Source organism: Aegilops tauschii, chromosome 2 (assembly GCF_002575655.3).
Source record: "Aegilops tauschii subsp. strangulata cultivar AL8/78 chromosome 2, Aet v6.0, whole genome shotgun sequence".
NCBI lineage: Eukaryota > Viridiplantae > Streptophyta > Magnoliopsida > Poales > Poaceae > Aegilops > Aegilops tauschii.
In genome coordinates, this window is record NC_053036.3 from 628,953,631 (window position 1) to 629,097,809 (window position 144,179).

Sequence of the window (144,179 nt, forward strand, 5' to 3'; positions counted from 1 at the left end):
AAGAAACCTGTTTATGCGGGTGTGAAAATATCTCAGCTGGATGCCATCTCGCAACTGATTGCAGTCAAGGCTGAGTACGACTGTAGCCAGAAATGCTTCGAAGCATTCCTGGGAGTATGGGCTAACAGCCTCCCTGAGGGTCATGAACTGCCGAAAAGCATGTACGATACAAAGAAAATCATGAAGGCACTCTCTATGGATTATGAGAAAATAGATGTTTGCCCGAAGAATTGCCTTTTGTTTAGGCATGAGTATGCGGATGACAAGTACTGTAGAGAGTGCGGTTCGTCTCGGTACATTGAGGTGGTCGGTGAGGATGGTGAGAAAAAGCAGCTAGCCATCCCCGTTAAGGTTCTTCGGTATCTTGATTTTATAAAAAGACTGCAACGCCTTTTCATCATGAAGGAGTCTGCCAAAATGATGAAGTGGCACAAGGAAGGTATAAGGTACAGTCCAAAAAAAATCGTACATCCATCGGAAGGCGAAGCATGGAAGTCGTTCGATGAAGAATACCCCGAGGAAGAAGCCGAAGCTGGGAATGTCAGAATAGCCATATCAGGTGATGGGTTGAATCCATATGGTATGTCGTCCAATCCGTACAGCTGCTGGCCCGTGTTTGTAATTCCGCTCAATCTTCCTCTCGGTGCCCTAATGCAACGCAAGACCATGTTCTTGTCACTCATCATTCCGGGGCCTGAATACCCGGGGAAGAAATTGGGTGTGTTTATGCAGCCGCTGGTGGATGATTTGCACCATTCTTGGTACTTTCCGAGGTTGACATACGACCGGGATTTGTAGAGAAATTTCTTGATGAAAGTTTGGTTGCACTATTGCATGCATGACTTTCCCGACTATGCTCTATTCTGCGGATAGTGTACAGGTGGGAAGATGCCATGCCCAGTGTGCATGCAGGCTCTGCGAATGATTTGGCTGAGTAAGGGTGACAAGTATGTAGCCTTTGACCTGCATCGACAGTTCCTCCCTCCAGACCATCCAGACAGGGAAGACAAGAAGAACTTCACGAAAAGTCGGGTTGTTCATGAAGTAACCGAGATTCCAACATTTTCGGGGGTAGATGTTCTTGCTCAGCTAAAAGCTCTCAATCCTAAGTCAAAGGCAAAGGCAAAGGCAAAGGCAAAGGCTTCGAGGGATATGGTGAGACGCACAACTGGACTCACATTACCCCCTTCTCGCAGCTTCCCTATTTCAAGGACCTCAAACTTCCTTACAATATCGATGTGATGCACATCTAAAAGAATGTGGCAGAGTCCCTTTTCCACACGATCCTCAACATTCCTGATAAGACAATGGATAACGTTAAAGCTAGAGACGATCAACAGAGAATTCGTGATAGACCACGTCTGAACATGAAGCCTCCCACAGGTGGTCGAAAAAACTGGTTCAAGCCAGATGCTGACTTTGTCCTTAAACGGCCAGTAAAAAGGAAGTACTTATCTGGCTGAAACACATTTTGAAGTTCACCGATGTTTATGCATCGAATATAAGTAAGGGAGTCAATCTTTCAACGGGCAAAGTGACCGGCCTGAAGAGTCATGACTACCATGTATGCATTGAGCGGATAATGCCGGTGATGGTTTGAGGCTATGTCCCCGAGCATGTCTGGCGAGTGCTTGCCGAGCTAAGCCATTTCTTCCGCACGCTCTGTGCTAAAGAAGTAAGTAAAGATGTGATTGAAAAATTGCATAAGAAGGCATCGGAGTTGATAGTCAAGCTAGAGAAGATCTTTCCGCCAGGCTTCTTTACTCCAATGACACATCTCATTCTGCACCTCGCGAACGAGGTATTCTTGGGGGGGCCTATAGAATCGCTGGCAGTACGGCCCTGAGAGACAGAACAAGCATCTCCGACAGAAATGTGGAAACAAAGCTAAGATTGAAGCTTCCATAGCTGAGGCAGTTATCCTAGAGGAGGTGTCAGACCTCAGGACATCATACTATCCAGACCACGTTCCCCATCTGCATAACAAGGTGCCTCGATACAATATAGAAGAGCCCAAGTATTAACCCAGGCTCCATCTATTCAACGCGCAAGGTGGGAGGGCTGGGGCCTCAAAATCTTATAACATGCCACGACAAGAGTGGGAGGACCTCATGTTCTATATCTTGCACAACATCAAGGAAGTTGAGGAAGTGTGAATGAGGTAATACCACTACACCATTCCTTTATGTCTTCCACATCATCATGTTCTATGTTGTCTAACATCGCTTTTCTTTTTTAGTGATTTCGTTCAAGAGGAATGGACGGGAATGAATCCTCCTACTGAGGCGGAGGCACTTACTCTTCTCCGTCATGGAAACCCTGGACGTAAAATTTTTGTTGCTTGGTTCATGGAGAAAGTAATTTTCCACACTCCCCTATTAAATACCTAGTTCAACATTTATTAGTTTACCGAACTAATGCACGCAAAAATTTCAATTATACTTGTAGGGAAAAGATCCGAACATATCTATGGATGATGAATTGAGATGGGTTTCCATGGGTTTTGACCCTGCCGTCATGACATGTAAAATGTATGATGTGAATGGGTATCGCTTCCATACAGAGGAGCACCAGAACAGCCGGCCCGATCCCAAAACTATAAATACCGGAGTGTACACCCCGGTCAAAATTCAGCAGACTACTACGGAAGGGTACAAAATATATACGACATTAAATTCTGCCAGGGGCGCGAGACCCTAAGTCTGCCTGTGTTCAAATGCCGATGGTTCGATCCGCGGGAGGGGGTAAAACATACGCCTTCCATTGGTTTGGTCGAAGTTAAACCATCAACCGTCTATGCCGGAGCCGATCTCTTCATTGCGGCTACCCAAGCTACACAAGTATATTATTTGCCTTACCCATGCCAGAAAGAGTACCTAAAGGGTTGGGAAGTTGTGTTCAAGGCGTCGCCACATGGTAAGCTACCGGACCCGAATGAAGACGATTACTACAACATTAACCCCATGACATACGAGGGAGTGTTCTATTAAGAGCAACCTGATGATGATGATGCGGTTAGAAACGATGACGCTAGACCATTGGGTGATGATGATGTGGATCCAAACGACGACGATGCACGGAATGATGGTGAGACCATTGTCAATGAAAATGACATACTTATGCTAGAAAAGTTAAACGAAGACGCTGACGACGAGGAAGAGCCTCCACCTCCATCAGACAACGAAGATGATATGATTGATAGTGATGATGAGACCGACCGAGAAAGAGGTTACAACAGTGATGATTCATATGGGTTCTAGCAGATGTACGTTTCAAGTCTTTTTTTCTATAGTTTAGGAATATGCCTTTTTATGCATTTTTATTAATGTGTTTATTATTCCTTATTATCATGCCTTTTTATGCATTTTTATTAATGTGTTTATTATTACTAATTGCTTATTCTCTTTTTAATGCAGGTTCGTGGAACATGGGCAAGGGGAAGGCCGACGGCGTGGGTTTCATACGCAAGGTCATCGGCCTGCCTAGTCGGAGTGGTCGAGCACGTAAGCCTCCTCCTTGGCTACTTGATGATGACTCCTCACAGGGAGGTCGAGGGAGAGGTGCCCCTAGAGGAGGAGGGGGTGGGGGGAGAGCCCCTAGAGGACGAGGTGGTGGGGGGAGAGCCACTACAGGGGGTCGCGGCCAGAAAGAGCGCACCCTCACCGACTTAGGGGTGTTGTCTTCGAGGCCCTCCTCTAGTGAGGTACCCTCTGGCGAGGAGGAGGAGGACGAGGAGGAGGAGGAGGAGGTTCGGGACAGGGCCAAGGAGGAGGTGGAGGAGGAGGCAGGCGAGGAGGAGGACGAGGAGGAGGAGGAGGTTGGGGAGGGGGAGGCAGGCGAGGAGGAGGGTGGTGGCGGGGATGATGGTGGTGGCGGGAAGGGGGTTGAGAACAAGGGGTGGCTGCGTGGTAACGCAAAGCTACCAAAGCAGGTTCCTGCTACTGAGGAGCAGAAGTGGCTCATTGAGCCCACGGGGAAAGAGTAAGTGCCACTTTATAATAATTTCATTATTTTGCTTGTCACATGCTCATTCTGGTTGTTATTTATTTTGCTTGTCACATGCTAATAGTTCATTCTTTTGCAGCAACTGGATATATTCTAAAGGGGTTCGTATTCCCAACGGCCTCATCACCGTCTTGCTGAAGTTATACTCGCCAGGGTTGTACTGTCCGGATCCAGTCAGGGACCCGGACCGTCGGGTTTTGGCCACGAGCTGGGAACACTGGGAAGCAGCCCTCCACGCGGACCATGAGACCCATGCCAAGGCCGTGATCACTACTTTCTGGGTGAGTTCTCTTCAGAAGCACAAGTCCATTCTAGTTTCATGAATGATTTAACTCATGGCTTCTTCCATTCTTGTTTCATGCATGATTGTAGAAATTCTATCGAGTTCTTCCGGAGCACAAGGCCAGAGCCGACCAGATCGTGCTGTGCCAATGCAAGAAGAAGGCCCGCCAGATGCAGTACGAGGTGCGCTATGTGGCCATCTCGACATACTATCACGATGCTCTTGGTGTGAAGATGACCAAGGAAGAAGCGCGGAGGATGGGCATTACCTTGGAGAGGCACGAGTACTTGGCGGTAAGCATAAAAGATTTTTCATTCCGATGTTTGTGGTGCATTTCACCGTTTTGTGTTGACATGCCATTATGCTTTCATTATGTAGGTGTGTCCAAATTGGTGTTATGGAAAAGACGAGTCTTGGGCTGCATTGGTGGATGTTTGGTGTGATACGGATGGAGCCTGGGCGGCTACGAGCATCAAAAACAAGGCTAACCGAGGGAGGGAGGGAGTACATGCTCAGGGAAACCGAAACCACTTTCTGCACAAGGAACTTAATGTATGACTAACCTCATTAAACATTCTTCTTCTTCTATTTACCGTCACTTTCTTATGTATGACTAACCTCTGTTTGGTGGTGCAGGAGGAGAAACTGAAGCGGCCGCTCTCACACATGGAGGCGTGGGAGATCGCCCATACGCGGAAGGACTCCAAGCCTGGCGAGCCCAAGTACTACGGCAAGAAGACCGCGCAGAGGAAGAAGGCCTACTCTGATGGGTATCTGAGGTTACATCCTAACACACCTGACCCCATTGCGGCGGATCTGGATGAGAGGGTGGTGGTGGGCATGGGGCCCAAGGAGCACGGTCGGGAGGCGGTTCTCGATGCTATGATCACTCCTACTATCACCTACACACAGCTCCGTCAGATCGACCCGAGTTTGAGCTAGCGCACGAGCATGCCCATGACCAGTTCACAGTCACGGTCCCTCTTTCAGGAGCAACAATCTGTAAGTATTTTCCCTCTTATCTTCATTGCTCACTTTATTTTCTGCATTTAGTAGTTTTATGAGTTCCATCATGTCATACCGTAGGCCTACATGGAGTACACATGCCAGGAGGCCATGGCGTGGCACGAGAGCCTTCATGCATACCATCAGGAGAGGGATCACATGATGCAACACACTCTTGAGGAAATGGCGGCCGACAGGCTTCCTCAGTTGCAACCAACAACATCTCCTCCAGCACAACCAAGGCTGCTTACCTTTGAGGAGTTTCTGGCACAGAACGCTGGCCCCTCGCTGGTTAGTTCATCCCCAATCTATTCACCCAAATCATATCATGCCTTTCAACATAGTCATATATCCCGTTAACATGTCTTCTCAACATCCAGGGAACCGATGGATCAACCGTTGGTGGTGGTCTTCGCATCACTCCGGAGTCACGGAGCCCGACCACTCTGATCCACGAAGGCAGAGGCGGAGGTGGAGGCGGTCTTGGCGGTAGCGCTGCTGCTAGCAGTGATGACCTGGGCTTCGGCGGGCTTGGCGGTGACGACCTCCGCGGTGCTCGACGTCCTGGCGCTTAAGCCGTTCGGTTACTTGTGTGCTTATGCTTATGTTTCTTTAGATGACTTGTCTGTGGTGATGATGATGATAAACTTGTGGTCTTTGATGGTCCTTTAGATGACTTGTGTGCTTCTTTATATGCTTATGTTGATTGTGATGATGCTTATGCATATATTGTTGTGACGGTGCCGGATGATAGTTAGATGTGTTCTATATGTCTATGTCCATCATATATATCTGTTGTGATGATGCTTATGTATATCTGAATTGAATTGATCTGAAAACAAACAGAAAAAAGAAAAAAATCGAATACAAACTATGCCGACGGCTAGGCCGTCGGCATAGTGCTGGCGTGAGAGCCTAGTTGCTAACACGTGGCAGCTATGCCGATGGCCTAGCCGTCGGCATAGTTTGAAACTAAGCCGACAGCTAGGCCCTCGGCATAGCTGCCACGTGTCAGCAACTGGGGACTCCTGTGGTAGGGCTATGCCGACGGCCTAGCCGTCGGCATAGTTTCAAACTAAGCCGACGGCTAGGCCGTCGGCATAGCTCTGCCCCAGGAGGGCCAAGTTGCTGACACGTGGCAGGGCTATGCCGACGGCCGTTGGCCTAGCTGTCGTCTTAGTTTGAAACTATGCCGACGGCCGTCGGCATAGCCCTGCCACGTGTCGAGCAGCCGTTGGTTGGCACTTGACGGCGGCCGCCGTTAGGCGGGAACATTGCCGACGGCCCGGGCCGTCGGCATAGATGTACGGACTCCGTCGGGATAGGACCTATGCCGACGACCTTTCTATGCCGACGGCCCCCCGGGCTACGTCGACAGATATGTTACCGTCGGCATAGACCTATCCCGACGGGAATCAGGGCTATGGCGACGGCGTCGATTCCGGTAGTGTTACTAGCAAAAGTGCCCGTGCGTTGCAACGAAAAAAAATAACACACGCTCTTAACCCAACAGTCATCATTCAAGACCACAATAGGTCTATCTCCTTTATTTTAGCGAGGCATCACATTTGTGTTGCCTCTTATCCTCCTTCTGACCCTCGCATGCAATGGCCTTAGTGTTCACACAAAACGTGTTTGAATGTGGTTAATCTTAAGGCATCTCTCTCGGTCTCTCCTCCCTCTCTCTCTCTCTTTCTCTCACTCTTGAGATGAGAAATCTATCGTTTTCCCCCGCGAGGTTTTTCAGAGGTATCGATATTTTCTTTTCCCTATAAGGTTTTAGTGGGTGTTTATTTGCAATCCGGATCGCCGCCGGTATGAAAGAAAAACAGATCGTGTGCTATAGATTAGAAGTTTACTTTCAAAATAATATTTAAAAAATATTTAACAGGTAAACATAACATCATATTCAGATTCTACACATTTTTCTAATCAAATTTCATGTATAACATGTTAAAACTGGAGTTACGGTTTAAAAGATACGGATAATTAAAAAAAGCATTTATTTGATTTAAATATCTTTCAAAATAATATTTAAAAATATTTAACTAGTAAAAATAACACTATATTCATATTCTACATATTTTTCTAATCAAATTTCACATATAACATGTTAAAATCGGAGTTACGGTTTAAAAGATATGGATAATTTAGAAAATCATTTGTTTGACTTAAATATGATCTATGGATGAATTACCTAAAAGGTCAGGGGGGGGGTTTGGAAAACTGTGAAATAACGGTTTGGGCGACTTAAATCAGGACTGCGGGTTGATTTGAATAAAACGCAGGGGCTTTTTTGCAAAAAGTTGTGACGGATGAGCAGAAGCAATCCTTGCTTTATTATTAGGTAGAGATAGGCCGAAGTTGTATTCTGCAGCCCACTTATGCCATCGGCCCACTTACATAGTACTCCAGACTCTAGCACACACTGCGTCATGCGGACTCCTACAGAGCAGCACACACACAGCCGCCGCCGCCGCCAGCACCGACGACGGAGAGCTGCCGGAAGATGGCCCTGCTGGCAATCCCCGACGAACTCCTGGCGGAAATCCTCCTCCACCTTTCCACCCCAGAGGACCTCATCCGCGCCTCCGCCGCCTGCATCTCCATCCGTCGCCTTGTTGTCAACCGCACCTTCCTCCGGCGCTTCCGCAAGCTCCACCCTCCACCACTCCTCGGCTTCGTCAACTACAAAGGATTTCGCCCCACCTTACTGCCTCACTCCTCCGCACCGGCGGTTAATTAGCGCCGTTGCCCGCGCCGCCGACTTTGACTTCGCCTTCCTCCCCACACCTGCCTTCAACTGGTCTGTGTGGGAAGTCTGCGACGGCCACATCCTCCTCGATAGACCCTGCCGTCACGACAAGCTTGGATCCCTGATGATCTTCAAGGAGATGGTGGTGTGCGACCCCCTGCACCGGCAGTACCTCCTGCTCCCCCGATCCCTGATGACCTAGCCGCTTTTGCTGTGAGCCATCTCCTGATAGAAAGGAATAAGTACTTCGCCGAGTGCTTTCTGGTCCCTTCCGGCGACGATGAGGAGGCAGCTGCTACGGAGGAGACATCATTAAGATTGATCTGGCTGCTGGTGCTCCAAACTAAGCCGGTGGCCGCTGTCTTCTCCTCCGGCATAGGGCAATGGAAGCCCTGAGTCGGAGTGAGCCGTTACCTGGCTTTTTGTTATCGACGTGGAAGTTTTGGTTTGTGTCGCGCCATTACGCACATTGTTGGGGATATAACTACTGGGTATGACCCGGCCAGGAGGGGCCGGGTCATGCCACTGGCGACTAGAAGATGAAGATGCCTGATAAGGTCCAAGAAGATATGAAGATGGCGGTTCATAAAGCAAGATTATTGAAGGCCCAAGACCCAGAGGTGACTTGAGGCCCAAAGGGATGAGCTGCCATATGTTTAACTTGTTCTGTAAGGCAAACTTAGTTAGAAACCGAGCCGGGCACGTTTGTGTGAGCCGGCCGGAACTCTGTAAGCCACCAGGAATCAACCTATATATAAAGGGGTAACCCGACGGCGGGTTAAGTCAAGAAACAACCGATCGAGCACTAGGTCAAGCGTCTTCGCCCCCTGGTAATTGAAACACAAGCAATACAATCAAAAGCAGGGGTAGGCTTTTACCACGCTGAAAGGGGCCGAACCTGGGTAAAACTCTCTGTGTCCTTTGTCCCATTTAACCCCTTTAAGCTAACCTAGCTGCGATGGCTCCACACCTAACTCCTTTTGCTAGGGCATCTGCCATGTTAGATCCATGACACACATAGTTGCTTCTACTAGGGTTCAGGTACCAGTGAAAAATTTCTCCATGGTTGACCACCAACCCTGTGCTAGATTTTCGGGCGATGATGTGGCCATCGCGGAGGCAGGCCAAGGCATAACTCTGATGTTTGTGACTAAACCGGACACATCTCGCCTAATTTATACCGTTTGGCGAAACAATGGTGGGAGTTCCACTCAGTGGCAGATGGAGAATGAGCCATTCTCGCTGGATTCTGGGTCCTTAATCAAGGGTGTCGGTGTCAAAACCGGCGGATCTCGGGTAGGGGGTCCCGATCTGTGCGTCTTAGGCTGATGGTAACAGGAAGCAAGGGACACAATGTTTACCCAGGTTCGGGCCCTCTCGATGGAGGTAAAACCCTACTTCCTGCTTGATTAATATTGAAGATATGAGTAATACAAGAGTAGATCTACTACGAGATCGTAGAGGCTAAACCCTAGGAGCTAGCCTATGATGATTATGACTGTAATTGTGATCGGCCTTCTAAGGATCAACCTCTCCGGTTTATATAGACATCGGAGAGGGCTAGGGTTTACATGGAATCGGTTACAAGGAAGGAAACACAATATCCGGATCGCCAAGCTTGTCTTCCACGCAAAGGAGAGTCCCATCCGGACACGGGACGGAGTCTTGAGTCTTGTATCTTCACGCTTCAATAGTCCGGACGATGTATATAGTCCGGCTGTCCGGATACCCCCTAATCCAGGACTCCCTCAGTAGCCCTTGAACCAGGCTTCAATGACGATGAGTCCGGCGCGCAGTCTTGTCTTCGGCATTGCAAGGCGGGTTCCTTCTCCGAATATTCCAAAGTAGTTTCCGAACACTCAGACCGTGTCCGGATCTGCAAGATGATCTTCACATACCACCTATAGGGAGAATGATATTTCACCAATATAATCTGCTGACAACTTACTACGGTCGAGTCATTATTGGAACCGTTTTTCCACAACCAGCCTCAGCACATATCGCGAGGCGGTTTCCTCTGCACGTTTTGCCGAAGCAGAGATCGTGTTCCCTTATTGCGGGATTCTCATTAATACGGGTATGGGGTAACCCAAACGCACCGCTAATTACGGCGAGTGGAGAACGAGCGGGTTCCACGAGGCAAGTGGGGAGGCGCAAAAGCTTTACCGCCCCTATAAAGAGATAAGATCTCTCCCTCTCTACCCACGCCTTCTCTCCCCGCTAGTCCATTCTCTACTGCTCGAGCCCCAGCGCCCAAGCGTTCTTCTTCTTCACCGAAAAGAGGTTCTCCAAAGATGTCCGGATCTGGAGCAGGAGGCAAATGGATGGCCTCTACCATCCAGGAGAAGGATATCGAGAGGCTCCGAGAGGCCGGGTACCTGGCCAAAAAGATCGGCCACCATCTCCCGCCGGCGGGACAGATCGTCCCTACTCCGGAGTCTCACGAGAGGGTCGTGTTTCTCCCTCATTTTGTCCGCGGGCTCGGGTTTCCCCTTCACCCATTCGTTCGCGGTATCATGTATTATTGCGGGATTGACTTTCATGATCTGTCTCCCAATTCTTTCCTTAACATCTCGACGTTCATCGTCGTGTGTGAGGCTTTTCTCCGAATTCCGCCTCACTTCGGCCTATGGCTGAAGATTTTCAATGTGAAGCCCAAGGTGGTGAGTGGCGAACACGCCGAGTGCGGCGGTGCCATGGTGAGCAAGATGCCCAAGGTCATATGGCCGACGGGTACCTTCAATGACTCCGTCAAGGAGTGGCAGCAGCAGTGGTTCTATATCACTGAACCGCGCGGCAAAAAGTGGGCCGCGGCTCCTGAGTTCAGATCCGGAGCCCCGCTGCGGCTCACTTCCTGGCCCGAGAAGGGCCTGAACTGGTCCTCGTCCGATGAGCTGTCGCTGCTCCAGACGCGCGTATGGAGTGTGGTTAACAAGGACGTCAAACTTGCCGACGTAGTCCAGGTGATGTTAGATCGCCTGGTTCTCCCTTGCCAACGTCGAGCCTGCAATTTGTGGGAATTCGACCCAACCGAGCACCAGACCCTTCAGGAGCTCTATGGTTCCTCCCACAAGGATATCTGGAAGGTGCTCTTTAAGTCTGGCAAATCGTGGCCGGACTCCACCGAGGACCGTGGGTATCACTTGTCCCATTCTGCAAGTTCGGTAAGTTACTGCTATGCTCCTGTCCATCCATGCTTCAGTTGGCATGTCCTGAGGGGAACACTTTTATCATGCTCTACCATGACCCCAGGGATGGATAAAAAAGGTGGAGCGGATTCACTATCCTGCCCCGCTGCCGGAGGAACCGGCCGGACCTCTTCTGATGAAGATGCTGGTCCCAGCGCCTTACGAGGCGCCAAAGAAAGAGGCTTCCAAGAAGGTCATGAAGACCCAGAGTGGCCTCCGTCATCGCGACGCTTCGGACGCAAGATCCGAAGACTCTAGCGACCGTCCCTCCTCCGAAGACGAAGAGCAGGAGGAAAACGAGCTCCCCGCAGGGGGTGGGAAGAAAAGGACGGCTTCCTCGTCCCTGGAGGCCGAATCGCCGAAGAGGGCGTAAGGTTCCCTCCTAGAGGCGTCCACCGCGGCTGTTGATAGCAGCCCGGGGTGGGATCCCAGGGTCCAATCCCTGGAAAAGTCGTAAGTATATGAAACCCGAACACACATACGCGCCCGGGGTTGATAGGATGTGGGAGTTTTAACCGTCACCATATTTTGTGCAGCCCAGCAAGGTCCCACGCCGGACAGTCCTCATCGGAGGATTCCCTGAGCTCTGATGCCCTGGCGAGCGAGATGCCTCCAGAGGCCCCTTCCCCGAAGCCTAGGCGCGACACCGAGGTGTCGTCTCAATGGGACTCGGACCGGGGGGGGGGGGCATGTCCCTGGGGCCGGACACACAGAAGCAGCGGCTCCCAGGCGTGTCGACGGCGGGGGCGATCTCAGGTTCGGACCGCAGCCGGACACGGTCCTGGAGACCTTTAAAGCTCCAGGATCGGGCGAGCAGCCTCCTTTGACGGGGGGAGGCCTGCCTACTCCGCCAGCAACCTCTGTCCAAGCAGAGCTATCAGGCGGCCTGTTGACAGCGCTAAGGAGCGCATCCATCGTCGATGAACACCGGGCCCTCATGGGTGAGGTGATTGAAAAGATTCAGTCCGCTGAGAGCGGGCTGAATGAGTCCTGCCTTGGTCTTATAAAGGGTTTTGAGGTATGTATTTAGAAACCTTTTGGAGATTGCCACAGTGTGAGTAGTAGCCCCTGATGCACTGTCCGGCGAAAGAGAGAAAAAGCCGGACAGGGGATCAAATCATACGCTTTGCAGGTCAGTCGGTTAATGACGTGTATCCCTTTGTTTGAAACCAGGCGTTTGCAGAGACAACCGCCGCTCATAGTGCGGAGGTGTCCGGACTAAAGCAGAGTCTGGAACGGGCCGAAGAGGAACTTGGCCGCGTGAAGAAGCAATTGGAGGATAAGCAAGGTATGTCGAAACCTTGTCCTAAATTCGGCACGTATGAGTAGTTGTGCCTGACTAGAAATATTTGTATTTTATGCTCTAGGGGCGAGTGCCGAATATGAGGCACTGAAGAAGGCTGTGGTCAAAGCCAACGAGAAGGCCGCCGCCGAGCAGGCTCTTCGTGAGAAACACGACGCCAGGATCATTGAAGCTGAGCGAGAGCTTCAGGAGGCTGTGAAGAAAGGTGAGGCCTTGGAGCAGAGTTTAGGAGGGAAGGAACACTACTGGAATCAGCTAATTTGCCATCTGCCAGATCTTTGCCGTCTTCTAGCTGACGGCAAAGAAGCTCTTTGCCATCAGCTACACATAAACAGACGGCAAAGAAAAGGCTGACGGCAAAGAAGCTCTTTGCCATCTGCCAGGTCTTTGCCGTCCGCCAGCGGACGGCAAAGAATCTTTGCCGTCCGCTGGCGGACGGCAAAGAGTGTGGTGGCCCCCACCCCCCGCTCGTTTGAAAAAATCCTAACGGCCCACCTCTTTGCCGTCCGCTAGCGAACGGCAAAGAGGCAGAAAGGCGGACGGCAAAGGCTGGCGGACGGCAAAGAGGGCACTTGCCTAACGGCAGGTACCCCCCGCCCGTTACTCACTTCGTCCTCGCCTCGCCCTTCTCCTCCCTCCCCGCCGCCGCAGCCGCCGCCCGCCGCGCGTCGCCGCCCCGTCGCCCCCCGCCGCCCCGTCGCCCCGCCGCCCCGTCGCCCCGCCGCCCCACCGCCCCGTCGCCCCCCCCGCCCCGGCCCCCCGCCGCCCCGCGCCCCACCGCCGCCCCGCGCCCCACCGCCGCCACGGCCCCCCGCCGTCCCGGCCCCCCGCCGCCCCGCGCCCCCCGCCGCCTCCTCCACTGCCCCGCCCCGCCCCCCCGCCCCCCATCCCCCCCGCCGCCCCGGCCCCCCGCCGGCCGGGCCCCCGCCGCCCCGCCTCCTCCACCGCCCCGCCCCGGCCCCCCGCCGGCCGGGCCCCCGCCGCCCCACCCCGGCCCTCCGTCGCCGGCCCCGCCCCGGCCCTCCGTCGCCGGCCCCGCCCCGGCCCTCCCCCACAGTGAGCCCCTCCTCCCTTTTTTCTGTTTTTTTTTTGTTTTTTTTGTTTTTTTTGTTTAAGTTTAGGTTTAATTAGTTTAAATAGTTTAGTTTTAATTAGTTTAGGTTTTTAGTTTAGGTTAGTTTAGGTTTAGGTTAAGTAGAAGGGGGAAGAAGAAGAAGAAGAAGAAGAAGAAGAAGAAGAAGAGGAGGAGGAGGAGGAGGAGGAGGATGAGGAGGAGGAGGAGAAGGAGAAGGAGAAGGAGAAGAAGAAGAAGCAGAAGAACAAGAAGAAGAAGAAGAAGAAGAAGAAGAAGAAGAAGAGGAGGAGGAGGAGGAGGAGGAGAAAGAAGAAGAAGAAGAAGAAGAAGAAGAAGAAGAAGAAGAGGAGGAGGAGGAGGAGGAGGAGGAGGAGAAGGAGAACAAGAAGAAGAAGAAGAAGAAGAAGAAGAAGAAGAAGAAGAAGAAGAAGAAGAAGAAGAAGAAGAAGAAGAAGAAGAAGAGGAGGAGGAGGAGGAGGAGGAGGAGAAGGAGAAGAAGAAGAAGAAGAAGAAGAAGAGGAGGAGGAGGAGGAGGAGGAGGAGAAAGAAGAAGAAGAAGAAGAAGAAGAAGAAGAAGAAGAAGAAGAAGAAGAGGAGGAGGAGGAGACACCCCGAAGCCCCGACCCCGAAACAGCACCCCGACCCCGACACGGCACCCCGACACCGACACGGCACCCCGACCCCCGACACGACACCCCCGACACCCCGACCCCGAGAACCCGACCCCGACCCCGACCCCGACCCCGACACCCCGACCCCGAGCCTGACCCGACACCCCGACCCCGACACCGACACGGCACCCCGACCCCGACCCGGCACCCCGACCCCCGACACCGACACGACACCCCGACCCCCGACACGACACCCCCGACACCCCGACCCCGAGACCCCGACCCCGACCCCGACACCCCGACCCCGAGCCTGACCCGACACCCCGACCCCGACACCGACACGGCACCCCGACCCCGACCCGGCACCCCGACCCGACACCCCGACCCCGAGACCCCGACCCCGACACGGCACCCCGAGACCGACACGACACCCCGACCCCGACACGACACCCCGAGACCGACACGACACCCCGACCCCCGACACGACACCCCCGACACCCCGACACCCCGACCTCGAGACCCCGACCCCGACCTCGACCCCGACCCCGACACCCCGACCCCGAGCCTGACCCGACACCCCGACCCCGACACCGACACGGCACCCCGACCCCGACCCGGCACCCCGACCCGACACCCCGACCCCGAGACCCCGACCCCGAAAAGGTGTTCTTTGGCCTTCCAGAAGCCGACGGGGTCATATATCTTTCGATTTTGTTATGAAAAACATCATATATAATTGTGTTGATCGGGTAGTTTTAAATGTGCAGTTGTTTCATCGCTGCGAGGTTTGGTGTTCGACGACCTCGCCGTGCGTTTGACGAGCTCTGCCCCTTCGTTCGCGGGTGAGCACAAATGACATGTCCTCCTCCCCCATTAATTATTTGATCTATTCCGATGAAACTTGATAGCTAGATATATATGTGTCTTGAATCATCAGTATGCGTAACCAATATGTGTCTCCCGTTCGAAAGCGTCATAGTTATAAATATGCATGCATTTGCATATTTATAACCTTGATTCTTTCGAATTGTCCAACGCTATCCATGGACAGCCCGAGTATGTTTAGATTGGGTTCGTTTTCCCATATGCTTTGCTCCGGATCCGACGCATAAATTTCGTCAGTGCCTCCCCTGTTGTTCTCCGGGTACACATCCTCTCTGTTTATTGCAGAGACGTGTATCAGGAGAACAGCGGGGAGGTGCTGCCGAAATTTTGCGTAGGATCCGGGGCATAGCATGGGAAAATGAACCCAATCTAAACATACTCGGGTGGGATTAGGACCTATCATTACCTATTAGAGTGTAGGTTGCATGGACGTAATAAAATTGACAAAGTAGATCAACTGATGAATACATACATGGTGAATTATATATATATATATTTGTTGTGTGTCTAGTAGCTCTGAAAGTCAAGATGAGTGATCGTGCGTGGATGTACACCGGTCACACTGGTCAGAACAAATGGAGCACTGAATGGTTCACAAAAACCAAGGGGTTTGTGCGAGCTGCATTTGCAAATGGCCAGAGGAAAACCTGGTGCCCCTGTTTACGGTGCGGCAATTGGGAAAAGAGGACAGAGGCTGAAATGGGCAAACACCTGCAGAAGAGTGGTTTTACGCCCGATTATACGGTGTGGACATTTCATGGTGAGTCTGCCCAACGTGACCGAGCTGAGGTGGATCGTCGTCGCACCGACGAGCATGGTACCGGTATGGAAAACATGGTGCAAGACTTTGATGATGCTCGGGATTCGGACGAGGAGATGGAGGAATCTGCAAAGGCCTTCAATGAAATGTTGGAGTCTTCAAAACGTCCGCTCCATGAGCACACTGAGCTTTGTCAGTTGGATGCCATCTCACAAGTAATGGCTCTGAAGGCTCAGTTCAACTTGGGCAGAGAATGCTACGATGCAATGATGACAGTATTTGGACGCTTTCTACCCAAAGGCCATGTAATGCCTGCAAACCTGTACCAGTCGGACAAAATCCTCCATGCACTGAAGATGCCCTATGATAAGATACATGCCTGTGAGAAAGGATGTGTCTTGTTTAGGCTTGACTATGCGGACTTGAACTGTTGTCTCATTTGCAAGTCTTCCAGGTATGTTGTGGTAGACAACGGTATGGGTGAGAAGACACAGACCAAAATCCCCGTTAGTGTTCTTCGGTATATGCCAATCGTACCAAGACTTCAATGTCTTTTCATGGTCGAAGAGACGGCCAGACAGATGACATGGCACAAAACGGGCAAAAGAACCGAACTAGATGCAGATGGGAATCTGATGATTGTACACACATCGAAAGGTGTTGCGTGGAAAAAGTTTGATGAATTACATGGTGACAAAGCGGCAGATCCGAGGCATCCTCGAGTCGGCATCAGCACGGATGGGTTCAGTGTGTTTGGTATGACGGCAGCCCAATACAGTTGTTGGCCCGTATTTGTCTTTCCACTCAATCTCCCCCCGGACAGATTATGCAAAGAAAGAACATTTTCCTGACGTTGATAATTCCAGGGCCCAACTATCCGGGGAAAAATATGAATGTGTACATGCAACCGCTTAAGGACGAATTGCAAGAAGCCTGGGATAATGGGTTCAAGACATACGATGCCTATAGCAAACGGAACTTCATAATGCGTGTCTGGTACATGTACTCGACGCATGACTTGCCGGCGTATGCGCTATTCGTTGGCTGGTGTGTGCATGGAAGGTTCCCGTGCCCCACATGCAAGGGAGCTCTTGAGTTTCGTTGGCTTCAGGCCGGTCGCAAGTTTTCTTGCTTCGACGTGCATAGAGAGTTCCTGAATCCTCGCCATAAGTTCAGGAAAGACAAGAAGAACTTCATCAGAGGTAGAGTTGTCAAAAACTCTGCACCACATGCATTGACAGGCCAACAGACCCTGGATCAGTTAAACGCTCTCGAGCCAGATCCCGAGCGTCCAGGGTACTTCAAGGGGTATAATTCTAAGCCACGCCTGGACTCACAAAACATGCTTATGGGATCTGCCTTACTTCAAAGACCTCCTTTGCCCACACAACATCGACGTGATGCACACTGAGAAGAATATCGCCGAGGCACTTTTTGGTACATTGTTCGGCATAGATGGGAAGTCAAAGGATAATACTAAGGCTAGAGTCGATCTGGAGGCGCTATGTGATAGGCCGTTACAAAACATGAAAGAACTGAAAGGAAAGCAGAACTGGACGAAGCCAAAGGCATGGTTCAATCTTGGAAGGCCGGCTATGAGGGAAATTATCTTGTGGGTGAAAATGCAGTTGATGTTCCCCGATGGGTATGCAGCGAATCTACAGAGGGGAGCCAGTCTTGATAAATTTAAGATATTTGGTCTCAAGAGTCATGATTGGCACATATGGATTGAGCGGGTAATGCCGGTGATGTTGCGTGGCTTCATCCCTGAGGATGAATGGCTAGTACTGGCAGAACTCAGCTATTTCTTCCGTGTTCTTTGTGCGAAAGAACTATCGCCTAGCGTGCTAGAAGAAATGGAAGAGTTGGCGCCGGAGTTGATCTGCAAGTTAGAGAAGATCTTTCCACCGGGCTTCTTTAATCCAATGCAACATTTGATTTTGCATCTCCCGACCGAGGCAAGATTGGGGGGGCCCGTGCAAAATCATTGGTGCTACCCAACTGAGAGGATGCAGAAGACGCTTCGACAAAAATGTAAAAATAAACGTAGAATTGAAGCATCGATGGCTGAGGCATTCATCACTGAGGAGGCGGCAAACTTCGTGACAGCACACTACGAAGCCAAAAATCGTCATTTGCATAATCCGAAGCCTCGGTACAATGCTGACGACCCTAAAAAGGGTGGATCCAACCTCAGCCTATTCAAAGGGAATCTCGCACCAGCCAGTGTTTCAAATCCAGTATCTTTGGATAACGAACAATGGCGGACCATTTCGTTGTATATCTTCAACAACCTGATAGAAGTGCGGCCGTACATCGAGTAAGTTCTCGGTACATAGTTTCGCAACTTCTATTTCCTTTGAACTGCTCTTATTCCTGGATATTTCATACAGTCGATACGTCGCCTTATTCTCGTATGGAGCGGTGATCCAAAAGGATTCTGTCGAAGAGTATGAGCTTCTCGCAAAGCAAGGTGGCGGCTATCCCGGTTTCATCTCTTGGTTCAAACAAACGGTAATTTCTATTAGACTTGTAGGCTAATTTGTAGGCGGCTATCCCGGTTTCATTCGCTAATTTGTGCGTAATGCAACAATCCTTTCATATTAAACTTGTAGGCTAATTCAGAGTCTATGGACGCCGAATTGAGACAAGTCACTAATGGTTTTGACTATAAGGTCCGTTCATTTGACAAATATGACATCAACGGGTATCGCTTTCGTACCTATGGCAAAGAGCTATCTATGGCCGACCGAAAGTCTACAAATTGTTGTGTATCTGCTATCGGCGAAGGAGGTACCGAGTATTATGGGAGAGTTGAAGCAATTTATGAACTTCTATTCTATGGTGAAAACCCACCGAATGTCGTAGTCTTCAAATGTTATTGGTTTCAGCCGAAGGAGACTAGAAGAACTCATGAACATATAGGGCTAGTTGAAATCAACCAAAGCACCCATTTAGATGTTCCTGATGTCTATATTACGGCTCAACAGGCGACCCAAGTATTCTATCTACCGTGGGCCTGCCAAACTAATCCAAATCTGAAAGGTTGGGATGTCGTTTATGAAGTGCCGCCACGTGCTAGACTATCTCCCCCAAAGGAAGAGGATTATGAACCTCACATTAACCCAGACACATATGAAGGAGAATTCTTCCAAGAGACACGTCTTTCCAAAAAGCGTTTCAAGAACCGCTATACTTCACCCCAAAACATTGAAGTAGACAGTGACAGTGAATCCGACATCACCCCAGAGGAGGAACAAGAAGAGCCGGAACAAGAAGAGGTTACTGCTGCGGATGACTTGTCATTGCTTGACCGATTACGTCAAGGTGGCCTTGCACATGTTGATGCCACTGAACCCTATGAGCCCGTCATTGATTATAGTGATGATGATGATTATGCATTTATTGATGATACTGATCGAGATTATTAGTAGTGTCAGGTATTAAATTTTTTAATGTTGTACTTGATGATGATACACTTAAGTGATACACATATTATTATTCATGTCGGTCTTTTTTTATGTTGTACTAATTTCGTTTACTGTTTGTCATGGCAGGTGTTGAAAGATGGTGGGCGCTGGTCGGGAGCGCGCCAAGGCCCCTTCTTCCTCGGCGCGTGGTCTGAGGTCTTCGATTCCAGACGTACCTCTTCGCCGAGCGTTGCTGGACAGTATGTCCACACCGCCGGGCCCTTCTTCGTCCACCGCGGTGCCCAGCAGGGGACGAGGTAGGAAGAGAGGAGGTGGGGCACGTGGTCGCGGGAGAGGAGGTAGGGTGACTGCTAGGGAGCCTTCCTCGCCGGCACCCCCAGCTGTTTCACCCGAGCACGTGACTGCTAGGGTGGACTCGTTCGAGGAGGAGGCTACACGGACTCCGGTCCACGAGCCTCCGGTCCACGGGTCTTGGGCCCACGAGCCTCGGGTCGACTGGCCTTCGGCCCACGAGAGTTTGCCCCACGAGACCCCGGAGGAGCACATGTCCGGATGGGGTACCTGGCCGGATCAGCCCGAGGAGCCGAGTGGCCATGCTGATGATGGCGGGGAGCCGACTGATCTTGAGGAGGAGGGTGGCACCGTCTACCAGCGTGGTGCTACACGGCTCCCGTCCGTGCCGGCGACCCGCGAGCAGAGGTGGTTGATCTTCCCTGATGGGGAGAGGTACGTAAGTGCATTTAATATTTTTGTACCTTCTGCATTCACGTTTCTTCAAATAACTAATGCGTTGGCCTTGTCATGCTGCAGGGGTTGGGACCACCATCATAGTGTCCGCCGGCCCAACTCCGTCCTTGGAGTTCTTTGCCGGCAAAACTTCCCGGGGTTTGTCATGTTGCCTGGTGAGGGTCGGCTTCCAGAGCTTGGGTTGAGCTGGGAGCACTACGTGGCTGCCCCGGCCCCGCCGGATGTCATTATCGACGGTGTCGTGTGCGACACGAGGGCAGACATGGTGATCAGGACGTTCTGGGTAATTCGTCCTTTAAACATTTCAAAATCTTCAACTAGCTAGTTATTAATTGTACTAATCAATATTGTCTCATTTGATTGCAGACATTCTACAGGTGTGAGGAGGGATACGAGGAGGAGTGCGCAAATGTTATCCAGAACGTCTGCAAGCGCCTACTCCAAAACTTACGGCACGAGGCTCGGGTGCAGGCTGTTCGAGACTACTACGCCTTGCGTGGTATCAAGAAGACCAAGCCGGCGTGCCGCGATAAGTTCCTGAGTAAGGAGCAGTACATGAAGGTAATTCTTAAGGCCTTCTACTTAAGTTCCTTCATTTAGTAATTCTTAGCCGTAGCGCTCAAGTTTCTATTTGCTAACTTAGGCGCCTCCGAGATGGTGTGCGGATCGGATGGATTGTTGGGAGGTGTTGGTTGATGAGTGGTGCTCACAAGAATGGCTAGCCCTCCACAACCAGGCCAAGGACAAACGTGCCCAAATGGAAGGTGTGCCACACCATCAAGGCAGCTCCAACTTATATCAGTTCGGGCGCAACTGGGTATGTGGTTTGCTTCATGATTCATGCAATTCATTCATCATGCTAGCTTGAGCCCTTTAGTTACTAATTTTCATTGTTTCTCTCTTTCAGGCACGCCACAATAAGGCGGATAAGGTGCCAGAGGTGTACGACCTGTATGCCATGGCCCACACTGGCTCTTACAAGAAAGTCAAGGCTTTCTCTCAGTCTGACCTCGATGATGCAAACAACTTCACCAACATCTCCTCCCACAACAAGCTCGTGAGATATAGAGATGAGGGGAAGGCGAGGAAAGGGGAGGACTTTAACCCGAGCCAGGGTCCCATTGATCCAGAGCTGGTGATGATATCTGGTGGCGGGAGGTCCCATGGCTCCATAGCCATTGGAGATGGACTTATCCGTTGTCCTAGCACTCTCCCGGAGATCAAGGCGCGCCAGTCGAGCTCCGCTCCTGAGATAAGGCCTCGTGAACGGCCAGTGCAACTCGCCATCAAGGTTAGTGATACGTACTCAGCTATCTTTCTCCATTACATTGTGTGCGCTTCCATCAATGATTACAAATGGTCATGTGAGTGGTGTTGCAGGCTGCTATACAGAGTGAGAGAGATAGAACGGAGAAACTTCTGGCGGAGGCGGCGGAGAGGCAGCGGGAGTTGGAGGAGAGGACGACAAAGATGATGGAGGAGGAGAGGGCACGGAATGACATGCAGGCAAGGGCCATGTACGAGCTCCTTGTGGTAAGTTTCTTCTGCAGATTAGCCAAAACATTCATGTAGTGTTTGTCTCATTACTAACTAGTATGACTGAGTCGTCAAAACCAAATGTGCAGTCTGTGTGCGAGAAGACCGGTCAGACCGCTCCGCCGATGCCAGTGATTGCTCCTGGGACCACGGTGAGTTTAATTTGAATGGACATTACTTGCTAGTCTTAACATTTGAGTGTCATAATGCTAACGAGACATTGGAAATGATCTTTGGTGTAGCTTAACTCCAGAAACGCATCGCATGATCCTTCTCCAGCTACCGGCACTAGCCAGCCCGCTCCTACACCTCCCTGATCACGGTAAGTTTCTCTAGTGTTTTGCTTAACAAATGCATAAAGACCTAGACTTAGCTTTATTTCCTCCAATATGCTTACCATAATGACCTAGAGTTAGCTTCTTTTCCTCCAAAATGACTTAATAAGCTTACTGACCTCATAAACCATCCATTTTACCTAAGTTAGCTCTAAAACGATATGTACTTAGGTTACTTATGTCAAAAATTGCATAATTAGCTCATAAACGACCCATTTCACCTAGGTTAACTCATAAACGACCCATTTCACCTAGGTTAGCTCATAAACGACCCATTTCACCTAGGTTAGCTCATAAACGACCCATTTCACCTAGGTTAGCTCATAAATGACCCATTTCACCTAAGTTAGCTCAAAAAGATCCATTTCAACTAAATTAGCTCATAAATGATCCATTTCACCTAAGTTAGCTCAAAAACGATCCATTTCAACTAAATTAGCTCAAAAATGATCCATTTCAACAAAGTTAGCTAAAAAATGATCCATTTCAACTAAGTTAGCTCAAAAACGATCCATTTGACCTAAGTGAGCTAAAAAACGATCCATTTCACCTTAGTTACCTCAAAAACGATCCATTTCAACTAAGTTAGCTCAAAAACGATCCATTTCAACTAGGTTAGCTCCAAAATGACCCATTTCACCTTACTTAGCTCAAAAATGATGCCCTTCACCTTAGTTAGCTCATAAACGACCCATTTCAACTAAGTTAGCTCATAAATGATCCATTTCAACTAAGTTAGCTCATAAACAACCCATTTCAACTTAGTTAGCTCATATATGATCCATTTCACCTAAGTTAGCTCATAAATGACATATACTTCTTGTTCTAGTCTTCTTCTTATTCTAGTCACCTATTTCTAACTTTCTTATTTACCATTTTGCAGATTTCATTCACTTGATGGAAGCTAGCTAGCTATGATGGAGTGCTTGCTTTTCCTTTGATGAAACTTTGCATTGTATCTAGCTTGCTATCTTCATGACACTTTGCATTGTAATATATATATGGATGGAACAATGTGTATGGATGGAACTTCCTTATGTATGAACAATGTGTATGGATGAAACTGATGTGATATGTGATATGAAACTTATGTGCTAGATATGTGTTGGATATGTGCTGGATATGAAACTTATATATGTGATATGTGCTGCAAATTGTGGGATTTAATAAAAAACAGAAAAAACAGACAATATGCAGCCTCTTTGCCGTCTGCCACCGACGGCAAAGAGCCTTTGCCGTCTGCGGCGGACGGCAAAGAAGCCACGTGGCAGCCAACTGTGCCTCCTGGGAGCTGACCCATTTGGTCAGTTTGCCTACAATGGCAGACGACAAAGACTTTGCCGTCCGTGGCAGACGGCAAAGAACCTGCACTTTGCCATCAGCGGCGGACGGCAAAGAACCTGCCATCTAGTGACGTGTAGATGACATCATAAGGCGGACGGCAAAGACCAAAGGCTCTTTGCCATCTGCGGCGGACGGCAAAGGTCTGCCGTTAGCCACTTAACGGACTGACATCGCAAATATTCCCGTCCGCCCTCTTTGCCGTCCGCCGCAGACGGCAAAGAGCCTTTGCCGTCCGCCGCCAGGAAGCAGACGGCAAAGCAGCTGTTTACCGTAGCCTTCTTTGCCGGAGCCTTTTGCCGTCCGCGGCTGACGGCAAAGGTCTTTGCCGTCCGCCTTTCGAGCCTTTGCCGTCCGCCATGGCAGACGGCAAAGTAGCTGTTTCCTGTAGTGGAATCCGAACTCGCCCAAGCTCTCCAAGCCGCGGAGGATGCTCGGGAAGAAGCCCGAGGTGCTCTGAAGGACATTCAAGAGGCACGGAAGATTGCGGCTGGTAAGGCCTTTTGTACTCAAGGCCACTTTTTTCATAGTAATGGTAGTTCTAAGCGACAAGCTGAATTCTTGTTTCTCCAGGTGTGTTTGCGGACCTGCCACGCAGCATATCGGATGCTGCCCACTTCTACCGTACTGAGGAGAAGAAGTCTGCGGAGAAGGATTTCTGGTCGCAGTATTTGGCGCCGAATTATCCAGTGCCCTTTGTCGATCAGCTGAAGCAGCTGGTCGAACTGCACCAGGCGGCCGAACTAGCCATGAAGGACTTGATTGTCCGGCTGTGGCCCACGGAGCCTATTCCAAGCAGTTACTTCAGACTCGTGAAGCGGATTGTTGGCGCCTGCCCTTGACTTGATGTCATTAAGCGATCGGTCTGCATAGAGGTGCACGCATGGCGTTTGCCCATGCGAAGGTGCATGGGGGGAAGCTTGACGTTGAGAAGCTGATGACCGAGGGACCGCTGGAGGGTAAGGAGCATCGCAAGCCTGAGTTATACTATGAAGGTGTCCTGAGAGGAGCCCGCCTTGTGGCGGATCAGTGTACGAAAGACACTATATTTCCCTGAAGGCCGTCGTGCCATTCTTTGTAATGTGGGATAATGGCATTTTTATTAATTATTGCCTGTTTATGTGAATGTTTGTTCTTCTTGTGCGGCCGTTTAGTGTATATAAAACCTAAGAGTTGGCCAGTCGTCTGCTTCTGCCCCCACGTGAAGAGAACGGGGGTGTTCGGGATAGACCTGAACACTCTTTATCCCATTGTTGGGTCCTTTTAAGGAGGTGTTCCTCACCATGAACCAGGCAATCAGACTATAGGGCTTTATCACTCTCACTTAGCCATAGGATTTCGAGTATGGTTGGCGCAGCCCCTGGTATTCGGAAGGCCGTACTAGGGGCTCTATCAGCGCCTGATCGGGAAACCCATCCCTCGCACTTTGCATTTATGATGGAATTGTGCGGAATGAATCTTTAGAGATTTTATAACCTCGCGAACAGCTGACCAGCTCTCGCCGTATCATGACAGTCAGTTTTCGGCTTTCTCTACTGAGGTGCTCGTCCGAAAAAACCGGGACACAATCGCAGTAGTTCTCCCAGCGCTACCTTAGCCGATAGAGCGGAACGTAAGGTACCAAAACATGGAAGCCGGGCAAACCCAACTAATGACCCAAGACATGATTCGGAGCTGATGCATATAATGCTATAAGTTCGGGGTGCCGAGCTACCGGAAAGGTGGCTGGACTTTATTGCCGTGCTATGAAGCCCCTGATATAATGGGGCATGACACAAGGCGTAGGTGCCATTTGTGACAAAAAGGCGTCAATGAGAAGCCACGGCCGGCAAATGCTATCTAAGTCTACGCATTGTAGTAGATATGTCTATGCATATGAGTGCAATTTATGTTTATGAAAAAGAAGTGTTTTTGGGCGGAACCTGTCGTGGCCGGACTGGAGGAGGCTGTGCGTGGATCCGAGGTGTATCCGGACTGCCTTATGCGTTCCTGCCTTGTGCGCCCGAGCTGATTTCGCGTCGCCAGTCCTGTTCTGCGCCAGAGTTAGTCTGTAAAGACAAATGCTTAAAGGAAGCTGTATGTACTGTTTGTGTTTGAATCGTGGGTGTCTGATTGGAGCCTGGCTGAACCAGGCTACCGTGCCATAGAGTAGCTCGGACTCCTCAATTGGTGTCCGGGTAGTTGGCTGCCGAATTAAGATTTGATAAATAGGCACGACTCGCTATTCCAGCATCGGTATGATTTCCACTCCGAGGTTGGGGATCGGCCTAGCCCATAATTGTGACTATGTCACACGGGACTGGCCTAATGTTGTACCCTTTTGGATCTAGCCAACGTGGTTCGTCCCAGTAGTATGTGGTAATTACTGTGTAAGGGGACAATGCCTGAAGACTTATTCTTCGGCGTGGTATTTGTTTGGTGATCCGAAGACAACCATTAGTATGGTGGGCCAGTTGAAACTTGGCCTTGGCACCTGGCATCTTTTAGAAGATGTTTTTTGTGGTTTCATACCCGCGGGGGATTTATGTATTATAGAGCCCCCAGACTACTAGGTCTAGGGGTACGACAATTGAATTGCTGTGGTTGGTGTGATCGGGGGCGATCGGCCGTACTTTTATGCTCTGGGGGGGGTCTCTTGACTAGACGTCTCCCCTCATTATTTCCGGCACACGATCGGCCGCTTTGTTTTGAGGATCCGGCATTCTCTATTGGTATGCTTTGCCGTCCTTCTAGGAGTGTCATGAATTTCACATGGCTGATCAAGTATGTGGCTCGGGCCAGTTAGGCTTGAGTTGTTCTTTGTCCGTTGACCGGACTGGGAGTTGCTGTACTTGGCACTAGCTTCCCTGACTTGCCGCTTATGATTATTGCGCCGAGGTTTGAAGATGCCTCTTCGTGTATCCTTCTTACTGCCTTGGACCGTGGCGGTGTGTGGACGTCGGGGTGTGTGCCGTGGGTTCTCCTTCTTAGATTGGGGTAGCCAGTTGTGCCGCGTGTGCCCTTTGTTGGGGCGGTCGAGTCCGTATTTTTCGGTGGCCAGGATCTTGGTCCACCTATCTACGAGCAAATTTTGGTCGGTCTTAAGCTGCTCCTGCTTCCTTTGCAGGCTCCTTGCCATGGCCATGAGCCGTCGCTTGAAGCGAACTTGTTCCACTGGATCTTCAGGCACGCCGAATTCGTCATTGCCGAGGCTTGCCTCGTCCTCGGAGGGGGGGGTGTATAGTTGTCCCTCTCCAAGTATCCCATCGTGGCCGGTCCGGCCTGCTTGAAGGTAGGCTGATCGGGGTTGTGTTCATCTTTAGCGCCATTCGGATTGTTTTCGTCTCCTGGGCCGGTATCGCTGTGGCGGGGTTTGGAGCGGCGCCGACGACGCCCATGCTTTGCTTTTCTCCCTGAGGGGTTATCCTCCGTTGCCTCGTCACCATTGGTTTCATTCGGAGTGTCCACCGTGTATATATCGTGTGAGGAGGTGGCTGTCCACCGCCCTGTGAGCGGTGGTTCCTGTACTTCTTCTGCATCGTCGTCCATACCGTCGATGTCTTCGGAGTCGAGGTCAAGCGCGTTGGTTAAATCATCGACCGTGGCAATGAAGTGGGTGGTGGGTGGGCAGCCCCAGACATAGTTCGGCCCAGAGCCTCCTGACAAAGAGAGAGACTTTAATGAGTTCAGCATGTCGCCGAGGGGCGAGTGCTCGAAGATATCCGCAGCGGTAAACTCCATTACCGGAGCCCTGCCAGACTCGGCGGGCTTGGGAGCGTGCGGACTGGAACCATCAACTGGATACGAGTCCGGGGGTCCGGAGTCACAGGCCTCCATAGAGGGGAGATCTGTGTTCGGCTCCACCGCCAATAGTGTGCGGCTTGCGGGGCGGGGTCCATCCACCCGTCCTTGGGCCACGCAGCCTGCTTCGGATTTAGGTCCGGGTCTACTGCAGGGGTAATGTCTTGAGCATTGTCTGACGGCCGGTCTAGGCCGTGTCATCATGACTGCCCGGCACTCCTGGCACAGGCCCGATTCCGTCGAGGATCAAGTCTCAGCGGATATCGGCGGTGTAGTTCAGGTTTCCGAACCAGACCTAGTAGCCAGGGGCGTAGCTGTCGATCTGCTCTAGATGGCCAAGCGAATTGGCCCGCAGTGCGAAGCCGCCGAACATGAAGATCTGTCCGGGGAGAAAAGTCCCACCCTGGACCGTGTTGTTGGCGATTGAAGGCGCCATCCAGCCTCGCAGCGACGACACAGAGGAACTCTCAATGAAAGCACCAATGTCGGTGTCAAAACCGGCGGATCTCGGGTAGGGGGTCCCGATCTGCGCGTCTTAGGCTGATGGTAACAGGAAGCAAGGGACACAATGTTTACCCAGGTTCGGGCCCTCTCGATGGAGGTAAAACCCTACTTCCTGCTTGATTAATATTGAAGATATGAGTAATACAAGAGTAGATCTACCACGAGATCGTAGAGGCTAAACCCTAGGAGCTAGCCTATGATGATTATGACTGTAATTGTGATCGGCCTTCTAAGGATCAACCTCTCCGGTTTATATAGACACCGGAGAGGGCTAGGGTTTACATGGAGTCGGTTACAAGGAAGGAAACACAATATCCGGATCGCCAAGCTTGTCTTCCACGCAAAGGAGAGTCCCATCCGGACACGGGACGGAGTCTTGAGTATTGTATCCTCACGCTTCAATAGTCCGGACGATGTATATAGCCCGGCTGTCCGGATACCCCCTAATCCAGGACTCCCTCAAAGGGTGTGGTGGGTAGGCACTTGCTCCTCTATTAGGTTGGAAGCTCGTCAGTTGAGTGAGGTTGTTACACGCGGGACGTTAACAAATTCCAGCTTGAGAGGGTGTGTGGTTCATATCCCGACCCATCAGAAGCATATTGCAACTTCCCACCATCATTATTATCGTCGCCGACAGTGTCGAGTGGTAAACTTTCTGTTGTATTCTAGTTACCTTATCCTTTCATAGTTATCACTATCGCATAGATTGTCTGATGCTTGCTACTCCCTTCGTCCCATAATAGAAGATCGTTTTTCAAGCTATGTTGGCTTGAAATGATCTTATATTGTGGGACAGAGGAAGTAGTTTCTTATTGTGCTCAGTAATCATTATTTGCAAGGTTAAGTGGTTATTGCCTTTTTGTGCTTGTGGCAAAGCTGATCAAGCTAATTGTTATGTTTGCCTGTTCTATTTGCCATCTTATGCCATCTTGTACACTAGGAGTAACTTTTTAGATGCATCATAAAACCGTAAAAAAGCACCGGATGGTGCAATACCTTTGCCATGCCTTTAACCTTTTCTGGAATATGTATTACTCTTTTTTGGTCCATTACATCTCAAAACCTTGTCACTGGGCAATTTCCTTTCATCATGTGCTGCATAAATGAAGCTCTTTCCAAAGTCATCAAGTCAATCAGTACAACCTACTGAAATTTGCTGTCTGCATTGGTGCACTCGTCTCATAGAACTACTTGGTACAGTTCTGTATTTTGGTACTCCCTCCGTTCCGAATTAATTGACGCAACCTCTATACACATCTTTTTGTCTACTTAGAAATCTCAAATTGTTAGAGGGTAGGACGTGGCCCACCGAGATTTTTGAGAAAACAATTTCTATCATAATACTATTTTTCCTATTTCGGCCAAAAAATAGCTGACTAATTAGGCCAACATCCCATCTCTCTTTCAGTAATCCCCTTACCTTCGTAATATGAGCTAGAGAGACCTAACTTTATTTGTCGGCTCCTCCCAAGTTCCCGCTCTGGCGCTGCAACGCTCCCAGGATGCCGCCGGCTCGTCGTCTCCCTTCGCTCCAGCAACCGCCAAGGCTTCCGGCTCCCGCGAACCCGCCCTCTTCTCCAGCGACCGCTGAGGCGTCGACCGGTGCGCTGGCTACCAGCGCCATCCCACAAGGTGAGCGTCCTCCCTCCTGTCTAGTGTGATTTCTAAATATGTGATGGACATGGCTGATGAATGTAGGCATTTGGACTTTTGGAGAGCTGCTGAGAGTATTGCGAACAGAGCATAATCCAGATATTTATGTTATCTTTTACCAAAAATTGTATGACACTAGGATTAGGTTTAAAATAATAATTGTAGTGCACACCCTCCAGATATTTATGTTATCTTTTACCAAATATTGCTTAGTTCACCACTGCCTGTCAAAACCCAACTTTGTTTGCATGCATGCAGATGTAACCTTTTACATTTCCCCTATTGTCGGTGCACTTTTGTGGTTCTTGTTGTCATTAGTCTGTCAAATTGACACCTCTTTGGTATTGAATCATTGTACAACCAAGATACCGTCTTTGATGCATACTGTTGCAATGGAACCTATGGCTCTTCTGGCCGATTGCCATGGCTGCTTTTTATGTGCAATTTTTTCTCCTTTAATCATCGTCCTCACCTTTATGTATATGATCCCTTTAATTTTCTTCCTTTGAAGCATGGAAACGCACGAATTGAAATTTCCCTGGCTGTAGCATGATTGAGCTTGACTATACTAGTACCATCAACAATTTTTTTACTGAACTTGGTTGAATTTTATGAGTACTCGATTGCTGGATTTGACATCGGGTTCTCTCTACATAAGTTGCCTGCTGCAACTTTCTTAAATCTCAGTGACATCACTAAAGCTTTTCAATTAAAATTCACCATCTCATCTGAAGGTCACTTCACTATAACCTACCTACAGACTATTAATGGCGCACCATCAAAGAGAGTAAGCTATCTAAACACAAAATTCTACGGACCTAGTTTATTAATTTTCTAACCCAAACAAAGTTCTCCGTAAACATGTTTTTCACAAAATGGATAGCGAAACCGGTTTTCCTAGAACTCAGCTAAAAACTTGTTTTCTATAATCTCACCACTAATCCTCAGAATCCAAACAACCACTAAATCTCAGTCACATTACTAAGCTTTTCAGTTAAAATTCACCGTTCTCATCTAAAGGTCATCTCATATATAACCTAGCTACAGACTAATAATCGTGCACCATCAAAGAGAGTAAGTTCAGCATTAGTAGTGTGCAACATTAAGTGAAAATGTCACACAACCAAAAATTAGCAACAACTCCATTTGATGGTGTATCCTCTGCATGTAGGGACACGCCATGCTGATATCCATGGAGCAGGGGAGCCTGAAGTACGAGAAGCTGACCCTGGAGGCGTGCGAGGACCTGTTTTCGCTGCAGCCGCCCAAGCTTTGATCCCCTTGTTCATCGTCGAAGGTCAGATAACCATTCTCATCTGAATGTCACTTCATATATAACCTAGCTCCTAGCTACAGACTAATAGTTGTGCACCATAAAAGAGAATAACTTTAGCCTTAGTAGTGTGCAACATTAAGTAAAAATGTTAGATAACTGAAAATTAGCAATAGCTCCATCTAATGGTGTATCCTTGTGCATGCAGGCACACGCCATGCTGACGGCCAGGGAGCGGGGGATGATGTGCTGGCGCCTGAACTACAGGAAGCTGACCCTGGAGGCGTGCAAGGACCTGTTGTCGCAGCAGCCGCCCAAGCTCTGAACCCCTTGTTCGTCGTCGAAGGTTAGACAACCATTCTCATCTGAAATCCACTCCATATATAACCTTAGCTACAGACTAATAGTTGTGCATTGTAAAGGGAGTAGGCTCAGCCTTACTGCTTTAGTAGTGGGCAGTGCAACATTGAGTGAAAGTGTCAGCCAACCAAAAATTAGCAATAGCTCCATTTAATGGTGTATCCTTCTGCGTGTAGGGACACGACATGCTGATGTCCAGGGAGCAGGGGCGCCTGAAGTACGAGAGGCTGACCCTGGAGGCTTCACTAGTAGAAAAAGGGCATATTGTCCCGGTTCGTGAGGGCCTTCTGTCCCGGTTTATGAACCGGGACTAAAAGGTCGTTACTAATGCCCTTGGCCTTTAGTTCCGGTTCTTACATGAACCGAGACAGATGGTCCTTCACGTGGCCGCTGCGGCTGGCCCAGGCAGGGGGGCCTTTGGTCCCGGTTGGTGACACCAACCGGGACCAATAGGCATCCACGCGTCAGCATCTAGCTAGAGCTGAGGTTTTTTTTTGAAAGGGGCTGGTTTAGGGGTTTTGGGGGTTAATTTAGGTTGTTATAGGTAGCTAATAGAGAGAAGTGTCCTCTCTTATATCTCCGTGCTTGGTTTACCAACGCTACTGCTATGCCTAAAGATGGCTTAGATTGAAGTGAAGGCAACATGTGGTGCATGTCGAAAGTAACACTAATCCTAACTTGATCAAGTTTGGATTGTACTACTTACGACATGCACCACATGCATGTTGCCTTCACTTCAATCCAATCCATGTTCATTTCACCCGCTGATATATAATAACTCTTCATGCTTGCATCATGCATCATCATATATAATAACAAGTCCTACTAATCATCATCATACAACTCCTACTCGTTATTAATAACAAGTCATACGATCATCATCCTCATAGTCATCGAACCAACCCTACTTAATTGTTCTTAGCACATGATCATCAGTATTAGGTAGGACCGAAATACCCTCTTTAAGGTAAAATAGCATAAAATAATACAGACCCTGACTCTCCATTATGGAGAATGGAGAACATCCTGTCTCCAATTCTTGCGCTTCGCTTCCTTTTGCTTCCAAGAACCTCCTTACGACTGTCCATACATTTTTTCCATTCCTTGATTTGCAGGTCTTCACTTCTTTTAGAAATCCGTATGGACAGTTGAGATTCGTAGGATGACCTGGACGTATGTTCAAAACATTAAGGCGACCACTCTGATACATCAAATGAGGCACACAATCCTCTGGGATAATCTATTGAAAAACATAGTAATAACTTCATAGTTAGAAATGATGTACTAGTTTTAGAAGTATGCAAAAGATGTACGGATGTCGTAATAGTAAAAAACCTTACCAAGGTATCTCCATCGTAGTTACCGTAGTTCAACACGTGCACTAGTGGCACGTATTGATCATAATGTGGAGGAGTTTTACAATAGATATTGTAATTCTCAAGATCAGTACAAAATCCGACCAGATGATTTTTCTCCTTATAAGTTAACTCAGAGCCATCGGTGTAGTAGGTTCTGTCTACCATGTTCCGCACATTGTTTGAACAATCAAAATAAGCTGTAGATGGAAATAAGTTGTCAACTATTTTGAAATGAACAATATAAATTAGTTAATAACTATGTTTGAGAAACTCACATAGCGGTAGAATTGGAGGCGTATCAACAAGGACCCAAATGTCCATATTGTCTTGCTCGATGTCAGGATCACCAAGATCCATGGTGACAAGCATACCCTCATCAAAACCATACATCTTGCAAAGTGCTTCCCATTTTTTGCAACCAAAATGGGTTACGCTATCAGAATTGTACAGCTTTACTTCAAAATCCACACCATGATGGGTCCTTAGGTGAATTTTCTTTGTTTCAAAACTTTCATGGTCTTCAAAACCCATCCTCCCCAAGACATAGCGTCTTGCATGGCATGGGATAAGCTAGTCGAATTGTAAAAGATGAAAAGTACACGTTGAAATATTTGAAGTCGTGCTTAATTACGAAAAAATAACACTTGTCATCGTTGCGTACCGTTTCAGCATCGAAGGTCTCCTCCAGCTTAATGCTGAAGCGCCGATCTTCGTCAAGGTGAGGCCTGTCGCACATACCTCGGTCGTCGTGGCACCAGTCGCACTCCCCCGGGCGGTTTTTGTCGTCCGAGTACAACATTTCCTATGTTCATAATTCAAATATTAAACTTGTACAATTAAATATATGTACTAAAAAACCTAAATTAGATCATTATTATTCATCACGGGTTGACTATCGGCCTGTCGAGCCTTTTCTTGAAAACTCTCAGCTCACGTGGTGTACATATTCGACCGTCGGTGATGGTAGCTCCTCCTTTCATTCCCGAGTGCATTACACCAAATTGTCTAGCACACGGGAATGAAGGAGAAGCTACCCCCACGACAACAGTCGGGATACTTCGTCCTCTCATATATGATGGAGACTCGACAGACTTAAAGTCAACCCGAGGACTCATATTATAGGACTCATATTGACATGGAGATTTGGCTGGTCTCACCTCGAGGTCGGAGGGGGGTCGGTGACGGTGACGACGGCGCGGATGATGGAGGGGGCTCCTAGATTTCTGTAAAAACAGAAACCCTATAAGCTATCAAGTAATCAAATGCATATGCCTTGCATAGTGCTCTCCAATTTTAGCATTCAAAGTAGGAGTACTTTTCCAATTTAAGCATTCAATAAGCAAAACCAAATCATAAAATAAAGTAGTATTCAAATTAGCATGCATTCAATTATAAGCAAAACTACATCATCTCTTGCGTCCGTACATCGTCGAATATTATCACTAATTAATACACCTCGAATACTATCATACATATAGCATCGCTAATACAACTAGAACCGTAGCGCCCGACGGGTATCGGCGCGGGCGGTGGACACCCAAAGAGAAGGAACCATCACAGGATCATAGCTCCAGTGAGATCCCTGAAGAACCTGCCAGGTATTGTTGGACCTGCCCTCCAACGCAACCATGTAGCGACGGACGTGCTCGCCCTCCACGCTGACACGGTGACGTACCACCTTCGCGGTGTCCGGAAGCCTCGGCACCGTCACTGGCCCACGCGACCGCCACCAAACAAGGATCGGATCAACGACAGGCTGGCTCCTCACCAACCTACGCCCCCCGGAAGGTAGCACCTCCCAATACCAGCCCGACGGAGCCTAGTCCCGGACATGGCCCCTCTGATCAAGCCGGCCTCCTCCACCGAGTCGACGACGAGGATGCGGGATAGGCATCGTCGACTAAGATGCGGGAATAATTGCTTGAACTAAAATAAATAAATTATTTCTATTAATTTTTTTGCTAAAAATAAACCACTTCTATAGTAAAATAAAGTAGTTTTACTAAATCAACTAGTTCAACTACTTAGCACTTATTATAAATAAAATAAAGTAGTACTTACTAAAAATAAACTACGTACTTCTATATATAGTAAAATTTAATAAAGTAGTTTTACTAAATCAACTAGTTCAACTACTTAGCACTTATTATAAATAAAATAAAGTAGTACTTACTAAAAATAAACTACGTACTTCTATATAAAGTAGTTTTACAAGGGTTCAAGTCCTGATGCTCGCATTTATTCCTGGATTTATTTTATGATTTCCGGCGATGCGCATTCAGTGGGAGGAGATGTTCCCGTCGATGATGAGGTGCCTACGGTGACTCGTAAATTTCAAGATGATATGTCGGCTCAGTCTTTCGAAGATGGATGCTCATAAGGATAGGGTGTGCGTGTGTGCATTCATAAGGGTACGTGTATGTGCATGTATATGAGCACTTGCGTAAGGATAAGGGATCGGCTAGGTCACGGTTAGAGAAGTAGATTCACATTTTTACTCCTCTAACCGGTTATAAGGCATCAGTTAGAAATGCCTTTAGGAGAAGAGAAGAGATAAAAACACGTACGGCTTAGTGTTCAATACATAGGTGTCCGACTAGGTTTGCTAGTACGACGACGTGCATGTAGTACGTGTCCGACTAGGTTTGCTAGTGCTAGCTCTAGGCTGATGTATACATGCATATACATATAGCTAGGTACAGGCCGGAACCAACGCGTACGTACGTTGTGGTAAATAAAAAGATGAAGACGGCGCCGGGTGTCGTGGGGCTGTGCGACGACGCCCTGGTGGAGATCCTTGTCCGCCTCCCGTCCAAGTCGGTGCTCCGCTGCCGCGCCGTGTGCAAGAGATGGCGCCGCATCACCGCCGACGGCTCCTTCCTGGCCGCCCACGCTGCCCACGCGGCCAGCTGCACGCGTATGACCCTAGCTCCTTGGCAGTGGAAACCATCCGCCTATCTCTTGATCCCAGGCCTAGGCCGATCCGCTTTCTTTGCAACCGAACCCATCTAATGTGGTGCCGAGTATTGTATTCTCTGGACGGCCTGCTGGTGTTGGAGCCACGACCCAGCCGCTACATTATCTGCAACCCGATGACCAGACAGTCAGCCAGCTTGCCGCCGTTGGCTCCACAGCCGTGCTTCACCGCCTTTGCCTGCGGCTTTTACTTACACGGCTCCTCCAACGAGTATCGCCTCTTGTGCCATTGTTTGCAAGGAGAAGCCAGGGAGCACTCCTACTACATCCTCTCCACTGCCAGCACCTTGCCTCGACGACAGGGCCGCGCACCAACTCCAGCAGACCTACCCACCAGCTGGGTCCGGTATGAAGTTCCTGTGGCTCACTGCGGCATCCTCCATTGGTTCTCTCTGCACCCGGAAGCTACCCGCACCGGCAAGATGCTGGCGTTCCATACGGTTTCCGAGACGTTCCGCCTCATGTCGCGGCCGCCGGAGCGACCCGGCGATACTACCACAAGCTGGAGCTTGTTCGAGCTAGACGGCGAGCTCTGCGTCGCGGCTATGCAAAGCGAGACATCGCTGGACATCTGGGTGTTGCAGGACTACAAGGCGGAGAGCTGGATGCTGCGCCATCGGGTCACAATGTTAGGTGGCAGCAACGCTATGACGATGACAATGGTAGTCTCCGTTGGAAGCGGCGCCATCCTCATTGGAAGTCGCTATTGCGATGTGGCCAGATTGTACAATCTCAAAGACAAGAAGACGCACAAGGATGTAATCTTCGGCCCCTCATTACCCACCTTCTTGCTATTCAGTGAGAGCCTCGTGTCGCATGCCTTCTTCGATTCGCCTCCGCACCCTGACTTTGAATCCATAAGCTTCTCTCCTCGCAGAGGAGGTAGCTAGCTAGCCACCTGTTAGGGATAATACATAATCTTGAGTTTGATAATGTTGACTTGTTTGAGAAGTTGCCAGAAAGGCACCAAAACTTTTGGAGCAAGCCTTCCTTTCTTAGTTCATCTGTCGGCTGTCAAAAAGGAAGCTGCTTAGAATGTTTGATGTCGAGATCAACTGTAAAGCTTTCATTAAACCATGGATATCTACCATTCTTAATAAGTTGCTCCCCACTACTCTCTATTCTCTCATCATGCACATTGTCCACATCAGCGATGTGCCATGTCATTATTCATTTTCCAAAAGCTGCCAATAAGTATCAGCGTTAAGTTTCCAAACAATAACATACCGGTCTCTCTCCCTGGCCATCATCTCTCTCTCTCTCTCTCTCTTCCAGCACTACAGTCCCTACAGTTACGGACGGCCGAGAAAAACCCAGTCAATTTCCCCTTACCTCACGGCCATCCCTAGCCAATCGGGTCCTCCCCCACCGCTGCTGGCCCCAAAGCATTTTAGCTCCAGTCACCTAGGTGATAACAGGCGAGGCAGCCTATAACTCGATTGAAGAGCCCAGATGCATCGTCTACCACTTCCCCGTGCATCTCATCTTCCCAGGTTTTTCTTATCGAGTTGCGTCCGTCGGAACAAAGCTCCGGGCGAGCGACCTCGATGCTAAGATGGGCAGCATCTTGCGCCAATGCACAGCGCCTAGAAGGAACTGTCGCACGCCCACAACGAGTCATTGGCTCTCACATGGGCTTTGTTTGGCCGACCACCTCCGACTATCCGTGCGCATGGGCTTCACCCACCCGCGGCTGATCGCCACAGCCCACCTCGCGTGGTCGCGGTGCAACCAAGAACCTTGCCGCCGTCCATTGAACCAGGCTTGACACCCCCGACGTTTTTTAGAGGAAAGGTACAGACCGAGCCCGAGAAAAGGCTCGAACCTCGCCCCGCTTTGAATTAACAAAGCCATCAACCGGGCAGGATTACATCGAGGTACAACAAACATAAACAAAGACAAAGCAACAGATACATGGCGCAGGAGGAAGGCTAAAATGCTATGGCCAAAGAAGAAAGGCTACAACTTGGCCAGAGAAGAAATGGGGCTTTCTCCCTCTAGAGCATGCAAGAAGAAAGAGGCACCGAGCGCGACCACCACACCAAGCAAGCTACCGGAGACACAAGCCGCAGCCCACAACAAGAAGCATGCCGAAGACACTAGCCACTGAACGGGAGCGCCCCAGGAAGACACGGAGAAGAGATTTGCACCGCAGTCACCACGAGAGCCAGACCTCGCCAAGGACACCATCCCTCAGCTGCCGCCGCGTCCAAGTCGCCGTAGAGGGGACCACTATCCCCTCTCGCCCAGGCCGAGGGCGTCGGCCTGCCGGACAGACCGACCACGTGGCGAGGAGGGCATGACGTCTTGAAGAGGAAGCCGGCTGACCATGGCGAAGTGTCACCACTGAAGAGAGAACTGCCGGCATAAAAATCACGCTGCATCCGAGCCACGTCCCCGCAGACCCAAAGTGGAGCCTTCAAGAAGGTAACGGAGCCGTGGCATCGCCGCCGACCAACCAAGGCTGTGGGTTTTCACCCGGGTGCAGGGGGAGGACGAGGGGGAGGAAGCTGGACCTCGAAGTCGCCTTCAAGAAGGAAACAGCGCCCGGAGCGCCGCCGACGTCGTGGCCGCCGCAGCCGGCCAAGAAATTACTACGATCCAGAGCTCCCAACCTCACATCTGAACAGCCAGCCACCGGATCCAGTCGGACTGACGAGGAGGAGGCAGCAGCACGAGGGCTCCGTCTTCAGATCTGGCGAAGGAGAGGCTGCAGGGAAGCTCTCCACACGGCGCCCGCATTCACCGCTGACTTGCCGCTCGCGCGGCCGAGTGGAGGCGGCCCACAGCACCGGCGCGCCGCCTGCCGCCAGGACAATGCCACCCTCACCAGCAGAGGCCGCCGCCTCAAACCCTAGGCCCGAGCCCGAGCGGCGTCGCGGCCAAGGGCCTCGCCGCCACCCTCATCGGTGGCCGTGCGGGGGACCCGGTGCCCGTCTCCGGTGGCGGCGAGGGAAGGGATCGAGAGGGAGGGGGGAAGCGGCCGGGGAGATTGGTCGCCCCCCGAGTCGCCCTCAACTGGGCCACATCCCGGACGTCCTCCTCTCCAGCATCACCCGTGCCAGAGGTGGGGTTTCCTTCTTATCTTTTCATATGTAACCGATTTTAATTCGAGTTAGATTGATTGGAAGCTCCGGTTTCAAATCAGGACATTTTTGAAGGGCCTCCGGGTGCAAGGAGTGATCTCCGCGTGTGTTGTTCCCCTGGAGGAATAGACATTGCATACTGTACCAAACAACTAGGATGCATGTCTGCTTTGCGTTCCTAATTAATGCGTATGACTGTATATGCAGGTTCCTTTTTCATCCTTTTACTGATTTCTTTCTGAGACTTTAGCGATTGTTTGTGGCATGAGGTTATGTGTGAATGTACAATTTCTAAAATGTACAGATGAGTTGCTGCTAGATGCATGGAGTATGTTTTGTGTGTTTGCTTTGAAGGATGTGTGTTCCTATTACAGATAACCAAACCTGCAAAAGAAAAAGAAAAACTCCGTTATTGGTAGTCATTTTGTCAGGCTCAGTCACAGCTTCAGGCTCCCAGGCGTTTGTGTCATGCTTGGCTAAGGCTTAGTTTTAAGTGGAACATATGTCCATATTTATCAGGAACTATGCTACTTTGTATATGTCAGGTTATTCTTTATCAAAAAATGTCCAGGTACACAATGCCAGTTAATTTCTATTAGGATGCATTGCATGCAGTCTCTTTGTTTCTTGATAGGGCACATTTCTAATAGACAATCAAATTATATTATCTTCAATTATTATGAGACAAATCTCATCAAACTACATGTTACCTTTTATGTTAGTGATACATTCTAATTTCTGAAAAAAGATGCATTTAACTCGCAGTGGAGATGTTCTACAATAGACTAATTTGTCTAATTTCATATAAAAATTGCATTAAAGTTTCAAACAAACTTATATTATATTCCTTTCCATGGTTTTCTATTTTTCACTCCATGATCCTCCTCCAATGCAGTGCTATAAGTTCCGCGGCAACGCGCGGGGTATCATCTAATTATAACAACAAATAACTTTAAATCATGGACGAAACTGTAGAGCTTTCATTAAATCATGGACGTATCTAGCATTATCAGCAATAATAGACATGTACGTGCACCCACCTTCGGTGCACCCACGCAAGAAAACATAGCAAAACAAATCAAAAAATTCTGAACTTTGTGTGAATGATCATCAACAAATGTTATGGGGGCTTGTAAAGTTTGGTGGTCAAATAACTTTTGAGGAGCTCTCTACAAAAAAGACAAAATTACAAAATCTACTCAAACAGTACACTTACATTTTGACTAATTTTCAGTGATTTTGTCTTTTTTGTAGAGAGCTCCTCAAATGTTATTTGACTTCCAAACTTTGCAAATGTCCATAACATTTGTAGATAATCATTCCCACAAAGTTTAAAAAAAAATTGAACTGTTTTGATATGTTTTCTTGCGTGGGTGCACCGAGCTGGGTGTAGAAAAACCATTCTCTACTAATAATTATTCAAACTCATATGTATCTAACAATTACAGTAGTTCACAATGAATTTAAATGTAAATAGTAGGTAGCTAATTGGTATAATTACCGAAGAAAACTATTCGGTTCTATATTTTCTAAAGGTCCATGTATGTACCAATTAGCTATGTCTGACAATTGTCTGTGTTCTTATGGTTGAGACGATGCATTCAGCCAAAAAAATCCTAGTGCTAAAACTGCCAAATTCTTTGAAGACACATCACATAAACTGAATTTTGCATCATGGCTACATACACGCATACAAATATGTGCACATCACCTGCATCTGCATATGCAACGGCTTCATATATGGGAGGACACATGGTATTTTCACCTTCGGGCAAAGAGGAACGACAACCATAGCAGATCAGTCTAATCTTCTGCTGGCCTCATGGGCGCGCGATGTCCGACCCCTGCAGCCGCACCATGGGGCTGGATGGCAGGAGCATAGCCCGTGGCGCCATCACTCGCCGCGCTGCAGCAAGCCTTTGGAGAAGGCCACCGACAGCAGGCAGCTAGCGCCACTCCCTCGCCTCTGGGCCACCTGCGGCTGCTGACGCCTCTGTCGTCTTCTCTTTGCCAGATCATCAGGGGAGAGGACAGTTATCTAGGAGAAAGTCCTAGGGGCGGGTGCACCAGTGTAGAGGCAGATGAGGCATGGGGGCGATTTGTTTCCTGGGTAGGGGGAAAACCGGTTAAAATCAGGGAATGAGAGGTGTGGTTTTTTCCTGGCAGGATAAAAATCATTGATGGGGAGGGGGGCCTTCGATCGATGGGAGGGCTACTAAACGAAAGGAAGACTACAGTACCACGTGACAAATGTGGTAAGCAATCCAAACAATTCAAAAAAAAGCGAAACGGCTACAGACTCCCCCTTAGGGCAACCCTAACCGATCTCATAAAAATAGAGGAGTAAACCGGCAGAGTAAAACTTAATGAGGTAAATTTAATCGCTAAGTTTTGGCCGTTTCTAGCCGATCCCCTAAACTTAGTGGAGTAAAAAAAAAATTTGCGTCACCTATTCGGCCACCTAAACACATTTCCTTGCCTTTTTATTTCATTCAACGACATTGGAGTGCATAATTCACCAATTATTCGCCATGAGAGCAAGACCAAAGAAAACAAGAACCACAGTTAGACATTTTAGAACAATTTTTTTAACTGCTCCCACTAGTTGGCTTAATATTTTCTCTATGTCTTCATTATTGATCGATAGAATCTTGAGCTTCGACACTTCTTTCTTTTTCGATTCTAAAGAATTAGACGTTGCTTCACATCTAATCTCATCTCTAATCTCATTTCTAGTCTCATCTCTGGCGTCAACTCTAGCAACTGAGTGCACGAACATCTATCAATTTTGTGCTATCAATAAATCAATGTATTGTTCTTTCCAATACCAAAACTTGCATCCACCCTACACACATAGATGAGCAAACAATGAGCTACCGAAATTGCGTCGATCCGGTGAACAGCTGAATCAAAACAAGCACACACTCCATCATTTGTGCACTTGAAGAACACCCATCCGAGGTGTTGCGGCGTGGTAAACTCAGCGCACCACCTTCTGCGTGCACTCGTCACACTGTATGACCGGCATTGGTGAGCCGCTGTGCCAGCGCCGAGTCCGAACGACGGCCGGACGTGTGTTTGCCTGCGAACCTCCGAGGGGAGAGATTTGAGTGGCTAGAGTAGGAACCGATACCTGCATGTGGCCCGGAGGCATTGCCGTGGCTGCGTGGTCCGTTTCGCAGTCAATCCATGGCAAGGCGCAGCCACCGGCGGCCGGAATTGCCAAATCCGACGGCGATGGCAGCAGCCGCAGATCCATTGGTTTTTCGCCGGCCACGGGATGAGGCGGCGCAAATCCAAGCGGTAGGGGATAGCAGCGGAGCCTACTAAGCATCCCGGCGGCGGGCAGGCGCCGGCGGGGAGTGGGAGGGGCGGCGCTGGTACAAATGCGGCGCGGGAGGGTAGGGGGAGGTAGTGTGGGAGAGGCGCGATTTTTACTCGGCCGCCGCGCGGTGCAGTAAATATAAGAAGATTTTTTTTGAAAGAGGAGTAAAATTGTATTCCCTTACAGCGAATAAGGGATCAGCTAGGTCCTGGTTAGAGAAGTAAACCGCATTTTTACTTCTCTAGCGGTTATAAGGGATGGGCTACAAATGCCATAGCAGAAGAAGAGAAGAGTTAAAAACACGTACGACTTAGTGTTTGTGACCGACTAGGTTTGCTAGTACGACGACGTGCATGTAGTACGTGTCCGACTAGGTTTGCTAGTGCTAACTCTAGGCTGATACATATATACATATACATATAGCTAGGTACAGGCCGGAACCAACGCGTACCGGCGTACGTACGTTGTGGTAAAAAGATGGAGACGGCGCGGGGTGGTGTGGGCCTGTGCGACGACGTCCTCGTGGAGATCCTTGTCCGTCTACCGTCTAAGTCGGTGCTCCGCTGCCGCGCCGTGTGCAAGAGATGGCGCCGCATCACCACCGACGGCTCCTTCCTGGCCGCCCACGCTGCCCACGCGGCCAGCTGCACGCGCGAGATGATCATCCTCCCCGGGCACGTGTATGACCCTAGCTCCTTATTGGCCGTGGAAACCATCCGTCTATCTCTTGATCCCAGGCCTAGGCCGATCCGCTTTCTTTGCAACCGAACCCATCTAATGTGGTGCCAAGTATTGTATTCTCTGGACGGCCTGCTGGTGTTGGAGCCACGACCCAGCCGCTACATTATCTGCAACCCGATGACCAGACAGTCAGCCAGCTTGCCGCCGTTGGCTCCACAGCCGTGCTTCACCGCCTGTGCCTGCGGCTTTTACTTGCACGGCTCCTCCAACGAGTATCGCCTCTTGTGCCATTGCTTGCAAGGAGAAGCCAGGGAGCACTCCTACTACATCCTCTCCACTGCCAGCACCTTGCCTCGACGACTGGGCCGCGCACCAACTCCAGCAGACCTACCCACCAGCTGGGTCCGGTATGAAGTTCCTGTGGCTCACCGCGGCATCCTCCATTGGTTCTCTGAGCACTCGGAAGCTACCCGCACCGGCAAGATGCTGGCGTTCCATACGGTTTCCGAGACGTTCCGCCTCATGTCGCGGCCGCCGGAGCGACCCGGCGATACTACCACAAGCTGGAGCTTGTTTGAGCTAGACGGCGAGCTCTGTGTCGCGGCTATGCAACGCGAGACATCGCTGGACATCTGGGTGTTGCAGGACTACAAGGCGGAGAGCTGGATGCTGCGCCATCGGGTCACAATGTTGGGTGGCAGCAAGGCTGTGACGATGACAATGGTAGTCTCCATTGGAAGCGGCGCCATCCTCATTGGAAGTCCCTATTGCGATGTGGCCAGATTGTACAATCTCAAAGACAAGAAGACGCACAAGGATGTAATCTTCGGCCCCTCATTACCCACCTTCTTGCTATTCAGTGAGAGCCTCGTGTTGCATGCCTTCTTCGATTCGCCTCCGCACCCTGACTTTGAATCCATAAGCTTCTCTTCTCGCAGAGGAGGTAGCTAGCTAGAGTTTAAATTTGTAATATATATATACTAAGTATGTACTCCGTGTTTAGACATGCAAGTGCTAGTTTAGAGCGTCCTCCCTCCTGTCTAGTGTGATTTCTAAATATGTGATGGACATGGCTGATGAATGTAGGCATTTGGACTTTTGGAGAGCTGCTGAGAGTATTGCGAACAGAGCATAATCCAGATATTTATGTTATCTTCTACCAAATATTGCTTAGTTCACCACTGCCTGTCAAAACCCAACTTTGTTTGCCTGCATGCAGATGTAACCTTTTACATTTTCCCCTATTGTCGGTGCACTTTTGTGGTTCTTGTTGTCATTAGTCTGTCAAATTGACACCTCTTTGGTATTGAATCATTGTACAACCAAGATACCGTCTTTGATGCATACTGTTGCAACGGAACCTATGGCTCTTCTAGCCGATTGCCATGGCTGCTTTTTATGTGCAATTTTTTTCTCCTTTAATCCTCGTCCTCACCTTTATGTATATGATCCCTTTAATTTTCTTCCTTTGAAGCATGGAAACGCACGAATTGAAATTTCCCTGGCTGTAGCATGATTGAGCTTGACTATACTAGTACCATCAACATTTTTTTTACTGAACTTGGTTGAATTTTATGAGTACTCGATTGCTGGATTTGACATCGGGTTCTCTCTACATAAGTTGCCTGCTGCAACTTTCTTAAATCTCAGTGACATCACTAAAGTTTTTCAATTAAAATTCACCATCTCATCTGAAGGTCACTTCACTATAACCTACCTACAGACTATTAATGGTGCACCATCAAAGAGAGTAAGCTATCTAAACACAAAATTCTACGGACCTAGTTTATTAATTTTCTAACCCAAACAAAGTTCTCCGTAAACATTTTTTCACAAAATGGATAGCGAAACCGGTTTTCCTAGAACTCAGCTAAAAACTTGTTTTCTATAATCTCATCACTAATCCTCAGAATCCAAACAACCACTAAATCTCAGTCACATTACTAAGCTTTTCAGTTAAAATTCACCGTTCTCATCTAAAGGTCATCTCATATATAACCTAGCTACAGACTAATAATTGTGCACCATCAAAGAGAGTAAGTTCAGCCTTAGTAGTGTGCAACATTAAGTGAAAATGTCACACAACCAAAAATTAGCAACAACTCCATTTGATGGTGTATCCTCTGCATGTAGGGACACGCCATGCTGATATCCATGGAGCAGGGGAGCCTGAAGTACGAGAAGCTGACCCTGGAGGCGTGCGAGGACCTGTTTTCGCTGCAGCCGCCCAAGCTTTGATCCCCTTGTGTCACTTCATATATAACCTAGCTCCTAGCTACAGACTAATAGTGGTGCACCATAAAAGAGAATAACTTCAGCCTTAGTAGTGTGCAACATTAAGTAAAAATGTTAGATAACTGAAAATTAGCAATAGCTCCATCTAATGGTGTATCCTTGTGCATGCAGGCACACGCCATGCTGACGCCCAGGGAGCGGGGGATGATGTGCTGGCGCCTGAACTACAGGAAGCTGACCCTGGAGGCGTGCAAGGACCTGTTGTCGCAGCAGCCGCCCAAGCTCTGAACCCCTTGTTTGTCGTCGAAGGTTAGACAACCATTCTCATCTGAAATCCACTCCATATATAACCTTAGCTACAGACTAATAGTTGTGCATTGTAAAGGGAGTAGGCTCAGCCTTACTGCTTTAGTAGTGGGCAGTGCAACATTGAGTGAAAGTGTCAGCCAACCAAAAATTAGCAATAGCTCCATTTAATGATATATCCTTCTGCGTGTAGGGACACGACATGCTGATGTTCAGGGAGCAGGGGCGCCTGAAGTACGAGAGGCTGACCCTGGAGGCTTCACTAGTAGAAAAAGGGCATATTGTCCCGGTTCGTGAGGGCCTTCTGTCCCGGTTTATGAACCGGGACTAAAAGGTCGTTACTAATGCCCTTGGCCTTTAGTTCCGGTTCTTACATGAACCGGGACAGATGGTCCTCCACGTGGCCGCTGCGGCTGGCCCAGGCAGGGGGGCCTTTGGTCCCGGTTGGTGACACCAACCGGGACCAATAGGCATCCACGCGTCAGCATCTAGCTAGAGCTGAGGTTTTTTTTGAAAGGGGCTGGTTTAGGGGTTTTGGGGGTTAATTTAGGTTGTTATAGGTAGCTAATAGAGAGAAGTGTCCTCTCTTATATCTCCGTGCTTGGTTTACCAACGCTACTGCTATGCCTAAAGATGGCTTAGATTGAAGTGAAGGCAACATGTGGTGCATGTCGAAAGTAACACTAATCCTAAGTTGATCAAGTTTGGATTGTACTACTTACGACATGCACCACATGCATGTTGCCTTCACTTCAATCCAATCCATGTTCATTTCACCCGCTGATATATAATAACTCTTCATGCTCGCATCATGCATCATCATATATAATAACAAGTCCTACTAATCATCATCATACAACTCCTACTCGTTATTAATAACAAGTCATACGATCATCATCCTCATAGTCATCGAACCAACCCTACTTAATTGTTCTTAGCACATGATCAACAGTATTAGGTAGGACCGAAATACCCTCTTTAAGGTAAAATAGCATAAAACAATACAGACCCTGACTCTCCATTATGGAGAATGGAGATCATCCTGTCTCCAATTCTTGCGCTTCGCTTCCTTTTGCTTCCAAGAACCTCCTTACGACTGTCCATACATTTTTTCCATTCCTTGATTTGCAGGTCTTCACTTCTTTTAGAAATCCGGTATGGACAGTTGAGATTCGTAGGATGACCTGGACGTATGTTCAAAACATTAAGGCGACCACTCTGATACATCAAATGAGGCACACAATCCTCTGGGATAATCTATTGAAAAACATAGTAATAACTTCATAGTTAGAAATGATGTACTAGTTTTAGAAGTATGCAAAAGATGTACGGATGTCGTAATAGTAAAAAACCTTACCAAGGTATCTCCATCGTAGTTACCGTAGTTCAACACGTGCACTAGTGGCACGTATTGATCATAATGTGGAGGAGTTTTACAATAGATATTGTAATTCTCAAGATCAGTACAAAATCCGACCAGATGATTTTTCTCCTTATAAGTTAACTCAGAGCCATCGGTGTAGTAGGTTCTGTCTACCATGTTCCGCACATTGTTTGAACAATCAAAATAAGCTGTAGATGGAAATAAGTTGTCAACTATTTTGAAATGAACAATATAAATTAGTTAATAACTATGTTTGAGAAACTCACATAGCGGTAGAATTGGAGGCGTATCAACAAGGACCCAAATGTCCATATTGTCTTGCTCGATGTCAGGATCACCAAGATCCATGGTGACAAGCATACCCTCATCAAAACCATACATCTTGCAAAGTGCTTCCCATTTTTTGCAACTAAAATGGGTTACGCTCTTAGAATTGTACAGCTTTACTTCAAAATCCACACCATGATGGGTCCTTAGGTGAATTTTCTTTGTTTCGAAACTTTCATGGTCTTCAAAACCCATCCTCTCCAAGACATAGCGTCTTGCATGGCATGGGATAAGCTAGTCGAATTGTAAAAGATGAAAAGTACACGTTGAAATATTTGAAGTCGTGCTTAATTACGAAAAAATAACACTTGTCATCGTTGCGTACCGTTTCAACATCGAAGGTCTCCTCCAGCTTAATGCTGAAGCGCCGATCTTCGTCAAGGTGAGGCCTGTCGCACATACCTCGGTCGTCGTGGCACCAGTCGACACGACACCCCCGACACCCCGACCCCGAGAACCCGACCCCGACCCCGACACCCCGACCCCGAGCCTGACCCGACACCCCGACCCCGACACCGACACGGCACCCCGACCCTGACCCGGCACCCCGACCCCCGACACCGACACGACACCCCGACCCCCGACACGACACCCCCGACACCCCGACCCCGAGACCCCGACCCCGACCCCGACACCCCGACCCCGAGCCTGACCCGACACCCCGACCCCGACACCGACACGGCACCCCGACCCCGACCCGGCACCCCGACCCCGAGACCCCGACCCCGACACGGCACCCCGAGACCGACACGACACCCCGACCCCGACACGGCACCCCGAGACCGACACGACACCCCGACCCCCGACACGACACCCCCGACACCCCGACACCCCGACCCCGAGACCCCGACCCCGACCTCGACCCCGACCCCGACACCCCGACCCCGAGCCTGACCCGACACCCCGACCCCGACACCGACACGGCACCCCGACCCCGACCCGGCACCCCGACCCGACACCCCGACCCCGAGACCCCGACCCCGAAAAGGTGTTCTTTGGCCTTCCAGAAGCCGACGGGGTCATATATTTGTGAATTATTAGTTAGGTCATATATCTTTCGATTTTGTTATGAAAAACATCATATATAATTGTGTTGATCGGGTAGTTTTAAATGTGCAGTTGTTTCATCGCTGCGAGGTTTGGTGTTCGACGACCTCGCCGTGCGTTTGACGAGCTCTGCCCCTTCGTTCGCGGGTGAGCACAAATGACATGTCCTCCTCCCCCATTAATTATTTGATCTATTCCGATGAAACTTGATAGCTAGATATATATGTGTCTTGAATCATCAGTATGCGTAACCAATATGTGTCTCCCGTTCGAAAGCGTCATAGTTATAAATATGCATGCATTTGCATATTTATAACCTTGATTCTTTCGAATTGTCCAACGCTATCCATGGACAGCCCGAGTATGTTTAGATTGGGTTCGTTTTCCCATATGCTTTGCTCCGGATCCGACGCATAAATTTCGTCAGTGCCTCCCCTGTTGTTCTCCGGGTACACATCCTCTCTGTTTATTGCAGAGACGTGTATCAGGAGAACAGCGGGGAGGTGCTGCCGAAATTTTGCGTAGGATCCGGGGCATAGCATGGGAAAATGAACCCAATCTAAACATACTCGGGTGGGATTAGGACCTATCATTACCTATTAGAGTGTAGGTTGCATGGACGTAATAAAATTGACAAAGTAGATCAACTGATGAATACATACATGGTGAATTATATATATATATATATTTGTTGTGTGTCTAGTAGCTCTGAAAGTCAAGATGAGTGATCGTGCGTGGATGTACACCGGTCACACTGGTCAGAACAAATGGAGCACTGAATGGTTCACAAAAACCAAGGGGTTTGTGCGAGCTGCATTTGCAAATGGCCAGAGGAAAACCTGGTGCCCCTGTTTACGGTGCGGCAATTGGGAAAAGAGGACAGAGGCTGAAATGGGCAAACACCTGCAGAAGAGTGGTTTTACGCCCGATTATACGGTGTGGACATTTCATGGTGAGTCTGCCCAACGTGACCGAGCTGAGGTGGATCGTCGTCGCACCGACGAGCATGGTACCGGTATGGAAAACATGGTGCAAGACTTTGATGATGCTCGGGATTCGGACGAGGAGATGGAGGAATCTGCAAAGGCCTTCAATGAAATGTTGGAGTCTTCAAAACGTCCGCTCCATGAGCACACTGAGCTTTGTCAGTTGGATGCCATCTCACAAGTAATGGCTCTGAAGGCTCAGTTCAACTTGGGCAGAGAATGCTACGATGCAATGATGACAGTATTTGGACGCTTTCTACCCAAAGGCCATGTAATGCCTGCAAACCTGTACCAGTCGGACAAAATCCTCCATGCACTGAAGATGCCCTATGATAAGATACATGCCTGTGAGAAAGGATGTGTCTTGTTTAGGCTTGACTATGCGGACTTGAACTGTTGTCTCATTTGCAAGTCTTCCAGGTATGTTGTGGTAGACAACGGTATGGGTGAGAAGACACAGACCAAAATCCCCGTTAGTGTTCTTCGGTATATGCCAATCGTACCAAGACTTCAACGTCTTTTCATGGTCGAATAGACGGCCAGACAGATGACATGGCACAAAACGGGCAAAAGAACCGAACTAGATGCAGATGGGAATCTGATGATTGTACACACATCGGATGGTGTTGCGTGGAAAAAGTTTGATGAATTACATGGTGACAAAGCGGCAGATCCGAGGCATCCTCGAGTCGGCATCAGCACGGATGGGTTCAGTGTGTTTGGTATGACGGCAGCCCAATACAGTTGTTGGCCCGTATTTGTCTTTCCACTCAATCTCCCCCCCGGACAGATTATGCAAAGAAAGAACATTTTCCTGACGTTGATAATTCCAGGGCCCAACTATCCGGGGAAAAATATGAATGTGTACATGCAACCGCTTAAGGACGAATTGCAAGAAGCCTGGGATAATGGGTTCAAGACATACGATGCCTATAGCAAACGGAACTTCATAATGCGTGTCTGGTACATGTACTCGACGCATGACTTGCCGGCGTATGCGCTATTCGTTGGCTGGTGTGTGCATGGAAGGTTCCCGTGCCCCACATGCAAGGGAGCTCTTGAGTTTCGTTGGCTTCAGGCCGGTCGCAAGTTTTCTTGCTTCGACATGCATAGAGAGTTCCTGAATCCTCGCCATAAGTTCAGGAAAGACAAGAAGAACTTCATCAGAGGTAGAGTTGTCAAAAACTCTGCACCACATGCATTGACAGGCCAACAGACCCTGGATCAGTTAAACGCTCTCGAGCCAGATCCCGAGCGTCCAGGGTACTTCAAGGGGTATAATTCTAAGCCACGCCTGGACTCACAAAACATGCTTATGGGATCTGCCTTACTTCAAAGACCTCCTTTGCCCACACAACATCGACGTGATGCACACTGAGAAGAATATCGCCGAGGCACTTTTTGGTACATTGTTCGGCATAGATGGGAAGTCAAAGGATAATACTAAGGCTAGAGTCGATCTGGAGGCGCTATGTGATAGGCCGTTACAAAACATGAAAGAACCGAAAGGAAAGCAGAACTGGACGAAGCCGAAGGCATGGTTCAATCTTGGAAGGCCGGCTATGAGGGAAATTATCTTGTGGGTGAAAATGCAGTTGATGTTCCCCGATGGGTATGCAGCGAATCTACAGAGGGGAGCCAGTCTTGATAAATTGAAGATATTTGGTCTCAAGAGTCATGATTGGCACATATGGATTGAGCGGGTAATGCCGGTGATGTTGCGTGGCTTCATCCCTGAGGATGAATGGCTAGTACTGGCAGAACTCAGCTATTTCTTCCGTGTTCTTTGTGCGAAAGAACTATCGCCTAGCGTGCTAGAAGAAATGGAAGAGTTGGCGCCGGAGTTGATCTGCAAGTTAGAGAAGATCTTTCCACCGGGCTTCTTTAATCCAATGCAACATTTGATTTTGCATCTCCCGACCGAGCAAGATTGGGGGCGCCCGTGCAAAATCATTGGTGCTACCCAACTGAGAGGATGCAGAAGACGCTTCGACAAAAATGTAAAAATAAACGTAGAATTGAAGCATCGATGGCTGAGGCATTCATCACTGAGGAGGCGGCAAACTTCGTGACAGCACACTACGAAGCCAAAAATCGTCATTTGCATAATCCGAAGCCTCGGTACAATGCCGACGACCCTAAAAAGGGTGGATCCAACCTCAGCCTATTCAAAGGGAATCTCGCACCAGCCAGTGTTTCAAATCCAGTATCTTTGGATAACGAACAATGGCGGACCATTTCGTTGTATATCTTCAACAACCTGATAGAAGTGCGGCCGTACATCGAGTAAGTTCTCGGTACATAGTTTCGCAACTTCTATTTCCTTTGAACTGCTCTTATTCCTGGATATTTCATACAGTCGATACGTCGCCTTATTCTCGTATGGAGCGGTGATCCAAAAGGATTCTGTCGAAGAGTATGAGCTTCTCGCAAAGCAAGGTGGCGGCTATCCCGGTTTCATCTCTTGGTTCAAACAAACGGTAATTTCTATTAGACTTGTAGGCTAATTTGTAGGCGGCTATCCCGGTTTCATTCGCTAATTTGTGCGTAATGCAACAATCCTTTCATATTAAACTTGTAGGCTAATTCAGAGTCTATGGACGCCGAATTGAGACAAGTCACTAATGGTTTTGACTATAAGGTCCGTTCATTTGACAAATATGACATCAACGGGTATCGCTTTCGTACCTATGGCAAAGAGCTATCTATGGCCGACCGAAAGTCTACAAATTGTTGTGTATCTGCTATCGGCGAAGGAGGTACCGAGTATTATGGGAGAGTTGAAGCAATTTATGAACTTCTATTCTATGGTGAAAACCCACCGAATGTCGTAGTCTTCAAATGTTATTGGTTTCAGCCGAAGGAGACTAGAAGAACTCATGAACATATAGGGCTAGTTGAAATCAACCAAAGCACCCATTTAGATGTTCCTGATGTCTATATTACGGCTCAACAGGCGACCCAAGTATTCTATCTACCGTGGGCCTGCCAAACTAATCCAAATCTGAAAGGTTGGGATGTCGTTTATGAAGTGCCGCCACGTGCTAGACTATCTCCCCCAAAGGAAGAGGATTATGAACCTCACATTAACCCAGACACATATGAAGGAGAATTCTTCCAAGAGACACGTCTTTCCAAAAAGCGTTTCAAGAACCGCTATACTTCACCCCAAAACATTGAAGTAGACAGTGACAGTGAATCCGACATCACCCCAGAGGAGGAACAAGAAGAGCCGGAACAAGAAGAGGTTACTGCTGCGGATGACCTGTCATTGCTTGACCGATTACGTCAAGGTGGCCTTGCACATGTTGATGCCACTGAACCCTATGAGCCCGTCATTGATTATAGTGATGATGATGATTATGCATTTATTGATGATACTGATCGAGATTATTAGTAGTGTCAGGTATTAAATTTTTTAATGTTGTACTTGATGATGATACACTTAAGTGATACACATATTATTATTCATGTCGGTCTTTTTTTTATGTTGTACTAATTTCGTTTACTGTTTGTCATGGCAGGTGTTGAAAGATGGTGGGCGCTGGTCGGGAGCGCGCCAAGGCCCCTTCTTCCTCGGCGCGTGGTCTGAGGTCTTCGATTCCAGACGTACCTCTTCGCCGAGCGTTGCTGGACAGTATGTCCACACCGCCGGGCCCTTCTTCGTCCACCGCGGTGCCCAGCAGGGGACGAGGTAGGAAGAGAGGAGGTGGGGCACGTGGTCGCGGGAGAGGAGGTAGGGTGACTGCTAGGGAGCCTTCCTCGCCGGCACCCCCAGCTGTTTCACCCGAGCACGTGACTGCTAGGGTGGACTCGTTCGAGGAGGAGGCTACACGGACTCCGGTCCACGAGCCTCCGGTCCACGGGTCTTGGGCCCACGAGCCTCGGGTCGACTGGCCTTCGGCCCACGAGAGTTCGCCCCACGAGACCCCGGAGGAGCACATGTCCGGATGGGGTACCTGGCCGGATCAGCCCGAGGAGCCGAGTGGCCATGCTGATGATGGCGGGGAGCCGACTGATCTTGAGGAGGAGGGTGGCACCGTCTACCAGCGTGGTGCTACACGGCTCCCGTCCGTGCTGGCGACCCGCAAGCAGAGGTGGTTGATCTTCCCTGATGGGGAGAGGTACGTAAGTGCATTTAATATTTTTGTACCTTCTGCATTCACGTTTCTTCAAATAACTAATGCGTTGGCCTTGTCATGCTGCAGGGGTTGGGACCACCATCATAGTGTCCGCCGGCCCAACTCCGTCCTTGGAGTTCTTTGCCGGCAAAACTTCCCAGGGTTTGTCATGTTGCCTGGTGAGGGTCGGCTTCCAGAGCTTGGGTTGAGCTGGGAGCACTACGTGGCTGCCCCGGCCCCGCCGGATGTCATTATCGACGGTGTCGTGTGCGACACGAGGGCAGACATGGTGATCAGGACGTTCTGGGTAATTCGTCCTTTAAACATTTCAAAATCTTCAACTAGCTAGTTATTAATTGTACTAATCAATATTGTCTCATTTGATTGCAGACATTCTACAGGTGTGAGGAGGGATACGAGGAGGAGTGCGCAAATGTTATCCAGAACGTCTGCAAGCGCCTACTCCAGAACTTACGGCACGAGGCTCGGGTGCAGGCTGTTCGAGACTACTACGCCTTGCGTGGTATCAAGAAGACCAAGCCGGCGTGCCGCGATAAGTTCCTGAGTAAGGAGCAGTACATGAAGGTAATTCTTAAGGCCTTCTACTTAAGTTCCTTCATTTAGTAATTCTTAGCCGTAGCGCTCAAGTTTCTATTTGCTAACTTAGGCGCCTCCGAGATGGTGTGCGGATCGGATGGATTGTTGGGAGGTGTTGGTTGATGAGTGGTGCTCACAAGAATGGCTAGCCCTCCACAACCAGGCCAAGGACAAACGTGCCCAAATGGAAGGTGTGCCACACCATCAAGGCAGCTCCAACTTATATCAGTTCGGGCGCAACTGGGTATGTGGTTTGCTTCATGATTCATGCAATTCATTCATCATGCTAGCTTGAGCCCTTTAGTTACTAATTTTCATTGTTTCTCTCTTTCAGGCACGCCACAATAAGGCGGATAAGGTGCCAGAGGTGTACGACCTGTATGCCATGGCCCACACTGGCTCTTACAAGAAAGTCAAGGCTTTCTCTCAGTCTGACCTCGATGATGCAAACAACTTCACCAACATCTCCTCCCACAACAAGCTCGTGAGATATAGAGATGAGGGGAAGGCGAGGAAAGGGGAGGACTTTAACCCGAGCCAGGGTCCCATTGATCCAGAGCTGGTGATGATATCTGGTGGCGGGAGGTCCCATGGCTCCATAGCCATTGGAGATGGACTTATCCGTTGTCCTAGCACTCTCCCGGAGATCAAGGCGCGCCAGTCGAGCTCCGCTCCTGAGATAAGGCCTCGTGAACGGCCAGTGCAACTCGCCATCAAGGTTAGTGATACGTACTCAGCTATCTTTCTCCATTACATTGTGTGCGCTTCCATCAATGATTACAAATGGTCATGTGAGTGGTGTTGCAGGCTGCTATACAGAGTGAGAGAGATAGAACGGAGAAACTTCTGGCGGAGGCGGCGGAGAGGCAGCGGGAGTTGGAGGAGAGGACGACAAAGATGATGGAGGAGGAGAGGGCACGGAATGACATGCAGGCAAGGGCCATGTACGAGCTCCTTGTGGTAAGTTTCTTCTGCAGATTAGCCAAAACATTCATGTAGTGTTTGTCTCATTACTAACTAGTATGACTGAGTCGTCAAAACCAAATGTGCAGTCTGTGTGCGAGAAGACCGGTCAGACCGCTCCGCCGATGCCAGTGATTGCTCCTGGGACCACGGTGAGTTTAATTTGAATGGACATTACTTGCTAGTCTTAACATTTGAGTGTCATAATGCTAACGAGACATTGGAAATGATCTTTGGTGCAGCTTAACTCCAGAAACGCATCGCATGATCCTTCTCCAGCTACCGGCACTAGCCAGCCCGCTCCTACACCTCCCTGATCACGGTAAGTTTCTCTAGTGTTTTGCTTAACAAATGCATAAAGACCTAGACTTAGCTTTATTTCCTCCAATATGCTTACCATAATGACCTAGAGTTAGCTTCTTTTCCTCCAAAATGACTTAATAAGCTTACTGACCTCATAAACCATCCATTTTACCTAAGTTAGCTCTAAAACGATATGTACTTAGCTTACTTATGTCAAAAATTGCATAATTAGCTCATAAACGACCCATTTCACCTAGGTTAACTCATAAACGACCCATTTCACCTAGGTTAGCTCATAAACGACCCATTTCACCTAGGTTAGCTCATAAACGACCCATTTCACCTAGGTTAGCTCATAAATGACCCATTTCACCTAAGTTAGCTCAAAAAGATCCATTTCAACTAAATTAGCTCATAAATGATCCATTTCACCTAAGTTAGCTCAAAAACGATCCATTTCAACTAAATTAGCTCAAAAATGATCCATTTCAACAAAGTTAGCTAAAAAACGATCCATTTCAACTAAGTTAGCTCAAAAACGATCCATTTGACCTAAGTGAGCTAAAAAACGATCCATTTCACCTTAGTTACCTCAAAAACGATCCATTTCAACTAAGTTAGCTCAAAAACGATCCATTTCAACTAGGTTAGCTCCAAAATGACCCATTTCACCTTACTTAGCTCAAAAATGATGCCCTTCACCTTAGTTAGCTCATAAACGACCCATTTCAACTAAGTTAGCTCATAAATGATCCATTTCAACTAAGTTAGCTCATAAACAACCCATTTCAACTTAGTTAGCTCATATATGATCCATTTCACCTAAGTTAGCTCATAAATGACATATACTTCTTGTTCTAGTCTTCTTCTTATTCTAGTCACCTATTTCTAACTTTCTTATTTACCATTTTGCAGATTTCATTCACTTGATGGAAGCTAGCTAGCTATGATGGAGTGCTTGCTTTTCCTTTGATGAAACTTTGCATTGTATCTAGCTTGCTATCTTCATGACACTTTGCATTGTAATATATATATGGATGGAACAATGTGTATGGATGGAACTTCCTTATGTATGAACAATGTGTATGGATGAAACTGATGTGATATGTGATATGAAACTTATGTGCTAGATATGTGTTGGATATGTGCTGGATATGAAACTTATATATGTGATATGTGCTGCAAATTGTGGGATTTAATAAAAAACAGAAAAAACAGACAATATGCAGCCTCTTTGCCGTCTGCCACCGACGGCAAAGAGCCTTTGCCGTCTGCGGCGGACGGCAAAGAAGCCACGTGGCAGCCAACTGTGCTTCCTGGGAGCTGACCCATTTGGTCAGTTTGCCTACAATGGCAGACGACAAAGACTTTGCCGTCCGTGGCAGACGGCAAAGAACCTGCACTTTGCCATCAGCGGCGGACGGCAAAGAACCTGCCATCTAGTGACGTGTAGATGACATCATAAGGCGGACGGCAAAGACCAAAGGCTCTTTGCCATCTGCGGCGGACGGCAAAGGTCTGCCGTTAGCCACTTAACGGACTGACATCGCAAATATTCCCGTCCGCCCTCTTTGCCGTCCGCCGCAGACGGCAAAGAGCCTTTGCCGTCCGCCGCCAGGAAGCAGACGGCAAAGCAGCTGTTTACCGTAGCCTTCTTTGCCGGAGCCTTTTGCCGTCCGCGGCTGACGGCAAAGGTCTTTGCCGTCCGCCTTTCGAGCCTTTGCCGTCCGCCATGGCAGACGGCAAAGTAGCTGTTTCCTGTAGTGGAATCCGAACTCGCCCAAGCTCTCCAAGCCGCGGAGGATGCTCGGGAAGAAGCCCGAGGTGCTCTGAAGGACATTCAAGAGGCACAGAAGATTGCGGCTGGTAAGGCCTTTTGTACTCAAGGCCACTTTTTTCATAGTAATGGTAGTTCTAAGCGACAAGCTGAATTCTTGTTTCTCCAGGTGTGTTTGCGGACCTGCCACGCAGCATATCGGATGCTGCCCACTTCTACCGTACTGAGGAGAAGAAGTCTGCGGAGAAGGATTTCTGGTCGCAGTATTTGGCGCCGAATTATCCAGTGCCCTTTGTCGATCAGCTGAAGCAGCTGGTCGAACTGCACCAGGCGGCCGAACTAGCCATGAAGGACTTGATTGTCCGGCTGTGGCCCGCGGAGCCTATTCCAAGCAGTTACTTCAGACTCGTGAAGCGGATTGTTGGCGCCTGCCCTTGACTTGATGTCATTAAGCGATCGGTCTGCATAGAGGTGCACGCATGGCGTTTGCCCATGCGAAGGTGCATGGGGGGAAGCTTGACGTTGAGAAGCTGATGACCGAGGGACCGCTGGAGGGTAAGGAGCATCGCAAGCCTGAGTTATACTATGAAGGTGTCCTGAGAGGAGCCCGCCTTGTGGCGGATCAGTGTACGAAAGACACTATATTTCCCTGAAGGCCGTCGTGCCATTCTTTGTAATGTGGGATAATGGCATTTTTATTAATTATTGCCTGTTTATGTGAATGTTTGTTCTTCTTGTGCGGCCGTTTAGTGTATATAAAACCTAAGAGTTGGCCAGTCGTCTGCTTCTGCCCCCACGTGAAGAGAACGGGGGTGTTCGGGATAGACCTGAACACTCTTTATCCCATTGTTGGGTCCTTTTAAGGAGGTGTTCCTCACCATGAACCAGGCAATCAGACTATAGGGCTTTATCACTCTCACTTAGCCATAGGATTTCGAGTATGGTTGGCGCAGCCCCTGGTATTCGGAAGGCCGTACTAGGGGCTCTATCAGCGCCTGATCGGGAAACCCATCCCTCGCACTTTGCATTTATGATGGCATTGTGCGGAATGAATCTTTAGAGATTTTATAACCTCGCGAACAGCTGACCAGCTCTCGCCGTATCATGACAGTCAGTTTTCGGCTTTCTCTACTGAGGTGCTCGTCCGAAAAAACCGGGACACAATCGCAGTAGTTCTCCCAGCGCTACCTTAGCCGATAGAGCGGAACGTAAGGTACCAAAACATGGAAGCCGGGCAAACCCAACTAATGACCCAAGACATGATTCGGAGCTGATGCATATAATGCTATAAGTTCGGGGTGCCGAGCTACCGGAAAGGTGGCTGGACTTTATTGCCGTGCTATGAAGCCCCTGATATAATGGGGCATGACACAAGGCGTAGGTGCCATTTGTGACAAAAAGGCGTCAATGAGAAGCCACGGCCGACAAATGCTATCTAAGTCTACGCATTGTAGTAGATATGTCTATGCATATGAGTGCAATTTATGTTTATGAAAAAGAAGTGTTTTTGGGCGGAACCTGTCGTGGCCGGACTGGAGGAGGCTGTGCGTGGATCCGAGGTGTATCCGGACTGCCTTATGCGTTCCTGCCTTGTGCGCCCGAGCTGATTTCGCGTCGCCAGTCCTGTTCTGCGCCAGAGTTAGTCTGTAAAGACAAATGCTTAAAGGAAGCTGTATGTACTGTTTGTGTTTGAATCGTGGGTGTCTGATTGGAGCCTGGCTGAACCAGGCTACCGTGCCATAGAGTAGCTCGGACTCCTCAATTGGTGTCCGGGTAGTTGGCTGCCGAATTAAGATTTGATAAATAGGCACGACTCGCTATTCCAGCATCGGTATGATTTCCACTCCGAGGTTGGGGATCGGCCTAGCCCATAATTGTGACTATGTCACACGGGACTGGCCTAATGTTGTACCCTTTTGGATCTAGCCAACGTGGTTCGTCCCAGTAGTATGTGGTAATTACTGTGTAAGGGGACAATGCCTGAAGACTTATTCTTCGGCGTGGTATTTGTTTGGTGATCCGAAGACAACCATTAGTATGGTGGGCCAGTTGAAACTTGGCCTTGGCACCTGGCATCTTTTAGAAGATGTTTTTTGTGGTTTCATACCCGCGGGGGATTTATGTATTATAGAGCCCCCAGACTACTAGGTCTAGGGGTACGGCAATTGAATTGTTGTGGTTGGTGTGATCGGGGGCGATCGGCCGTACTTTTATGCTCTGGGGGGGGGGGGGTCTCTTGACTAGACGTCTCCCCTCATTATTTCCGGCACACGATCGGCCGCTTTGTTTTGAGGATCCGGCATTCTCTATTGGTATGCTTTGCCGTCCTTCTAGGAGTGTCATGAATTTCACATGGCTGATCAAGTATGTGGCTCGGGCCAGTTAGGCTTGAGTTGTTCTTTGTCCGTTGACCGGACTGGGAGTTGCTGTACTTGGCACTAGCTTCCCTGACTTGCCGCTTATGATTATTGCGCCGAGGTTTGAAGATGCCTCTTCGTGTATCCTTCTTACTGCCTTGGACCGTGGCGGTGTGTGGACGTCGGGGTGTGTGCCGTGGGTTCTCCTTCTTAGATTGGGGTAGCCAGTTGTGCCGCGTGTGCCCTTTGTTGGGGCGGTCGAGTCCGTATTTTTCGGTGGCCAGGATCTTGGTCCACCTATCTACGAGCAAATTTTGGTCGGTCTTAAGCTGCTCCTGCTTCCTTTGCAGGCTCCTTGCCATGGCCATGAGCCGTCGCTTGAAGCGAACTTGTTCCACTGGATCTTCAGGCACGCCGAATTCGTCATTGCCGAGGCTTGCCTCGTCCTCGGAGGGGGGGGGTGTATAGTTGTCCCTCTCCAAGTATCCCATCGTGGCCGGTCCGGCCTGCTTGAAGGTAGGCTGATCGGGGTTGTGTTCATCTTTAGCGCCATTCGGATTGTTTTCGTCTCCTGGGCCGGTATCGCTGTGGCGGGGTTTGGAGCGGCGCCGACGACGCCCATGCTTTGCTTTTCTCCCTGAGGGGTTATCCTCCGTTGCCTCGTCACCATTGGTTTCATTCGGAGTGTCCACCGTGTATATATCGTGTGAGGAGGTGGCTGTCCACCGCCCTGTGAGCGGTGGTTCCTGTACTTCTTCTGCATCGTCGTCCATACCGTCGATGTCTTCGGAGTCGAGGTCAAGCGCGTTGGTTAAATCATCGACCGTGGCAATGAAGTGGGTGGTGGGTGGGCAGCGAAATCCTTCGTCGCCTGCTTCCCACTCGAGCCAGACATAGTTCGGCCCAGAGCCTCCTGACAAAGAGAGAGACTTTAATGAGTTCAGCATGTCGCCGAGGGGCGAGTGCTCGAAGATATCCGCAGCGGTAAACTCCATTACCGAAGCCCTGCCAGACTCGGCGGGCTTGGGAGCGTGCGGACTGGAACCATCAACTGGATACGAGTCCGGGGGTCCGGAGTCACAGGCCTCCATAGAGGGGAGATCTGTGTTCGGCTCCACCGCCAATAGTGTGCGGCTTGCGGGGCGGGGTCCATCCACCCGTCCTTGGGCCACGCAGCCTGCTTCGGATTTAGGTCCGGGTCTACTGCAGGGGTAATGTCTTGAGCATTGTCTGACGGCCGGTCTAGGCCGTGTCATCATGACTGCCCGGCACTCCTGGCACAGGCCCGATTCCGTCGAGGATCAAGTCTCGGCGGATATCGGCGGTGTAGTTCAGGTTTCCGAACCAGACCTAGTAGCCAGGGGCGTAGCTGTCGATCTGCTCTAGATGGCCAAGCGAATTGGCCCGCAGTGCGAAGCCGCCGAACATGAAGATCTGTCCGGGGAGAAAAGTCCCACCCTGGACCGTGTTGTTGGCGATTGAAGGCGCCATCCAGCCTCGCAGCGACGACACAGAGGAACTCTCAATGAAAGCACCAATGTCGGTGTCAAAACCGGCGGATCTCGGGTAGGGGGTCCCGATCTGCGCGTCTTAGGCTGATGGTAACAGGAAGCAAGGGACACAATGTTTACCCAGGTTCGGGCCCTCTCGATGGAGGTAAAACCCTACTTCCTGCTTGATTAATATTGAAGATATGAGTAATACAAGAGTAGATCTACCACGAGATCGTAGAGGCTAAACCCTAGGAGCTAGCCTATGATGATTATGACTGTAATTGTGATCGGCCTTCTAAGGATCAACCTCTCCGGTTTATATAGACACCGGAGAGGGCTAGGGTTTACATGGAGTCGGTTACAAGGAAGGAAACACAATATCCGGATCGCCAAGCTTGTCTTCCACGCAAAGGAGAGTCCCATCCGGACACGGGACGGAGTCTTGAGTATTGTATCCTCACGCTTCAATAGTCCGGACGATGTATATAGCCCGGCTGTCCGGATACCCCCTAATCTAGGACTCCCTCAAAGGGTGTGGTGGGTAGGCACTTGCTCCTCTATTAGGTTGGAAGCTCGTCAGTTGAGTGAGGTTGTTACACGCGGGACGTTAACAAATTCCAGCTTGAGAGGGTGTGTGGTTCATATCCCGACCCGTCAGAAGCATATTGCAACTTCCCACCATCATTATTATCGTCGCCGACAGTGTCGAGTGGTAAACTTTCTGTTGTATTCTAGTTACCTTATCCTTTCATAGTTATCACTATCGCATAGATTGTCTGATGCTTGCTACTCCCTTCGTCCCATAATAGAAGATCGTTTTTCAAGCTATGTTGGCTTGAAATGATCTTATATTGTGGGACAGAGGAAGTAGTTTCTTATTGTGCTCAGTAATCATTATTTGCAAGGTTAAGTGGTTATTGCCTTTTTGTGCTTGTGGCAAAGCTGATCAAGCTAATTGTTATGTTTGCCTGTTCTATTTGCCATCTTATGCCATCTTGTACACTAGGAGTAACTTTTTAGATGCATCATAAAACCGTAAAAAGCACCGGATGGTGCAATACCTTTGCCATGCCTTTAACCTTTTCTGGAATATGTATTACTCTTTTTTGGTCCATTACATCTCAAAAACCTTGTCACTGGGCAATTTCCTTTCATCATGTGCTGCATAAATGAAGCTCTTTCCAAAGTCATCAAGTCAATCAGTACAACCTACTGAAATTTGCTGTCTGCATTGGTGCACTCGTCTCATAGAACTACTTGGTACAGTTCTGTATTTTGGTACTCCCTCCGTTCCGAATTAATTGACGCAACCTCTATACACATCTTTTTGTCTACTTAGAAATCTCAAATTGTTAGAGGGTAGGACGTGGCCCACCGAGATTTTTGAGAAAACAATTTCTATCATAATACTATTTTTCCTATTTCGGCCAAAAAATAGCTGACTAATTAGGCCAACATCCCATCTCTCTTTCAGTAATCCCCTTACCTTCGTAATATGAGCTAGAGAGACCTAACTTTATTTGTCGGCTCCTCCCAAGTTCCCGCTCTGGCGCTGCAACGCTCCCAGGATGCCGCCGGCTCGTCGTCTCCCTTCGCTCCAGCAACCGCCAAGGCTTCCGGCTCCCGCGAACCCGCCCTCTTCTCCAGCGACCGCTGAGGCGTCGACCGGTGCGCTGGCTACCAGCGCCATCCCACAAGGTGAGCGTCCTCCCTCCTGTCTAGTGTGATTTCTAAATATGTGATGGACATGGCTGATGAATGTAGGCATTTGGACTTTTGGAGAGCTGCTGAGAGTATTGCGAACAGAGCATAATCCAGATATTTATGTTATCTTTTACCAAAAATTGTATGACACTAGGATTAGGTTTAAAATAATAATTGTAGTGCACACCCTCCAGATATTTATGTTATCTTTTACCAAATATTGCTTAGTTCACCACTGCCTGTCAAAACCCAACTTTGTTTGCATGCATGCAGATGTAACCTTTTACATTTCCCCTATTGTCGGTGCACTTTTGTGGTTCTTGTTGTCATTAGTCTGTCAAATTGACACCTCTTTGGTATTGAATCATTGTACAACCAAGATACCGTCTTTGATGCATACTGTTGCAATGGAACCTATGGCTCTTCTGGCCGATTGCCATGGCTGCTTTTTATGTGCAATTTTTTCTCCTTTAATCATCGTCCTCACCTTTATGTATATGATCCCTTTAATTTTCTTCCTTTGAAGCATGGAAACGCACGAATTGAAATTTCCCTGGCTGTAGCATGATTGAGCTTGACTATACTAGTACCATCAACAATTTTTTTACTGAACTTGGTTGAATTTTATGAGTACTCGATTGCTGGATTTGACATCGGGTTCTCTCTACATAAGTTGCCTGCTGCAACTTTCTTAAATCTCAGTGACATCACTAAAGCTTTTCAATTAAAATTCACCATCTCATCTGAAGGTCACTTCACTATAACCTACCTACAGACTATTAATGGCGCACCATCAAAGAGAGTAAGCTATCTAAACACAAAATTCTACGGACCTAGTTTATTAATTTTCTAACCCAAACAAAGTTCTCCGTAAACATGTTTTTCACAAAATGGATAGCGAAACCGGTTTTCCTAGAACTCAGCTAAAAACTTGTTTTCTATAATCTCACCACTAATCCTCAGAATCCAAACAACCACTAAATCTCAGTCACATTACTAAGCTTTTCAGTTAAAATTCACCGTTCTCATCTAAAGGTCATCTCATATATAACCTAGCTACAGACTAATAATCGTGCACCATCAAAGAGAGTAAGTTCAGCATTAGTAGTGTGCAACATTAAGTGAAAATGTCACACAACCAAAAATTAGCAACAACTCCATTTGATGGTGTATCCTCTGCATGTAGGGACACGCCATGCTGATATCCATGGAGCAGGGGAGCCTGAAGTACGAGAAGCTGACCCTGGAGGCGTGCGAGGACCTGTTTTCGCTGCAGCCGCCCAAGCTTTGATCCCCTTGTTCATCGTCGAAGGTCAGATAACCATTCTCATCTGAATGTCACTTCATATATAACCTAGCTCCTAGCTACAGACTAATAGTTGTGCACCATAAAAGAGAATAACTTTAGCCTTAGTAGTGTGCAACATTAAGTAAAAATGTTAGATAACTGAAAATTAGCAATAGCTCCATCTAATGGTGTATCCTTGTGCATGCAGGCACACGCCATGCTGACGGCCAGGGAGCGGGGGATGATGTGCTGGCGCCTGAACTACAGGAAGCTGACCCTGGAGGCGTGCAAGGACCTGTTGTCGCAGCAGCCGCCCAAGCTCTGAACCCCTTGTTCGTCGTCGAAGGTTAGACAACCATTCTCATCTGAAATCCACTCCATATATAACCTTAGCTACAGACTAATAGTTGTGCATTGTAAAGGGAGTAGGCTCAGCCTTACTGCTTTAGTAGTGGGCAGTGCAACATTGAGTGAAAGTGTCAGCCAACCAAAAATTAGCAATAGCTCCATTTAATGGTGTATCCTTCTGCGTGTAGGGACACGACATGCTGATGTCCAGGGAGCAGGGGCGCCTGAAGTACGAGAGGCTGACCCTGGAGGCTTCACTAGTAGAAAAAGGGCATATTGTCCCGGTTCGTGAGGGCCTTCTGTCCCGGTTTATGAACCGGGACTAAAAGGTCGTTACTAATGCCCTTGGCCTTTAGTTCCGGTTCTTACATGAACCGAGACAGATGGTCCTTCACGTGGCCGCTGCGGCTGGCCCAGGCAGGGGGGCCTTTGGTCCCGGTTGGTGACACCAACCGGGACCAATAGGCATCCACGCGTCAGCATCTAGCTAGAGCTGAGGTTTTTTTTTGAAAGGGGCTGGTTTAGGGGTTTTGGGGGTTAATTTAGGTTGTTATAGGTAGCTAATAGAGAGAAGTGTCCTCTCTTATATCTCCGTGCTTGGTTTACCAACGCTACTGCTATGCCTAAAGATGGCTTAGATTGAAGTGAAGGCAACATGTGGTGCATGTCGAAAGTAACACTAATCCTAACTTGATCAAGTTTGGATTGTACTACTTACGACATGCACCACATGCATGTTGCCTTCACTTCAATCCAATCCATGTTCATTTCACCCGCTGATATATAATAACTCTTCATGCTTGCATCATGCATCATCATATATAATAACAAGTCCTACTAATCATCATCATACAACTCCTACTCGTTATTAATAACAAGTCATACGATCATCATCCTCATAGTCATCGAACCAACCCTACTTAATTGTTCTTAGCACATGATCATCAGTATTAGGTAGGACCGAAATACCCTCTTTAAGGTAAAATAGCATAAAATAATACAGACCCTGACTCTCCATTATGGAGAATGGAGAACATCCTGTCTCCAATTCTTGCGCTTCGCTTCCTTTTGCTTCCAAGAACCTCCTTACGACTGTCGATACATTTTTTTCATTCCTTGATTTGCAGGTCTTCACTTCTTTTAGAAATCCGTATGGACAGTTGAGATTCGTAGGATGACCTGGACGTATGTTCAAAACATTAAGGCGACCACTCTGATACATCAAATGAGGCACACAATCCTCTGGGATTATCTATTGAAAAACATAGTAATAACTTCATAGTTAGAAATGATGTACTAGTTTTAGAAGTATGCAAAAGATGTACGGATGTCGTAATAGTAAAAAACCTTACCAAGGTATCTCCATCGTAGTTACCGTAGTTCAACACGTGCACTAGTGGCACGTATTGATCATAATGTGGAGGAGTTTTACAATAGATATTGTAATTCTCAAGATCAGTACAAAATCCGACCAGATGATTTTTCTCCTTATAAGTTAACTCAGAGCCATCGGTGTAGTAGGTTCTGTCTACCATGTTCCGCACATTGTTTGAACAATCAAAATAAGCTGTAGATGGAAATAAGTTGTCAACTATTTTGAAATGAACAATATAAATTAGTTAATAACTATGTTTGAGAAACTCACATAGCGGTAGAATTGGAGGCGTATCAACAAGGACCCAAATGTCCATATTGTCTTGCTCGATGTCAGGATCACCAAGATCCATGGTGACAAGCATACCCTCATCAAAACCATACATCTTGCAAAGTGCTTCCCATTTTTTGCAACCAAAATGGGTTACGCTATCAGAATTGTACAGCTTTACTTCAAAATCCACACCATGATGGGTCCTTAGGTGAATTTTCTTTGTTTCAAAACTTTCATGGTCTTCAAAACCCATCCTCCCCAAGACATAGCGTCTTGCATGGCATGGGATAAGCTAGTCGAATTGTAAAAGATGAAAAGTACACGTTGAAATATTTGAAGTCGTGCTTAATTACGAAAAAATAACACTTGTCATCGTTGCGTACCGTTTCAGCATCGAAGGTCTCCTCCAGCTTAATGCTGAAGCGCCGATCTTCGTCAAGGTGAGGCCTGTCGCACATACCTCGGTCGTCGTGGCACCAGTCGCACTCCCCCGGGCGGTTTTTGTCGTCCGAGTACAACATTTCCTATGTTCATAATTCAAATATTAAACTTGTACAATTAAATATATGTACTAAAAAACCTAAATTAGATCATTATTATTCATCACGGGTTGACTATCGGCCTGTCGAGCCTTTTCTTGAAAACTCTCAGCTCACGTGGTGTACATATTCGACCGTCGGTGATGGTAGCTCCTCCTTTCATTCCCGAGTGCATTACACCAAATTGTCTAGCACACGGGAATGAAGGAGAAGCTACCCCCACGACAACAGTCGGGATACTTCGTCCTCTCATATATGATGGAGACTCGACAGACTTAAAGTCAACCCGAGGACTCATATTATAGGACTCATATTGACATGGAGATTTGGCTGGTCTCACCTCGAGGTCGGAGGGGGGTCGGTGACGGTGACGACGGCGCGGATGATGGAGGGGGCTCCTAGATTTCTGTAAAAACAGAAACCCTATAAGCTATCAAGTAATCAAATGCATATGCCTTGCATAGTGCTCTCCAATTTTAGCATTCAAAGTAGGAGTACTTTTCCAATTTAAGCATTCAATAAGCAAAACCAAATCATAAAATAAAGTAGTATTCAAATTAGCATGCATTCAATTATAAGCAAAACTACATCATCTCTTGCGTCCGTACATCGTCGAATATTATCACTAATTAATACACCTCGAATACTATCATACATATAGCATCGCTAATACAACTAGAACCGTAGCGCCCGACGGGTATCGGCGCGGGCGGTGGACACCCAAAGAGAAGGAACCATCACAGGATCATAGCTCCAGTGAGATCCCTGAAGAACCTGCCAGGTATTGTTGGACCTGCCCTCCAACGCAACCATGTAGCGACGGACGTGCTCGCCCTCCACGCTGACACGGTGACGTACCACCTTCGCGGTGTCCGGAAGCCTCGGCACCGTCACTGGCCCACGCGACCGCCACCAAACAAGGATCGGATCAACGACAGGCTGGCTCCTCACCAACCTACGCCCCCCGGAAGGTAGCACCTCCCAATACCAGCCCGACGGAGCCTAGTCCCGGACATGGCCCCTCTGATCAAGCCGGCCTCCTCCACCGAGTCGACGACGAGGATGCGGGATAGGCATCGTCGACTAAGATGCGGGAATAATTGCTTGAACTAAAATAAATAAATTATTTCTATTAATTTTTTTGCTAAAAATAAACCACTTCTATAGTAAAATAAAGTAGTTTTACTAAATCAACTAGTTCAACTACTTAGCACTTATTATAAATAAAATAAAGTAGTACTTACTAAAAATAAACTACGTACTTCTATATATAGTAAAATTTAATAAAGTAGTTTTACTAAATCAACTAGTTCAACTACTTAGCACTTATTATAAATAAAATAAAGTAGTACTTACTAAAAATAAACTACGTACTTCTATATAAAGTAGTTTTACAAGGGTTCAAGTCCTGATGCTCGCATTTATTCCTGGATTTATTTTATGATTTCCGGCGATGCGCATTCAGTGGGAGGAGATGTTCCCGTCGATGATGAGGTGCCTACGGTGACTCGTAAATTTCAAGATGATATGTCGGCTCAGTCTTTCGAAGATGGATGCTCATAAGGATAGGGTGTGCGTGTGTGCATTCATAAGGGTACGTGTATGTGCATGTATATGAGCACTTGCGTAAGGATAAGGGATCGGCTAGGTCACGGTTAGAGAAGTAGATTCACATTTTTACTCCTCTAACCGGTTATAAGGCATCAGTTAGAAATGCCTTTAGGAGAAGAGAAGAGATAAAAACACGTACGGCTTAGTGTTCAATACATAGGTGTCCGACTAGGTTTGCTAGTACGACGACGTGCATGTAGTACGTGTCCGACTAGGTTTGCTAGTGCTAGCTCTAGGCTGATGTATACATGCATATACATATAGCTAGGTACAGGCCGGAACCAACGCGTACGTACGTTGTGGTAAATAAAAAGATGAAGACGGCGCCGGGTGTCGTGGGGCTGTGCGACGACGCCCTGGTGGAGATCCTTGTCCGCCTCCCGTCCAAGTCGGTGCTCCGCTGCCGCGCCGTGTGCAAGAGATGGCGCCGCATCACCGCCGACGGCTCCTTCCTGGCCGCCCACGCTGCCCACGCGGCCAGCTGCACGCGTATGACCCTAGCTCCTTGGCAGTGGAAACCATCCGCCTATCTCTTGATCCCAGGCCTAGGCCGATCCGCTTTCTTTGCAACCGAACCCATCTAATGTGGTGCCGAGTATTGTATTCTCTGGACGGCCTGCTGGTGTTGGAGCCACGACCCAGCCGCTACATTATCTGCAACCCGATGACCAGACAGTCAGCCAGCTTGCCGCCGTTGGCTCCACAGCCGTGCTTCACCGCCTTTGCCTGCGGCTTTTACTTACACGGCTCCTCCAACGAGTATCGCCTCTTGTGCCATTGTTTGCAAGGAGAAGCCAGGGAGCACTCCTACTACATCCTCTCCACTGCCAGCACCTTGCCTCGACGACAGGGCCGCGCACCAACTCCAGCAGACCTACCCACCAGCTGGGTCCGGTATGAAGTTCCTGTGGCTCACTGCGGCATCCTCCATTGGTTCTCTCTGCACCCGGAAGCTACCCGCACCGGCAAGATGCTGGCGTTCCATACGGTTTCCGAGACGTTCCGCCTCATGTCGCGGCCGCCGGAGCGACCCGGCGATACTACCACAAGCTGGAGCTTGTTCGAGCTAGACGGCGAGCTCTGCGTCGCGGCTATGCAAAGCGAGACATCGCTGGACATCTGGGTGTTGCAGGACTACAAGGCGGAGAGCTGGATGCTGCGCCATCGGGTCACAATGTTAGGTGGCAGCAACGCTATGACGATGACAATGGTAGTCTCCGTTGGAAGCGGCGCCATCCTCATTGAAAGTCGCTATTGCGATGTGGCCAGATTGTACAATCTCAAAGACAAGAAGACGCACAAGGATGTAATCTTCGGCCCCTCATTACCCACCTTCTTGCTATTCAGTGAGAGCCTCGTGTCGCATGCCTTCTTCGATTCGCCTCCGCACCCTGACTTTGAATCCATAAGCTTCTCTCCTCGCAGAGGAGGTAGCTAGCTAGCCACCTGTTAGGGATAATACATAATCTTGAGTTTGATAATGTTGACTTGTTTGAGAAGTTGCCAGAAAGGCACCAAAACTTTTGGAGCAAGCCTTCCTTTCTTAGTTCATCTGTCGGCTGTCAAAAAGGAAGCTGCTTAGAATGTTTGATGTCGAGATCAACTGTAAAGCTTTCATTAAACCATGGATATCTACCATTCTTAATAAGTTGCTCCCCACTACTCTCTATTCTCTCATCATGCACATTGTCCACATCAGCGATGTGCCATGTCATTATTCATTTTCCAAAAGCTGCCAATAAGTATCAGCGTTAAGTTTCCAAACAATAACATACCGGTCTCTCTCCCTGGCCATCCTCTCTCTCTCTCTCTTCCAGCACTACAGTCCCTACAGTTACGGACGGCCGAGAAAACCCAGTCAATTTCCCCTTACCTCACGGCCATCCCTAGCCAATCGGGTCCTCCCACACCGCTGCTGGCCCCAAAGCATTTTAGCTCCAGTCACCTAGGCGATAACAGGCGAGGCAGCCTATAACTCGATTGAAGAGCCCAGATGCATCGTCTACCACCTCCCCGTGCATCTCATCTCCCCAGGTTTTTCTTATCGAGTTGCGTCCGTCGGAACAAAGCTCCGGGCGAGCGACCTCGATGCTAAGATGGGCAGCATCTTGCGCCAATGGATAGCGCCTAGAAGGAACTGTCGCACGCCCACAACGAGTCATTGGCTCTCACATGGGCTTTGTTTGGCCGACCACCTCCGACTATCCGTGCGCATGGGCTTCACCCACCCGCGGCTGACCGCCACAGCCCACCTCGCGTGGTCGCGGTGCAACCAAGAACCTTTCCGCCGTCCATTGAACCAGGCTTGACACCCCCGACGTTTTTTAGAGGAAAGGTACAGACCGAGCCCGAGAAAAGGCTCGAACCTCGCCCCGCTTTGAATTAACAAAGCCATCAACCGGGCAGGATTACATCGAGGTACAACAAACATAAACAAAGACAAAGCAACAGATACATGGCGCAGGAGGAAGGCTAAAATGCTATGGCCAAAGAAGAAAGGCTACAACTTGGCCAGAGAAGAAATGGGGCTTTCTCCCTCTAGAGCATGCAAGAAGAAAGAGGCACCGAGCGCGACCACCACACCAAGCAAGCTACCGGACACACAAGCCGCAGCCCACAACAAGAAGCATGCCGAAGACACTAGCCACTGAACGGGAGCGCCCCAGGAAGACACGGAGAAGAGATTTGCACCGCAGTCACCACGAGAGCCAGACCTCGCCAAGGACACCATCCCTCAGCTGCCGCCGCGTCCAAGTCGCCGTAGAGGGGACCACTATCCCCTCTCGCCCAGGCCGAGGGCGTCGGCCTGCCGGACAGACCGACCACGTGGCGAGGAGGGCATGACGTCTTGAAGAGGAAGCCGGCTGACCATGGCGAAGTGTCACCACTGAAGAGAGAACTGCCGGCATAAAAATCACGCTGCATCCGAGCCACGTCCCCGCAGACCCAAAGTGGAGCCTTCAAGAAGGTAACGGAGCCGTGGCATCGCCGCCGCCCAACCAAGGCTGTGGGTTTTCACCCGGGTGCAGGGGGAGGACGAGGGGGAGGAAGCTGGACCTCGAAGTCGCCTTCAAGAAGGAAACAGCGCCCGGAGCGCCGCCGACGTCGTGGCCGCCGCAGCCGGCCAAGAAATTACTACGATCCAGAGCTCCCAACCTCACATCTGAACAGCCAGCCACCGGATCCAGTCGGACTGACGAGGAGGAGGCAGCAGCACGAGGGCTCCGTCTTCAGATCTGGCGAAGGAGAGGCTGCAGGGAAGCTCTCCACACGGCGCCCGCATTCACCGCTGACTTGCCGCTCGCGCGGCCGAGTGGAGGCGGCCCACAGCACCGGCGCGCCGCCTGCCGCCAGGACAATGCCACCCTCACCAGCAGAGGCCGCCGCCTCAAACCCTAGGCCCGAGCCCGAGCGGCGTCGCGGCCAAGGGCCTCGCCGCCACCCTCATCGGTGGCCGTGCGGGGGACCCGGTGCCCGTCTCCGGTGGCGGCGAGGGAAGGGATCGAGAGGGAGGGGGGAAGCGGCCGGGGAGATTGGTCGCCCCCCGAGTCGCCCTCAACTGGGCCACATCCCGGACGTCCTCCTCTCCAGCATCACCCGTGCCAGAGGTGGGGTTTCCTTCTTATCTTTTCATATGTAACCGATTTTAATTCGAGTTAGATTGATTGGAAGCTCCGGTTTCAAATCAGGACATTTTTGAAGGGCCTTCGGGTGCAAGGAGTGATCTCCGCGTGTGTTGTTCCCCTGGAGGAATAGACATTGCATACTGTACCAAACAACTAGGATGCATGTCTGCTTTGCGTTCCTAATTAATGCGTATGACTGTATATGTAGGTTCCTTTTTCATCCTTTTACTGATTTCTTTCTGAGACTTTAGCGATTGTTTGTGGCATGAGGTTATGTGTGAATGTACAATTTCTAAAATGTACAGATGAGTTGCTGCTAGATGCATGGAGTATGTTTTGTGTGTTTGCTTTGAAGGATGTGTGTTCCTATTACAGATAACCAAACCTGCAAAAGAAAAAGAAAAACTCCGTTATTGGTAGTCATTTTGTCAGGCTCAGTCACAGCTTCAGGCTCCCAGGCGTTTGTGTCATGCTTGGCTAAGGCTTAGTTTTAAGTGGAACATATGTCCATATTTATCAGGAACTATGCTACTTTGTATATGTCAGGTTATTCTTTATCAAAAAATGTCCAGGTACACAATGCCAGTTAATTTCTATTAGGATGCATTGCATGCAGTCTCTTTGTTTCTTGATAGGGCACATTTCTAATAGACAATCAAATTATATTATCTTCAATTATTATGAGACAAATCTCATCAAACTACATGTTACCTTTTATGTTAGTGATACATTCTAATTTCTGAAAAAAGATGCATTTAACTCGCAGTGGAGATGTTCTACAATAGACTAATTTGTCTAATTTCATATAAAAATTGCATTAAAGTTTCAAACAAACTTATATTATATTCCTTTCCATGGTTTTCTATTTTTCACTCCATGATCCTCCTCCAATGCAGTGCTATAAGTTCCGCGGCAACGCGCGGGGTATCATCTAATTATAACAACAAATAACTTTAAATCATGGACGAAACTGTAGAGCTTTCATTAAATCATGGACGTATCTAGCATTATCAGCAATAATAGACATGTACGTGCACCCACCTTCGGTGCACCCACGCAAGAAAACATAGCAAAACAAATCAAAAAATTCTGAACTTTGTGTGAATGATCATCAACAAATGTTATGGGGGCTTGTAAAGTTTGGTGGTCAAATAACTTTTGAGGAGCTCTCTACAAAAAAGACAAAATTACAAAATCTACTCAAACAGTACACTTACATTTTGACTAATTTTCAGTGATTTTGTCTTTTTTGTAGAGAGCTCCTCAAATGTTATTTGACTTCCAAACTTTGCAAATGTCCATAACATTTGTAGATAATCATTCCCACAAAGTTTAAAAAAAAATTGAACTGTTTTGATATGTTTTCTTGCGTGGGTGCACCGAGCTGGGTGTAGAAAAACCATTCTCTACTAATAATTATTCAAACTCATATGTATCTAACAATTACAGTAGTTCACAATGAATTTAAATGTAAATAGTAGGTAGCTAATTGGTATAATTACCGAAGAAAACTATTCGGTTCTATATTTTCTAAAGGTCCATGTATGTACCAATTAGCTATGTCTGACAATTGTCTGTGTTCTTATGGTTGAGACGATGCATTCAGCCAAAAAAATCCTAGTGCTAAAACTGCCAAATTCTTTGAAGACACATCACATAAACTGAATTTTGCATCATGGCTACATACATGCATACAAATATGTGCACATCACCTGCATCTGCATATGCAACGGCTTCATATATGGGAGGACACATGGTATTTTCACCTTCGGGCAAAGAGGAACGACAACCATAGCAGATCAGTCTAATCTTCTGCTGGCCTCATGGGCGCGCGATGTCCGACCCCTGCAGCCGCACCATGGGGCTGGATGGCAGGAGCATAGCCCGTGGCGCCATCACTCGCCGCGCTGCAGCAAGCCTTTGGAGAAGGCCACCGACAGCAGGCAGCTAGCGCCACTCCCTCGCCTCTGGGCCACCTGCGGCTGCTGACGCCTCTGTCGTCTTCTCTTTGCCAGATCATCAGGGGAGAGGACAGTTATCTAGGAGAAAGTCCTAGGGGCGGGTGCACCAGTGTAGAGGCAGATGAGGCATGGGGGCGATTTGTTTCCTGGGTAGGGGGAAAACCGGTTAAAATCAGGGAATGAGAGGTGTGGTTTTTTCCTGGCAGGATAAAAATCATTGATGGGGAGGGGGGCCTTCGATCGATGGGAGGGCTACTAAACGAAAGGAAGACTACAGTACCACGTGACAAATGTGGTAAGCAATCCAAACAATTCAAAAAAAAGCGAAACGGCTACAGACTCCCCCTTAGGGCAACCCTAACCGATCTCATAAAAATAGAGGAGTAAACCGGCAGAGTAAAACTTAATGAGGTAAATTTAATCGCTAAGTTTTGGCCGTTTCTAGCCGATCCCCTAAACTTAGTGGAGTAAAAAAAAAATTTGCGTCACCTATTCGGCCACCTAAACACATTTCCTTGCCTTTTTATTTCATTCAACGACATTGGAGTGCATAATTCACCAATTATTCGCCATGAGAGCAAGACCAAAGAAAACAAGAACCACAGTTAGACATTTTAGAACAATTTTTTTAACTGCTCCCACTAGTTGGCTTAATATTTTCTCTATGTCTTCATTATTGATCGATAGAATCTTGAGCTTCGACACTTCTTTCTTTTTCGATTCTAAAGAATTAGACGTTGCTTCACATCTAATCTCATCTCTAATCTCATTTCTAGTCTCATCTCTGGCGTCAACTCTAGCAACTGAGTGCACGAACATCTATCAATTTTGTGCTATCAATAAATCAATGTATTGTTCTTTCCAATACCAAAACTTGCATCCACCCTACACACATAGATGAGCAAACAATGAGCTACCGAAATTGCGTCGATCCGGTGAACAGCTGAATCAAAACAAGCACACACTCCATCATTTGTGCACTTGAAGAACACCCATCCGAGGTGTTGCGGCGTGGTAAACTCAGCGCACCACCTTCTGCGTGCACTCGTCACACTGTATGACCGGCATTGGTGAGCCGCTGTGCCAGCGCCGAGTCCGAACGACGGCCGGACGTGTGTTTGCCTGCGAACCTCCGAGGGGAGAGATTTGAGTGGCTAGAGTAGGAACCGATACCTGCATGTGGCCCGGAGGCATTGCCGTGGCTGCGTGGTCCGTTTCGCAGTCAATCCATGGCAAGGCGCAGCCACCGGCGGCCGGAATTGCCAAATCCGACGGCGATGGCAGCAGCCGCAGATCCATTGGTTTTTCGCCGGCCACGGGATGAGGCGGCGCAAATCCAAGCGGTAGGGGATAGCAGCGGAGCCTACTAAGCATCCCGGCGGCGGGCAGGCGCCGGCGGGGAGTGGGAGGGGCGGCGCTCGTACAAATGCGGCGCGGGAGGGTAGGGGGAGGTAGTGTGGGAGAGGCGCGATTTTTACTCGGCCGCCGCGCGGTGCAGTAAATATAAGAAGATTTTTTTTGAAAGAGGAGTAAAATTGTATTCCCTTACAGCGAATAAGGGATCAGCTAGGTCCTGGTTAGAGAAGTAAACCGCATTTTTACTTCTCTAGCGGTTATAAGGGATGGGCTACAAATGCCATAGCAGAAGAAGAGAAGAGTTAAAAACACGTACGACTTAGTGTTTGTGACCGACTAGGTTTGCTAGTACGACGACGTGCATGTAGTACGTGTCCGACTAGGTTTGCTAGTGCTAACTCTAGGCTGATACATATATACATATACATATAGCTAGGTACAGGCCGGAACCAACGCGTACCGGCGTACGTACGTTGTGGTAAAAAGATGGAGACGGCGCGGGGTGGTGTGGGCCTGTGCGACGACGTCCTCGTGGAGATCCTTGTCCGTCTACCGTCTAAGTCGGTGCTCCGCTGCCGCGCCGTGTGCAAGAGATGGCGCCGCATCACCACCGACGGCTCCTTCCTGGCCGCCCACGCTGCCCACGCGGCCAGCTGCACGCGCGAGATGATCATCCTCCCCGGGCACGTGTATGACCCTAGCTCCTTATTGGCCGTGGAAACCATCCGTCTATCTCTTGATCCCAGGCCTAGGCCGATCCGCTTTCTTTGCAACCGAACCCATCTAATGTGGTGCCAAGTATTGTATTCTCTGGACGGCCTGCTGGTGTTGGAGCCACGACCCAGCCGCTACATTATCTGCAACCCGATGACCAGACAGTCAGCCAGCTTGCCGCCGTTGGCTCCACAGCCGTGCTTCACCGCCTGTGCCTGCGGCTTTTACTTGCACGGCTCCTCCAACGAGTATCGCCTCTTGTGCCATTGCTTGCAAGGAGAAGCCAGGGAGCACTCCTACTACATCCTCTCCACTGCCAGCACCTTGCCTCGACGACTGGGCCGCGCACCAACTCCAGCAGACCTACCCACCAGCTGGGTCCGGTATGAAGTTCCTGTGGCTCACCGCGGCATCCTCCATTGGTTCTCTGAGCACTCGGAAGCTACCCGCACCGGCAAGATGCTGGCGTTCCATACGGTTTCCGAGACGTTCCGCCTCATGTCGCGGCCGCCGGAGCGACCCGGCGATACTACCACAAGCTGGAGCTTGTTTGAGCTAGACGGCGAGCTCTGTGTCGCGGCTATGCAACGCGAGACATCGCTGGACATCTGGGTGTTGCAGGACTACAAGGCGGAGAGCTGGATGCTGCGCCATCGGGTCACAATGTTGGGTGGCAGCAAGGCTGTGACGATGACAATGGTAGTCTCCATTGGAAGCGGCGCCATCCTCATTGGAAGTCCCTATTGCGATGTGGCCAGATTGTACAATCTCAAAGACAAGAAGACGCACAAGGATGTAATCTTCGGCCCCTCATTACCCACCTTCTTGCTATTCAGTGAGAGCCTCGTGTTGCATGCCTTCTTCGATTCGCCTCCGCACCCTGACTTTGAATCCATAAGCTTCTCTTCTCGCAGAGGAGGTAGCTAGCTAGAGTTTAAATTTGTAATATATATATACTAAGTATGTACTCCGTGTTTAGACATGCAAGTGCTAGTTTAGAGCGTCCTCCCTCCTGTCTAGTGTGATTTCTAAATATGTGATGGACATGGCTGATGAATGTAGGCATTTGGACTTTTGGAGAGCTGCTGAGAGTATTGCGAACAGAGCATAATCCAGATATTTATGTTATCTTCTACCAAATATTGCTTAGTTCACCACTGCCTGTCAAAACCCAACTTTGTTTGCCTGCATGCAGATGTAACCTTTTACATTTTCCCCTATTGTCGGTGCACTTTTGTGGTTCTTGTTGTCATTAGTCTGTCAAATTGACACCTCTTTGGTATTGAATCATTGTACAACCAAGATACCGTCTTTGATGCATACTGTTGCAACGGAACCTATGGCTCTTCTAGCCGATTGCCATGGCTGCTTTTTATGTGCAATTTTTTTCTCCTTTAATCCTCGTCCTCACCTTTATGTATATGATCCCTTTAATTTTCTTCCTTTGAAGCATGGAAACGCACGAATTGAAATTTCCCTGGCTGTAGCATGATTGAGCTTGACTATACTAGTACCATCAACATTTTTTTTACTGAACTTGGTTGAATTTTATGAGTACTCGATTGCTGGATTTGACATCGGGTTCTCTCTACATAAGTTGCCTGCTGCAACTTTCTTAAATCTCAGTGACATCACTAAAGTTTTTCAATTAAAATTCACCATCTCATCTGAAGGTCACTTCACTATAACCTACCTACAGACTATTAATGGTGCACCATCAAAGAGAGTAAGCTATCTAAACACAAAATTCTACGGACCTAGTTTATTAATTTTCTAACCCAAACAAAGTTCTCCGTAAACATTTTTTCACAAAATGGATAGCGAAACCGGTTTTCCTAGAACTCAGCTAAAAACTTGTTTTCTATAATCTCATCACTAATCCTCAGAATCCAAACAACCACTAAATCTCAGTCACATTACTAAGCTTTTCAGTTAAAATTCACCGTTCTCATCTAAAGGTCATCTCATATATAACCTAGCTACAGACTAATAATTGTGCACCATCAAAGAGAGTAAGTTCAGCCTTAGTAGTGTGCAACATTAAGTGAAAATGTCACACAACCAAAAATTAGCAACAACTCCATTTGATGGTGTATCCTCTGCATGTAGGGACACGCCATGCTGATATCCATGGAGCAGGGGAGCCTGAAGTACGAGAAGCTGACCCTGGAGGCGTGCGAGGACCTGTTTTCGCTGCAGCCGCCCAAGCTTTGATCCCCTTGTGTCACTTCATATATAACCTAGCTCCTAGCTACAGACTAATAGTGGTGCACCATAAAAGAGAATAACTTCAGCCTTAGTAGTGTGCAACATTAAGTAAAAATGTTAGATAACTGAAAATTAGCAATAGCTCCATCTAATGGTGTATCCTTGTGCATGCAGGCACACGCCATGCTGACGCCCAGGGAGCGGGGGATGATGTGCTGGCGCCTGAACTACAGGAAGCTGACCCTGGAGGCGTGCAAGGACCTGTTGTCGCAGCAGCCGCCCAAGCTCTGAACCCCTTGTTTGTCGTCGAAGGTTAGACAACCATTCTCATCTGAAATCCACTCCATATATAACCTTAGCTACAGACTAATAGTTGTGCATTGTAAAGGGAGTAGGCTCAGCCTTACTGCTTTAGTAGTGGGCAGTGCAACATTGAGTGAAAGTGTCAGCCAACCAAAAATTAGCAATAGCTCCATTTAATGATATATCCTTCTGCGTGTAGGGACACGACATGCTGATGTTCAGGGAGCAGGGGCGCCTGAAGTACGAGAGGCTGACCCTGGAGGCTTCACTAGTAGAAAAAGGGCATATTGTCCCGGTTCGTGAGGGCCTTCTGTCCCGGTTTATGAACCGGGACTAAAAGGTCGTTACTAATGCCCTTGGCCTTTAGTTCCGGTTCTTACATGAACCGGGACAGATGGTCCTCCACGTGGCCGCTGCGGCTGGCCCAGGCAGGGGGGCCTTTGGTCCCGGTTGGTGACACCAACCGGGACCAATAGGCATCCACGCGTCAGCATCTAGCTAGAGCTGAGGTTTTTTTTGAAAGGGGCTGGTTTAGGGGTTTTGGGGGTTAATTTAGGTTGTTATAGGTAGCTAATAGAGAGAAGTGTCCTCTCTTATATCTCCGTGCTTGGTTTACCAACGCTACTGCTATGCCTAAAGATGGCTTAGATTGAAGTGAAGGCAACATGTGGTGCATGTCGAAAGTAACACTAATCCTAAGTTGATCAAGTTTGGATTGTACTACTTACGACATGCACCACATGCATGTTGCCTTCACTTCAATCCAATCCATGTTCATTTCACCCGCTGATATATAATAACTCTTCATGCTCGCATCATGCATCATCATATATAATAACAAGTCCTACTAATCATCATCATACAACTCCTACTCGTTATTAATAACAAGTCATACGATCATCATCCTCATAGTCATCGAACCAACCCTACTTAAATGTTCTTAGCACATGATCAACAGTATTAGGTAGGACCGAAATACCCTCTTTAAGGTAAAATAGCATAAAACAATACAGACCCTGACTCTCCATTATGGAGAATGGAGAACATCCTGTCTCCAATTCTTGCGCTTCGCTTCCTTTTGCTTCCAAGAACCTCCTTACGACTGTCCATACATTTTTTCCATTCCTTGATTTGCAGGTCTTCACTTCTTTTAGAAATCCGGTATGGACAGTTGAGATTCGTAGGATGACCTGGACGTATGTTCAAAACATTAAGGCGACCACTCTGATACATCAAATGAGGCACACAATCCTCTGGGATAATCTATTGAAAAACATAGTAATAACTTCATAGTTAGAAATGATGTACTAGTTTTAGAAGTATGCAAAAGATGTACGGATGTCGTAATAGTAAAAAACCTTACCAAGGTATCTCCATCGTAGTTACCGTAGTTCAACACGTGCACTAGTGGCACGTATTGATCATAATGTGGAGGAGTTTTACAATAGATATTGTAATTCTCAAGATCAGTACAAAATCCGACCAGATGATTTTTCTCCTTATAAGTTAACTCAGAGCCATCGGTGTAGTAGGTTCTGTCTACCATGTTCCGCACATTGTTTGAACAATCAAAATAAGCTGTAGATGGAAATAAGTTGTCAACTATTTTGAAATGAACAATATAAATTAGTTAATAACTATGTTTGAGAAACTCACATAGCGGTAGAATTGGAGGCGTATCAACAAGGACCCAAATGTCCATATTGTCTTGCTCGATGTCAGGATCACCAAGATCCATGGTGACAAGCATACCCTCATCAAAACCATACATCTTGCAAAGTGCTTCCCATTTTTTGCAACTAAAATGGGTTACGCTCTTAGAATTGTACAGCTTTACTTCAAAATCCACACCATGATGGGTCCTTAGGTGAATTTTCTTTGTTTCGAAACTTTCATGGTCTTCAAAACCCATCCTCTCCAAGACATAGCGTCTTGCATGGCATGGGATAAGCTAGTCGAATTGTAAAAGATGAAAATTACACGTTGAAATATTTGAAGTCGTGCTTAATTACGAAAAAATAACACTTGTCATCGTTGCGTACCGTTTCAACATCGAAGGTCTCCTCCAGCTTAATGCTGAAGCGCCGATCTTCGTCAAGGTGAGGCCTGTCGCACATACCTCGGTCGTCGTGGCACCAGTCGACACGACACCCCCGACACCCCGACCCCGAGAACCCGACCCCGACCCCGACCCCGACACCCCGACCCCGAGCCTGACCCGACACCCCGACCCCGACACCGACACGGCACCCCGACCCCGACCCGGCACCCCGACCCCCGACACCGACACGACACCCCGACCCCCGACACGACACCCCCGACACCCCGACCCCGAGACCCCGACCCCGACCCCGACACCCCGACCCCGAGCCTGACCCGACACCCCGACCCCGACACCGACACGGCACCCCGACCCCGACCCGGCACCCCGACCCCGAGACCCCGACCCCGACACGGCACCCCGAGACCGACACGACACCCCGACCCCGACACGGCACCCCGAGACCGACACGACACCCCGACCCCCGACACGACACCCCCGACACCCCGAGACCCCGACCCCGAGACCCCGACCCCGACCTCGACCCCGACCCCGACACCCCGACCCCGAGCCTGACCCGACACCCCGACCCCGACACCGACACGGCACCCCGACCCCGACCCGGCACCCCGACCCGACACCCCGACCCCGAGACCCCGACCCCGAAAAGGTGTTCTTTGGCCTTCCAGAAGCCGACGGGGTCATATATTTGTGAATTATTAGTTAGGTCATATATCTTTCGATTTTGTTATGAAAAACATCATATATAATTGTGTTGATCGGGTAGTTTTAAATGTGCAGTTGTTTCATCGCTGCGAGGTTTGGTGTTCGACGACCTCGCCGTGCGTTTGACGAGCTCTGCCCCTTCGTTCGCGGGTGAGCACAAATGACATGTCCTCCTCCCCCATTAATTATTTGATCTATTCCGATGAAACTTGATAGCTAGATATATATGTGTCTTGAATCATCAGTATGCGTAACCAATATGTGTCTCCCGTTCGAAAGCGTCATAGTTATAAATATGCATGCATTTGCATATTTATAACCTTGATTCTTTCGAATTGTCCAACGCTATCCATGGACAGCCCGAGTATGTTTAGATTGGGTTCGTTTTCCCATATGCTTTGCTCCGGATCCGACGCATAAATTTCGTCAGTGCCTCCCCTGTTGTTCTCCGGGTACACATCCTCTCTGTTTATTGCAGAGACGTGTATCAGGAGAACAGCGGGGAGGTGCTGCCGAAATTTTGCGTAGGATCCGGGGCATAGCATGGGAAAATGAACCCAATCTAAACATACTCGGGTGGGATTAGGACCTATCATTACCTATTAGAGTGTAGGTTGCATGGACGTAATAAAATTGACAAAGTAGATCAACTGATGAATACATACATGGTGAATTATATATATATATATATTTGTTGTGTGTCTAGTAGCTCTGAAAGTCAAGATGAGTGATCGTGCGTGGATGTACACCGGTCACACTGGTCAGAACAAATGGAGCACTGAATGGTTCACAAAAACCAAGGGGTTTGTGCGAGCTGCATTTGCAAATGGCCAGAGGAAAACCTGGTGCCCCTGTTTACGGTGCGGCAATTGGGAAAAGAGGACAGAGGCTGAAATGGGCAAACACCTGCAGAAGAGTGGTTTTACGCCCGATTATACGGTGTGGACATTTCATGGTGAGTCTGCCCAACGTGACCGAGCTGAGGTGGATCGTCGTCGCACCGACGAGCATGGTACCGGTATGGAAAACATGGTGCAAGACTTTGATGATGCTCGGGATTCGGACGAGGAGATGGAGGAATCTGCAAAGGCCTTCAATGAAATGTTGGAGTCTTCAAAACGTCCGCTCCATGAGCACACTGAGCTTTGTCAGTTGGATGCCATCTCACAAGTAATGGCTCTGAAGGCTCAGTTCAACTTGGGCAGAGAATGCTACGATGCAATGATGACAGTATTTGGACGCTTTCTACCCAAAGGCCATGTAATGCCTGCAAACCTGTACCAGTCGGACAAAATCCTCCATGCACTGAAGATGCCCTATGATAAGATACATGCCTGTGAGAAAGGATGTGTCTTGTTTAGGCTTGACTATGCGGACTTGAACTGTTGTCTCATTTGCAAGTCTTCCAGGTATGTTGTGGTAGACAACGGTATGGGTGAGAAGACACAGACCAAAATCCCCGTTAGTGTTCTTCGGTATATGCCAATCGTACCAAGACTTCAACGTCTTTTCATGGTCGAATAGACGGCCAGACAGATGACATGGCACAAAACGGGCAAAAGAACCGAACTAGATGCAGATGGGAATCTGATGATTGTACACACATCGGATGGTGTTGCGTGGAAAAAGTTTGATGAATTACATGGTGACAAAGCGGCAGATCCGAGGCATCCTCGAGTCGGCATCAGCACGGATGGGTTCAGTGTGTTTGGTATGACGGCAGCCCAATACAGTTGTTGGCCCGTATTTGTCTTTCCACTCAATCTCCCCCCCGGACAGATTATGCAAAGAAAGAACATTTTCCTGACGTTGATAATTCCAGGGCCCAACTATCCGGGGAAAAATATGAATGTGTACATGCAACCGCTTAAGGACGAATTGCAAGAAGCCTGGGATAATGGGTTCAAGACATACGATGCCTATAGCAAACGGAACTTCATAATGCGTGTCTGGTACATGTACTCGACGCATGACTTGCCGGCGTATGCGCTATTCGTTGGCTGGTGTGTGCATGGAAGGTTCCCGTGCCCCACATGCAAGGGAGCTCTTGAGTTTCGTTGGCTTCAGGCCGGTCGCAAGTTTTCTTGCTTCGACATGCATAGAGAGTTCCTGAATCCTCGCCATAAGTTCAGGAAAGACAAGAAGAACTTCATCAGAGGTAGAGTTGTCAAAAACTCTGCACCACATGCATTGACAGGCCAACAGACCCTGGATCAGTTAAACGCTCTCGAGCCAGATCCCGAGCGTCCAGGGTACTTCAAGGGGTATAATTCTAAGCCACGCCTGGACTCACAAAACATGCTTATGGGATCTGCCTTACTTCAAAGACCTCCTTTGCCCACACAACATCGACGTGATGCACACTGAGAAGAATATCGCCGAGGCACTTTTTGGTACATTGTTCGGCATAGATGGGAAGTCAAAGGATAATACTAAGGCTAGAGTCGATCTGGAGGCGCTATGTGATAGGCCGTTACAAAACATGAAAGAACCGAAAGGAAAGCAGAACTGGACGAAGCCGAAGGCATGGTTCAATCTTGGAAGGCCGGCTATGAGGGAAATTATCTTGTGGGTGAAAATGCAGTTGATGTTCCCCGATGGGTATGCAGCGAATCTACAGAGGGGAGCCAGTCTTGATAAATTGAAGATATTTGGTCTCAAGAGTCATGATTGGCACATATGGATTGAGCGGGTAATGCCGGTGATGTTGCGTGGCTTCATCCCTGAGGATGAATGGCTAGTACTGGCAGAACTCAGCTATTTCTTCCGTGTTCTTTGTGCGAAAGAACTATCGCCTAGCGTGCTAGAAGAAATGGAAGAGTTGGCGCCGGAGTTGATCTGCAAGTTAGAGAAGATCTTTCCACCGGGCTTCTTTAATCCAATGCAACATTTGATTTTGCATCTCCCGACCGAGCAAGATTGGGGGCGCCCGTGCAAAATCATTGGTGCTACCCAACTGAGAGGATGCAGAAGACGCTTCGACAAAAATGTAAAAATAAACGTAGAATTGAAGCATCGATGGCTGAGGCATTCATCACTGAGGAGGCGGCAAACTTCGTGACAGCACACTACGAAGCCAAAAATCGTCATTTGCATAATCCGAAGCCTCGGTACAATGCTGACGACCCTAAAAAGGGTGGATCCAACCTCAGCCTATTCAAAGGGAATCTCGCACCAGCCAGTGTTTCAAATCCAGTATCTTTGGATAACGAACAATGGCGGACCATTTCGTTGTATATCTTCAACAACCTGATAGAAGTGCGGCCGTACATCGAGTAAGTTCTCGGTACATAGTTTCGCAACTTCTATTTCCTTTGAACTGCTCTTATTCCTGGATATTTCATACAGTCGATACGTCGCCTTATTCTCGTATGGAGCGGTGATCCAAAAGGATTCTGTCGAAGAGTATGAGCTTCTCGCAAAGCAAGGTGGCGGCTATCCCGGTTTCATCTCTTGGTTCAAACAAACGGTAATTTCTATTAGACTTGTAGGCTAATTTGTAGGCGGCTATCCCGGTTTCATTCGCTAATTTGTGCGTAATGCAACAATCCTTTCATATTAAACTTGTAGGCTAATTCAGAGTCTATGGACGCCGAATTGAGACAAGTCACTAATGGTTTTGACTATAAGGTCCGTTCATTTGACAAATATGACATCAACGGGTATCGCTTTCGTACCTATGGCAAAGAGCTATCTATGGCCGACCGAAAGTCTACAAATTGTTGTGTATCTGCTATCGGCGAAGGAGGTACCGAGTATTATGGGAGAGTTGAAGCAATTTATGAACTTCTATTCTATGGTGAAAACCCACCGAATGTCGTAGTCTTCAAATGTTATTGGTTTCAGCCGAAGGAGACTAGAAGAACTCATGAACATATAGGGCTAGTTGAAATCAACCAAAGCACCCATTTAGATGTTCCTGATGTCTATATTACGGCTCAACAGGCGACCCAAGTATTCTATCTACCGTGGGCCTGCCAAACTAATCCAAATCTGAAAGGTTGGGATGTCGTTTATGAAGTGCCGCCACGTGCTAGACTATCTCCCCCAAAGGAAGAGGATTATGAACCTCACATTAACCCAGACACATATGAAGGAGAATTCTTCCAAGAGACACGTCTTTCCAAAAAGCGTTTCAAGAACCGCTATACTTCACCCCAAAACATTGAAGTAGACAGTGACAGTGAATCCGACATCACCCCAGAGGAGGAACAAGAAGAGCCGGAACAAGAAGAGGTTACTGCTGCGGATGACCTGTCATTGCTTGACCGATTACGTCAAGGTGGCCTTGCACATGTTGATGCCACTGAACCCTATGAGCCCGTCATTGATTATAGTGATGATGATGATTATGCATTTATTGATGATACTGATCGAGATTATTAGTAGTGTCAGGTATTAAATTTTTTAATGTTGTACTTGATGATGATACACTTAAGTGATACACATATTATTATTCATGTCGGTCTTTTTTTTATGTTGTACTAATTTCGTTTACTGTTTGTCATGGCAGGTGTTGAAAGATGGTGGGCGCTGGTCGGGAGCGCGCCAAGGCCCCTTCTTCCTCGGCGCGTGGTCTGAGGTCTTCGATTCCAGACGTACCTCTTCGCCGAGCGTTGCTGGACAGTATGTCCACACCGCCGGGCCCTTCTTCGTCCACCGCGGTGCCCAGCAGGGGACGAGGTAGGAAGAGAGGAGGTGGGGCACGTGGTCGCGGGAGAGGAGGTAGGGTGACTGCTAGGGAGCCTTCCTCGCCGGCACCCCCAGCTGTTTCACCCGAGCACGTGACTGCTAGGGTGGACTCGTTCGAGGAGGAGGCTACACGGACTCCGGTCCACGAGCCTCCGGTCCACGGGTCTTGGGCCCACGAGCCTCGGGTCGACTGGCCTTCGGCCCACGAGAGTTCGCCCCACGAGACCCCGGAGGAGCACATGTCCGGATGGGGTACCTGGCCGGATCAGCCCGAGGAGCCGAGTGGCCATGCTGATGATGGCGGGGAGCCGACTGATCTTGAGGAGGAGGGTGGCACCGTCTACCAGCGTGGTGCTACACGGCTCCCGTCCGTGCCGGCGACCCGCAAGCAGAGGTGGTTGATCTTCCCTGATGGGGAGAGGTACGTAAGTGCATTTAATATTTTTGTACCTTCTGCATTCACGTTTCTTCAAATAACTAATGCGTTGGCCTTGTCATGCTGCAGGGGTTGGGACCACCATCATAGTGTCCGCCGGCCCAACTCCGTCCTTGGAGTTCTTTGCCGGCAAAACTTCCCAGGGTTTGTCATGTTGCCTGGTGAGGGTCGGCTTCCAGAGCTTGGGTTGAGCTGGGAGCACTACGTGGCTGCCCCGGCCCCGCCGGATGTCATTATCGACGGTGTCGTGTGCGACACGAGGGCAGACATGGTGATCAGGACGTTCTGGGTAATTCGTCCTTTAAACATTTCAAAATCTTCAACTAGCTAGTTATTAATTGTACTAATCAATATTGTCTCATTTGATTGCAGACATTCTACAGGTGTGAGGAGGGATACGAGGAGGAGTGCGCAAATGTTATCCAGAACGTCTGCAAGCGCCTACTCCAGAACTTACGGCACGAGGCTCGGGTGCAGGCTGTTCGAGACTACTACGCCTTGCGTGGTATCAAGAAGACCAAGCCGGCGTGCCGCGATAAGTTCCTGAGTAAGGAGCAGTACATGAAGGTAATTCTTAAGGCCTTCTACTTAAGTTCCTTCATTTAGTAATTCTTAGCCGTAGCGCTCAAGTTTCTATTTGCTAACTTAGGCGCCTCCGAGATGGTGTGCGGATCGGATGGATTGTTGGGAGGTGTTGGTTGATGAGTGGTGCTCACAAGAATGGCTAGCCCTCCACAACCAGGCCAAGGACAAACGTGCCCAAATGGAAGGTGTGCCACACCATCAAGGCAGCTCCAACTTATATCAGTTCGGGCGCAACTGGGTATGTGGTTTGCTTCATGATTCATGCAATTCATTCATCATGCTAGCTTGAGCCCTTTAGTTACTAATTTTCATTGTTTCTCTCTTTCAGGCACGCCACAATAAGGCGGATAAGGTGCCAGAGGTGTACGACCTGTATGCCATGGCCCACACTGGCTCTTACAAGAAAGTCAAGGCTTTCTCTCAGTCTGACCTCGATGATGCAAACAACTTCACCAACATCTCCTCCCACAACAAGCTCGTGAGATATAGAGATGAGGGGAAGGCGAGGAAAGGGGAGGACTTTAACCCGAGCCAGGGTCCCATTGATCCAGAGCTGGTGATGATATCTGGTGGCGGGAGGTCCCATGGCTCCATAGCCATTGGAGATGGACTTATCCGTTGTCCTAGCACTCTCCCGGAGATCAAGGCGCGCCAGTCGAGCTCCGCTCCTGAGATAAGGCCTCGTGAACGGCCAGTGCAACTCGCCATCAAGGTTAGTGATACGTACTCAGCTATCTTTCTCCATTACATTGTGTGCGCTTCCATCAATGATTACAAATGGTCATGTGAGTGGTGTTGCAGGCTGCTATACAGAGTGAGAGAGATAGAACGGAGAAACTTCTGGCGGAGGCGGCGGAGAGGCAGCGGGAGTTGGAGGAGAGGACGACAAAGATGATGGAGGAGGAGAGGGCACGGAATGACATGCAGGCAAGGGCCATGTACGAGCTCCTTGTGGTAAGTTTCTTCTGCAGATTAGCCAAAACATTCATGTAGTGTTTGTCTCATTACTAACTAGTATGACTGAGTCGTCAAAACCAAATGTGCAGTCTGTGTGCGAGAAGACCGGTCAGACCGCTCCGCCGATGCCAGTGATTGCTCCTGGGACCACGGTGAGTTTAATTTGAATGGACATTACTTGCTAGTCTTAACATTTGAGTGTCATAATGCTAACGAGACATTGGAAATGATCTTTGGTGCAGCTTAACTCCAGAAACGCATCGCATGATCCTTCTCCAGCTACCGGCACTAGCCAGCCCGCTCCTACACCTCCCTGATCACGGTAAGTTTCTCTAGTGTTTTGCTTAACAAATGCATAAAGACCTAGACTTAGCTTTATTTCCTCCAATATGCTTACCATAATGACCTAGAGTTAGCTTCTTTTCCTCCAAAATGACTTAATAAGCTTACTGACCTCATAAACCATCCATTTTACCTAAGTTAGCTCTAAAACGATATGTACTTAGCTTACTTATGTCAAAAATTGCATAATTAGCTCATAAACGACCCATTTCACCTAGGTTAACTCATAAACGACCCATTTCACCTAGGTTAGCTCATAAACGACCCATTTCACCTAGGTTAGCTCATAAACGACCCATTTCACCTAGGTTAGCTCATAAATGACCCATTTCACCTAAGTTAGCTCAAAAAGATCCATTTCAACTAAATTAGCTCATAAATGATCCATTTCACCTAAGTTAGCTCAAAAACGATCCATTTCAACTAAATTAGCTCAAAAATGATCCATTTCAACAAAGTTAGCTAAAAAACGATCCATTTCAACTAAGTTAGCTCAAAAACGATCCATTTGACCTAAGTGAGCTAAAAAACGATCCATTTCACCTTAGTTACCTCAAAAACGATCCATTTCAACTAAGTTAGCTCAAAAACGATCCATTTCAACTAGGTTAGCTCCAAAATGACCCATTTCACCTTACTTAGCTCAAAAATGATGCCCTTCACCTTAGTTAGCTCATAAACGACCCATTTCAACTAAGTTAGCTCATAAATGATCCATTTCAACTAAGTTAGCTCATAAACAACCCATTTCAACTTAGTTAGCTCATATATGATCCATTTCACCTAAGTTAGCTCATAAATGACATATACTTCTTGTTCTAGTCTTCTTCTTATTCTAGTCACCTATTTCTAACTTTCTTATTTACCATTTTGCAGATTTCATTCACTTGATGGAAGCTAGCTAGCTATGATGGAGTGCTTGCTTTTCCTTTGATGAAACTTTGCATTGTATCTAGCTTGCTATCTTCATGACACTTTGCATTGTAATATATATATGGATGGAACAATGTGTATGGATGGAACTTCCTTATGTATGAACAATGTGTATGGATGAAACTGATGTGATATGTGATATGAAACTTATGTGCTAGATATGTGTTGGATATGTGCTGGATATGAAACTTATATATGTGATATGTGCTGCAAATTGTGGGATTTAATAAAAAACAGAAAAAACAGACAATATGCAGCCTCTTTGCCGTCTGCCACCGACGGCAAAGAGCCTTTGCCGTCTGCGGCGGACGGCAAAGAAGCCACGTGGCAGCCAACTGTGCTTCCTGGGAGCTGACCCATTTGGTCAGTTTGCCTACAATGGCAGACGACAAAGACTTTGCCGTCCGTGGCAGACGGCAAAGAACCTGCACTTTGCCATCAGCGGCGGACGGCAAAGAACCTGCCATCTAGTGACGTGTAGATGACATCATAAGGCGGACGGCAAAGACCAAAGGCTCTTTGCCATCTGCGGCGGACGGCAAAGGTCTGCCGTTAGCCACTTAACGGACTGACATCGCAAATATTCCCGTCCGCCCTCTTTGCCGTCCGCCGCAGACGGCAAAGAGCCTTTGCCGTCCGCCGCCAGGAAGCAGACGGCAAAGCAGCTGTTTACCGTAGCCTTCTTTGCCGGAGCCTTTTGCCGTCCGCGGCTGACGGCAAAGGTCTTTGCCGTCCGCCTTTCGAGCCTTTGCCGTCCGCCATGGCAGACGGCAAAGTAGCTGTTTCCTGTAGTGGAATCCGAACTCGCCCAAGCTCTCCAAGCCGCGGAGGATGCTCGGGAAGAAGCCCGAGGTGCTCTGAAGGACATTCAAGAGGCACAGAAGATTGCGGCTGGTAAGGCCTTTTGTACTCAAGGCCACTTTTTTCATAGTAATGGTAGTTCTAAGCGACAAGCTGAATTCTTGTTTCTCCAGGTGTGTTTGCGGACCTGCCACGCAGCATATCGGATGCTGCCCACTTCTACCGTACTGAGGAGAAGAAGTCTGCGGAGAAGGATTTCTGGTCGCAGTATTTGGCGCCGAATTATCCAGTGCCCTTTGTCGATCAGCTGAAGCAGCTGGTCGAACTGCACCAGGCGGCCGAACTAGCCATGAAGGACTTGATTGTCCGGCTGTGGCCCGCGGAGCCTATTCCAAGCAGTTACTTCAGACTCGTGAAGCGGATTGTTGGCGCCTGCCCTTGACTTGATGTCATTAAGCGATCGGTCGGCATAGAGGTGCACGCATGGCGTTTGCCCATGCGAAGGTGCATGGGGGGAAGCTTGACGTTGAGAAGCTGATGACCGAGGGACCGCTGGAGGGTAAGGAGCATCGCAAGCCTGAGTTATACTATGAAGGTGTCCTGAGAGGAGCCCGCCTTGTGGCGGATCAGTGTACGAAAGACACTATATTTCCCTGAAGGCCGTCGTGCCATTCTTTGTAATGTGGGATAATGGCATTTTTATTAATTATTGCCTGTTTATGTGAATGTTTGTTCTTCTTGTGCGGCCGTTTAGTGTATATAAAACCTAAGAGTTGGCCAGTCGTCTGCTTCTGCCCCCACGTGAAGAGAACGGGGGTGTTCGGGATAGACCTGAACACTCTTTATCCCATTGTTGGGTCCTTTTAAGGAGGTGTTCCTCACCATGAACCAGGCAATCAGACTATAGGGCTTTATCACTCTCACTTAGCCATAGGATTTCGAGTATGGTTGGCGCAGCCCCTGGTATTCGGAAGGCCGTACTAGGGGCTCTATCAGCGCCTGATCGGGAAACCCATCCCTCGCACTTTGCATTTATGATGGCATTGTGCGGAATGAATCTTTAGAGATTTTATAACCTCGCGAACAGCTGACCAGCTCTCGCCGTATCATGACAGTCAGTTTTCGGCTTTCTCTACTGAGGTGCTCGTCCGAAAAAACCGGGACACAATCGCAGTAGTTCTCCCAGCGCTACCTTAGCCGATAGAGCGGAACGTAAGGTACCAAAACATGGAAGCCGGGCAAACCCAACTAATGACCCAAGACATGATTCGGAGCTGATGCATATAATGCTATAAGTTCGGGGTGCCGAGCTACCGGAAAGGTGGCTGGACTTTATTGCCGTGCTATGAAGCCCCTGATATAATGGGGCATGACACAAGGCGTAGGTGCCATTTGTGACAAAAAGGCGTCAATGAGAAGCCACGGCCGACAAATGCTATCTAAGTCTACGCATTGTAGTAGATATGTCTATGCATATGAGTGCAATTTATGTTTATGAAAAAGAAGTGTTTTTGGGCGGAACCTGTCGTGGCCGGACTGGAGGAGGCTGTGCGTGGATCCGAGGTGTATCCGGACTGCCTTATGCGTTCCTGCCTTGTGCGCCCGAGCTGATTTCGCGTCGCCAGTCCTGTTCTGCGCCAGAGTTAGTCTGTAAAGACAAATGCTTAAAGGAAGCTGTATGTACTGTTTGTGTTTGAATCGTGGGTGTCTGATTGGAGCCTGGCTGAACCAGGCTACCGTGCCATAGAGTAGCTCGGACTCCTCAATTGGTGTCCGGGTAGTTGGCTGCCGAATTAAGATTTGATAAATAGGCACGACTCGCTATTCCAGCATCGGTATGATTTCCACTCCGAGGTTGGGGATCGGCCTAGCCCATAATTGTGACTATGTCACACGGGACTGGCCTAATGTTGTACCCTTTTGGATCTAGCCAACGTGGTTCGTCCCAGTAGTATGTGGTAATTACTGTGTAAGGGGACAATGCCTGAAGACTTATTCTTCGGCGTGGTATTTGTTTGGTGATCCGAAGACAACCATTAGTATGGTGGGCCAGTTGAAACTTGGCCTTGGCACCTGGCATCTTTTAGAAGATGTTTTTTGTGGTTTCATACCCGCGGGGGATTTATGTATTATAGAGCCCCCAGACTACTAGGTCTAGGGGTACGACAATTGAATTGCTGTGGTTGGTGTGATCGGGGGCGATCGGCCGTACTTTTATGCTCTGGGGGGGGGGGGTCTCTTGACTAGACGTCTCCCCTCATTATTTCCGGCACACGATCGGCCGCTTTGTTTTGAGGATCCGGCATTCTCTATTGGTATGCTTTGCCGTCCTTCTAGGAGTGTCATGAATTTCACATGGCTGATCAAGTATGTGGCTCGGGCCAGTTAGGCTTGAGTTGTTCTTTGTCCGTTGACCGGACTGGGAGTTGCTGTACTTGGCACTAGCTTCCCTGACTTGCCGCTTATGATTATTGCGCCGAGGTTTGAAGATGCCTCTTCGTGTATCCTTCTTACTGCCTTGGACCGTGGCGGTGTGTGGACGTCGGGGTGTGTGCCGTGGGTTCTCCTTCTTAGATTGGGGTAGCCAGTTGTGCCGCGTGTGCCCTTTGTTGGGGCGGTCGAGTCCGTATTTTTCGGTGGCCAGGATCTTGGTCCACCTATCTACGAGCAAATTTTGGTCGGTCTTAAGCTGCTCCTGCTTCCTTTGCAGGCTCCTTGCCATGGCCATGAGCCGTCGCTTGAAGCGAACTTGTTCCACTGGATCTTCAGGCACGCCGAATTCGTCATTGCCGAGGCTTGCCTCGTCCTCGGAGGGGGGGGTGTATAGTTGTCCCTCTCCAAGTATCCCATCGTGGCCGGTCCGGCCTGCTTGAAGGTAGGCTGATCGGGGTTGTGTTCATCTTTAGCGCCATTCGGATTGTTTTCGTCTCCTGGGCCGGTATCGCTGTGGCGGGGTTTGGAGCGGCGCCGACGACGCCCATGCTTTGCTTTTCTCCCTGAGGGGTTATCCTCCGTTGCCTCGTCACCATTGGTTTCATTCGGAGTGTCCACCGTGTATATATCGTGTGAGGAGGTGGCTGTCCACCGCCCTGTGAGCGGTGGTTCCTGTACTTCTTCTGCATCGTCGTCCATACCGTCGATGTCTTCGGAGTCGAGGTCAAGCGCGTTGGTTAAATCATCGACCGTGGCAATGAAGTGGGTGGTGGGTGGGCAGCGAAATCCTTCGTCGCCTGCTTCCCACTCGAGCCAGACATAGTTCGGCCCAGAGCCTCCTGACAAAGAGAGAGACTTTAATGAGTTCAGCATGTCGCCGAGGGGCGAGTGCTCGAAGATATCCGCAGCGGTAAACTCCATTACCGAAGCCCTGCCAGACTCGGCGGGCTTGGGAGCGTGCGGACTGGAACCATCAACTGGATACGAGTCCGGGGGTCCGGAGTCACAGGCCTCCATAGAGGGGAGATCTGTGTTCGGCTCCACCGCCAATAGTGTGCGGCTTGCGGGGCGGGGTCCATCCACCCGTCCTTGGGCCACGCAGCCTGCTTCGGATTTAGGTCCGGGTCTACTGCAGGGGTAATGTCTTGAGCATTGTCTGACGGCCGGTCTAGGCCGTGTCATCATGACTGCCCGGCACTCCTGGCACAGGCCCGATTCCGTCGAGGATCAAGTCTCGGCGGATATCGGCGGTGTAGTTCAGGTTTCCGAACCAGACCTAGTAGCCAGGGGCGTAGCTGTCGATCTGCTCTAGATGGCCAAGCGAATTGGCCCGCAGTGCGAAGCCGCCGAACATGAAGATCTGTCCGGGGAGAAAAGTCCCACCCTGGACCGTGTTGTTGGCGATTGAAGGCGCCATCCAGCCTCGCAGCGACGACACAGAGGAACTCTCAATGAAAGCACCAATGTCGGTGTCAAAACCGGCGGATCTCGGGTAGGGGGTCCCGATCTGCGCGTCTTAGGCTGATGGTAACAGGAAGCAAGGGACACAATGTTTACCCAGGTTCGGGCCCTCTCGATGGAGGTAAAACCCTACTTCCTGCTTGATTAATATTGAAGATATGAGTAATACAAGAGTAGATCTACCACGAGATCGTAGAGGCTAAACCCTAGGAGCTAGCCTATGATGATTATGACTGTAATTGTGATCGGCCTTCTAAGGATCAACCTCTCCGGTTTATATAGACACCGGAGAGGGCTAGGGTTTACATGGAGTCGGTTACAAGGAAGGAAACACAATATCCGGATCGCCAAGCTTGTCTTCCACGCAAAGGAGAGTCCCATCCGGACACGGGACGGAGTCTTGAGTATTGTATCCTCACGCTTCAATAGTCCGGACGATGTATATAGCCCGGCTGTCCGGATACCCCCTAATCTAGGACTCCCTCAAAGGGTGTGGTGGGTAGGCACTTGCTCCTCTATTAGGTTGGAAGCTCGTCAGTTGAGTGAGGTTGTTACACGCGGGACGTTAACAAATTCCAGCTTGAGAGGGTGTGTGGTTCATATCCCGACCCGTCAGAAGCATATTGCAACTTCCCACCATCATTATTATCGTCGCCGACAGTGTCGAGTGGTAAACTTTCTGTTGTATTCTAGTTACCTTATCCTTTCATAGTTATCACTATCGCATAGATTGTCTGATGCTTGCTACTCCCTTCGTCCCATAATAGAAGATCGTTTTTCAAGCTATGTTGGCTTGAAATGATCTTATATTGTGGGACAGAGGAAGTAGTTTCTTATTGTGCTCAGTAATCATTATTTGCAAGGTTAAGTGGTTATTGCCTTTTTGTGCTTGTGGCAAAGCTGATCAAGCTAATTGTTATGTTTGCCTGTTCTATTTGCCATCTTATGCCATCTTGTACACTAGGAGTAACTTTTTAGATGCATCATAAAACCGTAAAAAGCACCGGATGGTGCAATACCTTTGCCATGCCTTTAACCTTTTCTGGAATATGTATTACTCTTTTTTGGTCCATTACATCTCAAAAACCTTGTCACTGGGCAATTTCCTTTCATCATGTGCTGCATAAATGAAGCTCTTTCCAAAGTCATCAAGTCAATCAGTACAACCTACTGAAATTTGCTGTCTGCATTGGTGCACTCGTCTCATAGAACTACTTGGTACAGTTCTGTATTTTGGTACTCCCTCCGTTCCGAATTAATTGACGCAACCTCTATACACATCTTTTTGTCTACTTAGAAATCTCAAATTGTTAGAGGGTAGGACGTGGCCCACCGAGATTTTTGAGAAAACAATTTCTATCATAATACTATTTTTCCTATTTCGGCCAAAAAATAGCTGACTAATTAGGCCAACATCCCATCTCTCTTTCAGTAATCCCCTTACCTTCGTAATATGAGCTAGAGAGACCTAACTTTATTTGTCGGCTCCTCCCAAGTTCCCGCTCTGGCGCTGCAACGCTCCCAGGATGCCGCCGGCTCGTCGTCTCCCTTCGCTCCAGCAACCGCCAAGGCTTCCGGCTCCCGCGAACCCGCCCTCTTCTCCAGCGACCGCTGAGGCGTCGACCGGTGCGCTGGCTACCAGCGCCATCCCACAAGGTGAGCGTCCTCCCTCCTGTCTAGTGTGATTTCTAAATATGTGATGGACATGGCTGATGAATGTAGGCATTTGGACTTTTGGAGAGCTGCTGAGAGTATTGCGAACAGAGCATAATCCAGATATTTATGTTATCTTTTACCAAAAATTGTATGACACTAGGATTAGGTTTAAAATAATAATTGTAGTGCACACCCTCCAGATATTTATGTTATCTTTTACCAAATATTGCTTAGTTCACCACTGCCTGTCAAAACCCAACTTTGTTTGCATGCATGCAGATGTAACCTTTTACATTTCCCCTATTGTCGGTGCACTTTTGTGGTTCTTGTTGTCATTAGTCTGTCAAATTGACACCTCTTTGGTATTGAATCATTGTACAACCAAGATACCGTCTTTGATGCATACTGTTGCAATGGAACCTATGGCTCTTCTGGCCGATTGCCATGGCTGCTTTTTATGTGCAATTTTTTCTCCTTTAATCATCGTCCTCACCTTTATGTATATGATCCCTTTAATTTTCTTCCTTTGAAGCATGGAAACGCACGAATTGAAATTTCCCTGGCTGTAGCATGATTGAGCTTGACTATACTAGTACCATCAACAATTTTTTTACTGAACTTGGTTGAATTTTATGAGTACTCGATTGCTGGATTTGACATCGGGTTCTCTCTACATAAGTTGCCTGCTGCAACTTTCTTAAATCTCAGTGACATCACTAAAGCTTTTCAATTAAAATTCACCATCTCATCTGAAGGTCACTTCACTATAACCTACCTACAGACTATTAATGGCGCACCATCAAAGAGAGTAAGCTATCTAAACACAAAATTCTACGGACCTAGTTTATTAATTTTCTAACCCAAACAAAGTTCTCCGTAAACATGTTTTTCACAAAATGGATAGCGAAACCGGTTTTCCTAGAACTCAGCTAAAAACTTGTTTTCTATAATCTCACCACTAATCCTCAGAATCCAAACAACCACTAAATCTCAGTCACATTACTAAGCTTTTCAGTTAAAATTCACCGTTCTCATCTAAAGGTCATCTCATATATAACCTAGCTACAGACTAATAATCGTGCACCATCAAAGAGAGTAAGTTCAGCATTAGTAGTGTGCAACATTAAGTGAAAATGTCACACAACCAAAAATTAGCAACAACTCCATTTGATGGTGTATCCTCTGCATGTAGGGACACGCCATGCTGATATCCATGGAGCAGGGGAGCCTGAAGTACGAGAAGCTGACCCTGGAGGCGTGCGAGGACCTGTTTTCGCTGCAGCCGCCCAAGCTTTGATCCCCTTGTTCATCGTCGAAGGTCAGATAACCATTCTCATCTGAATGTCACTTCATATATAACCTAGCTCCTAGCTACAGACTAATAGTTGTGCACCATAAAAGAGAATAACTTTAGCCTTAGTAGTGTGCAACATTAAGTAAAAATGTTAGATAACTGAAAATTAGCAATAGCTCCATCTAATGGTGTATCCTTGTGCATGCAGGCACACGCCATGCTGACGGCCAGGGAGCGGGGGATGATGTGCTGGCGCCTGAACTACAGGAAGCTGACCCTGGAGGCGTGCAAGGACCTGTTGTCGCAGCAGCCGCCCAAGCTCTGAACCCCTTGTTCGTCGTCGAAGGTTAGACAACCATTCTCATCTGAAATCCACTCCATATATAACCTTAGCTACAGACTAATAGTTGTGCATTGTAAAGGGAGTAGGCTCAGCCTTACTGCTTTAGTAGTGGGCAGTGCAACATTGAGTGAAAGTGTCAGCCAACCAAAAATTAGCAATAGCTCCATTTAATGGTGTATCCTTCTGCGTGTAGGGACACGACATGCTGATGTCCAGGGAGCAGGGGCGCCTGAAGTACGAGAGGCTGACCCTGGAGGCTTCACTAGTAGAAAAAGGGCATATTGTCCCGGTTCGTGAGGGCCTTCTGTCCCGGTTTATGAACCGGGACTAAAAGGTCGTTACTAATGCCCTTGGCCTTTAGTTCCGGTTCTTACATGAACCGAGACAGATGGTCCTTCACGTGGCCGCTGCGGCTGGCCCAGGCAGGGGGGCCTTTGGTCCCGGTTGGTGACACCAACCGGGACCAATAGGCATCCACGCGTCAGCATCTAGCTAGAGCTGAGGTTTTTTTTTGAAAGGGGCTGGTTTAGGGGTTTTGGGGGTTAATTTAGGTTGTTATAGGTAGCTAATAGAGAGAAGTGTCCTCTCTTATATCTCCGTGCTTGGTTTACCAACGCTACTGCTATGCCTAAAGATGGCTTAGATTGAAGTGAAGGCAACATGTGGTGCATGTCGAAAGTAACACTAATCCTAACTTGATCAAGTTTGGATTGTACTACTTACGACATGCACCACATGCATGTTGCCTTCACTTCAATCCAATCCATGTTCATTTCACCCGCTGATATATAATAACTCTTCATGCTTGCATCATGCATCATCATATATAATAACAAGTCCTACTAATCATCATCATACAACTCCTACTCGTTATTAATAACAAGTCATACGATCATCATCCTCATAGTCATCGAACCAACCCTACTTAATTGTTCTTAGCACATGATCATCAGTATTAGGTAGGACCGAAATACCCTCTTTAAGGTAAAATAGCATAAAATAATACAGACCCTGACTCTCCATTATGGAGAATGGAGAACATCCTGTCTCCAATTCTTGCGCTTCGCTTCCTTTTGCTTCCAAGAACCTCCTTACGACTGTCCATACATTTTTTTCATTCCTTGATTTGCAGGTCTTCACTTCTTTTAGAAATCCGTATGGACAGTTGAGATTCGTAGGATGACCTGGACGTATGTTCAAAACATTAAGGCGACCACTCTGATACATCAAATGAGGCACACAATCCTCTGGGATTATCTATTGAAAAACATAGTAATAACTTCATAGTTAGAAATGATGTACTAGTTTTAGAAGTATGCAAAAGATGTACGGATGTCGTAATAGTAAAAAACCTTACCAAGGTATCTCCATCGTAGTTACCGTAGTTCAACACGTGCACTAGTGGCACGTATTGATCATAATGTGGAGGAGTTTTACAATAGATATTGTAATTCTCAAGATCAGTACAAAATCCGACCAGATGATTTTTCTCCTTATAAGTTAACTCAGAGCCATCGGTGTAGTAGGTTCTGTCTACCATGTTCCGCACATTGTTTGAACAATCAAAATAAGCTGTAGATGGAAATAAGTTGTCAACTATTTTGAAATGAACAATATAAATTAGTTAATAACTATGTTTGAGAAACTCACATAGCGGTAGAATTGGAGGCGTATCAACAAGGACCCAAATGTCCATATTGTCTTGCTCGATGTCAGGATCACCAAGATCCATGGTGACAAGCATACCCTCATCAAAACCATACATCTTGCAAAGTGCTTCCCATTTTTTGCAACCAAAATGGGTTACGCTATCAGAATTGTACAGCTTTACTTCAAAATCCACACCATGATGGGTCCTTAGGTGAATTTTCTTTGTTTCAAAACTTTCATGGTCTTCAAAACCCATCCTCCCCAAGACATAGCGTCTTGCATGGCATGGGATAAGCTAGTCGAATTGTAAAAGATGAAAAGTACACGTTGAAATATTTGAAGTCGTGCTTAATTACGAAAAAATAACACTTGTCATCGTTGCGTACCGTTTCAGCATCGAAGGTCTCCTCCAGCTTAATGCTGAAGCGCCGATCTTCGTCAAGGTGAGGCCTGTCGCAGATACCTCGGTCGTCGTGGCACCAGTCGCACTCCCCCGGGCGGTTTTTGTCGTCCGAGTACAACATTTCCTATGTTCATAATTCAAATATTAAACTTGTACAATTAAATATATGTACTAAAAAACCTAAATTAGATCATTATTATTCATCACGGGTTGACTATCGGCCTGTCGAGCCTTTTCTTGAAAACTCTCAGCTCACGTGGTGTACATATTCGACCGTCGGTGATGGTAGCTCCTCCTTTCATTCCCGAGTGCATTACACCAAATTGTCTAGCACACGGGAATGAAGGAGAAGCTACCCCCACGACAACAGTCGGGATACTTCGTCCTCTCATATATGATGGAGACTCGACAGACTTAAAGTCAACCCGAGGACTCATATTATAGGACTCATATTGACATGGAGATTTGGCTGGTCTCACCTCGAGGTCGGAGGGGGGTCGGTGACGGTGACGACGGCGCGGATGATGGAGGGGGCTCCTAGATTTCTGTAAAAACAGAAACCCTATAAGCTATCAAGTAATCAAATGCATATGCCTTGCATAGTGCTCTCCAATTTTAGCATTCAAAGTAGGAGTACTTTTCCAATTTAAGCATTCAATAAGCAAAACCAAATCATAAAATAAAGTAGTATTCAAATTAGCATGCATTCAATTATAAGCAAAACTACATCATCTCTTGCGTCCGTACATCGTCGAATATTATCACTAATTAATACACCTCGAATACTATCATACATATAGCATCGCTAATACAACTAGAACCGTAGCGCCCGACGGGTATCGGCGCGGGCGGTGGACACCCAAAGAGAAGGAACCATCACAGGATCATAGCTCCAGTGAGATCCCTGAAGAACCTGCCAGGTATTGTTGGACCTGCCCTCCAACGCAACCATGTAGCGACGGACGTGCTCGCCCTCCACGCTGACACGGTGACGTACCACCTTCGCGGTGTCCGGAAGCCTCGGCACCGTCACTGGCCCACGCGACCGCCACCAAACAAGGATCGGATCAACGACAGGCTGGCTCCTCACCAACCTACGCCCCCCGGAAGGTAGCACCTCCCAATACCAGCCCGACGGAGCCTAGTCCCGGACATGGCCTCTCTGATCAAGCCGGCCTCCTCCACCGAGTCGACGACGAGGATGCGGGATAGGCATCGTCGACTAAGATGCGGGAATAATTGCTTGAACTAAAATAAATAAATTATTTCTATTAATTTTCTTGCTAAAAATAAACCACTTCTATAGTAAAATAAAGTAGTTTTACTAAATCAACTAGTTCAACTACTTAGCACTTATTATAAATAAAATAAAGTAGTACTTACTAAAAATAAACTACGTACTTCTATATATAGTAAAATTTAATAAAGTAGTTTTACTAAATCAACTAGTTCAACTACTTAGCACTTATTATAAATAAAATAAAGTAGTACTTACTAAAAATAAACTACGTACTTCTATATAAAGTAGTTTTACAAGGGTTCAAGTCCTGATGCTCGCATTTATTCCTGGATTTATTTTATGATTTCCGGCGATGCGCATTCAGTGGGAGGAGATGTTCCCGTCGATGATGAGGTGCCTACGGTGACTCGTAAATTTCAAGATGATATGTCGGCTCAGTCTTTCGAAGATGGATGCTCATAAGGATAGGGTGTGCGTGTGTGCATTCATAAGGGTACGTGTATGTGCATGTATATGAGCACTTGCGTAAGGATAAGGGATCGGCTAGGTCACGGTTAGAGAAGTAGATTCACATTTTTACTCCTCTAACCGGTTATAAGGCATCAGTTAGAAATGCCTTTAGGAGAAGAGAAGAGATAAAAACACGTACGGCTTAGTGTTCAATACATAGGTGTCCGACTAGGTTTGCTAGTACGACGACGTGCATGTAGTACGTGTCCGACTAGGTTTGCTAGTGCTAGCTCTAGGCTGATGTATACATGCATATACATATAGCTAGGTACAGGCCGGAACCAACGCGTACGTACGTTGTGGTAAATAAAAAGATGAAGACGGCGCCGGGTGTCGTGGGGCTGTGCGACGACGCCCTGGTGGAGATCCTTGTCCGCCTCCCGTCCAAGTCGGTGCTCCGCTGCCGCGCCGTGTGCAAGAGATGGCGCCGCATCACCGCCGACGGCTCCTTCCTGGCCGCCCACGCTGCCCACGCGGCCAGCTGCACGCGTATGACCCTAGCTCCTTGGCAGTGGAAACCATCCGCCTATCTCTTGATCCCAGGCCTAGGCCGATCCGCTTTCTTTGCAACCGAACCCATCTAATGTGGTGCCGAGTATTGTATTCTCTGGACGGCCTGCTGGTGTTGGAGCCACGACCCAGCCGCTACATTATCTGCAACCCGATGACCAGACAGTCAGCCAGCTTGCCGCCGTTGGCTCCACAGCCGTGCTTCACCGCCTTTGCCTGCGGCTTTTACTTACACGGCTCCTCCAACGAGTATCGCCTCTTGTGCCATTGTTTGCAAGGAGAAGCCAGGGAGCACTCCTACTACATCCTCTCCACTGCCAGCACCTTGCCTCGACGACAGGGCCGCGCACCAACTCCAGCAGACCTACCCACCAGCTGGGTCCGGTATGAAGTTCCTGTGGCTCACTGCGGCATCCTCCATTGGTTCTCTCTGCACCCGGAAGCTACCCGCACCGGCAAGATGCTGGCGTTCCATACGGTTTCCGAGACGTTCCGCCTCATGTCGCGGCCGCCGGAGCGACCCGGCGATACTACCACAAGCTGGAGCTTGTTCGAGCTAGACGGCGAGCTCTGCGTCGCGGCTATGCAAAGCGAGACATCGCTGGACATCTGGGTGTTGCAGGACTACAAGGCGGAGAGCTGGATGCTGCGCCATCGGGTCACAATGTTAGGTGGCAGCAACGCTATGACGATGACAATGGTAGTCTCCGTTGGAAGCGGCGCCATCCTCATTGGAAGTCGCTATTGCGATGTGGCCAGATTGTACAATCTCAAAGACAAGAAGACGCACAAGGATGTAATCTTCGGCCCCTCATTACCCACCTTCTTGCTATTCAGTGAGAGCCTCGTGTCGCATGCCTTCTTCGATTCGCCTCCGCACCCTGACTTTGAATCCATAAGCTTCTCTCCTCGCAGAGGAGGTAGCTAGCTAGCCACCTGTTAGGGATAATACATAATCTTGAGTTTGATAATGTTGACTTGTTTGAGAAGTTGCCAGAAAGGCACCAAAACTTTTGGAGCAAGCCTTCCTTTCTTAGTTCATCTGTCGGCTGTCAAAAAGGAAGCTGCTTAGAATGTTTGATGTCGAGATCAACTGTAAAGCTTTCATTAAACCATGGATATCTACCATTCTTAATAAGTTGCTCCCCACTACTCTCTATTCTCTCATCATGCACATTGTCCACATCAGCGATGTGCCATGTCATTATTCATTTTCCAAAAGCTGCCAATAAGTATCAGCGTTAAGTTTCCAAACAATAACATACCGGTCTCTCTCCCTGGCCATCCTCTCTCTCTCTCTCTTCCAGCACTACAGTCCCTACAGTTACGGACGGCCGAGAAAACCCAGTCAATTTCCCCTTACCTCACGGCCATCCCTAGCCAATCGGGTCCTCCCACACCGCTGCTGGCCCCAAAGCATTTTAGCTCCAGTCACCTAGGCGATAACAGGCGAGGCAGCCTATAACTCGATTGAAGAGCCCAGATGCATCGTCTACCACCTCCCCGTGCATCTCATCTCCCCAGGTTTTTCTTATCGAGTTGCGTCCGTCGGAACAAAGCTCCGGGCGAGCGACCTCGATGCTAAGATGGGCAGCATCTTGCGCCAATGGATAGCGCCTAGAAGGAACTGTCGCACGCCCACAACGAGTCATTGGCTCTCACATGGGCTTTGTTTGGCCGACCACCTCCGACTATCCGTGCGCATGGGCTTCACCCACCCGCGGCTGACCGCCACAGCCCACCTCGCGTGGTCGCGGTGCAACCAAGAACCTTTCCGCCGTCCATTGAACCAGGCTTGACACCCCCGACGTTTTTTAGAGGAAAGGTACAGACCGAGCCCGAGAAAAGGCTCGAACCTCGCCCCGCTTTGAATTAACAAAGCCATCAACCGGGCAGGATTACATCGAGGTACAACAAACATAAACAAAGACAAAGCAACAGATACATGGCGCAGGAGGAAGGCTAAAATGCTATGGCCAAAGAAGAAAGGCTACAACTTGGCCAGAGAAGAAATGGGGCTTTCTCCCTCTAGAGCATGCAAGAAGAAAGAGGCACCGAGCGCGACCACCACACCAAGCAAGCTACCGGAGACACAAGCCGCAGCCCACAACAAGAAGCATGCCGAAGACACTAGCCACTGAACGGGAGCGCCCCAGGAAGACACGGAGAAGAGATTTGCACCGCAGTCACCACGAGAGCCAGACCTCGCCAAGGACACCATCCCTCAGCTGCCGCCGCGTCCAAGTCGCCGTAGAGGGGACCACTATCCCCTCTCGCCCAGGCCGAGGGCGTCGGCCTGCCGGACAGACCGACCACGTGGCGAGGAGGGCATGACGTCTTGAAGAGGAAGCCGGCTGACCATGGCGAAGTGTCACCACTGAAGAGAGAACTGCCGGCATAAAAATCACGCTGCATCCGAGCCACGTCCCCGCAGACCCAAAGTGGAGCCTTCAAGAAGGTAACGGAGCCGTGGCATCGCCGCCGCCCAACCAAGGCTGTGGGTTTTCACCCGGGTGCAGGGGGAGGACGAGGGGGAGGAAGCTGGACCTCGAAGTCGCCTTCAAGAAGGAAACAGCGCCCGGAGCGCCGCCGACGTCGTGGCCGCCGCAGCCGGCCAAGAAATTACTACGATCCAGAGCTCCCAACCTCACATCTGAACAGCCAGCCACCGGATCCAGTCGGACTGACGAGGAGGAGGCAGCAGCACGAGGGCTCCGTCTTCAGATCTGGCGAAGGAGAGGCTGCAGGGAAGCTCTCCACACGGCGCCCGCATTCACCGCTGACTTGCCGCTCGCGCGGCCGAGTGGAGGCGGCTCACAGCACCGGCGCGCCGCCTGCCGCCAGGACAATGCCACCCTCACCAGCAGAGGCCGCCGCCTCAAACCCTAGGCCCGAGCCCGAGCGGCGTCGCGGCCAAGGGCCTCGCCGCCACCCTCATCGGTGGCCGTGCGGGGGACCCGGTGCCCGTCTCCGGTGGCGGCGAGGGAAGGGATCGAGAGGGAGGGGGGAAGCGGCCGGGGAGATTGGTCGCCCCCCGAGTCGCCCTCAACTGGGCCACATCCCGGACGTCCTCCTCTCCAGCATCACCCGTGCCAGAGGTGGGGTTTCCTTCTTATCTTTTCATATGTAACCGATTTTAATTCGAGTTAGATTGATTGGAAGCTCCGGTTTCAAATCAGGACATTTTTGAAGGGCCTCCGGGTGCAAGGAGTGATCTCCGCGTGTGTTGTTCCCCTGGAGGAATAGACATTGCATACTGTACCAAACAACTAGGATGCATGTCTGCTTTGCGTTCCTAATTAATGCGTATGACTGTATATGCAGGTTCCTTTTTCATCCTTTTACTGATTTCTTTCTGAGACTTTAGCGATTGTTTGTGGCATGAGGTTATGTGTGAATGTACAATTTCTAAAATGTACAGATGAGTTGCTGCTAGATGCATGGAGTATGTTTTGTGTGTTTGCTTTGAAGGATGTGTGTTCCTATTACAGATAACCAAACCTGCAAAAGAAAAAGAAAAACTCCGTTATTGGTAGTCATTTTGTCAGGCTCAGTCACAGCTTCAGGCTCCCAGGCGTTTGTGTCATGCTTGGCTAAGGCTTAGTTTTAAGTGGAACATATGTCCATATTTATCAGGAACTATGCTACTTTGTATATGTCAGGTTATTCTTTATCAAAAAATGTCCAGGTACACAATGCCAGTTAATTTCTATTTGGATGCATTGCATGCAGTCTCTTTGTTTCTTGATAGGGCACATTTCTAATAGACAATCAAATTATATTATCTTCAATTATTATGAGACAAATCTCATCAAACTACATGTTACCTTTTATGTTAGTGATACATTCTAATTTCTGAAAAAAGATGCATTTAACTCGCAGTGGAGATGTTCTACAATAGACTAATTTGTCTAATTTCATATAAAAATTGCATTAAAGTTTCAAACAAACTTATATTATATTCCTTTCCATGGTTTTCTATTTTTCACTCCATGATCCTCCTCCAATGCAGTGCTATAAGTTCCGCGGCAACGCGCGGGGTATCATCTAATTATAACTACAAATAACTTTAAATCATGGACGAAACTGTAGAGCTTTCATTAAATCATGGACGTATCTAGCATTATCAGCAATAATAGACATGTACGTGCACCCACCTTCGGTGCACCCACGCAAGAAAACATAGCAAAACAAATCAAAAAATTCTGAACTTTGTGTGAATGATCATCAACAAATGTTATGGGGGCTTGTAAAGTTTGGTGGTCAAATAACTTTTGAGGAGCTCTCTACAAAAAAGACAAAATTACAAAATCTACTCAAACAGTACACTTACATTTTGACTAATTTTCAGTGATTTTGTCTTTTTTGTAGAGAGCTCCTCAAATGTTATTTGACTTCCAAACTTTGCAAATGTCCATAACATTTGTAGATAATCATTCCCACAAAGTTTAAAAAAAAATTGAACTGTTTTGATATGTTTTCTTGCGTGGGTGCACCGAGCTGGGTGTAGAAAAACCATTCTCTACTAATAATTATTCAAACTCATATGTATCTAACAATTACAGTAGTTCACAATGAATTTAAATGTAAATAGTAGGTAGCTAATTGGTATAATTACCGAAGAAAACTATTCGGTTCTATATTTTCTAAAGGTCCATGTATGTACCAATTAGCTATGTCTGACAATTGTCTGTGTTCTTATGGTTGAGACGATGCATTCAGCCAAAAAAATCCTAGTGCTAAAACTGCCAAATTCTTTGAAGACACATCACATAAACTGAATTTTGCATCATGGCTACATACACGCATACAAATATGTGCACATCACCTGCATCTGCATATGCAACGGCTTCATAGATGGGAGGACACATGGTATTTTCACCTTCGGGCAAAGAGGAACGACAACCATAGCAGATCAGTCTAATCTTCTGCTGGCCTCATGGGCGCGCGATGTCCGACCCCTGCAGCCGCACCATGGGGCTGGATGGCAGGAGCATAGCCCGTGGCGCCATCACTCGCCGCGCTGCAGCAAGCCTTTGGAGAAGGCCACCGACAGCAGGCAGCTAGCGCCACTCCCTCGCCTCTGGGCCACCTGCGGCTGCTGACGCCTCTGTCGTCTTCTCTTTGCCAGATCGTCAGGGGAGAGGACAGTTATCTAGGAGAAAGTCCTAGGGGCGGGTGCACCAGTGTAGAGGCAGATGAGGCATGGGGGCGATTTGTTTCCTGGGTAGGGGGAAAACCGGTTAAAATCAGGGAATGAGAGGTGTGGTTTTTTCCTGGCAGGATAAAAATCATTGATGGGGAGGGGGGCCTTCGATCGATGGGAGGGCTACTAAACGAAAGGAAGACTACAGTACCACGTGACAAATGTGGTAAGCAATCCAAACAATTCAAAAAAAAGCGAAACGGCTACAGACTCCCCCTTAGGGCAACCCTAACCGATCTCATAAAAATAGAGGAGTAAACCGGCAGAGTAAAACTTAATGAGGTAAATTTAATCCGCTAAGTTTTGGCCGTTTCTAGCCGATCCCCTAAACTTAGTGGAGTAAAAAAAAAAATTTGCGTCACCTATTCGGCCACCTAAACACATTTCCTTGCCTTTTTATTTCATTCAACGACATTGGAGTGCATAATTCACCAATTATTCGCCATGAGAGCAAGACCAAAGAAAACAAGAACCACAGTTAGACATTTTAGAACAATTTTTTTAACTGCTCCCACTAGTTGGCTTAATATTTTCTCTATGTCTTCATTATTGATCGATGGAATCTTGAGCTTCGACACTTCTTTCTTTTTCGATTCTAAAGAAGTAGACGTTGCTTCACATCTAATCTCATCTCTAATCTCATTTCTAGTCTCATCTCTGGCGTCAACTCTAGCAACTGAGTGCACGAACATCTATCAATTTTGTGCTATCAATAAATCAATGTATTGTTCTTTCCAATACCAAAACTTGCATCCACCCTACACACATAGATGAGCAAACAATGAGCTACCGAAATTGCGTCGATCCGGTGAACAGCTGAATCAAAACAAGCACACACTCCATCATTTGTGCACTTGAAGAACACCCATCCGAGGTGTTGCGGCGTGGTAAACTCAGCGCACCACCTTCTGCGTGCACTCGTCACACTGTATGACCGGCATTGGTGAGCCGCTGTGCCAGCGCCGAGTCCGAACGACGGCCGGACGTGTGTTTGCCTGCGAACCTCCGAGGGGAGAGATTTGAGTGGCTAGAGTAGGAACCGATACCTGCATGTGGCCCGGAGGCATTGCCGTGGCTGCGTGGTCCGTTTCGCAGTCAATCCATGGCAAGGCGCAGCCACCGGCGGCCGGAATTGCCAAATCCGACGGCGATGGCAGCAGCCGCAGATCCATTGGTTTTTCGCCGGCCACGGGATGAGGCGGCGCAAATCCAAGCGGTAGGGGATAGCAGCGGAGCCTACTAAGCATCCCGGCGGCGGGCAGGCGCCGGCGGGGAGTGGGAGGGGCGGCGCTGGTACAAATGCGGCGCGGGAGGGTAGGGGGAGGTAGTGTGGGAGAGGCGCGATTTTTACTCGGCCGCCGCGCGGTGCAGTAAATATAAGAAGATTTTTTTTTGAAAGAGGAGTAAAATTGTATTCCCTTACAGCGAATAAGGGATCAGCTAGGTCCTGGTTAGAGAAGTAAACCGCATTTTTACTTCTCTAGCGGTTATAAGGGATGGGCTACAAATGCCATAGCAGAAGAAGAGAAGAGTTAAAAACACGTACGACTTAGTGTTTGTGACCGACTAGGTTTGCTAGTACGACGACGTGCATGTAGTACGTGTCCGACTAGGTTTGCTAGTGCTAACTCTAGGCTGATACATATATACATATACATATAGCTAGGTACAGGCCGGAACCAACGCGTACCGGCGTACGTACGTTGTGGTAAAAAGATGGAGACGGCGCGGGGTGGTGTGGGCCTGTGCGACGACGTCCTCGTGGAGATCCTTGTCCGTCTACCGTCTAAGTCGGTGCTCCGCTGCCGCGCCGTGTGCAAGAGATGGCGCCGCATCACCACCGACGGCTCCTTCCTGGCCGCCCACGCTGCCCACGCGGCCAGCTGCACGCGCGAGATGATCATCCTCCCCGGGCACGTGTATGACCCTAGCTCCTTATTGGCCGTGGAAACCATCCGTCTATCTCTTGATCCCAGGCCTAGGCCGATCCGCTTTCTTTGCAACCGAACCCATCTAATGTGGTGCCAAGTATTGTATTCTCTGGACGGCCTGCTGGTGTTGGAGCCACGACCCAGCCGCTACATTATCTGCAACCCGATGACCAGACAGTCAGCCAGCTTGCCGCCGTTGGCTCCACAGCCGTGCTTCACCGCCTGTGCCTGCGGCTTTTACTTGCACGGCTCCTCCAACGAGTATCGCCTCTTGTGCCATTGCTTGCAAGGAGAAGCCAGGGAGCACTCCTACTACATCCTCTCCACTGCCAGCACCTTGCCTCGACGACTGGGCCGCGCACCAACTCCAGCAGACCTACCCACCAGCTGGGTCCGGTATGAAGTTCCTGTGGCTCACCGCGGCATCCTCCATTGGTTCTCTGAGCACTCGGAAGCTACCCGCACCGGCAAGATGCTGGCGTTCCATACGGTTTTCGAGACGTTCCGCCTCATGTCGCGGCCGCCGGAGCGACCCGGCGATACTACCACAAGCTGGAGCTTGTTTGAGCTAGACGGCGAGCTCTGTGTCGCGGCTATGCAACGCGAGACATCGCTGGACATCTGGGTGTTGCAGGACTACAAGGCGGAGAGCTGGATGCTGCGCCATCGGGTCACAATGTTGGGTGGCAGCAAGGCTGTGACGATGACAATGGTAGTCTCCGTTGGAAGCGGCGCCATCCTCATTGGAAGTCCCTATTGCGATGTGGCCAGATTGTACAATCTCAAAGACAAGAAGACGCACAAGGATGTAATCTTCGGCCCCTCATTACCCACCTTCTTGCTATTCAGTGAGAGCCTCGTGTCGCATGCCTTCTTCGATTCGCCTCCGCACCCTGACTTTGAATCCATAAGCTTCTCTTCTCGCAGAGGAGGTAGCTAGCTAGAGTTTAAATTTGTAATATATATATACTAAGTATGTACTCCGTGTTTAGACATGCAAGTGCTAGTTTAGAGCGTCCTCCCTCCTGTCTAGTGTGATTTCTAAATATGTGATGGACATGGCTGATGAATGTAGGCATTTGGACTTTTGGAGAGCTGCTGAGAGTATTGCGAACAGAGCATAATCCAGATATTTATGTTATCTTCTACCAAATATTGCTTAGTTCACCACTGCCTGTCAAAACCCAACTTTGTTTGCCTGCATGCAGATGTAACCTTTTACATTTTCCCCTATTGTCGGTGCACTTTTGTGGTTCTTGTTGTCATTAGTCTGTCAAATTGACACCTCTTTGGTATTGAATCATTGTACAACCAAGATACCGTCTTTGATGCATACTGTTGCAACGGAACCTATGGCTCTTCTAGCCGATTGCCATGGCTGCTTTTTATGTGCAATTTTTTTCTCCTTTAATCCTTGTCCTCACCTTTATGTATATGATCCCTTTAATTTTCTTCCTTTGAAGCATGGAAACGCACGAATTGAAATTTCCCTGGCTGTAGCATGATTGAGCTTGACTATACTAGTACCATCAACATTTTTTTTACTGAACTTGGTTGAATTTTATGAGTACTCGATTGCTGGATTTGACATCGGGTTCTCTCTACATAAGTTGCCTGCTGCAACTTTCTTAAATCTCAGTGACATCACTAAAGCTTTTCAATTAAAATTCACCATCTCATCTGAAGGTCACTTCACTATAACCTACCTACAGACTATTAATGGTGCACCATCAAAGAGAGTAAGCTATCTAAACACAAAATTCTACGGACCTAGTTTATTAATTTTCTAACCCAAACAAAGTTCTCCGTAAACATTTTTTCACAAAATGGATAGCGAAACCGGTTTTCCTAGAACTCAGCTAAAAACTTGTTTTCTATAATCTCATCACTAATCCTCAGAATCCAAACAACCACTAAATCTCAGTCACATTACTAAGCTTTTCAGTTAAAATTCACCGTTCTCATCTAAAGGTCATCTCATATATAACCTAGCTACAGACTAATAATTGTGCACCATCAAAGAGAGTAAGTTCAGCCTTAGTAGTGTGCAACATTAAGTGAAAATGTCACACAACCAAAAATTAGCAACAACTCCATTTGATGGTGTATCCTCTGCATGTAGGGACACGCCATGCTGATATCCATGGAGCAGGGGAGCCTGAAGTACGAGAAGCTGACCCTGGAGGCGTGCGAGGACCTGTTTTCGCTGCAGCCGCCCAAGCTTTGATCCCCTTGTGTCACTTCATATATAACCTAGCTCCTAGCTACAGACTAATAGTGGTGCACCATAAAAGAGAATAACTTCAGCCTTAGTAGTGTGCAACATTAAGTAAAAATGTTAGATAATTGAAAATTAGCAATAGCTCCATCTAATGGTGTATCCTTGTGCATGCAGGCACACGCCATGCTGACGCCCAGGGAGCGGGGGATGATGTGCTGGCGCCTGAACTACAGGAAGCTGACCCTGGAGGCGTGCAAGGACCTGTTGTCGCAGCAGCCGCCCAAGCTCTGAACCCCTTGTTTGTCGTCGAAGGTTAGACAACCATTCTCATCTGAAATCCACTCCATATATAACCTTAGCTACAGACTAATAGTTGTGCATTGTAAAGGGAGTAGGCTCAGCCTTACTGCTTTAGTAGTGGGCAGTGCAACATTGAGTGAAAGTGTCAGCCAACCAAAAATTAGCAATAGCTCCATTTAATGATATATCCTTCTGCGTGTAGGGACACGACATGCTGATGTTCAGGGAGCAGGGGCGCCTGAAGTACGAGAGGCTGACCCTGGAGGCTTCACTAGTAGAAAAAGGGCATATTGTCCCGGTTCGTGAGGGCCTTCTGTCCCGGTTTATGAACCGGGACTAAAAGGTCGTTACTAATGCCCTTGGCCTTTAGTTCCGGTTCTTACATGAACCGGGACAGATGGTCCTCCACGTGGCCGCTGCGGCTGGCCCAGGCAGGGGGCCTTTGGTCCCGGTTGGTGACACCAACCGGGACCAATAGGCATCCACGCGTCAGCATCTAGCTAGAGCTGAGGTTTTTTTTGAAAGGGGCTGGTTTAGGGGTTTTGGGGGTTAATTTAGGTTGTTATAGGTAGCTAATAGAGAGAAGTGTCCTCTCTTATATCTCCGTGCTTGGTTTACCAACGCTACTGCTATGCCTAAAGATGGCTTAGATTTAAGTGAAGGCAACATGTGGTGCATGTCGAAAGTAACACTAATCCTAAGTTGATCAAGTTTGGATTGTACTACTTACGACATGCACCACATGCATGTTGCCTTCACTTCAATCCAATCCATGTTCATTTCACCCGCTGATATATAATAACTCTTCATGCTCGCATCATGCATCATCATATATAATAACAAGTCCTACTAATCATCATCATACAACTCCTACTCGTTATTAATAACAAGTCATACGATCATCATCCTCATAGTCATCGAACCAACCCTACTTAATTGTTCTTAGCACATGATCATCAGTATTAGGTAGGACCGAAATACCCTCTTTAAGGTAAAATAGCATAAAACAATACAGACCCTGACTCTCCATTATGGAGAATGGAGATCATCCTGTCTCCAATTCTTGCGCTTCGCTTCCTTTTGCTTCCAAGAACCTCCTTACGACTGTCCATACATTTTTTCCATTCCTTGATTTGCAGGTCTTCACTTCTTTTAGAAATCCGGTATGGACAGTTGAGATTCGTAGGATGACCTGGACGTATGTTCAAAACATTAAGGCGACCACTCTGATACATCAAATGAGGCACACAATCCTCTGGGATAATCTATTGAAAAACATAGTAATAACTTCATAGTTAGAAATGATGTACTAGTTTTAGAAGTATGCAAAAGATGTACGGATGTCGTAATAGTAAAAAACCTTACCAAGGTATCTCCATCGTAGTTACCGTAGTTCAACACGTGCACTAGTGGCACGTATTGATCATAATGTGGAGGAGTTTTACAATAGATATTGTAATTCTCAAGATCAGTACAAAATCCGACCAGATGATTTTTCTCCTTATAAGTTAACTCAGAGCCATCGGTGTAGTAGGTTCTGTCTACCATGTTCCGCACATTGTTTGAACAATCAAAATAAGCTGTAGATGGAAATAAGTTGTCAACTATTTTGAAATGAACAATATAAATTAGTTAATAACTATGTTTGAGAAACTCACATAGCGGTAGAATTGGAGGCGTATCAACAAGGACCCAAATGTCCATATTGTCTTGCTCGATGTCAGGATCACCAAGATCCATGGTGACAAGCATACCCTCATCAAAACCATACATCTTGCAAAGTGCTTCCCATTTTTTGCAACTAAAATGGGTTACGCTCTTAGAATTGTACAGCTTTACTTCAAAATCCACACCATGATGGGTCCTTAGGTGAATTTTCTTTGTTTCGAAACTTTCATGGTCTTCAAAACCCATCCTCTCCAAGACATAGCGTCTTGCATGGCATGGGATAAGCTAGTCGAATTGTAAAAGATGAAAAGTACACGTTGAAATATTTGAAGTCGTGCTTAATTACGAAAAAATAACACTTGTCATCGTTGCGTACCGTTTCAACATCGAAGGTCTCCTCCAGCTTAATGCTGAAGCGCCGATCTTCGTCAAGGTGAGGCCTGTCGCACATACCTCGGTCGTCGTGGCACCAGTCGCACTCCCCCGGGCGGTTTTTGTCGTCCGAGTACAACATTTCCTATGTTCATAATTCAAATATTAAACTTGTACAATTAAATATATGTACTAAAAAACCTAAATTAGATCATTATTATTCATCACGGGTTGACTATCGGCCTGTCGAGCCTTTTCTTGAAAACTCTCAGCTCACGTGGTGTACATATTCGACCGTCGGTGATGGTAGCTCCTCCTTTCATTCCCGAGTGCATTACACCAAATTGTCTAGCACACGGGAATGAAGGAGAAGCTACCCCACGACAACAGTCGGGATACTTCGTCCTCTCATATATGATGGAGACTCGACAGACTTAAAGTCAACCCGAGGACTCATATTATAGGACTCATATTGACATGGAGATTTGGCTGGTCTCACCTCGAGGTCGGAGGGGGGTCGGTGACGGTGACGACGGCGCGGATGATGGAGGGGGCTCCTAGATTTCTGTAAAAACAAAAACCCTATAAGCTATCAAGTAATCAAATGCATATGCCTTGCATAGTGCTCTCCAATTTTAGCATTCAAAGTAGGAGTACTTTTCCAATTTAAGCATTCAATAAGAAAAACCAAATCATAAAATAAAGTAGTATTCAAATTAGCATGCATTCAATTATAAGCAAAACTACATCATCTCTTGCGTCCGTACATCGTCGAATATTATCACTAATTAATACACCTCGTATACTATCATACATATAGCATCGCTAATACAACTAGAACCGTAGCGCCCGACGGGTATCGGCGCGGGCGGTGGACACCCAAAGAGAAGGAACCATCACAGGATCATAGCTCCAGTGAGATCCCTGAAGAACCTGCCAGGTATTGTTGGACCTGCCCTCCAACGCAACCATGTAGCGACGGACGTGCTCGCCCTCCACGCTGACACGGTGACGTACCACCTCCGCGGTGTCCGGAAGCCTCGGCACCGTCACTGGCCCACGCGACCGCCACCAAACAAGGATCGGGTCAACGACAGGCTGGCTCCTCACCAACCTACGCCCCCCGGAAGGTAGCACCTCCCAATACCAGCCCGGCGGAGCCTAGTCCCGGACATGGCCCCTCTGATCAAGCCGGTCTCCTCCACCGAGTCGACGACGAGGATGCGGGATAGGCATCGTCGACTAAGATGCGGGAATAATTGCTTGAACTAAAATAAATAAATTATTTCTATTAATTTTTTTGCTAAAAATAAACCACTTCTATAGTAAAATAAAGTAGTTTTACTAAATCAACTAGTTCAACTACTTAGCACTTATTATAAATAAAATAAAGTAGTACTTACTAAAAATAAACTACGTACTTCTATATATAGTAAAATTTAATAAAGTAGTTTTACTAAATCAACTAGTTCAACTACTTAGCACTTATTATAAATAAAATAAAGTAGTACTTACTAAAAATAAACTACGTACTTCTATATAAAGTAGTTTTACAAGGGTTCAAGTCCTGATGCTCGCATTTATTCCTGGATTTATTTTAGGATTTCCGGCGATGCGCATTCAGTGGGAGGAGATGTTCCCGTCGATGATGAGGTGCCTACGGTGACTCGTAAATTTCAAGATGATATGTCGGCTCAGTCTTTCGAAGATGGATGCTCATAAGGATAGGGTGTGCGTGTGTGCATTCATAGGGGTACGTGTATGTGCATGTATATAAGCACTTGCGTAAGGATAAGGGATCGGCTAGGTCACGGTTAGAGAAGTAGATTCACATTTTTACTCCTCTAACTGGTTATAAGGCATCAGTTAGAAATGCCTTTAGGAGAAGAGAAGAGATAAAAACACGTTCAATACATAGGTGTCCGACTAGGTTTGCTAGTACGACGACGTGCATGTAGTACGTGTCCGACTAGGTTTGCTAGTGCTAGCTCTAGGCTGATGTATACATGCATATACATATAGCTAGGTACAGGCCGGAACCAACGCGTACGTACGTTGTGGTAAATAAAAAGATGAAGACGGCGCCGGGTGTCGTGGGGCTGTGCGACGACGCCCTGGTGGAGATCCTTGTCCGCCTCCCGTCCAAGTCGGTGCTCCGCTGCCGCGCCGTGTGCAAGAGATGGCGCCGCATCACCGCCGACGGCTCCTTCCTGGCCGCCCACGCTGCCCACGCGGCCAGCTGCACGCGTATGACCCTAGCTCCTTGGCAGTGGAAACCATCCGCCTATCTCTTGATCCCAGGCCTAGGCCGATCCGCTTTCTTTGCAACCGAACCCATCTAATGTGGTGCCGAGTATTGTATTCTCTGGACGGCCTGCTGGTGTTGGAGCCACGACCCAGCCGCTACATTATCTGCAACCCGATGACCAGACAGTCAGCCAGCTTGCCGCCGTTGGCTCCACAGCCGTGCTTCACCGCCTTTGCCTGCGGCTTTTACTTGCACGGCTCCTCCAACGAGTATCGCCTCTTGTGCCATTGCTTGCAAGGAGAAGCCAGGGAGCACTCCTACTACATCCTCTCCACTGCCAGCACCTTGCCTCGACGACTGGGCCGCGCACCAACTCCAGCAGACCTACCCACCAGCTGGGTCCGGTATGAAGTTCCTGTGGCTCACTGCGGCATCCTTCATTGGTTCTCTCTGCACCCGGAAGCTACCCGCACCGGCAAGCTGCTGGCGTTCCATACGGTTTCCGAGACGTTCCGCCTCATGTCGCGGCCGCCGGAGCGACCCGGCGATACTACCACAAGCTGGAGCTTGTTCGAGCTAGACGGCGAGCTCTGCGTCGCGGCTATGCAAAGCGAGACATCGCTGGACATCTGGGTGTTGCAGGACTACAAGGCGGAGAGCTGGATGCTGCGCCATCGGGTCACAATGTTGGGTGGCAGCAACGCTGTGACGATGACAATGGTAGTCTCGGTTGGAAGCGGCGCCATCCTCATTGGAAGTCGCTATTGCGATGTGGCCAGATTGTACAATCTCAAAGACAAGAAGACGCACAAGGATATAATCTTCGGCCCCTCATTACCCACCTTCTTGCTATTCAGTGAGAGCCTCGTGTCGCATGCCTTCTTCGATTCGCCTCCGCACCCTGACTTTGAATCCATAAGCTTCTCTCCTCGCAGAGGAGGTAGCTAGCTAACCACCTGTTAGGGATAATACATAATCTTGAGTTTGATAATGTTGACTTGTTTGAGAAGTTGCCAGAAAGGCACCAAAACTTTTGGAGCAAGCCTTCCTTTCTTAGTTCATCTGTCGGCTGTCAAAAAGGAAGCTGCTTAGAATGTTTGATGTCGAGATCAACTGTAAAGCTTTCATTAAACCATGGATATCTACCATTCTTAATAAGTTGCTCCCCACTACTCTCTATTCTCTCATCATGCACATTGTCCACATCAGCGATGTGCCATGTCATTATTCATTTTCCAAAAGCTGCCAATAAGTATCAGCGTTAAGTTTCCAAACAATAACATACCGGTCTCTCTCCCTGGCCATCATCTCTCTCTCTCTCTCTCTCTTCCAGCACTACAGTCCCTACAGTTACGGACGGCCGAGAAAAACCCAGTCAATTTCCCCTTACCTCACGGCCATCCCTAGCCAATCGGGTCCTCCCCCACCGCTGCTGGCCCCAAAGCATTTTAGCTCCAGTCACCTAGGTGATAACAGGCGAGGCAGCCTATAACTCGATTGAAGAGCCCAGATGCATCGTCTACCACTTCCCCGTGCATCTCATCTTCCCAGGTTTTTCTTATCGAGTTGCGTCCGTCGGAACAAAGCTCCGGGCGAGCGACCTCGATGCTAAGATGGGCAGCATCTTGCGCCAATGCACAGCGCCTAGAAGGAACTGTCGCACGCCCACAACGAGTCATTGGCTCTCACATGGGCTTTGTTTGGCCGACCACCTCCGACTATCCGTGCGCATGGGCTTCACCCACCCGCGGCTGATCGCCACAGCCCACCTCGCGTGGTCGCGGTGCAACCAAGAACCTTGCCGCCGTCCATTGAACCAGGCTTGACACCCCCGACGTTTTTTAGAGGAAAGGTACAGACCGAGCCCGAGAAAAGGCTCGAACCTCGCCCCGCTTTGAATTAACAAAGCCATCAACCGGGCAGGATTACATCGAGGTACAACAAACATAAACAAAGACAAAGCAACAGATACATGGCGCAGGAGGAAGGCTAAAATGCTATGGCCAAAGAAGAAAGGCTACAACTTGGCCAGAGAAGAAATGGGGCTTTCTCCCTCTAGAGCATGCAAGAAGAAAGAGGCACCGAGCGCGACCACCACACCAAGCAAGCTACCGGAGACACAAGCCGCAGCCCACAACAAGAAGCATGCCGAAGACACTAGCCACTGAACGGGAGCGCCCCAGGAAGACACGGAGAAGAGATTTGCACCGCAGTCACCACGAGAGCCAGACCTCGCCAAGGACACCATCCCTCAGCTGCCGCCGCGTCCAAGTCGCCGTAGAGGGGACCACTATCCCCTCTCGCCCAGGCCGAGGGCGTCGGCCTGCCGGACAGACCGACCACGTGGCGAGGAGGGCATGACGTCTTGAAGAGGAAGCCGGCTGACCATGGCGAAGTGTCACCACTGAAGAGAGAACTGCCGGCATAAAAATCACGCTGCATCCGAGCCACGTCCCCGCAGACCCAAAGTGGAGCCTTCAAGAAGGTAACGGAGCCGTGGCATCGCCGCCGCCCAACCAAGGCTGTGGGTTTTCACCCGGGTGCAGGGGGAGGACGAGGGGGAGGAAGCTGGACCTCGAAGTCGCCTTCAAGAAGGAAACAGCGCCCGGAGCGCCGCCGACGTCGTGGCCGCCGCAGCCGGCCAAGAAATTACTACGATCCAGAGCTCCCAACCTCACATCTGAACAGCCAGCCACCGGATCCAGTCGGACTGACGAGGAGGAGGCAGCAGCACGAGGGCTCCGTCTTCAGATCTGGCGAAGGAGAGGCTGCAGGGAAGCTCTCCACACGGCGCCCGCATTCACCGCTGACTTGCCGCTCGCGCGGCCGAGTGGAGGCGGCCCACAGCACCGGCGCGCCGCCTGCCGCCAGGACAATGCCACCCTCACCAGCAGAGGCCGCCGCCTCAAACCCTAGGCCCGAGCCCGAGCGGCGTCGCGGCCAAGGGCCTCGCCGCCACCCTCATCGGTGGCCGTGCGGGGGACCCGGTGCCCGTCTCCGGTGGCGGCGAGGGAAGGGATCGAGAGGGAGGGGGGAAGCGGCCGGGGAGATTGGTCGCCCCCCGAGTCGCCCTCAACTGGGCCACATCCCGGACGTCCTCCTCTCCAGCATCACCCATGCCAGAGGTGGGGTTTCCTTCTTATCTTTTCATATGTAACCGATTTTAATTCGAGTTAGATTGATTGGAAGCTCCGGTTTCAAATCAGGACATTTTTGAAGGGCCTCCGGGTGCAAGGAGTGATCTCCGCGTGTGTTGTTCCCCTGGAGGAATAGACATTGCATACTGTACCAAACAACTAGGATGCATGTCTGCTTTGCGTTCCTAATTAATGCGTATGACTGTATATGCAGGTTCCTTTTTCATCCTTTTACTGATTTCTTTCTGAGACTTTAGCGATTGTTTGTGGCATGAGGTTATGTGTGAATGTACAATTTCTAAAATGTACAGATGAGTTGCTGCTAGATGCGTGGAGTATGTTTTGTGTGTTTGCTTTGAAGGATGTGTGTTCCTATTACAGATAACCAAACCTGCAAAAGAAAAAGAAAAACTCCGTTATTGGTAGTCATTTTGTCAGGCTCAGTCACAGCTTCAGGCTCCCAGGCGGTTGTGTCATGCTTGGCTAAGGCTTAGTTTTAAGTGGAACATATGTCCATATTTATCAGGAACTATGCTACTTTGTATATGTCAGGTTATTCTTTATCAAAAAATGTCCAGGTACACAATGCCAGTTAATTTCTATTTGGATGCATTGCATGCAGTCTCTTTGTTTCTTGATAGGGCACATTTCTAATAGACAATCAAATTATATTATCTTCAATTATTATGAGACAAATCTCATCAAACTACATGTTACCTTTTATGTTAGTGATACATTCTAATTTCTGAAAAAAGATGCATTTAACTCGCAGTGGAGATGTTCTACAATAGACTAATTTGTCTAATTTCATATAAAAATTGCATTAAAGTTTCAAACAAACTTATATTATATTCCTTTCCATGGTTTTCTATTTTTCACTCCATGATCCTCCTCCAATGCAGTGCTATAAGTTCCGCGGCAACGCGCGGGGTATCATCTAATTATAACAACAAATAACTTTAAATCATGGACGAAACTGTAGAGCTTTCATTAAATCATGGACGTATCTAGCATTATCAGCAATAATAGACATGTACGTGCACCCACCTTCGGTGCACCCACGCAAGAAAACATAGCAAAACATATCAAAAAATTCTGAACTTTGTGTGAATGATCATCAACAAATGTTATGGGGGCTTGTAAAGTTTGGTGGTCAAATAACTTTTGAGGAGCTCTCTACAAAAAAGACAAAATTACAAAATCTACTCAAACAGTACACTTATATTTTGACTAATTTTCAGTGATTTTGTCTTTTTTGTAGAGAGCTCCTCAAATGTTATTTGACTTCCAAACTTTGCAAATGTCCATAACATTTGTAGATAATCATTCCCACAAAGTTTTAAAAAAAATTGAACTGTTTTGATATGTTTTCTTGCGTGGGTGCACCGAGCTGGGTGTAGAAAAACCATTCTCTACTAATAATTATTCAAACTCATATGTATCTAACAATTACAGTAGTTCACAATGAATTTAAATGTAAATAGTAGGTAGCTAATTGGTATAATTACCGAAGAAAACTATTCGGTTCTATATTTTCTAAAGGTCCATGTATGTACCAATTAGCTATGTCTGACAATTGTCTGTGTTCTTATGGTTGAGACGATGCATTCAGCCAAAAAAATCCTAGTGCTAAAACTGCCAAATTCTTTGAAGACACATCACATAAACTGAATTTTGCATCATGGCTACATACACGCATACAAATATGTGCACATCACCTGCATCTGCATATGCAACGGCTTCATAGATGGGAGGACACATGGTATTTTCACCTTCGGGCAAAGAGGAACGACAACCATAGCAGATCAGTCTAATCTTCTGCTGGCCTCATGGGCGCGCGATGTCCGACCCCTGCAGCCGCACCATGGGGCTGGATGGCAGGAGCATAGCCCGTGGCGCCATCACTCGCCGCGCTGCAGCAAGCCTTTGGAGAAGGCCACCGACAGCAGGCAGCTAGCGCCACTCCCTCGCCTCTGGGCCACCTGCGGCTGCTGACGCCTCTGTCGTCTTCTCTTTGCCAGATCGTCAGGGGAGAGGACAGTTATCTAGGAGAAAGTCCTAGGGGCGGGTGCACCAGTGTAGAGGCAGATGAGGCATGGGGGCGATTTGTTTCCTGGGTAGGGGGAAAACCGGTTAAAATCAGGGAATGAGAGGTGTGGTTTTTTCCTGGCAGGATAAAAATCATTGATGGGGAGGGGGGCCTTCGATCGATGGGAGGGCTACTAAACGAAAGGAAGACTACAGTACCACGTGACAAATGTGGTAAGCAATCCAAACAATTCAAAAAAAAGCGAAACGGCTACAGACTCCCCCTTAGGGCAACCCTAACCGATCTCATAAAAATAGAGGAGTAAACCGGCAGAGTAAAACTTAATGAGGTAAATTTAATCCGCTAAGTTTTGGCCGTTTCTAGCCGATCCCCTAAACTTAGTGGAGTAAAAAAAAAATTTGCGTCACCTATTCGGCCACCTAAACACATTTCCTTGCCTTTTTATTTCATTCAACGACATTGGAGTGCATAATTCACCAATTATTCGCCATGAGAGCAAGACCAAAGAAAACAAGAACCACAGTTAGACATTTTAGAACAATTTTTTTAACTGCTCCCACTAGTTGGCTTAATATCTTCTCTATGTCTTCATTATTGATCAATGGAATCTTGAGCTTCGACACTTCTTTCTTCTTCGATTCTAAAGAATTAGACGTTGCTTCACATCTAATCTCATCTCTAATCTCATTTCTAGTCTCATCTCTAGCGTCAACTCTAGCAACTGAGTGCACGAACATCTATCAATTTTGTGCTATCAATAAATCAATGTATTGTTCTTTCCAATACCAAAACTTGCATCCACCCTACACACATAGATGAGCAAACAATGAGCTACCGAAATTGCGTCGATCCGGTGAACAGCCGAATCAAAACAAGCACACACTCCATCATTTGTGCACTTGAAGAACACCCACCCGAGGTGTTGCGGCGTGGTAAACTCAGCGCACCACCTTCTGCGTGCACTCGTCACACTGTATGACCGGCATTGGTGAGCCGCTGTGCCAGCGCCGAGTCCGGGCGACGGCCGGACGTGTGTTTGCCGGCGAACCTCCGAGGGGAGAGATTTGAGTGGCTAGAGTAGGAACCGATACCTGCATGTGGCCCGGAGGCATTGCCGTGGCTGCGTGGTCCGTTTCCCAGTCAATCCATGGCAAGGCGCAGCCACCGGCGGCCAGAATTGACAAATCCGACGGCGATGGCAGCAGCCGCAGATCCATTGGTTTTTCGCCGGCCACGGGATGAGGCGGCGCAAATCCAAGCGGTAGGGGATAGCAGCGGAGCCTACTAAGCATCCCGGTTGCGGGCAGGCGCCGGCGGGTAGTGGGAGGGGCGGCGCTGGTACAAATGCGGTGCGGGAGGGTAGGGGGGAGGCAGTGTGGGAGAGGCGCGATTTTTACTCGGCCGCCGCGCGGTGCAGTAAATATAAGAAGATTTTTTTTTTGAAAGAGGAGTAAAATTGTATTCCCTTACAGCGAATAAGGGATCAGCTAGGTCCTGGTTAGAGAAGTAAACCGCATTTTTACTTCTCTAGCGGTTATAAGGGATCGGCTACAAATGCCATAGCAGAAGAAGAGAAGAGTTAAAAACACGTACGACTTAGTGTTTGTGTCCGACTAGGTTTGCTAGTACGACGACGTGCATGTAGTACGTGTCCGACTAGGTTTGCTAGTGCTAACTCTAGGCTGATACATATATACATATACATATAGCTAGGTACAGGCCGGAACCAACGCGTACGTACGTTGTGGTAAAAAGATGGAGACGGCGCGGGGTGGTGTGGGCCTGTGCGACGACGTCCTCGTGGAGATCCTTGTCCGTCTACCGTCTAAGTCGGTGCTCCGCTGCCGCGCCGTGTGCAAGAGATGGCGCCGCATCACCACCGACGGCTCCTTCCTGGCCGCCCACGCTGCCCACGCGGCCAGCTGCACGCGCGAGATGATCATCCTCCCCGGGCACGTGCATGACCCTAGCTCCTTGGCCGTGGAAACCATCCGTCTATCTCTTGATCCCAGGCCTAGGCCGATCCGCTTTCTTTGCAACCGAACCCATCTAATGTGGTGCCGAGTATTGTATTCTCTGGACGGCCTGCTGGTGTTGGAGCCACGACCCAGCCGCTACATTATCTGCAACCCGATGACCAGACAGTCAGCCAGCTTGCCGCCGTTGGCTCCACAGCCGTGCTTCACCGCCTTTGCCTGCGGCTTTTACTTGCACGGCTCCTCCAACGAGTATCGCCTCTTGTGCCATTGCTTGCAAGGAGAAGCCAGGGAGCACTCCTACTACATCCTCTCCACTGCCAGCACCTTGCCTCGACGACTGGGCCGCGCACCAACTCCAGCAGACCTACCCACCAGCTGGGTCCGGTATGAAGTTCCTGTGGCTCACTGCGGCATCCTCCATTGGTTCTCTCTGCACCCGGAAGCTACCCGCACCGGCAAGATGCTGGCGTTCCATACGGTTTCCGAGACGTTCCGCCTCATGTCGCGGCCGCCGGAGCGACCCGGCGATACTACCACAAGCTGGAGCTTGTTCGAGGTAGACGGCGAGCTCTGCGTCGCGGCTACGCAAAGCGAGACATCGCTGGACATCTGGGTGTTGCAGGACTACAAGGCGGAGAGCTGGATGCTGCGCCATCGGGTCACAATGTTGGGTGGCAGCAACGCTGTGACGATGACAATGGTAGTCTCCGTTGGAAGCGGCGCCATCCTCATTGGAAGTCGCTATTGCGATGTGGCCAGATTGTACAATCTCAAAGACAAGAAGACGCACAAGGATGTAATCTTCGGCCCCTCATTACCCACCTTCTTGCTATTCAGTGAGAACCTCGTGTCGCATGCCTTCTTCGATTCGCCTCCGCACCCTGACTTTGAATCCATAAGCTTCTCTTCTCGCAGAGGAGGTAGCTAGCTAGAGTTTAAATTTGTAATATATATATACTAAGTATGTACTCCGTGTTTAGACATGCAAGTGCTAGTTAGGTGCTACTTGGCTTGCATGGCATGCCATCGAGTGTGTCCCTTCCTAGTGTACATAGGTTCCGTGTCCCAGCAGGTTCTTGTCTACTATAGTTTAGTTCAAAGTGAGTTTGTATCCCATTAGGATCGAGTCAGATGTTTCACTACTGAAAAAATCATCTACGCGCCGAGTGTTTTGGCCTACGCCGGGCGGCAAAGCACGGTCTCTCAGCAAACTCAACTACGCCGAGAGCAACGCTACTCGGCGAAGAATGGAACACGGCAAAGACCGGACGTTACCAAGAGCCCAGCGAAAACGGTATGCCGAGAGCCAAACAATAAGCTCACGGCAACAACATGTCACGTGGCAAGTTCGTCAGTGAGTGGCGGCTCCTGACGGTGGGTAGCCTTTGCCGAGAGCCCACACTTTTAGTCTGCTCTTATTTGGTTTTCATGTTCATCTGCATCTGCAAAGTGATCAATCTTAATTGTGAGTTAACTGTCTCGTAGGAGTGATAGCTTGCTTTCATCGAGTTTCTTGGTATGCAAGAGTGCTCTAGGTAAATGTTTTAAATAGCTGGCTATAGCCCCATTATAGCGGTTTGAGCCGGGTGTCCGCCTATATGATTCATGTACAATTGTCAGAAAAAGTCTAAAATAGGCGGCCAAGCCCGCTATTACTCATTTGAAGGCGTAGCAGGCTGTTCAAAACGGTGCTCTAGGTTGGCGAGAAAAATAAGTAATAACTTAACCAGGGGTGGGGGGGGGGGGGGGGGGGGGATGCACGTCGGTGGTATGCCAGTTCCAGCCTTTTAAATCCATGAAAATCATACGATACCGGCCGGAAATCTTGAGGACCTAGCACGGTGTTGTCACACGGCTCCTGCAAGGTGTGGTAAAAGTTTGAGCATGTTTCGTGGAAGCTTCACCGGGGCCGCTTGTAAACTACCACTGGTAGAAAAAAGGCCTTTAGTCCCGGTTCGCAAAGGCCTTTAGTCCCGACTGTGCAACCGGGACTAAATATGCGCGACTAAAGACCCCCCTTTAGTCGTGCCTCTTACGAACCGCGACTAAAGGCTTTAGTCCCGGTTCTCGTGGCTAACCGGGACTAAAGGCCTCCTCCGCAGGTTTAAACCTGGTTTTTCTGCGAATTTTTTTAATTTTTTTAATTTTCAAATTTCTGAATTATTTGAACCTCTAATCTCTAATCACCACCCCTCATCACTGCTCAATTTATCCTCTAATCTCTAATCACCCCTCATCATTCCAAATCATCTAACTTCCCGGACGGTCACCCATCCTCTCACTACTCCAGCCTAAGCACGCTTAACTTTCGGGTTCTATTCTCCCTCGTTTCCAACTCTGCACTTGTTGTTTTCCTGACAATAGTAGGATGTCAATTCTATTAACCCTCAGAAATTTAGCTTGAGCATGAAGTGACACATTTCACTGTTTGAGTTTGAAACTATTGTTTTAAAAAACAATAATTATTTAGTAACACTAATATTTCTGGAATAATTAGTTTGACCATTGTTTGACCACTGTTTGACCACAGTTTGACCAGATTTGACCAAAATTTAAAAAAACTGAAATAATTATTTAGTAACACTAATATTCTAGAATAATTAGTTTGACCATTGTTTGACCACAGTTTGACCACAATTTGAATTTTTTGAATTTTTTTGCCTCTCCAGATCTTAAAAGTCCCGTATCTTTTTTTCTATTAGGTTTTTGAGGATTTTGAAAATGTTTAACGTGGTTTCCCCGTTAAATTCGGATGTAACTTTTCGAGTAGATAATTTTTCATATAAATTTTTTTTCATCCGAGTTCGTATGCAAAAGTTATGCCCATTTTAAGAATTTCCAGAGAGATTTTGCAAATAAAGTCGAAATTCATATTTGTTAATTTTCCCAACAACTAGACCACATATCACATGGGAAACTTATTTTATTTTATTTTTTTGACATTTCCATCATTTTATTTTCTTTTTTGTAAAACTGAAAAGGCGATCCACACGGGGGGGGGGGGGGGGTAGAGTTTAAAAATGAGGCCTCAAATCCCTTTAGTCGCGGTTGGCTAGACCAACCGGGACTAAAGGTCTAACCTTTAATCCCGGTTGGTCTGGCCAACCGCGACTAAAGGCCTTCGGGCCAGCCTGAGGACCTTTAGTCCCGGTTGGCCAGGCCAACCGGGACTAAAGCCCCTCCCGTCTGCCAGCTCGCGCTGGGCCCACATAGTTGGTCATGGGTCTCCTCCCGAACCGCGACTAAAGACCCCTTTGGTCGCGGTTCGATTATTTTGGGGACTAATGGGGGCGTATGGAAGCCTCTTTTTATACTAGTGTACACCATCTCCGAGGTAGTATATGGCTACCGAGACAGAACCGTGTCCAGTTTGTGAAGAAAGTGTGGGGTCCGTTGCTCTGTTGGCCTCGAAACTTCTTGTGCTCTCAAAGGAGGCCATTGCATGACACGTGCCAGGCCCCACATTTTTTGTACCTGCCTACAATATTTGAGACATTTATTGCACTCCTAGGGTTTCAACGCGGGAAATTGCAGATCTGTATGGCGGCCACATGAAATCATGTAACAAGCAGTTTGAAAAATCTTATGTGATGTCTTTGCGACATGCGTAGGTCTTGTGTAGGCAAAAGAGGAGCAGGCCCCACCATGGGGGGCCGAATGCACTACTGGAAAAGGGCTTATAGGTGAACCCAAATGTGTCGTGGGCGAGGCAGGTCACCCGCCACTACTAGTTAGCAAAAGTATCTGTGACGAGTGCCACAACGCGCCCGCCAAAACTACTGGACTAGTAGTGGCGGGTGACGTAAATGACCCGCCACAAATAAGCACTGCTGAGCATGACCATGTGATGAATGTGGTCAGTGGCGGGTGTATAGAATAGCTCGCCGCTGCTCTGGAACGCAACACTGGTGGGCACACAATACTGCACGCCACAGTTTAGTGCGTGCAACCAGCACCAATTTTTTCATACCGATATTATCTGTGGCGGACAACTGCCAGCAACCACCACAACTAAGTTAGCTGTGTGGTCATCCCCAAATAAAATCGGCTTTGCCACCCGCTGACGATGACATGTACCTAGGATAGAGTCATAGGCCTGTCCTAAACGCCCTACCCAAGGACACTGCCCTAAAGTCAAGTACATTTAAGAATCAGCAGAAGATACCGACTGAAGTCACATTGGAGTGCAATCCACTCGACTAGATATACCACTCGGATACCCCAATTCCATTCGACCACACGAAGAATCACTTGGAGAACAGAAGGCCTAAAGTCACTCAGGATGGCAACGGTCAGGCATTCACTCCGTAGTCTTAAATCTCATTTTTAGCTCTTTATAGCTAGCGTTACCAGTAACCCTGTATTAATGTACATTGAACCCTATGTAACTGAGGGCAGGAGGGGTCCGGCGCACTCTATATAAGCCACCCCCCTCCCCTGGTACAAGGGTTCGCACTCCCTGTAACTGTCACGCATAATCCAGTCGACCAAGCCTCCGGGCACGGAGATGTAGGGCTATTACTTCCTCCGAGAAGGGCCTGAACTCGTACATCTTGTGTGCACAACCTCACCGTAGCTAGGATCTTGCCTCCTCCTACGTACCCCATATTCTTAATGTCAGATTTACTCCCACGACAGTTGGTGCCCACCGTGGGGCAGGTGTCTTAGTGACTTCCGGCGAGGTTGCAGTTTTTCCGATCTCCATCAACATGGTTTCTGGCGGTGGTTTGGCTTGGGGCTGCTAGATCCGTCTCGGCGCGCTCGTTTTCATCGCCGACGACCCCGCCTGGCTCCAAGAGGCCCCCCTCGATGTCGAGGCCCTTCCCATCCACGGGGCGGCGCACTTCCGTGCAAGTGCCTGCGGCAGCCATCGACCCAGTATCGATCGGCTCCCGCATCGTCCACTCATCCAGCTATATGCCGTCGCAAGAGATCTGGTCGATCGCGGCTTCAGCGATGGGTGAAGCATGCGGTGGCCCGCCAGTCGGCCACCCCTCAAGTCGCGGCAATTGAGCTCCACGAATCTCTCTACGGACTATTCGACCCGTCGACTGGTTCCGCCGAGACCCTGTCCAAGTGCGGGAGCAGCGACCCTACGGGGAGGTCTTGATGGTCGACACGCCGCGCAGCCCGCCTGGTTTCCGTCACAGTGGTGGCGGCGATGGTGGCGGCGGTCCGTCGCATGGTCATGACGAGTATCATCCCGAGGCCCTTACTTCTGAGCAGAGGGATGAGTTGCATCGACGCAACGTGGATGTCCTCCACACCCCCATCATCAGAGAAACCTCTGAGGCTCGGGCCTTGGAGGCTGCGCGCCTGGCCACCTTGGCTGAGCGCGCACGACTGGAGAATCTCCAATATTCACTCGATGAACGCACTCGTCGGCAGATTCCTGAATCCAGTCGATGCCACCGTCAGTTGTTTCCGCCTGAACCTCAGGTATATCGGACACCAGTCCAGAATCTTGCAGCTGCAACTCGTATAGCAGAGTCGATTCAGCCATCCCGTTCAGAGGCTGGTAGGGGTTTGATGTAGATCCGAGCGTTGCTCCGGGCAGCAGGGGAGCAAAACTCAACCGTTTCCCAGTCGCGCAACAGGATCCACAGCAGGTCTGTGGTGGCGGACACAGTCCTGTCGGCTCATAGCCCAAGATCGCCTCTATGGCGTGAGGGTCGTGGGCACCGCCAGGAGCAGGACCTGGATCAGAACCACGGACAATATGATCATCGATTCGGCCGTCATGACCGCCGTCGAGTGCCCACGCCCCCTCCGAGGGGCGGATCGTACGCGCCCCGGCGGTATGATGACAGGCAGCCGTTCGGTGATGAGCGGAGAGCTCCAGTCGACCCAAGAGAGCCTAGATTTGATGCAAGATCAGTTCTTGTACAAGGTCTGGTCGGCAGAGGCCGGGCACACAGAGAAGGACAAGGCAGAGACCGTCCAACTGGGAGCAGAGTGCATGTTTCTGGGCCCGAATGTTTCAGTAGAGCCATCAGAGCTGCTGAGATCCCTCCCAACTTCAGGTTGGTGACGGGTGTGAGTAAGTTCACCTGTAAGTCGAAGCCCGACACTTGGCTGGAAGATTACCAAGTGGCAGTGCAGATTGGTGGTGGGAACGACAATGTGGCCATGAAGCACCTCCCCCTGATGCTTGAGGGTTCGGCCAAAGCTTGGTTGAATCAGTTGGCCCCTGGTAGTATTTTCAGCTGGGAAGAGTTGGCCCGAGTGTTCTCTAAAACATTCGAGGGCACTTGCAAGCGACCAGCCGGGCTGACTGGGTTATAGCATTGTGTCCAGAAACCAAATGAGACCTTGAGAGATTACATTCAGAGGTGGACTACCCTTCATCATACAGTGGAAATGTGTCACAGCACCAAGCAGTTTGCGCCTTCAAAGAAGGCGTCCAGTACAGAGAGCTCAACCTGAAATTCGGTCAGACAGGAGATATGACCCTGGCCCGAATGATGGAATAGCCACTCGGTATGCTAACGGCGAAGAGGAAGACCGACTCCGCAATGGCAAGAATAAACCAGTCGCCCAAGACACCGGAGGAGGAAATTCCAGTCGAAAGCAGAAGCGCAAAGCTGAAACTGCAGGTCCTGCTGAAGCCGCAATTGTGAACCAAGGGAAGTTCAAGGGGAAGCCCAAAGGGCCGTGGGTCCCCAAAAAAATTGAAAGATCGAGCGGGAAATGATGTTCTTGATTTGCCGTGCCACATACACACCAAAAAAGATGAAGAGGGTAACCGGATTTACCCCAAGCACACCACTCGACAGTGTCGACTCCTGATTCAGAGCTTCCGAGAGGGTCAGCCCAGCGAAAAAGAGAAGGAATCTGATAAGGAAAAGGACAAAGAGGAAGATTATGGTTACCCCAATGTCAATGCCACTTTAGTGATTTTTTCTGACGTCGAGAGCAAAAGTTGATTGAAAGTTATCAACCGAGAAGTGAACATGGTTGCTCCGGCAACTAAGACATATTTGAAGTGGTTGAAGACTCCCATTACATTCGACCAGTCCGATCACCCAGCGCACGTTGCTACCCCCGGGCGGCAAACATTGGTGGTCGACCCAGTCGTTGGGGCCACCGGCTGACCAAGGTTCTGATGGATGGTGGCAGTGGTTTGAACATTCTGTATGCTGAGACCCTCCGGGGGATGGGCATTCCGATATCCAAGCTCAGTGAGAGCAACATGAGGTTCCACGGAGTCATCCCAAGAAAGAAAGCCGATTCACTTGGTCAGATCACTCTTGATGTGGTTTTCGATGATTCAAAAAATTACCGTAAGGAAAAGTTTACATTTGAGGTGGTGGATTTTCACAGTGCCTATCATGCTATTCTGGGCAGGACTGCATATGCTCATTTCATGGCTCGACGATATTATGTGTACCTCAAGTTGAAGATGCCTGGCCCCAGGGGCGTGATCATAGTCACAGGGAATCAGCAAAGGGCAGAAGAGTGCCTCCAGAAGGGCTCGAAGATTGTCGATGAGCAAATTGCAGTAGTAGAAATGAAAGAGTACAACAAGAATGCAGATCCGAGTGATTTTCTACGAGCTAAGAAGCATCCTTCAGAGTCCGCATTTCAGTCGGCCGGTGAAACAAGGCCTGTCCATATTCACCCGACTGATCCCAATGCTGCTCCGACCCACATCTCAACAACACTTGACAGCAAATAGGAAGAAGCGCTCATCCAGTTCCTCCGTGAGAACTGGGACATCTTTGCATGGAAACCATCTGACATGCCGGGTGTACCCAGGGGACTGGCTGAGCACCGTTTGCGAGTCGACCCAAAAGCGAAACCTGTCAAAGAGCATCTCCGTCGGTCCGCCGTGGAGAAAAGGAAGGCAATTGGCGAGGAGCTGGCTTGGCTTCTGGCAGCTGAGTTCATCCGCGAGATATACCACTCCAAGTGGCTCGCCAATGTTGTCATGGTCCCCAAGAAAGATGATTCACTTCCTATGTGTATCGATTTCGAACACATCAATCGGGCCTGCCCGAAAGATCATTTCCCTCTCCCCCGCATCGACCAGATTGTTGACTCAACTGCGGGGTGTGAGCGTTTGTCGTTTTTGGATGCGTATTCTGGGTACCATTAGATCCGACTGTATGAACCCGACGAAATAAAAACAGCCTTCATCACCCCATTCAGGTGTTTTTGCTATGCTACCATGCCTTTTGGCCTCAATAATGCTGGCGCCACGTTCATGCGCATGATTCAGAAGTGCCTGCTCACTCAAATCAGTCGGAACGTGGAAGCATACATGGATGATATCGTGGTCAAGTCACGCAAAGGTTCCGACCTATTGACTAACCTCGCTGAAACCTTTGCCAACCTAAGAAGATATGATATCAAGCTCAATCCGTCAAAGTGCACATTCGGAGTCCCGGGCAGAAAGTTACTCGGTTTCCTTGTTTCCGAACGAGGGATCGACGCAAACCCAGAAAAGGCTGGAGCAATTCTCCGAATTAAAATCCCCATGCGTTTACGCGACGTTCAGAAGCTTACTGGTTGTTTGGTTGCATTGAGCTGATTCATCTCTCGTCTCGGTGAAAAGGCATTGCCTCTTTACCGACTGATGAAGAAGATTGATAAGTTCGAGTGGACTCCTGAAGCCGAAGCAGCGTTTGTAGAGCTCAAACCCCTTCTTTCCACCCAGCCGGTGCTTGCTGCCCCAATCAACAAAGAGCCTCTACTACTGTATATCGCAGCCACTGGACAGGTTGTCAGCACAGTGCTCACAGTCGAGCGGGAAGAAGAAGGCAAAGCCTACAAAGTTCAACACCCAGTGTACTCTATTTCTGAAGTCTTGACTCCGTCCAAGCAAAGATATCCGCATTATCAGAAGCTTGTTTATGGAATTTACTTGACCACGAAGAAAGTTGCACACTACTTCGCAGACCACTCGGTTTTAGTCGTCAGCGACGCTCCATTATCAGAAATTCTGAACAATAGGGACACAACTGGTCGAGTGGCAAAGTGGGCGATTGAACTCCTTCCCTTGGATATCAAGTTCGAGGCAAAGAAAGCAATCAAGTCTCAAGCAATAGCAAATTTCCTCGCCGAGTGGATTGAACAGCAACAACCGACTCAGATTCACTCAGAACATTGTGTTGGAAATATGCCCTAGAGGCAATAATAAAATGGTTATTATTATATTTCCTCGTTCATGATAATTGTCTATTATTCATGCTATAATTGTGTTATCCGGAAATCGTAATACATGTGTGAATACGTAGACCACAACATGTCCCTAGTGAGCCTCTAGTTGACTAGCTCATTTATCAATAGATGGTCACGGTTTCCTGACCATGGACACTGGATGTCATTGATAACGAGATCACATCATTGGGAGAATGATGTGATGGACAAGACCCAATCCTAAGCATAGCACAAGATCGTGTAGTTCGTTTTGCTAGAGCTTTTCTAATGTCAAGTATCATTTCCTTAGACCATGAGATCGTGTAACTCCCGGATACCGTAAGAGTGCTTTGGGTGTACCAAACGTCACAACATAATTGGGTGACTATAAAGGTATACTACAGGTATCTCCGAAAGTGTCTGTTGGGTTGACACGGATCGAGACTGGGATTTGTCACTCCGTATGACGGAGAGGTATCTCTGGGCCCACTCGGTAATGCATCATCATAATGAGCTCAAAGTGACTAAGTGGTTGGTCACGGGATCATGCATTACGGTACGAGTAAATTGACTTGCCGGTAACGAGATTGAACGAGGTATTGGGATACCGACGATCGAATCTCGGGCAAGTAACGTACCGATTGACAAAGGGAATTGTATACGGGATTACTTGAATCCTCGACATCGTGGTTCATCCGATGAGATCATCGAGGAGCATGTGGGAGCCAACATGGGTATCCAGATCCCGCTGTTGGTTATTGACCAGAGAGTCGTCTCGGTCATGTCTGCGTGTCTCCCGAACCCGTAGGGTCTACACACTTAAGGTTCGGTGACGCTAGGGTTGTAGAGATATTAGTATGCGGTAACCTGAAAGTTGTTCGGAGTCCCGGATGAGATCCCGGACGTCACGAGGAGTTCCGGAATGGTCCTAAGGTAAAGAATTGTATATAGGAAGTCCAGTTTCGGCCACCGGGAAAGTTTCGGGGGTCACCGGTATTGTACCGGGACCACCAGAAGGGTCCCGGGGGTCCACCGGGTGGGGCCACCTATCCCGGAGGGCCCCATGGGCTGAAGTGGGGAAGGGAACCAGCCCCTGGTGGGCTGGTGCGCCCCCCTTGGGCCTCCCCTGCGCCTAGGGTTGGAAACCCTAGGGGTGGGGGGCGCCCCACTTGACTTGGGGGGCAAGTCCCCCCCTTGGCTGCCGCCCCCCTTGAGATGGGATCTCTAGGGGGCCGGCGCCCCCAGGGCCCCTATATAAAGAGGGGGGAGGGAGGGCTGCGCACCCCTGCTCCTGGCGCCTCCCTCTCCCTCTGCAACACCTCTCCCTCTCGCTGAGCTTGGCGAAGCCCTGCCGAGATCGCGGCTGCTTCCACCACCACGCCGTCGTGCTGCTGGATCTCCATCAACCTCTCCCTCCCCCTTGCTAGATCAAGAAGGAGGAGACGTCTTCCCCAACCGTACGTGTGTTGAACGCGGAGGTGCCGTCCGTTCGGCGCTAGGATCTTCGGTGATTTGGATCACGACGAGTACGACTCCCTCAACCCGTTCTCTTGAACGCTTCCGCTCGCGATCTACAAGGGTATGTAGATGCACTCCTCTCTCTCGTTGCTAGATGACTCCATAGATTGATCTTGGTGAAGCGTAGAAATTTTTTATTTTCTGCAACGTTCCCCAACACATTGGACTATGTTCTTCGATGGGTCCAAAATGTTGAATGGTTCTGGTGCTGGAGTGGTCCTGGTATCCCCAAGAGGCGACAAGCTCAGTTATGTCCTCCAGATTCACTTTGATTCTTCGAACAATGAAGCTGAATATGAGGCACTTCTGTACGGGTTGCGTATGGACATCTCACTCGGCGTCCGTCGCCTGATGGTTTACGGCGACTCAGACTTGGTGGTCAATCAAGTGATGAAGGAGTGGGATATCAGGAGCCCAGCTATGACTGGTTATTGTAATGCAGTAAGAAAGCTGGAGAAGAAGTTTGAGGGGTTAGAGCTCCACCACATACCCTGAATAAAGAATCAAGCTGCTAATGATTTGGCAAAGTTAGGTTCCACTCGAAAACCTATACCTAGCAATGTTTTCTTGGAGCATCTCCACACCCCGTCAGTTCAAGAAGATCCTTTTACAGAGGAGCCCCCGCAACCGATAAGCTCAACCAATCCAACTGAGATCAAAGTCCCGGCTGTGGTTGACCTGATCATGGAGGTTTTGGTGATCACCCCCGACTGGACGGTGCCATACATAGCATACCTGCTCAGGAAGGAACTCCCAAAGGATGAAGATGAGGCCCGCCAGATCGTCCGCCGATCCAAAGCCTTCACCGCAATAGGTGGACAGCTTTCCAGAGAAAGCGTTACCGGAGTTGCCCAGCGCTGCACTCCAGAAGAAGGTCGACTGATCCTAAATGAGATCCACTTGGGGACTTGTGGTCACCATGCGTCCTCTCGGACCATCGTGGCCAAAGCATACCGAGCAGGATTCTACTGGCCGCGTGCAAATGAGATGGCTAAAGATATAGTCGACAAGTGTGATGGTTGCCAGTTTTACTCAAACATGTCTCACAAGCCTGCATCTGCCTTGAAGACTATTCCACTCGTCTGGTCATTTGCAGTTAAGGGGTTGGACATGGTTGGACCTTTCAAGACCGGCAGAAGTGGTTTTACTCATTTGCTCGTGGTAGTCGACAAATTCACCAAATGGATCGAAGCCAAGCCTATCAAGAATCTTGACTCAAGCACTGCCATCAGTTTCATAAGAGAGCTGATATTCAGATATGGAGTTCCTCATAGCATTATCACAGATAACGGCTCCAACTTTGATTCTAATGAGTTCAGAGCATTTTGCGCTTCCCAAGGCACTCGAGTCGATTACCCATCCGTTGCGCACCCGCAGTCGAATTGGCAGGCAGAGAGAGCGAATGGCTTGATCCTTCAAGGGCTGAAGCCCCGACTGATGCGCGACCTCAAGCATGCTGCTGGAGCTTGGGTGACAGAGTTGCCATCTGTCTTATGGAGACTGAGAACAACTCCCAACCGGTCGACTGATCGGACTCCCTTCTTCATGGTGTACGGAGCTGAAGCCGTGCTTCCGAGTGATCTGTTGCACAATGCACCCTGAGTGGAACTCTTCTCAGAAGCTGAAGTAGAACAGGCACGTCAAGATGCAGTGGATCTGCTAGAAGAAGAGCAAGAAATGGCTCTGATCCGGTCGACCATCTATCAGCCAGACTTGCGCCGGTTCCATGCCCGAAATGTTAGAGGCCGAGCATTTCAGGAAGGAGATCTGGTTCTCCGAGTGCACGAGAAACGACCTCACAAGCTTGCTCCAACCTGGGAAGGACGCTTCATCATCACCAAGGTGCTCCACAACGGGGCGTATCACCTCTACAACGTAGCCAAGAAAGAAGATGAGCCACGCTCGTGGAATGCGGAGCTGCTCCACCGTTTTTATACTTAAGCACTCGGATCGATGAGTTGTAATAAGAATCCTTTTGTTTTCTTATCAAAGACAAGATTTTGGCAGTATCTTAATGATTGTTACCCCATAAGCATATGTGTTCAAATCCCCCAATGGGTGGCTTAGCCACGAACCCGATTCGCCTAAGTTTCAAAAACACTCCGAGTTAAGAGCAACCCTCTCACTCGGGGGCTTAGCCGCGAACCCGATTCGGCTAAGTTTCAAAAACTACTCCGAGTGGAGACCAATCCTCCCACTCGGCGGCTTAGCTGCAATCCCGTACTCGCCTAAGTTACAACACCACTCCGAGTGAAGAGCAACCCTCTCACTCGGGGGCTTAGCCGCGAACCCGATTCTCCTAAGTTTCGAAAACTACTTCGAGTGGAGAGCAATCCTCCCACTCGGGGGATTAGCTGCGATCCCGTACTTGCGTAAGTTACAACACCACTCCGAGTGAAGAGCAACCCTCTCACTCGAGGGCTTAGCCGCGAACCCGATCCGCCTAAGTTTCAAAAACTACTCCGAGTGGAGTGCAATCCTCCCACTCGGGGGCTTAGCTGCGATCCCGTACTCGCCTAAGTTACAACACTACTCCGAGTGGAGAGCAATCCTCCCACTCGGGGGCTTAGCTGCGACCCCGTACTCGCCTAAGTTTCAAAACTACTCCGAGTGGAGAGCAATCCTCCCACTCGGGGGACTTAGCTACGACCCCGTACTCGCCAAAGTTACAAAACTACTCCGAGTGGAGAGCAGTCCTCCCACTTGGGGGCTTAGCTGCAATCTCGTACTCGCGTAAGTTACAACGCTACTCCGAGTGGAGAGAAATCCTCTCACTCGGGGACTTAGCTATGACCCCATACTCACCTAAGTTACAAAACTACTCCTAGTGGAGAGCAATCCTCCCACTCGGGAACTTAGCTGCGACCCCGTACTCGCCTAAGTTACAAAACTACTCCGAGTGGAGAGCAATCCTCCCACTCGTGGGACTTTGCTGTGACCCCGTACTCTCCTAAGTTACAAAACTACTCCGAGTGGAGAGCAATCCTCCCACTCGGGGGCTTAGCTGCGATCCCGTACTCGCCTAAGTTACAAAACTACGTCGAGTGGAGAGCAATCCTCCTACTCAGCGGCTTGGCTGCATACTCAGAGCTGCGTCACAAGTACAACGTATGGTTGCACTCGGAGCTGCGCCACAAATAAAACTTATGGTTGCACTCGGAGCTGCGCCACAAGTACAACATATGGTTGCACTCGGAGCTGTGCCACAAGTACAATGTATGGTTGCACTCGGTGCTGCGCCACAACTACAACGTATGGTTGCACTCGAAGCTGCGCCACAAGTACAAAGTATGGTTGCACTCAGAGCTGCGCCACAAGTACAACGGCTATTCCGAGTGAAGAGTCAAGTTTCACTCGGAGTAAAAAAATCTGAAAGTGGTGAAGACAAAGCAACCATATTCAAAAGAAAAACCAAGTTCAGATAAATCCATGAAGGTTCAGAACCACGAACAAAAGTACTTGGACGTCAGGCCTGAAAGAGTTTAACGGTTACAAAATCGCTCGACATTTCGAGGCAAATAAAGTCAAGACACCAAGTTTTTCACTCGGAAGGAGGAGGGCTAGCTGGCTCGATGAACTCATCCAGGTCGATTCCATCTGCAATACGAGTGGCAGCATCGATGAAGGTCTCCATGAAGGACTGGAACTTAGGGTGCAAGTGAGACCGGTTGCGGCAGCCCGCATCCCGCGCTTTAACCCGCGAGCGGCCACGCGGGAGACGCGGGTCGTGGTATGCGGGATACGCAGGCCGCCGCGACGCCATCTGCCCGCCAACTATATGCATGTATCAAAGATTTTTGCCAACACCCTCAAAAAACAAAAAAATCGCCGATTGATATGAGCTGATACACATGCATGCGTGAGCAATATTTGGTATTTGTACGCGGGCTATTTGCACGCGTGATCGAGTCGACGACCGTTGGCCGCAGCCAACAACAACGTGAGCGCGGTGGCGCCGTCGTCGCCCATGTGGACCCCAGGACCAGCACGAGCCGGCGTTGGCGGCCGTCCCTCGCGTTGGGCTCCGCGCCGCCCTGGCCTGCACCATCCTGGGCGTCGTGTCCGTCTACGCGCCGCCGGCCCTCAAGCGCCACCTCACCTTCCCTGCCTTCTCCTACGTCGTGACGGTCATCATCGTCACGGACGCCACCGTCCGCACCGCCCTGTGCGCCGCGGCCAGCGCACTCCACGCCACTGTCATGGGCGCCATCCCCTCCGTCCTGGCGCTCTGGCTGGCGCACCGCACAGGCGCCACCGAGTCGGTGCTGGCCACGTCGGCCCCGGTGGCGCTGAGCACGTACGCGGTGGCGCTGCCAGAGTCGCCGGGCCCCGTGGCGAAGCGGATCGCGCTGGGGCAGATCATCATCATCTACGTGGCCAAGTTCAGGCGAGGGGACCGGATGAGCCACGAGCTGGTGCTGGGGCAAGATGACGCGTGCAAATATACAGAAACAATAGCGCATACGTATAAATGTGTGTGTATGCGGGCAAATTGCGGACGCCTCCGGACATCCGTGTAAACCCGCTTGACTTTTGCGTACAGCAGCGGGAGCCCACTTATGATGTGTTTAGCGGGGCGGCGTTGCGGGATTGGCGGGCAGCCCGCGCCGCTTGCACCCTGAACTGGAACTAAAGCTTCTTGGTATTGGCGACCTTGAGTGCTGCCAGCTTCTCTTCTCTAACTTCTTTGCAATGAACATGGACCAGAGACAGAGCCACGTCCGCGCCGTACCGAGCAGATGACTTCTTCTATGCCTGCACTCGACCAGGGATTTCATTGAGTCGAGTCATTAGAGACTCGAGGTCATTCTGGAATGTCACACCTGGCCAGAGCTCCGTGTCGATCCGCGACACCACCACTTTCAGACGAGCAAGATAATCCATAACACTGGCGAGGCGAGATTCCAGTCGTAGCACGTTCATCGCGGCTTCATCTTTGACAGGGGAGTTTATGGCGTCCAGATTCGTCTCAATTCGCCCAGTCTCTTCCTCAAAATTTTGACAGAATTCTGCACACGCAGAAAAATAATGAGTTGACAGTCATACGATGAGTCGGCAGTTGCAAATCAGTTGGACAAGGAAAAGTACGTTTGAGCATAAGTAACATCTTCTTGGCAAGGCCTCCCAGATAAGTATCCAGTTCGTCTCTCCTTCGAGTGAGATCTCCGACCTTGTCGGTCAAGGCCACCTTATCCTTCTTCAGCTGCACGACTTCTTTGCTTGCTTCATCAATGGCAGTCTTCGACTTGGTGTTTTCTTCTTCCAACTTGCCGACTGAAGCCAGCTTCTTATCAGCAAGTTCTTTTTTCTCTCGCGCCGTCTTCTACGCTGCTGCAAGGTCGAGGTACTTCTGCTCCAGAGCCTGCTTCATTTTGTCTAAAAAATAACATTCTTCAAACGAGCTTGGAGTTGTCTGTTTTCACTACGCACATCTGTTCGAGTGGAGTCACTCGGTTCAAAAGACGAAAAGAAAATATGACAAGGCGAACAGTCGACAAGTTATTACCTCCCATGGCAGCTGCTTCATCCTTAGCCTTCTGTAAATTCTCCTTGGCCAACTCCAGGTCCAGATTGAGTTGGATATGTTTCCGCTCCAATTCAGCGAACTGGGCCCCGAGCTCACAAGATTTCTGCAGTCAACAAATAAGACACGTCGGTCGACAGAAACAAAGAACGATTGCTTCCGAGTGATAAGATACAAGTTCAAGTTATTACGGCAAAAAGAGTTCTAAGACTACTACTGAATCAAACATTCAATAGTAGTCTCGGGGACTACACCCAGTGGGTGCACTTGGCCTGCCCCCACTGGTTCGACTTCCCACTCGACATGGCCCGTCCAGTCCAAGTGGAAGGAGTAAAACGACAACAACATTTACGCTCAGACCACCACCGAATGCCCGCAGTCGACCGCGGTCTCGAGGACTACACCCAGTGGGTGCACTTAGCGTGCCCCCACCGGCTCAGAGTTCACTCGGCAAGATCTGTCCAAAGCCGAGCGAATATACTACAAACAAACAAGTTCTAAGACCCCCGCCGAATCAAACATTCGATGGCGGTCTCGGGGACTACACCCAGTGGGTGCACTCGGCGTTCCCCCACTGGTTCAGAGTTCACTCGACAAAGGCTGAGTGATTCAACTGAAAAAGCTACAAAGCGAAAGAAGACACCCAGTGGGTGTACAGATGCAAGTTCATGATAGATGCACATAAGGTTTGAAAATGCTCATCCACGGACATCTTACGAATAATAAAGCAGTAGTTTTCAAGTACCATATCCTAACAGAGCAAAGATCAAGCTAAAAGACCAGTCGGAAATCAACTCACCTGGACGTTGGTTTGAAGGGCAAAGCTGGCATCGTAGGCAGCCTTGTTGGCCTTGTGCACCACCTTCATTTGCTCCATCATAAGGCCTGCTTGGCGTATAGCTTCCTTAGTAGCGCTTACTTGGTCCTCTCGGACATGATGGGTAACAGAGAGCGGAGTTGGTGGAATAGATAGGGCAGCCAGGGGATCTGAAGCATGGAGTTTCACAGACGGAGCAAGGACTTGGGCAGCCGACGCCGAAGGACGATCAGTCCACACAGGATCGACAAAAGAAACAAAAGCCCGAATTGGATCTCTGGATTGCTGGATGACTGGTTCTGGCGCAGATGTCGACTGAGGCACCTTGGTGGCAAGCACCCTCCTGCTCGAAGTTCTGCCCTTTCTTCCTGTGTTCTTCTGAGGCATGTCTTCATGGTCATCGTCGTGTAGAAGTTCAATAACATTCGGTGGCGCTACAAAACACCTGACCGCAAGAGTTCAGTCGACCAACAGAACAATTGACTAAGTGAAGGCCAGGCTGTGGAGTTGTACCTGCTCGAGAAGTAGCCACATCTACAGTCTCCTCGTCATCTTGCTCCTTGTCAATATTCATGGACGTCCCAGAAGTAGCCGCACTAAAAGTTCCAAAAAACTCACTCGGTCAAGCAAGCAGATGAGTCGACAAAAGCATAGAAGACAAAGACAGGAAGCAAAACACTTACGCAGAAGCGACAGGAACATCCATCTTGATCTTGGGCAAGGCCTTCCGAGGCTTCGATGGGGCGACCTTGGGCTGCTTAGCAGCCTTTTCAGACGGTTCCGGAGACGAAGTCCGAGTGCGCTTTTGCACTTGTACGCTTGGAGGAGCCGCCTTGCTGCACCCACCTGCAGGGTCTTGGGACTGTTTGGATCGATGTTCTGAGCGGGGCGGCGAGTCGATCTCCTCACTGCCGCCCGAGTCGTCGCTGTCATCTTCATTGTCATCTGGGGGTTGCCAGTCGCCACTCTCGTTTGTGCTCTTCTCTCCTTCCTGGAACTGCTCTCCGTTTGGCATCGAATACATCTTGGTGTAGATCTGCAAGGTGCAAGTCAGCAAGAGTCAGTGGGATGTAAGAGTGTTTACAAGTTAAAAGAAGAAATCACTCGGTATTTTGAACATAACCTCTTCCGGCTATTGGTTGGTGTCGAATGGCTGAACTCTCCTAGACCCCCTTGGGTTGTCCTTGTTTCCGGTGATACTTCGCAGCCACTGAGCCACCATCTCCTTGGTGACCTCCTCTAGGTGGACCCGAGCGGTGTCTCCAGGGCCTGAGTACATCCACATCGGGTGGTCTCGGGCTTGGAGAGGGTGGATGCGTCGACTGAGGAGCACCTCCAACAGATCCATGCCAGTCACCCCCTCCCGGACCAAGTTGACAACCTGGTCGACTAAAAGATTCACCTGGCCTCTCTCCTCGGGGGCCACGGTCAATGAAGAAGGTTGGCGGAGTCATTCCATAGTGAAAGGGGGGAGGCCGGTCGACTGACCAGGAGTCGGAACATCCTTGCAGTAGAACCAGGTCGACCGCCATCCCCGAACTGACTCAGGAAGGGTAATTGAAGGAAAAGTACTCCTACCTCTGGTCTGAATCCCTAAACCCCCGCACATCTGAATCACATGCGTCTTTCCGTCAGTCGGATGGGCTTTCTTCACCGACTGAGATCGAAAAGTGAAGATATGCTTGAACAGACCCCAGTGCGGTTGGCAACCCAAGAAATTTTTGCAAAGCAGCAAGATACGTGATGGTGTTCAGAGGGAAATGGTGGATTTGGGCATCGAAGAAGTTCAAGAAACCCCTAAATAATGGGTGCGGAGGAAGAGAGAAACCTCGGTTGACATGGGTGGTGACGAGGACACGCTCACCCTCGCGTGGCTGGGGCTTAGATTCCCCGTCCGGCAATCTCCAAGACTTGTCAGTGATCAGGCCATCCTCAACGAGCTTCTCCAGGTCGTCCCACTCGACTGTGGAGCGGATGCAATCTCCCTGGATCTAGCCCGGCGGCAGACCGGACTGTGATGACGTCCCCCGAGCCGTCTTCTTGCCCTTCTCCATTGCTGTCGCCTTCTTCGCGCGCTCCAGGGCCGCCGTCTTGTCCTTTCCCATTGCGGCGGACTACGCATGGACAGAACGGCGGCGGCGAGAGTAGAGGAAGATGCGGTGGGGAAGCAGGGGAAGAAGAGAGAGAATGAGGTGCACCGTGCAAACGCGTCGGCCTCGACGCCTTTTATGGGCCTACTGCCAAGTGGCTGATCCGTGGGCCCAAGCAATCCTGTCAAATCCCACGACGGTCGCTCACCCGATACGTGGCGGAAAAGGCAGTGCAAAAATCGAGGCGTCCCTATCTACCCACTCCGATTACTGCGGCACGCTTCGTCCCGCGCGCTTCCCCGAAATTTTGAATCCCATGATATCCGGGAACTGCAGAGCAACCAATCGTGCCGAAGATTTCGCACCATATCAGCACTCGAAGATTGTCAGTATAGTCCACTCAATGACCTCTGAATCGATCAAGGCGACTAAAATGAGGTTGAAGTTTCAGCATGACCTCTGAATTACAATGTCTAGTCAGTCCTTGATCTTTAAAGGTGCTCTGCATTTATGTTTGCGGTCTCATAAAGGGCTAGCGAGATACCATCTTGTTATATCATATCATGATTGTTTTGAGGAAGTGTTGTCATCCGAGATTTATTATTATTGCTCGCTAGTTGATTATGCTATTGATATGAGTAAACATGAGACCTAAGATTTATTGTGAATATGGTTAGTTCATAATCTTTGCTGAAAACTTGAATGCTAGCTTTACATATTTACAACAACAAGAGCAAACAAAGTTTGTAAAAGTTTTTCTTGATTCACTTTCAGTTTGTCAACTGAATTACTTGAGGACAAGCAAAGGTTTAAGCTTGGGGGAGTTGATACATCTCCGTCGTATCTACTTTTTTCCAAACACTTTTGCCCTTGTTTTGGACTCTAACTTGCATGATTTGAATGGAACTAACCCGGACTAACGCTGTTTTCAGCAGACTTTCCATGGTGTTATTTATGTGCAGAAACAAAAGTTCTCGGAATGACCTGAAACTCCACAGAACATCTATTTGGAAAATAAGAAAAATACTGGAAGAAAAATCCACGTCAGGGGGCCTACCCCTGCCCACGAGGGTGGGGGGCGTGCCTGCCCCCCTAGGGCGCGCCCCCTTACCTCGTGGGCCCCCTGACGCTCCACCGACCTCAACTCCAACTCCATATATTCACTTTCGGGGAGAAAAAAATCAGAGAGAAGGATTCATCGCATTTTACGATACGGAGCCGCCGCCAGGCCCTAAAACCTCTTGGGAGGGCTGATCTGGAGTCCGTTCGGGGCTCCGGAGAGGGGGATTCGTCGCCATCATCATCATCAACCATCCTCCATCACCAATTTCATGATGCTCACCGCCGTGAGTGAGTAATTCCATCGTAGGCTTGCTGGACGGTGATGGGCTAGATGAGATCTATGATGTAATCGAGTTAGTTTTGTTAGGGTTTGATCCCTAGTATCCACTATGTTCTGAGATTGATGTTGCTATGACTTTGCTATGCTTAATGCTTGTCACTAGGGCCCGAGTGCCATGATTTCAGATCTGAACCTATTATGTTTTCGTGAATATATGTGAGTTCTTGATCCTATCTTGCAAGTCTATAGTCACCTACTATGTCTTATGATCCGGCAACCCCGAAGTGACAATAACCGGGACAACTCCCGGTGATGACCATAGTCTGAGGAGTTCATGTATTCACTATGTGCTAATGCTTTGTTCCGGTACTCTATTAAAAGGAGGCCTTAATATCCCTTAGTTTCCATTAGGACCCCGCTGCCACGGGAGGGTAGGACAAAAGATGTCATGCATGTTCTTTTCCATAAGCACGTATGACTATATTCGGAGTACATGCCTACATTACATTGATGAATTGGAGCTAGTTCTGTGTCACCCTATGTTATGACTGTTACATGATGAACCACATCCGGCATAATTCTCCATCACCGATCCAATGCCTATGAGCTTTTCATATATTGTTCTTCGCTTATTTACTTTTCCGTTGCTACTGTTACAATCACTACAAAACACAAAAAATATTACTTTTGCTACCGTTACTTTTGTTACCATTACCACTACTATCATATTACTTTGCTACTAAATACTTTGCTGCAGATATTAAGTTATCTAGGTGTGGTTGAATTGACAACTCAACTGCTAATACTTGAGAATATTCTTTGGCTCCCCTTGTGTCGAATCAATAAATTTGGGTTGAATACTCTACCCTCGAAAACTGCTGCGATCCCCTATACTTGTGGGTTATCAAGACTATTTTCAGGCGCCGTTGCCGGGGAGCATAGCTATATTCTTTGAGTCACTTGGGATTTATATCTGCTGGTCACTATGAAGAACTTGAAAGACGCTAAGACAACAATTTATCCCTCAACTACGAGGAGAGGTAAGGAACTGCCATCTAGCTCTGCACTTGATTCACCTTCTGTTTTGAGTAAGCTTGCGACACCTAAACCAGCTTCTGCTATTCGTTCTGATATGTCGCATGTTATTGATGATGCCACTTCTGCTATGCATGATACTTATGATGAAACTACTTCTATGCTTGATACTACTGTACCACTTAGTGAATTTCTCGATGAACAAATTGCTAGGTTAGAGAGAAAGAAATTATTGAAACTGATTATATTGATGAAAGTGATGATGAAGACTCGCCTGTTATTCCTGAGGGTTATGTTTTCGAAAATGAAGCTGCTTTAGCTATTTTAGCTTGCAAAGATAGATATGAGCTCAAGTGGTTATTAGCTAAATGGAGTCAGCAATCTCTTAATGCTAGAATGAAACCTGACCCTGCTTTTGCTACTTCACCTATCTGTGTTACTGATAAGGATTATGAATTCTCTGTTGATCCTGATATAATTACTTTGGTTGAATCTGATCCTTTTCATGGCTATGAATCTGAAACTGTTGTTGCACATCTTACTAAATTAAATGATATAGCCACCCTGTTCACTAATGATGAGAGATCTCGCTATCTTTATATCCTTCAAATATTTCCGTTCTCATTAAAGGGTGATGCTAAGATATGGTTTAATTCTCTTGATCCTGGTTGTGTGCGTAGTCTCCGGGATATGATTTATTACTTCTCTGCTAAATATTTCCTTGCTCATAAGAAACAAGCTGCTTTAAGGGAAATATACAACTTTGTGCAAATTGAAGAAGAGAGTCTCCCACAAGCTTGGGGGAGGCTTCTCCAGTTACTTAATGGTTTGCCTGATCATCCTCTTAAGAAAAATGAAATACTTGATATCTTTTATAATGGACTAACCGATGCTTCCAGAGATTACCTGGATAGTTGTGCTAGTTCTGTTTTCAGGGAAAGAACACCGGATGAAGCTGAAATTCTATTGAATAATATGTTGACAAATGAAAATAATTGGACACTTCTTGAGCAAGCTCCTGAGCCAGTTCCTGAGCCTATTCCTAAACCAACTCCGAAGAAGAGAGGTGTTCTAGTTCTTAGTCCTGAAGATATGCAAGAGGCAAAGAAATCTATGAAAGAAAAGGGTA